Source organism: Hyperoodon ampullatus, assembly GCF_949752795.1.
Source record: "Hyperoodon ampullatus genome assembly, chromosome: 2".
In the NCBI taxonomy this organism is placed as follows: Eukaryota; Metazoa; Chordata; class Mammalia; order Artiodactyla; family Ziphiidae; genus Hyperoodon; species Hyperoodon ampullatus.
Window position 1 is genome coordinate 107,936,692 of NC_136915.1, and position 144,179 is coordinate 108,080,870.

The 144,179-nt window shown below is 38.9% G+C and overlaps 1 protein-coding gene across 5 annotated transcripts; it reads left to right on the top strand.

The window, feature by feature from the left end:
* Positions 1-1,749: 1,749 nt before the first annotated feature.
* On the top strand, positions 1,750-62,868 carry CHD1L (chromodomain helicase DNA binding protein 1 like; the record flags this gene model as incomplete). Of its 5 annotated transcripts, none has more annotated exons than XM_079697783.1 (23): positions 1,750-1,882; positions 17,810-17,937; positions 21,274-21,380; positions 21,946-22,060; positions 22,694-22,725; positions 26,347-26,428; positions 30,169-30,331; positions 31,656-31,811; positions 32,583-32,675; positions 34,995-35,091; positions 37,248-37,321; positions 37,593-37,703; positions 40,661-40,775; positions 41,636-41,789; positions 45,476-45,641; positions 50,176-50,324; positions 51,144-51,307; positions 51,857-52,062; positions 53,138-53,236; positions 60,116-60,186; positions 60,291-60,405; positions 61,481-61,589; positions 62,521-62,868. In XM_079697783.1, 23 exons carry the CDS (start codon positions 1,750-1,752, stop codon positions 62,597-62,599), a joined length of 2,718 nt encoding a protein of 905 aa, XP_079553909.1. In that variant the 3' UTR covers positions 62,600-62,868. The 5 variants fall into 5 exon arrangements, with proteins under 5 accessions (XP_079553909.1, XP_079553910.1, XP_079553912.1 ...); XM_079697784.1 differs by having other exon boundaries at positions 17,810-17,922; XM_079697785.1 differs by lacking the exons at positions 1,750-1,882; positions 21,274-21,380 and having other exon boundaries at positions 17,876-17,922.
* Between the last annotated feature and the right edge of the window lie 81,311 nt (positions 62,869-144,179).

Below are 144,179 nucleotides of genomic sequence, written 5' to 3' on the forward strand. Positions count from 1 at the left end.
TCTCACCACTCCAATGCCACCACAGTGACCCAACAACTATCCTCTCTTGCCCAGACACCTGCAACAGTCTCCTAACTGGTCTCCCTGCTTCCACTCTGCTCTCTTCTATAGACTTTTCATACAGCATTCAGAGTAGACTTATAGGCATCATCTCAACTAGCTGACTTGGAGTCTCTCAGTTACCTTTATACAGTTACCTAGCTGTGCTTTAGATGCCAGACTAAATATACCAACAGAACACTTAGCTTATAGCTAGTATCCTACCTCTGGTATTATACAAAAACAAATGTACTTTAAGTTAAAAATAATGAACATCCTTTTGTTTGAGCTGCAGGTAGTTGATATTGCTGCTTTAGTGGATAAGTCTACCCACAGAGCCTAGAGGGGAAGAAATAAGTCAAACACAGAGACCAGGATGCAAACGCCACTCAGGAGCAGCCACATAGGACAGAAGCCCCTCCAGAGAAGCCAGCAAAGGGCACAAGTCTATGTTAAGGTTTTGAGAAAATACCCGGGTAGGATATCAGTGTAGCCCCATTAAGTGACTTTCTCTTTCACCTTAACGTTGATCACTACCTGATTTTACTTGCTTATTACTTGTCTCCTCCTTTTGAAATATAAGCTTAAACTATAAACTTAATATAAGTATAATTTACTTAAATGTTCTACAGATGAGATCAGTGGCCTCTATCTCCAGTGCCAAAAGAGTGCTTGGCACATAGTAGATGTTCAGTCAGTATTTACAGAATGACTCAAGACACAAAGCTAGCTTCACAAACAGTGCTTTGTTTGAGTTTTTATGAATAAACAAACCTGAAGACATCTCCTTTGTAGCTAAGTTCCCCCCTTTATTTAAAGGGGGTGAAGATGTGGGGAGTGCAACTTTAATCTGTGTTTACTGAAGGTGGAAGCACCAAGATTTAACCTAAATAGGAATTCAGTATTCTTATGACATTACCCAGAGAATAACATGGTTACTGTTCCAGCTTTGTCAATTACCACTCCAAGTCACAGTTTCTTCAACTGTGATGTAGGAACAATTATGCTACCTATTTATAGGGTTATCGGGAGGATTAAATGAGACAGCAACTCTAACGCATCAATAAATGCAGGTATTTGGTTGTTATCATAATATTTGTATTAGTGGTATACAACTAATCATAAATCACTACATCTTAAATCCACTTAAAGTTTATGTTGAGTCATGGTGACTCACAATCTAACACAGCGCTTCAATTTGCTCCCCATAATTCACTTAAGAAACCCAGTGTGGCAACGACATCTTTCATGATTTTAATTTTCTACCATTCAGAAGTTCCACCCTACGGACAACAGGGAGTAAGAGGATTTCAGGGCCCAAGCCAATTTATTACTCGTGTAAACTGAACTTTACAATCTTGCTGTGAATTGCTGAGGGGCAGAGACGATGTCTTACTGAATGCTATAACCCCAGAGCCCAGCAGAGCACCTGGCACATGACAGTCAATGTTGATTAAATAATAAGTGAGTGACGAGCGTTTCAGGTCATCAGTCGCCTAGAGAGGGCATAAGCTGTGAGAATCGAGCGGCCCCACGCGCACCCGGCTGCAAGCGCTCCTCAACAGCGGGTAGGATACCTTCCGGCACTCTCCGCGCCCAAACCTCAGCGCCGGACGCGCCCTCTGGCGGCGGCGGCGCCCGGGGGTTAGGCCGCGAACGTCGGGAAGGAAGCGCGCGGGGCGGCGCAGGGCGGAGCCTCGCCGTGGCTTGATGGAGCGTGAGGGCGCTACGACCCGCGAGGGCGGCATGCCCGGCTTTCTACAGACTCTTCAGGGCGAGAGCCGAGTCGAGGCGGCGCGGGCGCGGGTGCAGGAGCAGGACTTGCAGCAGTGGGGCCTGACAGGTCAGTGGCCACGGGGGAACTTCCGGCTACGCCGCGCGACTCTTCGGGACTCTCCTCTCCCGGCCCGGGACCCGGCGCCAGGAACGGTCCGGCGGTGCCGCGGGTGGACCGTCTTGTGGGTTTTTAACCTGCGGACAACAGGGCCTTCCCTTCTCGCCCCTGCGGTGGGGCTGGGAGGAGAGGAACCCCGCCTGGGGCCAGGTAGCCCTTACCCCGCCTGCGCAGCGCGCAGGGCCCGCGGACGCGGGAAGAATGTGTTTCCCGGCAGGGAAGCGAGGCCCGCCCGCGGCCCCCGCCACCCGGCACGCTGGCCCTGTGGAGGGGGAACTTGGTGAGGCCCCTGTTCGGAAGGTAGGACCGTCCTCTCTGAAGAAGCGGAGGGCGTCCTGGCGCCCCAAAGGTGTGGGTTTAAAATTTCTGTTCCGGTGGGTTTGGAGGCCTGGCTTGGGGGGTTTAACTAGTTGCTTGTGTAAAACTATCAGAACTCTGATCCAAGCTTCACTTTTCTTCTTCGTTTACCGTGCGCGCGCATTTCTTTGATAATACTCCACTGGTCAATTCTCCCTCAACGCTATAATTTGAAGTATGCAGCTAAGCAAAGTTCATAAACTCATTACTGCATGTAGCTATTTTATTTATAGTAGCCTTTCCCTAGAAACTTCGAAGCGCGAAAACTTGCATCCCCCTGAGGTCTGCAGGAAGGGGGGCAGACCGCATCTCTGGATGGAGGTCATAGGATGGAGAGACCCAGTCCTATTTCCCGGCCTGCTCTTGACTCACCACCTAACCTCTCCCATACTCGTTTTATTTATAAAATGGGGAACGCAGTGCTGTGCCTTAACTGTCTTACTCTTGGATCAATAATAATGATATATTATTTATTGAGTGCTACTGAGAGTCACATGCTGCAAGATGTTAGGTGCAGAGATGAGGATACAAATGTGGGCCCTGCTCTCCTGGAGTTTCTAGATTGGAGTCTGTGAGTGATTTCAAAAATATAAACAAGTATCTATTGAACTCATACTGTGTGCCAAATACGAAGGACGGGTGAGGTTTTGTTATGAATGAAACAAAAGGGGCAGTTCTATGTCCAACTTAGAAGAGGGATGGGAAGAGATAAATAGATAGGATACAGACATGGAAGAGAAAGAACTCTCCCTTCTTGAGGCTCTGAATCTATGAAAATGGTATCTCTGTGTCTGTAAGGAGTATGGATCCAATTTAAATATGAATTTACAGACTGATGCTTTTAAGTTTGGTGTAAAGTTTATATGTTTATAGAGCCAAAGTTTGTTTTTGTTTTTGTTTTGCGGTACGCGGGCCTCTCACTGTTGAGACCTCTCCCGTTGCGGAGCACAGGCTCCGGACGCGCAGGCTCAGTGGCCATGGCTCACGGGCCCAGCCGCTCCGCGGCATGTGGGATTCTCCCGGACCGGGGCACGAACCCGTGTCCCCTGCATCGGCAGGCGGACTCTCAATCACTGCGCCACCAGGGAAGCCCAGAGCCAAAGTTTATACATGATTATTTGTGTTTGCCTATTTCCTTGCATGTGTTTTTGGGTATGATACTATGTGTGAGAGAAGGCTTGTTCTAATGTGCACATTGATACTGGACTGTCAGTAATACACTTGGAGAAATATACACATGGACCAGTGCTGTTACTATAGTGAAATTGAGGAGATAGATAAGAGGTTGCAAGTTTCCCTGGATGAATTAGAGTGAGTGAATGAAGAAGTAAATAGACAAATGTGGAAGCTTGGTGGTGGGCATGGATAAGTGGATAGTGGGGGGAAAGAAAAAATTAGAAGATAGGTATACTCAGAGGAATAACCATTTAATCTTATAACTTGAAATTCCTATTTCTATTTGCCAGAATAAATTAATATTCTTAGAAACTATTCTTTGTGAGTTGGTTAAACATGGTTAATGATTTTTTTTCCCTCTGATTGACAGAAGTAGTACATGTTCTCTGTAAATCATTTAGGGTAATATTTTATGCATAAAGAAAAAACAGTAATATACATAATCCTATTACTGTTAATATCTTATTATCTATCCTGCCAGTCCTTGGTCTGTGCATGCATATGTGTGTATGTAATTTCTTTTTTTCTTTCTTTTCCAGGGTGGAGCAGGGACTGAGGGAGAAGTGCAAAAATGGGGTTTCATGTACATACTTTTTGGAAACCATAATTTTTTTCCTTATTATCATTTAGTCTTCTTCAATATCATATTTATTAGGTACAGACTATTTCAGTGTATGGATGTGCTGTAATTTAGCCAGCCACTCTATTTAGGTATTTAGGTTCTTTTTTTGCTCTTTTAAATAATACTAAAAAATATCTTGGAACCAAATATTTATTATTGCTATGAATTTTTTTTTAATTGGGGTATAGTAGTTTTCCAACGTTGTGTTAGTTTCTACTGTACAGCAAAGTGGAGTTCCCTGTGCTATATAGTAGGTTCTCATTAGTTATCTATTTTATACATATTAGTGTGTATATGTTAATCCCAACCTCCCAATTCATCCAACCCCCCCCTTTCCCTCCTTGGTGTCCGTACGTTTGTTCCCTACATCTGTGTCTCTATTTCTGCCTTGCAGACCGGTTCATCTGTACCATCTTTCTAGATTCCACAAATATGCATTAATGTACGATATTTGTTTTTCTCTTTCTTACTTCACTCTGTATGACAGTGTCTAGGTCCATCCACATCTCTACAAATGAACCAATTTCGTTCCCTTTTATGACTAAATAATACTCCATTGTGTATATGTACCACATCTTCTTTATCCATTCGTCTGTCGATGGACATTTAGGTTGCTTCCATGACTTGTAAATAGTGCTGCAATTAACACTGGGGTGCTTGTGTCTTTTTTTTTTTTTTTTTTTTTTTTTTTTTGCAGTACGCGGGCCTCTCACCATTGTGGCCTCTCCCATTGCGGAGCACAGGCTCCGGACGCACAGGCTCAGCGGCCATGGCTCGTGGGACCAGCCGCTCTGCGGCATGTGGGATCTTCCCTGACCGGGGCACGAACCCGTGTCCCCTGCATCAGCAGGCGGACTCCCAACCACTGCGCCACCAGGGAAGCCCCATGTGTCTTTTTGAATTATCGTTTTCTCAGGGTATATGCCCAGTAATGGGATTGCTGGGTCATGTGATAATTCTATTGTTAGTTTTTTAAGGAACCTCCATACTGTTCTCCATAGTGACTGTATCAATTTACATTCCCACCAACAGTGGAAGAGGGTTCCCTTTTCTCCACACCCTCTCCAACATTTATTATTTGTAGATTTTCTGATGACGGCCATTCTAACCGGTGTAAGGTGATGCCTCATTGTAGTTTTGATTTGCCTTTCTCTAATAATTAGTGATGTTGAGCATGTTTTCATGTACCTCTTGGCCATCTGTATGTCTTCTTTGCAGAAATGTCTATTCAGGTCTTCGGCTCATTTTTTCATTGGGTTATTTGTTTTTTTGATATTGAGCTGCATGAGCTGCTTGTATATTTTGGAGATTAATACTTTGTTGATTCATTTGCAAATGTTCTCTCCCATTCTGAGGGTTATCATTTTTTTTTATGGTTTCCTTTGCTATACAAAAGCTTTTAAGTTTCATTAGGTGCCATTTGTTTATTTTTGTTTTTATTTGCATTACTATAGTAGGTGGGTCAAAAAAGATCTTGCTGTGATCCATGTCCAAGAGTGTTCTTCCTATGTTTTCCTTTAGGAGTTTTGTAGTGTCCGGTCTTACATTTAGGTCTTTAATCCATTTGGAGTTTATTTTATTTTATTTATTCATTCATTGATTAATTAATTCATTCATTTGTGTCTATGCTCGCTCTCCGTTGCTGCGTGCGGGTTTTCTGCAGTTGCAGTGAGCAGGGGCTACACCTCGTTGCAATGCGCAGGCTTCTCATTGCGGTGGCTTCTCTTGTTGCAGAGCACAGGCTCTAGGCGCACAGGCTTCAGTTGTTGTGGCATGTGGACTCAGTAGTTGTGGCTTGCAGGCTTTAGAGCGCAGGCTCAGTAGTTGTGGTGCACATGCTTAGCTGCTCTGTGGCATGTGGGATTTTCCTGGACCAGGGCTTGGAACCTATGTCTGCTGTATTGGCAGGCGGATTCTTGACCACTGTGCCACCAGGGAAGTCCCGCACCAAGTCTTAGTTGTGGCAGGTGGGCTCCTTAGTTGTGGCATGCATGTGGGATCTAGTGCCCTGACCAGGGATTGAACCTGGGCCCACTGCAGTGTGAGCGCGGGGGCTTATCCACTGTGCCACCAGGGAAGTCCCTCAAATTTATTTCTTCCCCAACCCCGAAGCATGCCTTACTGCCTCCTAGAGGTTAGAAAGAAAAAGACTGCATTTCCGAGACGTGCCTGGAGTTGTGTTGTGCATATGACTTGACTTCCACCTAGCAGATGACTGTGGAAGATTTGGAAGAGGAAAGTGAGGGAGAAAGGCTGCAGTCCCTGAGGGATTTAAATTTTCTACATTTCTTTTGGCCGTAACTCTTAACCTCAGTGGGGTTGGGTAGGGTACTGAGCATCCACTTTGCTGGCATGGTTTGCAGCTGAGGCAGTAGGGTCCTGGAGCTGACAGTTGGGGTAATGGCCTCCTGGTTTTTCCCCTCTAGGTAACTTATGTCATTTTCCTCTGGCTGCTTTCAAGACATTTTCTTTGTCTTTAGGAAGTTAATTATGATGTGTCTTGGAGTATATTTCTTTGGATTTATTCTTTTATTATGCTTGAAGTTCATTCACCTTGAATCTGTAGGTCTTTTGCCAAATGTGGGAAGTTTTCACCCATTTTTGTGAGTACTCTTTTTTAGCCCTGTCCTGTTTCTTATCTCTTTCTAGGATGTCAATGAATGAATGTAGTTCTTTTGTTAGAGACTTGCAGTTCCCTGAAGCTCTGTTCATTTGTTTTCAGTCCGTTTTCTCTCCATTGTTCAGGTTGAGTAATTTCTATGGTTCTGTCTTACAGTCCACTGATTCTTTCTTCTCTCCATTCTGCTATCAAGTACATTCTCTGAGCTTTTCACTTTGGTTATTGTATTTTTAAATATCTTCTTTTTCTTTGCTGAGACTTTCTTTACTGAGGCTTTCTATTTTTTCAGTTGTTTTAAGCATGTTCATGGTTGCTTGTTGAAGCATTTTTATCATTGCTGCTTTAAAATAAGTGTAACATCTGTGTCATCTGGATGTTGGCATCTGTGGATTATCGTTTTTCATTCAGTTTGAAACCTTCCTGGTTCTTGGTATAATGCATGATCTTTTTTATTGAAACCTGGAAATTTTTGTCTTATGTTTTGAGACTCAGGATCTTATTTAAACCTTCTGTTCAGTTGTCTGTTTCATGCTGCTCTGGCAGGGGAAGGGGGGTTGCTGCTTTGTTACTACCAGGTGGAAATAGAAGTTAGGCTCCCCCTCTGAGCTTCTCTTGATACCTGGTGATAGGGAGGGGGTTCCTCCTTACTTCTGGGTGAGAATGAGAGTACCGGCTCCCAACTTGGTTCCCACTGACACTGGTAGGGGTGGTCTCATTACCTCTAGGCAGTGATAAAAATCCTGAGTCTCCACTGGACCTCCTTTGACACCATTTCTAGGGGTAGTTGGGGAGGGGGCTCATAAGATCTAGTAGGGGTAGAAGTCCAGGCTCACTATGTGGTCTCCATTGACCTGCATGGGAGGGAGAAATGGAGTGGAGATGGCCTCATTATTGGTGAGTGGGGATGAAAATCCTGGCTCCCTACCTAGCCCTCTCTGGTACCTTCCTGCTGGAGATGTTGGGGAACTTCATTACAGCCTCTTGAGGGTGGAGGTGTAGTTTCCCATTTGGCCTTTGCTGATGTGGGTGGGCCACGTTTTTTTCCGTATGGTGTTTGGCTTAACTGGAGTGGTTATTGTCTAAAAGTTTACATTTTCTGTCTCTCTAGGCTGTCCCTTTCCTTTGGCTAGTGGGAGTAGGCTTTTGTGGGCTTTTTTTGTTTTTCTTTCTATGTCCATTGGCATTTCTGGGTGGCCAATTTCTTCACCTCTAAGTCTGGATATATGAGGCAAAAAGAAACCCAGGGAACTCATCACTGTGTTGTTTACTGGGTTCCGAGGTTACTAACCAGTATGCCTTCTTCACCCCACCTTTTCAGAGTCATCTTATTATGTTCATTTTCTTTGTAATATTCAGGATTTTTAGTTATATTAGCAAGAGGAATGGGGAAAAGAACATCTCCATCTTCCCAATAGCAGAAGTCTCCAGATTTCACATTTTAATTTTCTTTGATTTTCTGAATTTTCTAGCGTACAATATGTGGATAATACCTAGTACATGGGATCATTATCAGCATTAAATGGGGTAACTTATGTACAGTGTTTACTGCTCTCCGTGGTACTTAGTAAGTGCTTAATAAAAATAATTTGTTAATCTTTTCAATGTTCTACAATTATATATTGTTTAGTTTCTTTTTAAATGTCATGAGATCAAACCAGAGTTTTACTTTTGTTAATAGTTTTTCTATAAAGTATGTTTGGGGTCTTCCGTCTCCCAAAGATATGGCTGTTCTCTGAAATTGGATTTTATTTTCAAGAGAGAGAGAGGAAAGAGAAACGGCAGAAGCTCTATGTGGATTTCAGACATTTTCTGTTGTCCCTGTGCACTGTTAAAACACCTTCTATGTAAGGTTGTTTCCATTCTTAACAGCACTTCTTCTTTTTTTTTTTTTTTTTTTACAACTTTATTGGAGTATAATTGCTTCACAATGGTGTGTTAGTTTCTGCTTTATAACAAAGTGAATCAGTTATACATATACATCTGTTCCCATATCCCTTCCCTCTTGCGTCTCCCTCCCTCCCACCCTCCATATCCCATCCCTCCAGGCGGTCACAAAGCACCGATCTGATCTCCCTGTGCTATGCGGCTGCTTCCCACTAGCTATCTACCTTACGTTTGGTAGTGTATATATGTCCATGCCTCTCTCTCGCTTTGTCACAGCTTACGCTTCCCCCTCCCCATATCCTCAAGTCCATTCTCAAGTAGGTCTGTGTCTTTATTCCTGTTTTACCCCTAGGTTCTTCATGACATTTTTTTTTCTTAAATTCCATATATATGTGTTAGCATACGGTATTTGTCTTTCTCTTTCTGACTTACTTCACTCTGTATGACAGACTCTAGGTCTATCCACCTCATTACAAACAGCTCAGTTTCGTTTGTATATATGTGCCACATCTTCTTTATCCATTCCTCCGATGATGGGCACTTAGGTTGTTTACAACTCCTGGCTATTGTAAATAGAGCTGCAATGAACATTTTGGTACATGACTCTTTTTGAATTATGGTTTTCTCAGGGTATATGCCCAGTAATGGGATTGCTGGGTCATATGGTAGTTCTATTTGTAGTTTTTTAAGGAACCTCCATACTGTTCTCCGTAGTGGCTGTACCAATTCACATTCCCACCAGCAGTGCAAGAGTGTTCCCTTTTCTCCACACCCTCTCCAGCATTTATTGCTTCTAGATTTTTTGATGATGGCCATTCTGACTGGTGTGAGATGATATCTCATTGTAGTTTTGATTTGCATTTCTCTAATGATTAATGATGTTGAGCATTCTTTCACGTGTTTGTTGGCAGTCCGTATATCTTCTTTGGAGAAATGTCTATTTAGGTCTTCTGCCCATTTTTGGATTCGGTTGTTTGTTTTTTTGTTATTGAGCTGCATGAGCTGCTTATAAATTTTGGAGATTAATCCTCTGTCAGTTGCTTCATTTGCAAATATTTTCTCCCATTCTGAGGGTTGTGTTTTGGTCTGGTTTATGGTTTCCTTTGCTGTGCAAAAGCTTTCAAGTTTCATTAGGTCCCATTTGTTTATTTTTGTTTTTATTTCCATTTCTCTAGGAGGTGGGTCCAAAAGGATCTTGCTGTGATTTATGTCATAGAGTGTTCTGCCTATGTTTTCCTCTAAGAGTTTGATAGTGTCTGGCCTTACATTTAGGTCTTTAATCCATTTTGAGCTTATTTTTGTGTATGGTGTTAGGGAGTGATCTAATCTCATACTTTTACATGTCCCTGTCCAGTTTTCCCAGCACCACTTAATGAAGAGGCTGTCCTTTCTCCACTGTACATTCCTGCCTCCTTTATCAAAGATAAGGTGACCATATGTGTGTGGGTTTATCTCTGGGCTTTCTATACTGTTCCATTGATCTATCTTTCTGTTTTTGTGCCAGTACCGTACTGTCTTGATTACTGTAGCTTTGTAATATAGTCTGAAGTCAGGGAGCCTGATTCCTCCAGCTCCGTTTTTCGTTCTCAAGATTGCTTTGGCTATTCGGGGTCTTTTGTGTTTCCATACAAATTGTGACATTTTTTGTTCTAGTTCTGTGAAAAATGCCAGTGGTCGTTTGATAGGTATTGCATTGAATCTGTAGATTGCTTTGGGTAGTAGAGTCATTTTCACAATGTTGATTCTTCCAATCCAAAAACATGGTACATCTCTCCATCTATTTGTATCATCTTTAATTTCTTTCATCAGTGTCTTATAATTTTCTGCATACAGGTCTTTTGTCTCCTTAGGTAGGTTTATTCCTAGATATTTTATTCTTTTTGTTGCACTGGTAAATGGGAGTGTTTTCTTGATTTCACTTTCAGATTTTTCATCATTAGTGTATAGGAATGCCAGAGATTTCTGTGCATTAATTTTGTATCCTGCTACTTTACCAAATTCATTGATTAGCTCTAGTAGATTTCTGGTAGCATCTTTAGGATTCTCTATGTATAGTATCATGTCATCTGCAAACAGTGACAGCATTACTTCTTCTTTTCCAGTTTGGATTCCTTTTATTTCCTTTTCTTCCCTGATTGCTGTGGCTAAAACTTCCAAAACTCTGTTGAATAGGAGTGGTGAGAGTGGGCAGCCTTGTCTTGTTTCTGATTTTAGTGGAAATGGTTTCAGTTTTTCACCATTGAGGACAATGTTGGCTGTGGGTTTGTCATATATGGCCTTTATTATGTTGAGGAAAGTTCCCTCTATGCCTACTTTCTGCAGGGTTTTTATTATAAATGGGTATTGAATTTTGTCGAAAGCTTTCTCTGCATCTATTGAGATGATCATATGGTTTTTTTCCTTCAGTTTGTTAATATGGTGTATCACATTGATTGATTTGTGTATATTGAAGAATCCTTGCATTCCTGGAATAAACCCCACTTGATCATGGTGTATGATCCTTTCAATGTGCTGTTGGATTCTGTTTGCTAGTATTTTGTTGAGGATTTTTACATCTATGTTCATCAGTGATATTGGCCTGTAGTTTTTTTTCTTTGTGACATCCTTGTCTGGTTTTGGTATCAAGGTGATGGTGGCCTCGTAGAATGAGTTTGGGAGTGTTCCTCCCTCTGCTATATTTTGGAAGAGTTTGAGAAGGATAGGTGTTAGCTCTTCTCTAAAATGTTTGATAGAATTCGCCTGTGAAGCCATCTGGTCCTGGGCTTTTGTTTGTTGGAAGATTTTTAATCACAGTTTCAATTTCAGTGCTTGTGATTGGTCTGTTCATATTTTCTATTTCTTCCTGATTCAGTCTTGGCAGGTTGTGCATTTCTAAGAATTTCTCCATTTCTTCCAGGTTGTCCATTTTATTGGCATTGAGTTGCTTGTAGAAATCTCTCATGATCTTTTGTATTTCTGCAGTGCCAGTTGTTACTCCTTTTACATTTCTAATTCTATTGATTTGAGTGTTCTCCCTTTTTTTCTTGATGAGTCTGGCTAATGGATTATCAATTTTGTTTATCTTCTCAAAGATCCAGCTTTTAGTTTTATTGATCTTTGCTATTGTTTCCTTCATTTCTTTTTCATTTATTTCTGATCTGATTTTTATGATTTCTTTCCTTCTGCTAACTTTGGGGTTTTTTTTGTTCTTCTTTCTCTAATTGCTTTAGGTGCAAGGTCAGGTTGTTTATTAGAGAAGTTTCCTGCTTCTTAAGGTGGGATTGTATTGCTATAAACTTCCCTCTTAGAACCGCTTTTGCTGCATCCCATAGGTTTTGGGTTGTCGTGTCTCCATTGTCATTTGTTTCTAGGTATTTTTTTATTTTCTCTTTGATTTCTTCAGTGATCACTTCGTTATTAAGTAGTGTATTGTTTAGCCTCCATGTGTTTGTATTTTTTACAGATCTTTTCCTGTAATTGATATCTAGTCTCATAGCGTTGTGGTCGGAAAAGATACTTGACACAACTTCAATTTTCTTAAATTTACCAAGGCTTGATTTGTGACCCAAGATATGATCTATCCTGGAGAATGTTCCATGAGCACTTGAGAAAAATGTGTGTTCTGTTGTTTTTGGATGGAATGTCCTATAAATATCAATTAAGTCCATCTTGTTTAATGTATCATTTAAAGCTTGTGTTTCCTTATTTATTTTCATTTTGGATGATCTGTCCATTGGTGAAAGTGCGGTGTTAAAGTCCCCTACTGTGAATGTGTTACTGTCGATTTCTCCTTTTATGGCTGTTAGTATTTGCCTTATGTATTGAGGTGCTCCTATGTTGGGTGCATAAATATTTACAATTGTTATATTTTCTTCTTGGAATGATCCCTTGATCATTATGTAGTGTCCTTCTTTGTCTCTTGTATGTCTTTATTTAATTTTTTTTTTTTTTTCTTTTTTTTTGGTGAGTCAGTTAAAATGTCCTCTGTATCCTTCCTAGAGTTATTCCTCCCGAGCTACACACACCTTAAATTCCTTTTGGGTTCCATTGCGTAGATACAAGCCCATGAAAATTTGAACATAGGGTACTTCACTCCATTTTAAATATCCTAACTCATATTGTGGCCAAACCTGATTACCTAACCTACTAAGTTTTTTCCTTTTAATTCCTGTTGTCCATATCTTTCCTAATCCTGGAGCAAATGGCCCAGAGGGGTATTGGTTGGGACTGATGCAGCCTGACCCATTTCAGACAAGCCTGAGGTAATGTCTCTAACTCCTGAGCTATCCAAAATTCCACTCTTAAGTCAAAATCCACCGTGCAATTTAGTCAAGATTTGCACTTACAATTTTAGATGCTATCCCTTCCGAGGTAGTCTCCCAACCAGGTGTTAGTGCCCAAAAATTCACAAAGAAATGGCACAGAAGACGTCCCCAATTGTGTTGATGATGGGTGGGAGTTGGTCTAGCTATAAGTTGGGAATAAAGGGTAAGCACTTGTAAGGGTCAGAGGGAGGGGAGTAAAAGCAATAAAAAGTCCACCTTGGTGGTCACACAGGTCTTCTGGGTTTAATAGAAGAAAGAAAGAAATAGAGCAGGAATGAACAAGAATACAAGAAGAAGAAGAAGAACCTCAGAGTCAAGGAGAAGAGTATAGAGATGAACAATCCTGTCTTGGACCTGCTGTTGGATGTGCATAAGTATACGGGGTTGACCCACCAGTCAAAAATGAGCAGATGTTGGCAGAGCATCTTCCCCTGTATGCCTGGCTCGTGGCATCCTACTGGCCTCTTTAGGACCAAGACTTAACTCTCAACATTTTCTTACCTTACCACTGTCCCTTGGTGGTCGCCAGCTGAAACCGTGCACTTCAGATTGGGACTTGAACTCACATGCTGGGACTTGAACCCAGCCTAAGCCCTGACTGGGACTTGAACCCACACGGCCGGGACTCAAACCTGGCCAAAACCCTGACTGAGACTCGAACCCATGCAGCCAGGACTCAAACTCAGCCAAAACCCTGATTGGGACTCAAACCCATGCAGCTGGGACTTGAAACCGGCCAAAACCCACAGTCTTCCAACTGAGATCACAAACCTGGTTTCAGGACTTAACGAAGGACTTAACGATGTTTTATCGCAGAAAGAATTCAGTGAGAGACAAAGTGGTAGGTAAGAAGTGGATTTATTTAGAGAGAAACACACTCCACAGACAGAGTGTGGGCCATCTCAAAAGGTGAGAAAGGCCTCTTGTAATAGTCTTTATTTTAAAGTCTATTTTGTCTGATATGAGAATTGCTACTCCAGCTTTCTTTTGGTTTCCATTGGCATGGAATATCTTTTTCCATCCCCTTACTTTCAGTCTGTATGTGTCTCTAGGTCTGAAGTGGGTCTCTTGTAGACAGCATATATATGGGTCTTGTTTTTGTATCTTGTTTTTGTATCCAGCCAATCTGTGTCTTTTGGTGGGAGCATTGAGTCCATTTACATTTAAGGTAATTATTGATATGTATGTTCCTATTCCCATATTCTTAATTGTTTTGGGTTCGTTATTGTAGGTCTTTTCCTTCTCTTGTGTTTCTTGCCTAGAGAAGTTCCTTTAGCATTTGTTGTAAAGCTGTTTTGGTGGTGCTGAACTCTCTCAGCTTTTGCTTGTCTGTAAAGGTTTTAATTTCTCCATCAAATCTGAATGAGATCCTGCTGGGTAGCGTAATCTTGGTTGCAGGTTTTTCTCCTTCATCACTTTAAATATGTCCTGCCAGTCCCTTCTGGCTTGCAGAGTTTCTGCTGAAAGATCAGCTGTTAAACTTATGGGGATTCCCTTGTGTGTTATTTGTTGTTTTTCCCTTGCTGCTTTTAATATGTTTTCTTTGTATTTAATTTTTGACAGTTTGATTAATATGTGTCTTGGCGTATTTCTCCTTGGATTTATTCTGTATGGGACTCTCTGTGCCTCCTGGACTTGATTAACTATTTCCTTTCCAATATTAGGGAAGTTTTCAACTATAATCTTTTCAAATATTTTCTCAGTCCCTTTCTTTTTCTCTTCTTCTTCTGGAACCCGTATAATTCAAATGTTGGTGCGTTTAATGTTGTCCCAGAGGTCTCTGAGACTGTCCTCAGTTCTTTTCATTCTCTTTTCTTTATTCTGCTCTGCAGTAGTTATTTCCACTATTTTACCTTCCACCTCACTTATCCGTTCTTCTGCCTCAGTTATTCTGCTGTTGATCCCATCTAGAGTATTTTTAATTTCATTTATTGTGTTGTTCATCGTTGCTTGTTTCATGTTTAGTTCTTCTAGGTCCTTGTTAAATGTTTCCTGCATTTTCTCTATTCTATTTCCAAGATTTTGGATCATCTTTACTATCATTATTCTGAATTCTTTTTCAGGTAGATTGTCTATTTCCTCTTTATTTGTTAGGTGGTGGGTTTTTATCTTGCTCCTTGCTCTGCTGTGTGTTTTTCTGTCTTCTCATTTTGCTTATCTCACTGTGCTTGGGGTCTCCTTTTTGCAGGCTGCAGGTTCGTGGTTCCCGTTGTTTTTGGTGTCTGTCCCCAGTGGCTAAGGTTGGTTCAGTGGGTTGTGTAGGCTTCCGGGTGGAGGGGACTAGTGCCTGTGTGCTGGTGGATGAGGCTGGATCTTGTCTTTCTGGTGGGCAGGTCCACGTTTGTTGGTGTGTTTTGGGGTGTCTGTAGCCTTATGATTTTAGGCAGCCTCTCTGCTAATGGGTGGGGTTGTGTTCCTGTCTTGCTAGTTGTTTAGCATAGGGTGTCCAGCACTGTAGCTTGCTGGTCGTTGAGTGAAGCTGGGTGTTGGTGTTGAGATGGAGATCACTGGGAGATTTTCGCCGTTTGATATTATGTGGAGCTGGGAGGTCTCTTGTGGACCAGTGTCCTGAAGTTGGCTCTCCCACCTCAGAGGCACAGCACTGACTCCTGGCTGCAGCACTAAGAGCCTTTCATCCACACGGCTCAGAATAAAAAGGAGAAAAAGTAGAAAGAAAGAATTAGTAGAAGTAGAAAGAAAGAAAGAAAGGAGGGAGGAAGGAGGGAAGGGAGGCGGGAAGGTAGGAAAAAAGAAAGAAGATAAAGTAAAATAAAATAAAGTATAATAACGTTATTAAAATAAAAATAATTATTAAGAAAAAAAAAAAGGACGGATAGAACCCTGGGACAAATGGTGAAAGCAAAGCTATACAGACAAAATCTCACACAGAAGCATCACATACACACTCACAAAAAGTGGAAAAGGGGAAAAAATCATAAATCCTGCTCTCAAAGTCCACCTCCTCAATTTGGGATGATTTGTTGTCTAAAGGAGGGAAGGATGGAAAGAAAGAAAGAAAGAAAGGAAGAAGATAAAGTAAAATAAAATAAAGTAAGATAAAATAAAAAATAATTATTAAGAAAAAAATTTAAAAAAAACAACGGACGGATAGAACCCTAGGACAAATGGTGGAAGCAAAGCTGTACAGACAAAATCTCACACAGAAGCATACACATACACACTCACAAAAAGCGGAAAAGGGGAAAAAATCATAAATCTTGCTCTCAAAGTCCGCCTTCTCAATTTGGGATGATTCGTTGTCTATTCATGTATTCCACAGATGCAGGGTACATCAAGTTGATTGCGGAGCTTTAATCTGCTGCTTCTGAGGCTGCTGGGAGAGATTTCCCTTTCTCTTCTTCATTCTCACAGCTCCCGGGTCTCAGCTTTGGATTTGGCCCTGCCTCTGCGTGTAGGTCGCTGGAGGGCGTCTGTTTTTCGCTCAGACAGGGTGGGGATAAAGGAGCAGCCGCTTCCAGGACTCTGGCTCACTCAGGCCGGGAGGAGGGTGGGGTACGGAGTGCGGGCCAAGCATGTGGAGGCAGAGGCCGGCGTGATGTTGCACCAGCCGGAGGCGCGCTGTGCACTCTCCCGGGGAAGCTGTGCCTGGATTCCGGGACCCCGGCAGTGGCGGGCTGCACAGGCTCCCCGGAAGGGGGTTGTGGACAGTGACCTGCGCTCGCACACAGGCCTCTTGGCGGCGGTAGCAGCAGCCCCAGTGTCCCACGCCCGTCTCTGGGGTCCGCGCTTTTAGCCGCGGCTCGTGCCCGTCTCTGGAGCTCCTTTAAGCAGTAGTCTTAATCCCCTCTCCTCGTGCACCAGGAAACAAAGAGGGAAGGAAAAGTCTGTTGCCTCTTCGGCAGGTCCAGACTTTTTCCCGGACTCCCTCACGGCTAGCCGTGGCACACTAACCCCCTGCAGGCTGTGTTCACACCGCCAACCCCAGTGCTCTCCCTGCGCTTGGACCGAAGCCCGAGCCTCAGCTCCCAGCCCCACCCACCCCAGCGGGTGAGCAGATAAGCCTCTCGGGCTGGTGAGTGCTGGTCAGCACCAATCCTCTGTGCGGGAATCTCTCCACCTTGCCCTCTGCACCCCTGTTGCTGTGCTCTCCTTCGCGACCCCGAAGCTTTCCCCCTCCGCCACCCGCAGTCTCTGCCCTCGAAGGGGCTTCCTAGTGTGTGGAAACCTTTCCTCCTTCACAGCTCCCTCCCACTGGTGCAGGTCCCATCCCTATCCTTTTGTCTCTGTTTATTTTTTCTTTTGCCCTACCCAGGTACGTGGGGAGTTTCTTGCCTTTTGGGGGGTCTGAGGTCTTCTGCCAGCGTTCAGTGGGTGTTCTGTAGGAGTTGTTCCACGTGTAGATGTATTTCTGGTGTATCTGTGGGGAGGAAGGTGATCTCTGTGTCTTACTCTTCCGCCATCTTCCCCGGAAGAGCCCAGCACTGCTTCTTGATTGAAGCATGATTTAATCTAGTCCTGTTTTGATTTTTTTCCTTTAGCACCTGAGGGCAAATTTACATCATTGCAATTAAGCAAGCAGACACATGTACAGTCCATGTGTTGTTCGCTGTTATATCGCATCAGTAAAGCCTCATTTCCTAGAATGGACACTGGCCTGAGACTCAGACAGTCTAGAGGCCAAATCCCAGGCTGACTTACTCAACTGTCAAGTGGATCCTGTAACACTGACAGGCTGTTTTAGAGCTTTGATTATAGTGGTGATTAAGTCTGCTCAAAAAGTAGTTTGGAAGTCAGCAAATATTTGCATATCTGTAACTTCTTAGCAAAGGATATGGCCAGTAAGGTTTGGGGTATGGGAATTTAGGCTGTGTTCTTTAGTCAAAGTCTTAAGCATAGCCTGTGTGTATGCTTAAATGTCTGCTCTTTGGACTTGCTGCTTTTTTTATTTCTAGGGATCCATCTACGCCCTTACCAGCTGGAGGGAGTCAACTGGCTAGCCCAACGCTTCCATTGTCAGAATGGCTGCATACTGGGAGATGAGATGGGCTTGGGTAAGACCTGCCAGGTATGTTACTGTGGAGTAAGTACTGTTCACCTCTACTGAAGTACCTCCTCACGGCTCATTACTATCTTTAGCTGCCAGCTGTTAGTATGTATTTTTATACTAAGAGGTAAAATGCCTAAACCTCTGTTAAGATATCATGACCTTGGACTTGACTTTTCTCATCATGGGGATGGTTTTTTTTGTTTGTTTGTTTTGTTTTGTTTTGTTTTGTTTTGTTTTGTTTTTTGTGGTACGCGGGCCTCTCAATGCTGTGGCCCCTCCCGCCACAGAGCACAGGCTCCAGATGCGCAAGTCCAGCGGCCACGGCCCACAGGCCCAGCCGCTCCACGGCATGTGGGATCTTCCTGGACCGGAGCACGAACCTGCGCCCCCTGCATCGGCAGGCGGACTCCCAACCACTGCGCCACCAGGGAAGCCCATGGGGATGGTTTGGAACTGTGTCACTACCTATATTTTATCTATCCCTTGACATATAGAATTACAATTAATGGGCAGGGTTTTTCTCTATATAAAGCAAATATACCTGTCTTAGGAATCAAATTGACTCTGCCCTCCTTAGTAATATATATATATATATATATATATATATATATATATATGTATATATATATATATTTTTTTTTTTGCGGTACGCGGGCCTCTCAGTGTTGTGGCCTCTCCCGTTGTGGAGCACAGGCTCCGGATGCGCAGGCTCAGCGGCCATGGCTCACGGGCCCAGCCGCTCCGCGGCATGTGGGATCTTCCCGGACTGGGGCACGAACCTGTGTCCCCTGCATCAGCAGGCGGACTCTCAACCACTGCACCACCAGGGAAGCCCCTTAGTAATATTTTATCTAGTTAAGATAACGATCATTTCTCATATTAGTCTCTCTTCATCAGTGAGTGGTGGGGCTAATTCCCATTTCTCTGCCATGCTACAGAAGTACAGAGGAAATACTCTGTGTTTTCCAAAATGCCTTGGCCACCTAATTGTAGGATATAGTCTAGACACCTGGAGAGTTAGATGTGGCTTCCTTGGGCATTGATTAGCAGGTTGCATGTTGAGATTGATGCTTCCAGTAGGATGATCACCAATACAGCTCATGTTGACAGATGTCAGTGGTAGGCTTGGATTGATGAAAAGTCCAGACACAGATACTCCTTGGGTTCATCACACAAGGTTTATTCATCTATAAAGTACCAAAGAAAGTCAGTGCAGTCAGGATACACAGCAGAGGCAACTTGAGCAGAAACCATGGAACTGTAGGTTTGTTGATTCCAAAAAGGTTTCATCAGTGAACCCACAGAGTGAGTAAAGTTCTCATTCATCCTTTTAGAAGCTTAACCTGCCCCCTCTAACCTCACATCCATAAACATCCAGATGGAGCAGTTCTGCTCAGAGTCTAGGCTGGCCATATGTTGGAGATGCCTTAATCGAATCCAGGTGTACCTCATCAATCTTGGGGTTATTCAGGATACAGTATGACCTCCGAGCATGGTAGCCCCAGGTACCTCATTTATTACCCTCAGGTGTCTCAGGCAATAATTCTGGTTCTAGTATATTCCTGAACTGAGAGCTATGGAACAAAGGTGAGTTTCCCAGTGTTTCTGGGAGGGAGGCTAACGGACTCTTGTACTCAGGTACAGAGCCCTCTTTGCAGTCTCCTGTGCCATGGACATTGGAATCGCCCAGACTTCATTCAGAGCCAGCAAATTCCACTTGTCCTTTGCCTTTCCCAGGGTGTTCATATAGCTCTACTTTAAGTGCCCTAAAAATCACACCTCCAAGTTCATCTTATTAAAATTTTGTTTAGAATTTTTGCATATGTGTAATTTTGCATTGAGTAATGTCTTTGTATGGTTTTGGTATTGGGGTAAATCTGGCTTCATAAAGTGAGTTGAGAAGTATCCCTTCCTTTTCAGATTTATGTAAGAGTTTGTATAGAGTTGTTACTGTTTCTTCTTTCTTAAATGTTGGGAAGAATCCGCTAGTGAATCCAAATTTGTAAATAGCTGGTTTAAGGTAATAAAAGATAAATTTTCTCTAAATAGCGTCTTCAGCAAAAACTAAACAGAATGATTTTAATTCAGTAAATACTTACTGAGTGGTTGTCTGGGCACAATCTGGGCTGGGAAGCCATGGGTAGTTAAAAAAGAAAAATATTTCCATTATGAAATTAATGTATTATCAGTTAAAACCCATAACGATAGCACTCTAGCCATAATCATGAATAGCAATATGTGTTTTACATGGTTGAAATTATAGTGCACGTATAGTTTGCATTTTATTAATCTAATAGTCATTGTTATTTTCCATTTTATATTCTTTATATTTTATATTCTTCTCTGTGATTATTTTCTATTGGCTGCATAATGGTCCATCAAGAGAATTGATCATAATTTACTTGAATGTTCTACAAATGAGGAATGGAGAGTTCCCCTCTTTTGTGATATTTAAATTAACCTCTATGTGAACAGCTTTGGGCTTGTATAGCTTTTTTAGGATTTTGGATTATATCCTTAGGATAGATTTTTCTAAGAAACAGTTCAGCCATTGGGGATGGTGGGCCCTCAAACTTTTTGTTTTATAAAAGAGTGCTATTTTCTCTATATATCACAGCAACCTTTTAAAGAAAAATTTAAAAGGTCAAAAGTGTGTATAGCCATATCCTAAAATAGGCTATTGGGCTTTACAAAGATTTTTAGTTTAGACCCTGACCTGAGTTTATGAGGCTATATTATTGTTTGTTTTCCTCGCTGGTATGTGTGCCCCAGGAGAACTAGGAGTTTTGTTTGTTTTGTTCACTATTAATTATATACCAGAGCTCAGAATAGTGCCTAGTAAATAGAAGGTGCACCATCAATGCACATGGAGGGAGGAAGGAAAACATCATCTCTTAGGAGATCTTGGACAACAGCAAGAGGCCACCACATGGTTGGGCCTCTTTGCAGTCAAGTCTTGATACTTCTTACCTTATGTTTTTAGAGCATTCCTGACCTTGTGCATCATTTGCATTGTTTTCACTGATTTCTGTTGTCTTTCCTGATGTTTTCCTTCGTATAAAAGGTTCAGTTACATAAATTTTGAGTACCATTGCTTGTTGACTATTGATGTAATTGAGTACCATAAATTTCTTTGGCAGTCATATTGAGGCTTACCTGATTTCACTCTAGGAATGGGTGACTCTCCTAATGTGTGGAGGATTGTGTATTATTTTTGTTTTTTGTAAAGCAAGTCTTCTACAACAATTTGTGTTTGTGTTTTATTATTTTTGATGCAATTGTAAGTGTTCTCTAAAAGGTTGTGGGAACTTTATCATTGTTTCTCATGTGGAAATATGGTCCAAAATGCCTTCCTTTTCTGTGTTCCAGACTATTGCTCTCTTCGTTTACTTGGCAGGAAGATTAAATGATGAAGGACCGTTTCTGATTCTTTGTCCCTTGTCTGTTTTGAGCAACTGGAAAGAAGAGATGGAGAGGTACAAGAGTAGATGTGGCTGAAATTTTATCTTTCACATTAAGGTTTTGTTTTCTAGGTGCTATGTGAAATATGATAAAACAACATATTGTCCTAAGCAGTCAGTTTATTTCTTCCAGAAAACTCTGACATGAGGCAGTGTAGGTAGAGACTGAGGATCTGATGGGGGAGGGTCCAATGGATATTATTGTTACCTTTTGTCAATTTGAAGGTCAGTACTCATTTTTAGTAAATTTTGCTGAACTAAGGAAGAAACCATCTTTTTCATAGTGATATAGTGACACTTCATAGGAAGTAACAAATGTGGAAAAACAGTTTTCTTTTTACAGTTAACACAAGGCCCTTTTAGATGTTTATCTGACACATCTCCCTCTTCACACAGGGACTTACCCTTAGGTTTACCCATTACTGTAGGTAAGATTTCAGGGTCCCAGGACTCATTCTGACTGCAGGGCATCCTGGGGTCTGCACATCTGCAATCCTTCCATGAAAAGTAATTTTCCAGACGTGCACCCCTTTTGCATGGCTCTGTGTTTGTGTTCATCTACCTCTTTTCTTGGATTCAGATTTGCTCCAGGTCTTTCCTGTGTAACATATTCAGGTGACAAGGAGGAGAGAGCCCACCTACAGCAAGACCTAAGGCAGGAGTCACGTTTTCATGTGCTGCTAACTACCTATGAGGTATCTGTTTTTCTACAGCCAGAACTCTTAACCTGGGACCTTAGAAGTTGTAGAATCTACTGGAATTATATTTAATTTTTTTTTGAGGGTTCATACTGTTCTGAGAAGAAGGTCTACTTTTATTAGATTCTTACAGAGAGGATGTGAGCAAAGGAAGCGAAAGACCATTGTGCTCCAAGTTAGTTAGCTATCTCTCCCTCTCTGTCCTGGTGGATCAAGGGGGAAGGCTTCCCAGGTAGGTACTACTTGAGCTGCCTCCTGGCCAATGAGTAGAAGGAGGCAGGCAGGCAGGGGAAAGGGTTTTTAGGGCTGAGGCATCATCTCTTGTTACTGGAGGGTGGGAAAGGAGGACACTTAGTTCCAGACACTGAGTTCCAGTCCCTGTTTAAGTCCTTGTTCTTCAAGCTAAGACTGTCCAGGTCACTGTAAGCAAGACCTTCCACTCATTCATGCCTCCCTTTGTTTGTCTGTAAGATGGTGCTACTTAGAAGTTATGCTCAGAATTTCTTACGTAGTGAATGAATAAGACTTAGCTAAATCCTGTAGTTCAGGAGAGTTAATAAAAAGCTAGCTTATTAATATCAGAGTTATATCAATATCAGCCTTTGTAATGTGTCTTCCTTAATTTTTCAGATTTGCTTGAAAGATGCATCATTTCTAAAGTCGTGAGTATGTTGCACTACTTCAAAAATTGTCTTAAATATATCGTGGAAGTCATGTCTTTACTTCACATTTTAGCACTTCGTGTTTTTTCCTGATGTGTCATCCATGAGTCTTATCTGGTGTGCGGCGTGGCAGGAGTCTTACAGTCTAACCCCCTACTCATTAGGTGTAAATCTTTGGGTTCATTACTTAACGTCTGTGAACCTCAGCTTCTTCATCTGTAAAATGGGGATAATGAAATTTTTACCTTGGATGTTTGTTGTGAGGATTAAATAAGATAAGGTATAGTGGTGGGTGGTTAATAGATACTAGATTCTTTACATCACAACTTGCACAAATACCTTTCAGGACTGCAGTGTGGAGATTTTACTACAACACAGCAGATGAATTATTTGAGCCTTTTCCTGGAAGTATCCTAAAAGAGCAGTGCGTGCTATAAAATTAGCTTTTTAGAAAGGGATTTTTAAGTATACTTCTTTCCAGTGAATTGGCTTTCAGGCCTCTCCTCAGCTCGTGAAGTACAGGAAATGTAGATGTAACTCTTAGTACTACCTAGCAATAGGGATGAGGTGTTGCAGTATGTGGATAAGACAACAGTCACCATGTAAATCAAACAAGAGCTAGTTTTAGGTGAATAAGAAGTTATGTTGACAGAGTTTCGTTCTCCATAGCATGTGTAGTTATGACATGGTTAGGTGGGGTTTGCGTCTTTAATATTTGGAAACTTTTCAAAGTGCTTTATCAATATTTTGAATGTGATTTCCTATCCAGGTTCTTCTGAGTTGGATTTTTATTTTCATCTTATTTTGAAACACTAAAGGGTCAGTCATAGATTTCATGACTTCCATCTAGTGTTTTGTTTCACTTAAGTTTCATTTAAGTAAGCATATTACCTTACTTTTCTTAGGAAAAGGGTATGCATTCCGTCTCACTTCTTTTTTATTATTAATATCCAACTTAATATTTATTGAAGATCTGTCCCCTGGAAAGACACTGTTCTGGGAGTTATCAGCAATACCAGGAAAGTAAACCATAGAGTGATGCTAAGAGGACATAAACTCCAGTAGAGGGGTAAGAAGGGTAGAGATATCCATAATACAAGGCAATATATCGGAAGTCTCAAAAGACAAGAAGATTGGGAGATAGATGTTATTGGGTACTTTACATAAATTATCCTATTTAATCTTCATGAAAACCCTAAGGTGGGTATTATCATCTGTTTTATAGATGAGAAAGGTAAGAGATTAGGTGACCCATCCCAGGGCACATTGCTAGTCAATGGCAGAGCAGACATCCAAACCCACCACTCAGTGCTGGGGAGCTTCTTTATAAGAGAGCTTTACAAAGTATCTAGGTGCACTGGAGTTTCACATTTTCAGCAGAAGTACAGTCTTTCTATATTAGATCATCTGCCTTCAATCCATTCCAGGTGAATTTAAGAACCTAAATAATAAAGAGACATCTATAATGTTTACTTAGTATGAACTCTGAGAACACGGATTTATTCTTTTTTTTTAATAAATCTTTATTGGAGTGTATTTGTTTCACAGTACTGTGTTAGTTTCTGTTGTACACCAAAATGAATCAGCCATATGCATACACATGTCCCCGTATCCCCTCCCTCTTGAGCCTCCCTCCCACCCTCTCTATCCCACCCTTCTAGGTCATCGCAAAGCACCAGGCTGATCTCCCTGTGCTATGCAGCTGCTTCCCACTAGCTAACTATTTTACATTCGGTAGTGTATATTATGTCAATGCTACTCTCACTTCACCCCAGCTTCCCCCTCCCACCCCATGTCCTCAAGTCCATTCTCTATGTCTGCCTCTTTATTCCTGCAACTAGGTTCATGTATTTGGCAAGGTTTTACTTTGTATTACTATACTGCACACTCTGAGAACAGCCAGGGAGTGTAATGTAATCTTTGCTCTAAAGAGGCTTATCATAGAGAGCTGAGACTGTGCATGTAACAATGTGAAAAATCGGAACATTTTTTGACAGCAGACTTACAAAATCTTTGGATCAAGGGGACTAGAAGTTACTTTGTCCTACTTTCTGTTCAGTGCTGGAATTCCCTCTGCCTCATCCTCTCCAGGGAACATCCCTTGGCGTGTCCTTTGATGAGTGACTTGACCTCCTTCTTTCACTGAGCCCAGATCCACCTCCCTGAAGTCTGTTTCATTGAATACACTTTTTATTGGATGCTTGCGGTGTGTAAAAACCTGAATATCTAGTTCTTAGTACCTTAATAATACCATAATAATCTTAATAGATTAATACCTAATTTATTTTGAATGGTAATTCAAACAGGAGCCAGGCACTGTATTACAGCTGCTTTCACACCTTGTCTCATGACCAGTGTCCAACATCAGTTGCACTCTTATTCTTTGTTATCCTTCAGTGCAGCCCCTGGTCCTGCTACCCAGCAGGAATGATCCCAATTTCTGCTGGATTTTTACCTGTTTTTTGGATTTTCTTTGTGGCCTCAGAGGAAGAAGGCTTCCTCCTCATAAGGCCAACCGCTGCTCAATATCTTCCTCTAATATTTGAGGGATTTTTATTTCCATACCTACTGTCTTCCCAATATTCTGCTTTACTTGTATATATATTTAGTTTTTTAAGTATAAAAATAATGTAATGACAGTACAGAATGTTTACAAATGAAAAAAAAGTTAAAACCTTATAACTTCCACTTTATTATCTTTTGCATGGTTTTCACATTTGTGAAAAAGATATATAATACCTTTTTTAGTTATATAGGCCTTTATATTATAACATAATCATATTTATCATTTAAAATGCTGTATTTTGTCACCCATTATTGGACCTATTATTATTATTTTCAATTTTTTGCTGTTTTAAATAATGGAGCTTGGAACATATTCATACATACATATATTTCCATAGTTTGAAATTTTTTGGTGGGAAAAACAGCTTCCCAGGAGTATATGCAGAGGATGTGCTTTTATGACTACAACCTCTTGTGAGTTTGTGGTCGTAACTATTATGCTGCAGAAGTGCTCTGGCACAGCTACCAGTGACTGCCACGTTAACAGAGCCAATGATGTATCCTACTGTCTGTAATATTTGATCCTGTTCACCACGTCCCCATCTTAAAATCATACTTTTTTAGCTACTGTGACACCACTGTCTCTTGGCTTTTCTTCTGGGTCTGAATCTCAGTTCTGCCTCATACTAGCTTTATGACCTTGACCAAGTCATCTACCTTTCTGAGCTTTAGTCTCTGTGTTGGTAAAATGGGCACAATAATGTTTGCTCACTTTATATTTTTGGTTTAAATAACATACCTCAAGCCCCAAGCTGAGTGTATGGCACATAGTAGGTGGTCATAAGCGTTTTCTTTTGCTTTATGTCTCCGACTCCTTTCTTTCTGCCTTCAATACATAGATCTTTCCCATAAATTTCCTTAATTTTACTACCTTATCCAAATTGTCTTATGTACATGATTAGCTCTCAGATAAGAAGGCAATTTGGGTGTGTTTCTAATAGAATGGACTTGCTATTAGTCTTCCCAGCAAGAGTCATGGTTTTATAGTAAGACTTTTGGTTGTGAGATATATGTTTGAGTTACATAAAACTGAAAGCTTGGATTTTTCCCTCACAGCTTCCCTTGGAGCGTTCTTGTTGTGGATGAAGCTCACAGGTTGAAAAACCAAAGCTCCTTGCTGCATAAGACACTTTCAGAGGTAAACTCCCAGGATACTCTTAGCTTTTATATAACTCCCTTTTAAAAAATATTAGTTTAGGGGGCTTCCCTGGTGGCGCAGTGGTTGAGAGTCCGCCTGCCGATGCAGGGGACACGGGTTCGTGCCCCGGTCTGGGAGGATCCCACATGCCGCGGAGCGGCTGGGCCCATGAGCCGTGGTCGCTGAGCCTGCGCGTCCGGAGCCTGTGCTCTGCAACGGGAGAGGCCACAACAGTGAGAGGCCTGCGTACCGCAAAAAAAAAAAAAATTTGTTTAGTTCTGTATAGAGCCAATTCAGTTGAAATATTTTTTTCAGTGAGATTTCTGCAGGGCTCAGTGAACATTTATGGTGACAGAAGTAGTACTTAATATGGCTTAACTTCTTCCTCTTGTCTTTTACACAGGAGGTGTTTACTAAAATCTGGTTATCAAATGAGTAAGACTCTACCCCAGGAAAATACATTGTATTTTTGGAAATGTTTCAACTGTCTTTTTGATCTTCTTCAAAGAGACAAAATAATCTTACTGTAGTTTTTCTGTCTGCAGTAACAAAATATCTGACATATTGTACCCCTCCCCCATTTACCTGTTTAAAAAATTTGACAGTTCACGGAGTCGTGAAGAGACTGATTTCACACCATTGAATAGTCCCTCCAATCTCTCCTGTCTTTGTCATACTTTTGAATATGACACCCTTGATCTTATTCCATTCTCTTAATCTCTGGCATCATTCCTGCAAAGTAGATGAGAAATGTCATTGTAGCCCTAGATATGCCCTCTTTTCTGAGGAGCCAGTGGAACAGCTTATGAGTATGAAGTGCCCTTCTCCTTGTTGACCTAGTAAAGGCTTGTTCGTTCAGGAGACCCCCACGTGTGAATGTCTGGGACCGTCACTGAATTTTGGTCCCTATCCTAAAATAGATCAATTAATAAATTTAGAGGTCTTTTGGAGAAAGTCTTAGATTTTAATTCTATATTTATTGGCTAAAAGTTGCAGTTTTTAGTGTTAATGCAGATATGGCCACTGTCTATTATTAGCACAATCTCAAAGATTGCTGTCCCTTAGTGGGGGCCCCTCTGCTCTATAGTGTCCTTTATGTTCTTTTTAGGGACTCATAACAGTATCTCTTTCCCAAGAGGTTGTCATATCCTGGTGCCTAACCTTATAAGAGACTGCTTCATAAACTACCATGCCAGTTAACTGATTTACAGTGGGAGAAGAAAAGCGGGTGTAGTAAAAGGACCCTGAGCTTGGAGTGGGGGAAGCTAAAGTCTGTTGCCGGCTCCAGAGCCTTTTCTTCTTACTCATAAGGAAACTAAGGCTCAGAGGGCCTAAGTGAGGAAATTGTTCTGCATCATCTAAGTACTCCTTTTTAGGTGAGGTTTGAATTGCAGACAACTAGTTGGTTAGAAAAAAACACTCACTTTAATAATTTTAATTTTTTTTCTTTTCCGTTATGGTTTATTACAGGATATGGAATAGAGTTCCCTGTTTTATGCAGTAGGAACTTGTTGTTTATCGATTCTATGTGTAAGAGTTTGTATCTGCTAATCCCAAACTCCCAGTCTATCCCTCCCCCACCCCCCTTCCCCTTGGCAACCACAAGTCTGCTCTCTATATCTGAATACTCACATTTATTGATTGGTGGGGAGAAGGGTACTGCCTTTTCCTCCTTCCTAATGTTGTTTTGAGCTTGTTTGTAAAAGTTGGAAGCAACCTAAATGTGAATATAAGGAATTGGTTATACAATTTATGCTATACGCATACAGTACACTTACAAAGTAAGGCTGCCATGAAAAATTATGCAGAAGAATATTTAATAATGTAGAAAATATTTGCAAAATATTTTATACAAAAATGTTTACAAAATATTGTACACAAACAGATTGCCTCCGGACTTTTTTTTTTATAAATTTATTTATTTATTTGTATTTGGCTGCGTTGGGTCTTCGTTGCTGCACGCAGGCTTCCTCTAGTTGCTGTGAAGTGGGGGTTACTCTTTGTTGCATTGCACGGGCTTCTCATTGCAGTGGCTTCTCTTGTTGCGGAGCAAGGGCTCTAGGCGTGTGGGCTTCAGTAGTTGTGGCTTGCAGGCTCTAGAGCACAGGCTCAGTAGTTGTGGCGCACGGGCTTAGTTGCTCTGAGGCATGTGGGATCTTCCTGGACCAGGGCTTGAACCCATGTCCCCTGCATTGGCAGGCAGATTCTTAACCACTGTGCCACCAAGGAAGCCCCATCTCTGGACTTCTTTTTTTTTTATTCCCGAGTATAAGTTTTGATGCCAAAATGGACACTGCTTTGAATAAAAATGTTAACTCATGTGATAGTGTAAGTTGATTTTAGTGACTAACAACCTTGATTATCTTTGTTGACCTCATTATTTTGGTCACTTTAGTTCTTTGCTTGGTGAGCACATATTTTAAAAATGTGATTTGGTTATTGGAAATCTTTATTGTTGAACTACTATGAAAACACTGTCCTACAAGCAGAGCAGGCATGAATGGACATTGATTAGACAATTTAAAAAGAAACGAGAGTGCCCCCCCCAAAAAAGATTTTGAAATCAATTTTAATTGATTGTGTCGTTTCATTTATCACCTTTTCTTATTTCAAAAGCATTGTCTCCTTTTTTAAATTTGATTTAATTTTATTTTTTTAATTTTTGACTGCACTGTGTGGCTTGTGGGATCTTAGTTCCCTGACCAGGGATTGAACCTGCACCCTTGGCAGTGAAAGCACGGAGTCCTAACCACTGGACCGCTGGGGAATTCCCAAAAGCAGTATCTTCTTATGACCCCCTCCCAAATCAAAATATAGAAACACAAGAAGAAAAGTAAAAGCTACCAAAAATCCTACTCCACTGCATATGTTAATATTTGGTGTATATGCTGCCACATCCTTTGCAGTGCTGTGTATACCCAAACATAAATATGCATATATATTATTTTAAAAATAAAAATATATTACTTTAAATATCAAAGTGCAGTGTATATGTGTATCTATATAGATACATACACTCATACATAATGTATTTTGATGTTTAACATATATACATAGGATATGGCTTTCTTTTTGTGCTGTATTATTTAACTCAAGTGGTCTAAGTTCTTGTTAATGTTAGTTCAGAGGTTGTCCTTTGCTTTACCTAATATCTGATGTTATTGTTTTTCCTAACCTTTACTTCATTAGTCTGTTATTCTTGGTGTTCCCATCTTTTGCTCAAAATTTAAAGAGTTTGTTTCCATTTTGGACTCTATATGGTCCAGAAATGTCCAGAAGTCTTGATGCCTTGCATTGGCTGCACCTGTAAAGTTTTACAAAAGGACATTCTTTTAAAAGAGATCTTCTTGCTTCTTGCTTGTAGTGGTGGGTCCTGCTGCTATTGCTTTGGGCTTCTCAAACTGCTTGGGTATATGCTGTGTGCTGGAATGCCCACATAGATTGAATAACAGTACCCATATTCAATACTCATGCAGTACTTTAGCATTCAAAATGTGATTTTACTTACCTTATAATGGTATCTCCATCACAGGATTATTACCCTTTCTTATAGTTGAAACTGAAGAGGTATTATTTCCTACATCAAACAGTTATATACATTTTGAACCTGAGCCTTCTGATTTCATGTCCATTTAGTCATTTCATTAAATCATGCCTCTCTTTGTAAAGGCTGTGATGGGTAACTCAGTCTTGCTTTCCAGGGTTATGGATTTTTCACTTTATTTATTTATATATTTGAGTTTTCAGTCGTCTTCAATCTCCTGTTGACCGGAACTCCGATCCAGAACAGCCTTCAAGAGCTCTACTCTCTCCTCAGTTTTGTGGAGCCTGATCTCTTTTCCAAGGAGCAGGTGGAAGATTTCATTCAGCGTTACCAGGATATTGAGAAAGAGTCTGAGTCAGGTAAGTTCCATCCTTACAAATCATGCCCAAGAGGTCTGGCCCAGAGACTTCCCTAGTGCATAAGGGTTATAGATAGAAAAGAAAGAGAATCGATAACCAGAGGATACCTTCCGGGGAGATACAGAGCTGCACAAAGATAAGGTGATGTCAGAGCCCTCCTGCTGTTCCCAGCTCCTGCTATTCATGACTCTCTTACTCGTTTGTTACATGATTCTATAATTGTGCTTATTTGGGTCATTTTCAGAAGAAATAATATTTGCTGATTTGCAGACCTTTTTTTTTCCAACATGTAATTTCTATAAGGACATTGTTAACTTCTCGTGCTACTTCCTGAGGCAGAAAAGTATGCAGGTGCTATAGTCTGAAACTGTCATTCAGCGCTCCACAGCACTGGTGTTTCTTTTAACACTGCACCAAAACCAGAAGTCTGGAATGGATGGTGGTAGAAGTACAGGGGGAAGCCTTCCTTGTTTGTACAGTCACCATTCATAGTCTTCTTCCTCTTGCACCTTTGCCCCCCTGCCTCATAGGATTGTCTGTCTATCTCTGTGATATTATCCCAGGATGATTATTCAAAGCAAGTGGTAGGCATGCCAACTAGTGGGTATGTATGTACTAGGTGAGTGTGAGTTGGAAAGGCTCCTCACAGCAGAGATCCCCGCACCACAGGCTGAAATTTACCTGGGGAGCCTGCTCTGATTGTTCCCATGTTTAGGGTTGCTAGATAAAATATATGACACCTAGTCAAATATTACACAGGACATACTGATATTAAAAAAAATTATTTGTTTATCAAATTCAAATTTAACTGGGCACTTGTATTTTTATTTGCCGTATCTGGCAATCCTACATGCAGTGGAATTCCAATTTAGGCTAGTTTTCGAAGTTCACGACAGCTGGGGAAGGAACAAGGGCGTTGAAGTCAAAGAACTAAGTTTGAGTGCTAGCAACATTAGAGCCAGCTGTGTGACTTTGGATAAGGGGTTTAATTCCTCTGAGCTTTGCTTAACTTAGTTATACAAATAGAGACAATATTACCTATTGCCGTACATTTCTGAGCTGTTATGCTGATCAAATGCAGAAGTATCCTGGAAACAGACTAGCTCTATTCAAATGAGATTATTAGTAAGAATCAGAAGGAGTTGGAAAGAAGAACCCAATGAAGGAAGAAATACTATGAAACATTACCGTGCTGGCCTAGAACCCAGAATTGGCATGAAAATGAGAAACAAAAAGAAGCTGTTGTATGTTCTCCAGTAATTCATTGCCTTGGTCTTGCTTTTGTCCCACACTACTTGTGTGTGTGTGTTTTTCCCTCATACAGCAAGTGAACTATACAAACTCTTGCAGCCATTTCTGCTGAGGCGAGTGAAAGCTGAGGTAGCCACAGAGCTTCCCAAGAAGACAGAAGTAGTGATATACCATGGCATGTCAGCACTGCAGAAAAAATACTACAAGGCCATTTTGATGAAAGACCTAGGTAATCAGAGGGCACTTGTCCATTTAGAAACTAAATGAGGATGTGATTTGCATGCAAGGAAATATTTTATAATCACACTGGCTTTGTATAGCAAGCACATGGGATGGAATTTTGTATTCTGAATAATATTCGGGTCAGCTGCAGAATATCTTTAATATAACTCAGACTTTATTGGTTGTTGCGTTTGCGAAATTTCCTCCCCATCCCCCTGCTCCTGGTTTTCCTTATTGCCTTTAGTTAAGCAAACTCTTCTAGGTGTCCCAGTCATGCCTTTCATTTTCCTATCCTGACACATATTTAACACATTGCAAAATGTTTCGGATAAATCATATTGGGTTGACCAAAAAGTTCGTTTGGGTTTTTCTGTAAGACGTTACCCGAATGAACTTTTTGGCCAACCCAATACTATCTGGAAGGAATCGGGACTGGGAAGGGAGAGATAGGAATAGACAGGTCTCTCAGTTTGCACTGTTTTGTCCCTTGGCTCCAGAATAGCAGTTGAAGAGTGAAATTTAGAATTCTGCAAAAGAGTAACAAAGTACCCCCTGACTTTGTTTTATAGTTAGGCTTCCTTCTTGAAACAAGGTGATGGTTAAGAAAATGTTATATCGATGCGCTATTAATTCTTAATGCGATTCAGTGAAATTTGGGAAGTTAATATAGGTTTGAAAGATATATTATTGAAATGAGTAAGGTTATGTATGGAAACTTACAGGGTTTTTTCTGTTGTTGTCCAGTAGTCCATCTCTCTCTCTCTTTTTAAAATTTCAGATGTGTTTGAAAATGAGATGGCAAAGAAAGTTAAACTTCAGAATGTCTTGTCCCAGCTTCGAAAGTGTGTGGATCACCCATATTTATTTGATGGTGAGGCAGTGCCCTTTTTTCTCACATTACTTTTTGTTGTCATTTCTGTGGCCAACTTCACAGCAAAATTCTTCAAAAGATTTGCCTATATTTACTGTCTATTTTCCCCCATTTTCTCCTGTTAATTTTTTATGTTGATGTTATCTCATGTATTGTTCATATTCAGATTTCTTCAGTTGTCTCCTAAACATCCCTTATGACTTCATTTTTCTTTTCTTTTTTTAAAGTAATTTTATTTTTATTTTAGATACAATGGGAAAACACAGGAGAATTTTAATCAGAGGGAGTGACATTATCTGATTTACATTTTTTTATTGTTTTGAGCTACGGACACTTAAAAAAGAAACAACAGCAAAAACGAAACAAACAATCCAACCCCCAAAACAGCAGGTGCAGAAAGGATAACATATCCATCCCCCATCCCCTCCCACCATGAAGACCTCCTCCCTTTGCTGGGAGGAGAGTGACATGGTTATACTCAAGGGCAGAAATTGGAGAATGAGAGAATTCTGTACAAATAGGCCTTGTTAAACACAATTCTCATTCTCCTTAGCCTTTCCCACATAGTATGGTTCCTTTTTCACAATTGCCTCTCTTTGTTCAGCACAATAGAAAAGCATTTAAATTTTGCCACTTTTCTGGGTCTTTCTTCATTTCCTTAGGAGAGCTCCCTGTGTCATGTAAAAACTTATGGGAAATAATGTGTATGCTTCTCTCCTGTAAATCTGTCTCATGTCTGTCTTTTTTTTTAAATTCAGGATCTAGTCATAGATCCTGCATTGCATTTGTCTTTTTTTTTTTTTCCTGTGGTACGCAGGCCTCTCACTGTTGTGGCCTCTCCCGTTGTGGAGCACAGGCTCCGGACGCGCAGGCTCAGTGGCCATGGCTCACAGGCCCAGCCGCTCCGCGGCATGTGGGATCTTCCCAGACCGGGGCACAAACCCGTGTCCCCTGCATCGGCAGGCAGACTCTCAACCACTGCGCCACCAGGGAAGCCCTTTTTGTCATTTTTTAAAATTTAATTCACTTATATTGGTAGCCTTTGGGACAATTCTAGGCCTTTTGTGGCTATGAGGGCTCTCTTTACTCTCCTGTAATCTAGAAGTGTTCCTCAGCTTTTTTTTTTTTTTTTTTTTTTGGTCTTTCATGAAATTGACAGTTTTGAAGAATCAGGGCAGGTTGTTTTATGGGATGTCTCATAATCTGAATTTATCTGATCATTTCTTTTTTTTTAACATCTTTATTGGAGTATAATTGCTTTACAGTGTTGTGTTAGTTTCTGCTCTATAACAAAGTGAATCATTATCTGATCATTTCTTTATGATTGGATGCCCCTTGGTCTTGAACCCACTTGTTGAGCCTTTTATCACTACCATTCCTAGTTCACCAGTGGTCTCCAAGTGGCTCAACCAATAGTTGTCAGTTCACATTTTAATTAACCTCTCAAAACCTTGACGTAATTGATTGCGTCTTGAGACACCTTTATCTTTTGGCTTCTGGGACAATACTTTCTCTCGCTTTTCCACCTGCCTTACGTCTGCTCCTTCTCAGCCTCCTTTGCTTCTTCCCTTTCATCTTATGGATGTCTGTAAATTTCCCTCTTAAGTGCTACTTTAGTTGCATTCTATACATTTTGATATGTAGTGTTTTCATTTTCATTCAAAAAAAAAATTTTTTTTAATTCACTCTGATTGGTAGCCTTTGGGACCATTCCAGACTTTTTGTGGCTGTGAGGGCTCTGTTATTGATAGGATCAGTGTGGAGGGTTTGCCAAGTCATCTTAAGGAAGTCTTTGCCAAGTAGCAGTATGAATTGTTTTAAAATGTCACAGAATCTTAACTAGGTGCATATCAGAGCTTTTTTTTTTTTTTTTTTTTAAGAGATGGGGCATTGGGAACATGTAGATTTTGAAGGAAGCCCTCCAGGTTATTCTACTATCCCCACCTTGAGAATGACTCATTTATACATCTAAGCCTATTTCTTGATTTGTTTTCTAGAGTGAGAGCCTGAAGGTTTCAATTTTGGGTCTCTTTGGTCTTTAGCATATTCCTGGTGCCTCAGCTTCCTAAAGAGTGGGTTTCTCCCTTGGGTAAATATTTCTTAGGCATATTGGGTGTGCCAGGCTCTGTGATTGATGTTAGGCAGTGCTGAGATCATCATGTAAAAAATAATTATGAAACACCTCAAAGAGATATGAGACTTGGGCCCTTTATCAGTTGGAAGGAGCTTTGCCTCTCTGTAGCCTTGGCTATCGGCTTTTCTGTTCAGTCTGCCCTGACTGGGGACACATTTACGGGCAGTGGGTTCTTTCTTTTCCAGGTGTGGAACCAGAGCCTTTTGAAATTGGAGGTCACCTGATCGAGGCCAGTGGGAAACTTCACCTGCTGGATAAGCTGCTGGCATTCCTGTATTCCAAGTAGGTGGTAGTTTCATATTTTCTGCTCTGAGCTGGTGACTGTTAAAACCAGAATAAGGAGCAACTCACTGGTTTCTTGAGACTAATCCCAATTCTCCTTTTTTCAAGACCCTGATTCAGGTTCCATCTTCTCTGCAACTACAACCCCCTCCCCCCATTCCATTCCATCCCACACCATCCCCTCCATAATCATCCTTTCCTTTCCTGATTTCATACAGCACTTAGGATCCTAATCCAGTGCTTGGCAATGTGCTGCCTTAATCTGCTGTCTGGTTAATTGCTGTATATTAACCATCTCACTCCAGCTATATTGTTTAGTTCCACAGGGACAGAGATAACATCAAGCATTTCTTGTTTCATTTCCTGCTGGTACCTTGCATTGAATTGGCACATAATAAGTGCTTAGTAAATATTTACTTCTGTTAACTTGTGGGCCTTGGTTTGAACCCAGGGAGAACTTGGGAACTCTTTCCCTGAGACATGAGTTGGGCATCGGATGACCGAGTCACTTCTGGAGCCTCTAAAGGTTCCGCTAAGTGTTCAGTGGCCTGGTGTCCAGCCTGTATCTGATCTTGCTGATCCCCAGAGGGACAGAGGAGTCTAGAAAAATCCTAGTTTCCCAAGGATTTCAAAGTTATCCCTTAGGGACAACTGACCCAAGTAGGCCTGAACCAACCTAAAACCTCAGATTTGGCAAAACTGTTCAGCATTAGGAATGTGCAAGTCAAATAACTACATGTCTTACTATATTTTATTGGCTATGATGTATCTACTCTAAGTGTCTTAGTGTTGGAGAAGGACCGATAAATATCTTCTCTCCAACCTTTTCCTTTCACAGGTGATGAAACAGGCCCAAAGATTGTGTGGCTTGTCTGAGGCCACCACAGCTAGCAAATGACAGAGATGGGATTAGAACTGAGGTCCTCAATTTTAAGTTCAGTGCGTTTTCTACCAATGTGGGGCAAGAGTCTTGAAGGAATTGTTCATAACTGTTCATCTACACCCATTGCAAAATCAGATTAAATTAGTTTTCCTAATGAGAATGTTGTTTTGACAGTGCTGTGCTTCTTTGTTTACACAAACTTTTTTTTCTTTATTCTTTTTCATTAGTTATCTACTTTATACATAGTATCAGTAGTGTATATATGTCAATCCCAATCTTCCAATTCATCCCACCCCTCCCTTTCCCCCCTTGGTGTCCATATGTTTGTTCTCTACGTCTGTGTCTCTATTTCTGCTTTGCCAATAAGATCATCTATACCATTTTTCTAGATTCCACATATATGTGTTAACATACGATACTTGTTTTTCTCTTTTTGACTTACTTCACTCTCTATGACGGTCAAATAATGGCTGATAGCATGGGGCTCTAAGCTTGACTTTGTTTTTTGTTTGTTTGTTTTGGTCGCACTGTGCAGCTTGTGGGATCTTAGTTCCTCAACCAGGGATTGAAACCTGGCCCCCAGCAGTGAAAGCACAGAGTCCTAACCACTGGACCGCCAGGGAATTCCCTTGAATTTGTTCTTGACTTAATCCATTTTACCTCCTCCTTTCCTCTCTCCTCTCCCTACATAAATTTTCTCATGTATCACATGGGATATGAGATGCCACCTGCCCCTTGCTTCTCTAAAGTTATGTTTCTCAGAATTTTTAACCAATAATGCTATACATTGAAAGGATAGTAACTTTCACCCCCAAGTAGAGAATAGCTATAGATTGCCAACCACAAGCTCTTTAGGGTTATCAATTTTTGTTTTTTGTACATTTGAATTTTGCATTTTTCTCTTCACAAATCTTTTATTTTGCTGTTAAAATAAAAGTGTATATTTCTTTCCATTTAGTATTTGACATCCTAGAAAGAGGTGCCTTGGTTATCCAGTCTTCCTACACCCTCTGGTGCATTGACACATGCTCCTGGGAATATCCCCACTCTAGTTTGAGAACTGCTCTAAGGATACAGCTACATGTGCTGTTATATACTTACATAAAGCATTTTGCATTACTGAAGAAGTCTCTGTAAATGATTATGACATTTATATTTCTGCTTCAATATTTCATTTCTTTATAAACTTGCATTCTTTGGTAAGTGTCACCTGAGCGAAACCCACCTTAAATACTATCAGAGTTGGCAGTTTTCCTTTTCTTTTTCTTGCCAGGGGCCATCGAGTTTTACTTTTCTCCCAAATGACCCAGATGTTGGATATTCTCCAAGACTACATGGATTATAGAGGTGACGTCCCTTGACCACTACATTGCTCAAGACTTTTAGACTTTTAACAGTCCAGATAGGCCCCTGAAGAGTTACCTGGGGTGTGGGGCTGTTACAGAGGAAAGCAGTGTAAGAACATTGTTCAGAACCAAAGGAAGGTTGCTTACAGTAGGGGTGTGCCTGTATATGAGAAGGGACAAATCAGCATTTGGTTTTGAGCTGACAGTGTTTAATTCCACAGAGAATACTTGGAAATGGTTAATGTTTCTCTGTTTTCTCCCTCTGTGTGAAGGCTACAGCTATGAGCGTGTGGATGGCTCCGTGAGAGGAGAAGAGAGACACCTGGCCATCAAGAACTTTGGACAGCAGCCCATCTTTATTTTTCTCCTGAGTACCAGGGCAGGTAGGCCGCATAGACACTGACCAAAGCAGACAAATAAAGGGTGACACGGTACATTCGCATCCTAACCATTAGTATGTTTTTCCTTAATTCTCTGAAAGGTGAGGTTATTACTGAGGAGTGGAAAAAAGGGGGAACTGAGGCAGATGACATAAGTTTATCAAGGTGCTGGACTCCTAGCATGGTGTTCTTTTCTATCCAACCGATCTAAACTTTCATCTCATCAGGGAAGTAAGGCTAAAACCTGGGGTCGTTGGAAAGTAATTCTAACCTGCTTTGACTATTGACCTGGGGTCGTCCTGAAAGATTTCTATGATTTTCTGCAAAATTTTAGTCACATTTGATAGAGACAGCTTACCTTCCCAGCCATGAAATGAGATAACAACCTGTCTACTAGTTGTCCTTCCTACAAGTAGCTCTGGAATAGTGTTGTAAAAGCTTAATAAAAATCTAGTATTAAAAAATGTGATAGGGCTTCCCTGGTGGCACAGTGGTTGAGAGTCCGCCTGCCGATGCAGGGGACATGGGTTCGTGCCCTGGTCCAGGAAGATCCCACATGCCACGGAGCGGCTAGGCCCGTGAGCCATGGCCACTGAGCCTGCGCGTCCGGAGCCTGTGCTCCGCAACGGGAGAGGCCACAACAGTGAGAGGCCCGCGTACCGCAAAAAAAAAAAAAAAAAAAATGTGATAATGAAATTGCCAGCTTGTTAGAATTATTTATAACATTGCCTATATAAACTTGTTAAAAATATTATACATGACATTTATAGTGTTTTACCAGTTACAGAATGTTTTCATTTCTTTAAATAATATGACATCAGCTCTTGGAGATGAAATTATTCTCATGTCATGGAACAAGCAGACCTTAAGTTAGTTTTAAACTCATAGAATCTTAAGTTTCATTATTTTATTTTTTGTAGACCTAAATCTTGATGGAATAGATGCAGGAGCTCTGAAGGGATATATGTCCTCTATTAATAAAGAGAGATCAATATCTTTATGAGAAGAGAGTTCAGGCTTACTTAGTAAGCATTTATTAAGCATTGTTCTGCCTGTGTACGTCTCACCTCTGTATTGTGAAGATCTGGTCAGATTCATATGACCCTACTCGCTTCCAAGATCATCGACTGCACCCTGGATCTCAGCCATTTGTTCCTGTCATTAGTTGTCTCAGGGTAGACTTAGGAGAGACCGAAAGGATCAGGGCAAACATCATCACTGGTGGGAAAACAGCCCTCTTTATGCTTTACTGATTTCATCATCTTCATATTCAGAGAGAAGCATTGTTTGAAACGTCTAAAATTAGGAAGAAAGAGATCTCTGCTTTTCAACTAATCTCCTTGGAGCACTCAGAATTGGTTGAAACACAGTGATCTTTTAGAAGCCAAAGCAGTTCTGGACATGAGTCTTTTCCAAACACTGTCCTGTTTGCTCTTGCTTTTTAGCTGTATATTTGCATCATTATCATTTATTCAGCAGTTTCCCTCCAACTTTCACATATTTCTGATTGAGTCATATCGCCACCAGGTGGCAGTGATAGCTCATGAATATGTCCCAAAGAAGTCTGGGTACAACTTATTTATAAAATATTACCCCTTCATGAAGAAGAGTTTAACTTAGACAACATTAACCCAAGAAGAAGAAGAAAATTTTTAGGGAGCACACTTTAATGAAAGAAGTGCCTGGGAGGTATTATGGAATAGTGGGTAAAAAGCATAGGCTCTGGAGCCAGACCATGTGGCACTGAATATGGTACTTTCTCTTTCCAGCTGTACAACTTCCAGTAAATCCCTTAACCTCTCTGTGCTTCCATTTCAACATCTATAAAATGAGCATAATAACAGTAACTGCTCATAGGATTGTTGCAAGGATTAAAGGAGTTAATATATGTAAAGTGCTTATTAAAACAGCCTGGCAAGGAGTAAAGCACAGCACCAGGGTAGCCATCATTATTACTAAGTATAATTTAGCATCTCTCAGTAATCAGTCTTTAATATCTCTTTATTCCAACTTTAATTTTATATGAAGGGTTTAATTAGAATATTCCTGCCTGGCTTGTCTTGAAATCCAGCATAGAGACAGTAGCCTGTCTCAAAAGTTAGTCCTTAATTTTGGCTCTTGGAACAAGCCGTTTCAGGCTTGCTTGTTTCAGCAACGAGCTGTAACGACCCTGCAAAGAGGGAGTCAGTTTTGTACTTGTTTCCACATTAATCAAACAGAAGGCTGTAATTTGCCTTCATGGTTCTCTTAATTAATTCCTGTAGTCCAGGGAGCCTCCCCAGCCCTTTTCTTACAGTGCTGAAGAAAGACCAGAAAGTTGTCCCAGGGAGTGTTCTTGTCCTTTGGTTGGTTTTGTTACCTTGTCTTTGATTAATGTGGAAACACATACAGAAGAGACTTAACTGAAGTTTTCTCCAGTCAGAGGGAGGTAGCTTCCCCACTCCTCTTGGGAGTGTAATAAATGGCATCCCCTCTTCTCATTAACTTGTATCGCGGGTCTTACTGCTTAGTTGTACCTTGCAGTGGATGTTAAGAGCTCTTCTCTTAATGTTGCCCACAGCAGACCTCACTCATATTTAAAACTGGTTCTGAAAGAGCATGTGGCCTTTTCTATAGATGATTCTAAACAAATTGTAATGAAGATTTTTAAACAGAAGAGATTTAAGATGGCTTCAGGGCATGAACTTAAGTACCCACTTTTGCTCCTTACCCCTGCTGCCCTCATTCTGTTACTTTCAGTCGTTAAACTTTCCCAAGTCAGGCGATAGGAGCCCAGGTAGGACTTTTAACCACTACAAGGCTCTGTCTGGAGTTGGGGATGGGGGTGTCAGTTTGAAGGATGAAGCCAATTGTTTTGGCTGCTCTCAGTTTATCAATCTGGCCACTGTAGCCTTGCGTCTTTATTGTCTGGTCCCTAGCCCATGTGCTGCTGATAACATTCTTTTTTGCATTGTTTTCAGGTGGAGTTGGCATGAACTTAACGGCAGCAGATACCGTTATTTTTGTTGACAGCGATTTCAATCCTCAGAATGACTTGCAAGCAGCTGCCAGGGCTCACCGAATTGGCCAGAACAAGTGAGAGATTTAAGCATAGCACGGTTCTACTTCCTTGGCTCTTGAGCAGTTCTGGGTTGGGGAGGAAGGTGAAGAGTGTGGGCTGGTGACAGTCCTAGACTGGAGGGCGAGAGACCGCTAGGTTTGAGCCCAGCTCTGTCGCTCACTCATGAGTAGTACTGGGATGGGCATGTTATTATTCCATACTTGCTTTGTTAAAAAGAGCAAAGTCGGGCTTCCCTGGTGGCGCAGTGGTTGAGAGTCTGCCTGCCGATGCAGGGGACACGGGTTCCTGTCCCGGTCCGGGAGGATCCCACATGCCACGGAGCGGCTGGGCCCGTGAGCCATGGCCGCTGAGCCTGCGCGTCCGGAGCCTGTGCTCCGCAACGGAAGAGGCCACAACAGTGAGAGGCCCACGTACTACAAAAAAAAAAACCAAAAACAAAGAGCAGAGTCAGATTGTGAAAGGACTAGAAGAAAGCTTTAGAAGTTATTTATCTCATCCTTCCTGAATTAAGGTCTAATTCAGTTAAAAAATGAAGTTATGGCTTTATGGAGCTAAGCTAAAAAGATAAGTCTTACCCTTTGGCCTGAGGATGATTTAGATCTCCCGAAAGTTTTCCTCCACCACAGATAAGGAACCCCAGTTATGGCCATCTCATCATCCCTCCCTTGACTTTTTTGGAAGGGTTCAGTGAGAATTAGAAGCCGGATCTGTCTAACAAATGCTCAGGTTCACATACAACCACTTCCCTTTAGTTGTACCCTGAACATGGCATTTTGGGTTTGTTTTCTTTTAGGTGTATTGACCTTGCATGCTTGTGCCCTTCTTTGCAGACCCTTCTATGTTAGTGCATTGCTTTCCTTTGACTTCTGTACAGGTCCGTTAAAGTCATTCGGCTGATTGGCCGAGACACTGTGGAAGAAATAGTCTGTAGGAAAGCAGCCTCCAAGCTGCAGCTCACCAACACGATCATAGAAGGGGGCCATTTTACTCTGGGAGCCCAGAAACCTGCTGCGCATGCTGACCTCCAGGTAAAACGTATTCTTCACTTTAGAATGTGTCCTGGTTTTAGTCAGTGCTCCTGTGGATGAGAAAGTAAATGAATTAACCACCCACTCTCCCCAACCACACATTTGTTCTCTGGCCAAATTCCTACCGTTCATTATATCTACTGCGTGCAAGCTGCTGTGGGAGCTAAACTGAATCTGATACATAAAGGCAGAAAAATACAGAATGAGGATGGGCTTTGGATCCCTCTGCTTGGATTCAAATCCAAGCCTTGCCACTTATTGGCTGAGTGGCTTTGAGCAGATCTCTTAACCTTTGTTTTTCTAAAAGTGAGGATACCACAAGTTACCTCAGGGGGCCTTAAGAGAATTAGATAAACAACTCAGCATAATAAATAATGATTAATCTCATACCTCCATCTTAACCCCAGACCCTTGGATCAGCGCTCTACATCACCTTCTTCATACTCAGAGAAAGGTGGACAAGATCAGGAATTCAAAATTATGCCATAGGAAAAATAGATGAAAGAACTAGAGTTAATTTCTTGAAGAAGGGGATGCAGGATAGGAAGCAAATGCTGTCTTGGAAGACTTTAGAGAAAGTTGTCTTCTGGAAGAGGGCTTAGAGATATTCTGTAGCAGCCCTTGGGTTAAAATTGGAGCCCATATTACGATATATCCCGGGTTCTCCCATTTTGACCCAGGGATGAGTGGCTGGAAGCGGAGAGACCAACTCCTAGCATACTGGAAAGATCCAGGCGTGAAGTGAGTAATAGACCTCTGACGGCGCAGTAGCAGTGGGAGGGTCTGGAGTGAGCAACATTACAAAAGAAGAAATGACAGGAGTCTGCTGCTTAGAGGTGGGAAGCTAGGGAGATGGAAAATTCAAAGATGTCTGTAAGGTCTTAAGCCTGGATGATGAGGAGGATAGAAATTAGGAAGATAGAAGGTAGGCAGAGTTTTAGGAAGGGAAGATAGTTTATGCTTTAGTCAACAGAGTTTGCAGTAAAAAAATATAAACAAAAATATTATTAGAGGAAAACTCAGAGACAAAAATTTCATTTGCAAAAGTTTGTAAGAGAGTAGGCTTTAAAGGGACTAGTTTATCAAACAGAAAATATCAATACAACAAGTATTTAAAGGAAAAAAGTTAAACACTGTTATAAGCAGAATTACCCAGTTTACAGTTAGTCTGGTTAAAAAAACATTTTCTCACATGGCTATCATACCCACAAAGACCAGTGCGTATCTTTACACATCAGCTTTGCAAAAGACAGGGCTCACATTGGTTTTGTTAGTGAGTCGGTAGCTGACAGGAAGGGCTCAAGGATTCTTTTATTTTAGGTCTAGAATTAGAAAGTATCCCTCGGTTTTATGCATTTACTTGTTTGATTTTTGTTTATCTCAAGGTGCAAAGTGTGTTTTTTTTTCTTTCTCTGTTTTTCCTTTGGTTCCCAACTGATGTGTGCATGCTTATCCATGCTGGTGGCAGGGCCGGCTGTACGTATTTTTTTCACATTATCCAAAAGGCAATTACAAATGTAAGATGAAGGCTTGAGAGAGAGGTAGGGACAGACAGCAGAGACTCTTAAATATAGTTCTCCATGCACGAGTTCTCCCATAGAACCTTGAGAGCGACAAGTTCAGCGTTGGGTCTGGTGGTGGGAATAGATGGCGGAGCCTTGGAGTGCCCACATTCTGGGTGTGGGAGAAGGAGGGGTTGTCAGTGAGAAGTTGGAACTCTCTCCCAGTGCGGGAGGGGCTCAGGGGATTCAGTCGGGGTGTCCCTGTGAAGCAGGCTGCTGGGCATGTCCATGTGATTGAGTAGACATGCCTCTGTGCCGTGGGCCAAATACTAGTGGGAACATAGACCCCTGGCTGTTTGAGAGGGGCTCTGTTGGAATCTCGCCCAGCTCGTGGTTATCAGAAGGTTACGTTCTGGCTCTAATGTCTGATTTCTCTCTTCCCTACCAAGACTCTGCAAGTTATCTCTTTGGTTGCCAAAAGCAAAGGTAACAACCCAATGCCCTTGTCTCAGAAGACAGCAGGGTTTGTTTGTAAGATGAAAAGAATCCAATAGTAAAAGATGTAACTGTTGTTTAGTAAATTTAAGAAGTATAGGGCTTCCCTGGTGGCGCAGTGGTTGAGAGTCCGCCTGCCGATGCAGGGGACACGGCTTCATGCCCCGGTCCGGGAGGATCCCACATGCCGCGGAGCGGCTGGGCCTGTGAGCCACGGCCGCTGAGCCTGCGCGTCCAGAGCCTGTGCTCCGCAACGGGAGAGGCCACAACAGTGAGAGGCCCGCGTACCGCCAAAAAAAAAAAAAAAAAAAAAAAAAAAGAAGTATAGGATCCTGAAGTCCTCAAGGAAGGAAGGAAGGTTTGTTATCCTGCAGGAGGAACATAATAGAAACAGAGAGAGGCGGATGCAGATGTAGTGAACATGTATTGAACGCTTACTGTGTGCTAAGTATCATATGAAGTGCTTCTTTCCGATTGTTTCGTGAATATGAATAACAAGGGAATGAGGTAGGCACTCTCTTTATTCCTATTTTAAATAATTTGCCCTAGGACATCCACTTATTAGGACGCCAATCCAAGTACTCTCTAACTTCCAAGCACATGCCCTTGCCGTTAATTACTGTAATATTATTGCTTCTTTAAAAACACGTGTAGTCCCTTGGTGACTGAGACACATCACAAGTGAAAGCATAAATACAAGGTAGACTGAAGGGAGTGTCCCAGGACGGACCAGTCTTTTTCATAAATATTTGGCTTTCTTCTATTTTTGGTGCCAGTCGTCTTGTTATATATATCCAGGTTAAAGATCAGTATATCCAGGTTTGATGCTTAGGTGAGCTGTCTAAATTGTTTTCAAGCTGATACAGAATACATTAAGATTTCCAAGTTACTCACAGAATACACCATCTGGAGATAACTGACCCAGTCTAAAGAGACAAGATGCAAATGAGCCAAGATGTGAATGCGGCTTGGTTTAGAGTCTCAGAGTTATCACTTAGGGAAGTACAGAGCTGGAAGTAGGAAGCTAAAGCCAGGAAAGATGATCTGAACTTTTTAGGTCATTCCTACAGCCCTAGGGATAGGCTGAGGGCACATCAGAGAGAAGGAAAGAGAAGCAGGGTAGTGCAATGCTAGAGGAATGTCCAGCAACATTAGAATTGAGAAAGGGCTTTCAGGTCTAGTGGTTGGGAGTTGTTACTGGTCTTTGTGAAGGCAGTTTCCATAGAGCGCTGTGGCAGGAACAAAATTGCCAAAGGAAAGAAGTCACTTAAGAAGTACCCCGTGTAGCCTTCTCGTTACAAGAAGTTTGGCAGTGGAAGGGATGGGAGAGTAGCTAACAGGGTCTGTGACTTCTCATGTGGCTGCTGGGATTGCCTGTGAAAAAGACTCCATGAGAAGTGCTAAGATAATGCAGGATATGGCTGTTATTCAAAAAAAAAAAATTGGAGGCTCAGATTTTTTGTTTATTGAGAATTGTCAAAGTCAGCATCTCTGTCATTTATCACTCTCTGCTTACCCATCATCCAACTACAGAACAGCCCCATTGGTGTCATCTGTCATGGGGAGAGAAGGAAGGCTGACCATCAGAGAAGAAGTGTGCCTGGTGTCGTTAAGCCACTTTGCAAATCACTGATATCCAATGTTTGTTTTCATGAGGGCCAACTGGACTTTTTGTTTTCTTCATTCAAGTTGAGTGAGATACTCAAATTCGGTTTGGATAAACTGCTGTCCTCTGAGGGGAGCACCATGGATGAAATAGACCTGGAGTCTATCCTGGGAGAAACAAAAGATGGCCAGTGGATCTCTGGTGCCCTGCCGAAGGCAGAAGAAAGAAGCAGAGAACAAGAGGAAGGAAGTAAGTGGGGGCGATGAGAGCAGAGCCAATGGCGCGGCCACCCCAGGCTAGAACATGAGTGAGATCGGTCCCCAGGGAAGGTCCTGGATACTGCTCCTGGGACATCCTTTTCCTGTCCAGCCCTATTCTCATCCTGGGCACACTGTTTAAGACTTAACATGGTTCAAGAACTCTTCCTAGGCTGATTGGAAATTGGCTGTTCCCTTGTATCTGAACTTTGAACCAAGTTGATGATACTAATGCTTATGGTAGTATCAATCTCAAGGATTTTAATTTGTGTTTTTTCCTCCCTTGATTGCAAGCGTCTTCTCCTTTGTTTATCAGTAAATCCTTCTGTCCTTAGTATGGTGCTACACACAGTGATCCCTTTTCTGAATAGTAGAATGAGTTATTTTTTAAATTATAGTTAACACCAGTGGAGCATTAAGTGTGAACTTATGTGCCTTATACCTATGTTTTCATTTCACTGCTCTGTGAAGTGAGGTACCGTTAATTTTAATTTTTTTAGTGAAGCAATATATATGATCATGAGATGATCTTGTCTTTTTTTTTCTGATTTGGGTCAACATTTGTCTTTTGTCCATTACTATTTCTATAGTATTTTAATTTCTGATTTGAATTTTTTTTTTTCACATAGTAGCTTTGTAAGGATGTTTCCTGTTGTCTTAGGGTTATTTTGAAATGACTTTATTTTCCCATACCAGTGACAACAGAGATTCAGTGTGGACTGGGGTGAGAGGTCTGATAGTCTTGCTAGGCTTCTTAATTCAAGAGTACCTTATTCCATTCATACAGAGAAGGGCAGTTTCTTTACCCGACACTGCTTCCTTTTATTGGGTGGAGAGTGGGCTGGCATGACTTGCGGTTTTGTGATTCTCTTTTGTTTCTGTAGGACCCTGAATTTCCATCACTTGCTTCCTTCTTTCCCTTTGCCACCAAACTGTCAAAACATGTCTTCCCCTTCTAAGTTGTCTCTTGCCCCCAGAAGCAGTGCCTTCCCAAATTGTAAGCTGCAACTACTTTCTAGTTCCTTCCTTTCAATTTCTTAGTAGCCGCTGCTCTGATCTGCCAGGTCTCAGACCTTTCTTCATTATTTTCCCATTTGGGGTGTGTCCTTCTCGTGTGGGATAAATTTGATCTGTGTCTGACGTTGCTAGAACCGCCTCTTTTCTATGCAGTCTCTGCCTGACTCTCTACTCTAGTGTGGGCTTGGGAGCCGACTTAGCTGGTTTGAGATGTTCATTTCTCTACCTACCTTCAAATTGAAGTTTGTAGTACTCTCTGCCTCCTAGTTTTGTAGTAGGCGTGGGTTCAGGGTGGTTTTGTTATCCTTGTTCTGTATGGTTTTTATAGGATGTTTGGGGAGATTGGAATGTCAGCAGCTGGCGTGATTCTACAAGATAGTGCTCTTTGACTTTGCTCGTAGTTTAGCTTTTAAATTTTTTAATATTAGCATCCCATTTTTATTCTTCAAGAACTCTTTCTTATTCTCTGCTTGTTGTTGTTTTAAATGTATCTTGTTCTCATTCCAGGGATATAACATCCTCTCTGAGGACATTTATTATAGCTTTTAAAAGTATTCCAGGGAGAATATTTATTGTATCTTTTAACAAAGTATTCCTCTACTCCCTGTGTTGTCTCTCTTTTCTCCAGTTGCTTCTCCTTCTTTTTAAAAAATTTGTCTTCTCCTTGTTGGTAGTTTTCCTGAAATACCGGGTGTGCTCTGGCTGTCTGTTCACGTGTGCTGGTGAAATGCCAAAGCTGATGGGCAGCTCCGGCCTGAGCAGGTATCTGGGTGTGGGAAGCAGTCAGCCTTGAGAGGAGGCTGCGGACGTGCCAGGCATGCTGCCACTGCTCGAAGGGACTGTCCCTACTTGTTTCCCTCCTTGTTCCATTCCATGGGAGGTAAATCACCAGGGCCCAGAGATCAGAAATAATGTAAAATGAGATAAGCAAAGCTGTCTCCCCCCTGCACGTGCAGGTTAGTTTTGATGATTCTGGGTTTATGGGTTTTCTCCCAGGGAAGTTAACCTTGAGCTGAGACAGTCATTAGATAATGTAGACCACCGTCTGGCAACCTTCCCTTTTCTAGTCTATATAATCTGCAACTGTAGCACAATAAAATTTGCCTTGCAACCATCAGTTGTCTTGGGCCTTCTGACCCCATTTGTCGGTGCTATTTCAGTTCCTTACCCCTTCCCTTCTGGCCCTGGGCGGTGAGATCCTCTTTCTCGAGCTGGTCCACAGCATCTGGGCTCCCGGGGCTTATTCCAGCATCACTGGTTGGTGAGCTGTCTTTCACACTGAAGGGGACCTTCCCAGATGTCTGTATTGGAAGTCTTTTCTCTGGGCAACTCCGTTTCTCCAGAGACGAATCCTTTAATATCTTTCTTGGAAGAGGTGGGTAAGGGTCGGAATAACCTGTTTGCTCAGATTGAGGAGACAGCGTGAGTGAAGGGGTTCAGGGCACTCCTGTATTTGGTGTGCAGATTTTCTCTCAGTTTCTCCACCCCGCAGTTCCTCGTCCATGGTAAGTTCTAAGCTTTTGGGGGATTGAAAGGGTCTGTGTTCTTATAATCACCCCTTGACTAAGCACCTGTGTTTTGCTTCCACTGTTCTTTTCACTCTGTTATCATCCCTCCAGCCACTTCTATTTTCTACAGATTTACTGACCTTTTCATCCACTGTCATCTCATATATCTTTTTAAAATCCCTTTACTGCCATGTACTTATTTTAGGTGGGAGAAGAAATAGATGTATGTGGTCCTATTTTTAAGTTGCACTTTGATTACATTAAGTACTGAAGCTTGCTTGCACCCATTTCTGCACTCATCTAGATTAATTTCAGCTTATTTTCCTAACGTTTAGTAGAACAAAATAAAATTTCATTGTTTTCCAGAAAGATAATTACAATTTTTTTAGCAGTTGGACTGAGAAATATTTTTTTTTCAGGCAGTCCAGCTGCCAGAAAAGATTTCCCAGTTGTATTAAAATTTAGAATTTTGTCTTTGATCAGTGAGTGTAGAGTTCACTCTGTGGTAGATGGTTCCATTGGCAGGCTATAGGTAAGTGTCTAAGCCTGTGGTCTCCAAACTTCTCTGGGCTTCAGACTGAAGACAGATAGCATGGTTAAAAGAATACAAATAAATATGAAAGACTAGTAATTACAGCATCCCCTATCAAAATTAAATAGAAAACAGGGTGGCTTTATCTTGAATGCCAGGCTTTTTTTTTTTAAATCACGTTCATAAGTTGAGAATTGCATGAAGATACATATGTTGATATTTTACACTTCTTGGCTCTTTTTTTTTTTTTCCACTTGTTGATAGAGCACCTCATTGAAAGCCCCCTGCTGATTTAATTAGCAAATGCCAATTAGAATTACAGCTGGTTGGATTTGGGTACAAGTGTGAAGCAGTTGATCTCTTGAGAATGAAAATGTTTTGCTTTCGTACTCTCTGGGGAAAGCGTACTTACAGCTGATTTTATAATGCTGTGAAAATACATTTTTGGTAACGTGTGCTATTAAATATGTTTCACTTTAGAATCATTGTCTCACCTCTCTCTGGTTGCTAGTCTTGGCTTGTTGTGACTTATCTTTATCATGTGATTCATGATCTTGGCACATCAGCCAACCTCTTTGAGCCTTTGTGTCCTCATCTGTAAAACGGTGCTATTAGTATCTGCTTTACTCTTTTACACAGTTGCAAAACACATAGCATAAAATGCTTGCAAAACACATAGCATAAAATGCTATTCAAGTTTACACTGTCACCATTATTGTTGTTACTGTAATTGTTATTTGTCGGCCTGTTACCTTTCCATCCTTCTATAGAGAACAGTAGTGTACTGAAAAGAGCACACTGGCCTTAGAGTCAGAAAATCCTGCCTTCTTCACTTATTAGCAATGAGAACTGGGGAGTCTCTTGATCACTGTCTGAGCCTCAGTTTTCCCTTTCTTAAGTGGAGTTAGTTATATCAGAACTGGGGTGAGGCTCATGAAGATGCTTCATGAGATCTACAAAGAATATTGTAAATCTAAGGGATTGTTTTTGTGCTTCTTTATTCCCTCCTAGATTTTCTACTTGTTCCTTTTAATATTACAGCAAAGGGGGGAAAAGTTTGAGTGTTAAACGTGTGTTTGGAATTTTAAAAATATGCTCTTGGTTACCTTTATTAGATAATCTTAATGTCAGTGAGATTTATGCTGGGAAGTTGTGTGGAATGAACGAGTGATGAGTGTTCCAGAACTCAGCAGGGTGGAGGCATCCAGCAGAGACTCACAGACCATCTAGAGATAGACCAAAAGGGCTTTAGCTCTCTCCTTTGAAAAGTAAATACACGAGATCCCCATGTGGATCCCAAACCCATCAGCATTAGTGAGATCAGAAATCCAGTACCTTCATCACAAGCTAGTCTTAGCCCATTTAGAATACAGGCTGCTCTTTTGTTCGCCCTGGTTATTGCTTTGACTAGAATCAATCTATTTTTCTTTAGTATCTAACATTTCTCTCTTTGTGTTTTATGTTTTTAGAAAACCACATGTACTTATTTGAAGGTAAAGATTATTCTAAGGAGCCTAGTAAAGAAGACAGAAAATCATTTGAGCAACTGGTGAATCTTCAGAAAACCCTTTTGGAGAAGACTAGTCAAGAGGGCCGGTTACTCCGAAATAAAGGCAGTGTAAGAACTATTAATTTATGTAAGGATAAATTCTTTCAAATGTTCATCCTAAGAGAACAAAAAATGATGCTGGGAGTGATTGGTTAAGAAATAAGTGTGTAAGTGTTTGTTGAAATATAAGTATCATTGACTGTACCCTAGTATAAAAACTATGTAAGAAGTTGGCATAAAAATAATAACGAGGGTATATTTTACCATTTAATGCAGGTGATAGCAGCCTTGTCTATCTAAGCCACCCCTGAAGGGATCATGGCATTACACCAAAATACCACACCCTGCTGCTGACAATCATGACCCTATGTCATTAAGAGAGGATGACAACCATAAGTGTTGTATGTAATGTCCACAGTATTTGGCACTTAATCTGTGCTCATTAAATGCTAGTTGTCATTAAGATAATCATGATGTTGAAATATTCTGTTTAAGACAGAATGATATAATACATTGAGGAAGATTTCCATTAAAAATGGTTAAACCTAAAATAGCATCCTGCAGGGTATGCCTTCAATTTTTAAAAAAAGTTATTTTCTGAAGTACCTTATTCCTAACGAAATTAATCAAAATGATGTATTGCTGTACTAACCATGGCAGTGCTTTGGTTGAGTTTAGAGCATGGTATCCTGGTTACCATGCCTACAAGATGTATTAATTGAAGTGTCTTGCTACCACTTCCCACCACCCAAGGTGACGTGGTGGCAATGTCTTGTGAAATATTAAGCACGTTGCTTCTGTTCAGAGTATGTTTTAGGGATGAATGAAACTCGTGAAGGAACAGGTAGCCCCCAACTTTCCTGGTTATGGAGCTTGTTCTTCCTACAGGTTCTCATCCCAGGCCTTGTGGAGGGGTCTACCAAAAGGAAGCGGATTCTGAGCCCAGAAGAGCTGGAGGACAGGAGGAAGAAAGGACAAGAAGCAGCAGCCAAGAGAAAGAAACTATTAGAGGAGAAGAAGAGGAAGAAGGAAGAAGCAGAACATAAGAAAAAGTATGTATGTGTTATTCGATTGTATTATTAATAAAGCTGAGGGTCCCAGTTGGTAAAGGAATCACTATTGCATAGTGAGTCCACAGTTGAACATCACTTTACAATTGCAGAAAATGTCTGTAAATCTGGTAGTTCCTACTGGTAATAGAATACATTTTTAAAGATTAAACTTTAACCTTAATAGTTAGTCTACTTAAGAGAACAGTCCTGAGTGCCTAAGGCAGAGAAGATACATTCAGTTGAAGCTAGAAAATTTTAGGATTTTATTTCAGCTGCCTAACGAGAGTAGTTTACTTGAACATTCCCTTTTAGTCACATGTTCTTAAAAACAGTGACATCCGGTGGCTGCTCATTTTTGAAGTGTAGTCAGGAGGCAGTTAGGCTAATCAGTAAGGCTTCTTGTTTATTTACAAATAGGCAGAAAACAGGGTGAGTTTCTAATTGCATCTCCACTTGGCACTTACTGTTTGTGAATAGCAGTACAAGATGTGCTCCAAGGGAAATTGTGGTAAGCCCAGTTAATTTCCTTTCCTCTCTGGCCTCTTGAAGGATGGCCTGGTGGGAGTCCAACGATTACCAGTCCTTCTGCCTGCCTTCCGAGGAGAGCGAACCAGAGGACCTGGAGGACTGGGAAGATGAACGCTCTGCCCAACTGGATTATGAGGACCCAGACTCGACCTCCATCAAGTATGTAAGCGGTGATGTCACCCACCCACAGTCTGGGGCGGAGGATGCTGTCATCGTGCACTGCGTAGGTAGGAAAAGTGGTGGGGCCTGAGTCTTTGTGGTACCAAGGTCTGGGGAAGATGAGGCAGAATCCTGATTTAGGGGTGATTAATGGGCCCAGTGTAGTCTTGTGTGGTCAAAAAGAGTGAATTTTAGAACCAGGAGACTGGGATTTGACTCTTGTCCCTCTTGTTTATCTGGTTGAGCAGCCCAGCCTCTCTGGGCCTCAACTTCCTTATCTGTATAATGGTATAAGATCTGCCCTGTTCTCTGCACAAGGTTTTTAAGAGAGTACAAGGAGGTAGCATCTATAAGACAAATGAATCCTTTCAAAACTCCAAGCATGTTCTTCCCTCATGACCTTTGTACTTTTTACTTCCTTTGTCTGGAGCCCTCTTTCCCCACTTTGCCACATCAAGCATTGTTCAAATGTCTGCATCTCAGAGAGGTCTCTCTTGATTGCCCAGACCCCATCCTCACCCCTCTATTCTTCTTTATCCACTTTCTTACCTTATTTTACTTGATGATACATCACCACCTGACGTATTGCCTATGTATTTGCTTATTTGTTTCATTGAACTAGAAAATAGCTCCACGGGAGTAGGGATTTTTTTTTTTGTCCACTGCTGTAACCCTAGTGCCTAAAACAGTTCTTGACATGTAATACTAACAAATATTTATAGTATAATTGAATGAATGAATGACTGTAAATACCAGGTACTAACTAGCTGTGTTAGTACCAGCTTGAATAAGTCATTTAACCTTTCCATTTTCTTACCTGTAAAATGGGAGTTGTGTGCTGTTGTATTATGTCTGCTCTTCATCTTTCCTCAGCCATCTCCCAGGAATTACAGAAGTACCGCAGAGATTCTGCTCTTTCAAAACACTAATTTTTTTGATGCTTTTCTGTTATGATGGCCAAGTATATTCCAGAAAACCTAAACATATTTGAGAAGTCCAGTGTATAATAGGTGCAGGAGATTAGTTTCTTCTGCTCTTTGAAAAATCATTCTTCTACAAGTCTCTTCGGTGTACCTTTGTTTTTTTAAATTGTGGACTGGATTTTGCCTCCTATAGAAGAAAGTTTTCTCTTTCTTCTATCAGATGACTCTGGCCGCTGGGGCAGAGGTGGTTTATTCACAGCTCTGGAAAAAAGATCTGCTGAGCCAAGAAAAATATATGAGCTGGCTGGGAAAATGAAAGGTAAGAAGCAAAGCAGAGAGAAGGGTTAGGGATGGGAGAAGAGGGGAGAGGACGCTTAGGACAAGTATTAGGTGCATTAAAAAGCACTAGATGAGGAGCAGGACGAGCTGGTTGGAGCCGCATTCTGTCATCAGTCAGCTGGTTGATATGTGACTTTGAGGCAACCCCTTCCCCTCCCTGTGTCTGTTTTCTCATTTGTAATTTGTGAATAATACTTACTCCACCCACCGCATGGGACTATAATGAAGGTAATGAATGAATGTGCAAGTACTTTGATAAATGTCAATTCCTGCATGCATGTTAAAGTGTTGGCTTGAAGATCATTTCATTGTTTACTCAATTCACTCCATCTTCTTGAGGGACTATCTCCTGAAAATGTCAGACTCCTGTGGGAGAGAACTGAGACATACCATTGAAGTGCTAACAAGACCTGGGTGCTGAAGGGAAGGAGGTTGTATTATGAAGTAACACTCCCTGGAGGCAGAAGTAGAGCTGTGCGGGGCAGGGGAACTTGGAAGCTGAACACTATTCCCCCTTGGCATAGGGAGGGGCCAGGGCACCTCCTGTTATGTGTGGAGATCACAAAGTGGCAAGAGGAGTAAAGTGATTGTTGTGATTAGCCTCTCAAGTTCCGTAGGAAATAAAGGATCTTGTCCAATGGAGGAGGGCTCTTCACATTTCTTAGAGATTGTTTTTTTCCTAATTCTTCTGCTCACTTCTCCAGGGTAGAAGGGGATGTAAGGACTTAGAGTGAATACTCTTTCTACTAAAACAGATTACATATTACAGGGCTTAATATGTGTGAAATAATTAACCCAGATCTAGATATTGATTAGGCAGCTGGAAAAGGAGAGAATTCAGGAGGAGGTCGGAGTTAGAGATGCAGGCTGAGAAGTTCCCCTTTGGACGAGGAATGGGAGGGCAGAGAATAGAGCATGGAAAACACCTCCATTTAGGAGCAGAGGCAAGAAGGGGAGAAAGAAGGAATTGTCAGAAAAATAAGAGAACCTTGAGAATGGAGTGTTTTGAGGTACAAGGGAGGAGAGATGTCAAGAAGTGGTCTGTAGTGTCAGACACTGTAGTGAGGATGAACATTGGGAAAAGGCCATTGGATTTGCCCCAAGGGCAGTCACATGACCTTGGAGCACTTGGAAGAATGTGTGAAAAGTAAAACCTGGTTGCACAGAGTTAAGGCGTAAGTGATCAGTAAGGAAACAGATGAGGGTGTGCACTGTTTTCTGAAGAAGGATTGAAATAAGGTAGAGCAGGGTAGATGAAAAGTGGGCTTGAATTATCAGGGAGGGCTTCATGGAAAGTGGTGAAAGTTCTCTTAGGCCTGGAAGAGTGGGTTGGGTTGAATTTAAATAGGTGGAGAGAAAGGGCAGGAGAGTCCATAACCATGTCTCATTCTTTTTGGTATCCCTGTAACTCCACTGTTCCCAGTATGGGGTATTGAATGATCCCTGCAGCTACATTGCAGATGTTTTTGGGGAATGTTGTGTAGGTCAGACAGGCTGGAATAGAGGGTTTAAGCTGAGGAATAGAGGAGAGTTAGATTTTAAAGAAAAGAGATTTGGGCCACATTATAGAAGACCGTACATGACTTGTCCAGGGAGATGCCATTCTAGGCAGGACCTTATCCAATGGCTAGTGGCTAGATATGGGAGATTTGAGTAGAAGAATGGCATAACAGAGCAAATATTTTAGAATGACTTGAACAATTGGGGTATGCAGGATGGATTGAGAGGACAAAAGGTTCAAACTGGAGTAGGCCAAAAAAAAAAATATTGGAGTATGCAAAGCCATAGAATTAAATTAGCACATTTCTCTAGAGAATTTGATTTGATTTGGATGAGGTAGGAAAATATACAAATACAAATATGTAAGTATTGTAGAATACAATATTTGAATAGTTTAAGACAAACGTAAGACTCTTCTAAAGGAATTTTATGTTCATAGTGCCCCACCCCCTCCCAGCCTGGATGCCTCTGGGTTTTGCATTCACTCTCCAATGCCTACAGGAGTACTTTGTAGGCAGCGTTTGAGAGGCACTGAATTAGGAGATCATAAAAATTCAGGTGTGAAGGGGGTGACATGGTTGCATAAGACATTCCTTCTTTAATCTCCCTTTTTAACTGATGGTTTAGACATCTAAACATGAACAGAGGTGCTTTGGTGGGTCTTTTGGGAGACCCAAGAGGAGACTCACCCACCACTGCAACTGGTAAGAGACAGACACACCTCCGTATAGGCAAGGAACCAATGTACCCAGCAAAACTGCCTAGACCCCTCTCACTGCTGTAGGGCAAAAATCAGGTGAGTGCTGCCCTGGGCAGGTACTCACACACAGAACTTGCAGAAGTCCAGCCTTCCTGAAGGGAGACTCTGGCACACTATTGGAGAAAAAGAAAAATATGAGTTTGCTTGCAGCAGAGGTGGTAAGAGACTTTCCCAGCATCAATCCTCCCCCCAAGGAAACACTTCAAGGGGCTGATTTTTCTGGCAGAGGCACCTAGCTACCCTCGCCAGGTGGAACACAGCTGGAAAAACCTGTTTCTCTTTGCCAGCATCTGGAGTACTAAGGTGGGAGCTCCACGACTGTGGGAAGGAAGGATATTGGGAAAGAGGCAGATAAGAGTTTCAAATGGTGTCAAAGACATGTGCTCAGTAGGAAGTTCACTCAAGGACCCCTGGGGGTACCACCCTGGGGATCTCCCTACTAGGTGTGTGGGCACTCCCTATGCACCAAGTGTTAAACCCACACCTCCCCCCAGTTCTGCTGCTGGCTCCCTGTGCTTGCTCCGCAGTGTGTCCATGAGAGTGAGCTCTGCTAGACCAGGAGCCCACTCAAAACAGGTCCTGTCGATGGGCAGGGAAGAAACCACAAACTTAATTTATAGTGCCACTTTCTGGGGAAAAAAGGTGTGCAGCCAACCTGGTGAATTATAAGAATCAGAGAAGACACAAAAGCTTAAAAATTTGGCCACAAGACAGAGCAAGAAGAGTGGAGCACAAACACATAGGAAAAACTGAGATAATACCAAAACCATAGAACATAATACCCCATCTGCTGAAGGTAATGAGCACAGAGTTTAGGACGTATCCGCTACTTCAGATTCAAAAGCACCAGCATGTACCAGGAATATGAAAAATCAAGGAAATATGGCATCACAAAAAGAAAATGACAGTTCTCTAGCAACCATGCTCAAAGGCACAGAATATTATGATCTAACTGACAAAGAATTCAGAATAGCAGTTATAAAGAAACTCAATGAATTTTACAAGAAGACTCAGGCAACTCAGTAAAATCAGGAATAAAATATGTTAACATAATGACTTCTTTTCAAAGAGATTGAAATTTTAAAAAACCAAACAAATCGTAGAGCTGAAGAAGTCAGTGGATGAGATGAAGAATGCAATAGAGAGCAGCTATAGCAGGGGAGACCATATGGAAGAAAGGATAAGTGATTCGGGAGATAGGAATTTTGAAATAACACAGAACAGATGAAAGAACAGAAATTTTAAAAGAGCGAAGCAAGCTTATGTAAGTTATGAGATTGAAACAAGAAAACACAAATATCAGAATAATTGGGCTTCTAGAAGGAGAAGAGGACAAAGAGTTTATTTTAAGAAATAATAGCTGAGAACTTTCCAAACCTGGGGAATGTCTTGGACATACGTGTCCATGGAGCTGATAGATCACCTTATAATCTCAATGCAAAAAGACCTTCTCCAAGACACATTATAATGAAACTGTCAAAAATCAATGATAAAGAATCTTAAAAGCAGCCAGGGAAAACAAGAATGTAACCTACAAAGGAACCCCTATTAGGCTATCAGCAGATTTCCTAGCAGAAACTCTACAGGTCGTGAGAGTGGAATGACATATTCAAAGTGTTGAAAGATCAAAATTTCCAGCGAAGAATACTTTACCAGCAAAGTTATCTATTGGGTATGAAGGAGAAATAAAGGCTTTCCTAGGCAAACAAAAGCTGAGGGAATTCACCACCACTAGACCTGCCTTGCAAGAAATGCTGAAAGGAGTTCTTCAAGCCAAAATGAAAATACACTAATCAGTGACATGAACACATATGAAAGTATACAACACACTGGTAAAGGTAAAATATATAGAGTCAGATTTAGAAAACTAAGTGTTAGGATGGTGTGTTAACCACTCAACTATAATTTAAAGGTTAAAGGAAAAGAGTAGTAAAAATAACTAACTATAGCTACTATAAATTGCTAATGAATAATATAAAAACATAAAAAGAGGTAAATTGTTACATGTATAATATAAAAGGGAGGAGTAAAAGGGTGGAGCTTTTATAGGCAATTGAACACTGTTCTGTCTATAAGATGTTTCATGTAAGCGCTATAGTAACCACAAAGCAAAAACCTAGAGCAGATCCACAAAAGACAGAGAAAGGGGAACCAGAGTATACCACCACAAAAAATAACCAATTTACAAAGGTAGGCAGAAAACAGGGAAAGAGAAACAATGGAAATACAAAACCACTGGAAAGCACAAGATGACATTAGTAAGTCCTTACATATAATTACTCTAAATGTAAATGGATTGGTGACTTCCCTGGTGGCACAGTGGTTAAGAATCTGCCTGCCAATTCAGGGGACACAGGTTTGAGCCCTGGTCCGGGAAGATCCCACATGCTGCGGAGCAACTAAGCCCCTATGCCACAACTACTGAGCCCGTGTGCCTAGAGCCCGTGCTTCACAACAAGAGAAGCCACCGCAATGAGAAGCCCATGCACCACAGTGAAGAGTAGCCCCCACTAGCCACAACTAGAGAAAGCCCACGTGCAGCAATGAAGAACCAGCACAGCCAAAAATAAATAAATAAAATGTAAATGGATTGAATTCATCAATCAAAAGGCACAGAGTGGCTAGATGGATAAAAATAACAAGACCCAACTATATACTGCCTATAAGAGACCAACTTGGGCCTTAAAGACACATGTAGACTCAAAGTGAAGAGATGGAAAAATATATTCCATGCAAGTGGAAACTAAAAGCAAGTGGAAGTAGCTATATTTATATCACACAAAATAGACTCTAAGCCAAAAATGGTAATAAGAAACAAAGGGGTCATTATATAATGATACAGGGATCAATTCATTAAGAAGATATAACAGTTGTAAATATATATGCACGTAAATCTGTGTACCTAAATACATTAAGCAAATATTAATAGATAGGAAGGGAGAAATAGACAACAATACAATAATAATAGGGGACTTCAGTACTCCACTGTCAGTGATACGTAAATCATCCAGACAAAATCAACAAGGAAATGATGGGCTTGAACCAAACATTTGACCAAGTGGACCTAACAGACATCTATAGAACATTCCATCCAACAGCAGCAGAATACACATTCTTCTTAAGTGCATGTGGAACATTTTCAAGGAGACATCATATGACAGAGCAAAAAACAAGTCTTGGCAAAATAAGACAACTGAAATCATACCAAGTATCTTTTCTGTTCACAATGGTATGAAACTAGAAATAAAACGAAAGCTGGAAAATTTGCAACTGTGTGGAAACTAAACAACACACTCCTGAACAACCAATGGGTCAAAGAAGAAACCAACAGGGAAATCAAAGAATATTTCAAAAAAATGAAAATGGAAACACAACATACCAAAACCTATGAGGTGCTGCAAAAACAGTTCTGAGAGGGAAGCTTATAGTAATAAATGCAAATATTAAGAAATTAGAAAGATCACAAATAGTCAACCTAACTTTACCTCTCAAGGAATTAGAAAAGAGGAGTAAATTAAACCCAAAGTTAGCAGAATAAAGGATGTAAAATTCAGAGCAGAAATAAATGAAATAGAGACCAGAAAAACAAAAGGTCAGTGAAACTAAGAGCTAGTTTTTCAAAAAGATAAAATTGATAAACCTTTAGCAAGACTAAGAAAAAGAGGGAAGACTCAAATAAAACCAGAAAAGAAATTATAATTGACCCTACAGAAATACATAGAATCATGAGACTACTATGAATAGTTGTACACCAACAAATTAGATAACCTAGAAGAAATGGATAAGTTCATAGAATCTACAACCTACCAAGACTGAGCCAGTAAGAACTAGAAAGTCTGAACAAATCAATGATGAGTAAAGAGATTGACTCAGTAATTAAAAACCTCCCAACACAGGAAACTCCAGGACCAGATGGCTTCACTGGCAAATTCTACCAAACATTCAAAGGAGAATTAGCATCAGTCCTTCTCAAACTCTTCCAGAAAATTGAAGAGGAGGGAACACTTCCAAACTCGTTCTATGAGGCCAGTATTACCAATATCAAAGCCAGATAAGGAACTACAAGAAAACAAAACTATAGACCAATATCTCTGGTAAACATTGATGCAAAAATTCTCAATGAAATATTAGCAAACCTAATTCATGAACTCATTAAAAGGATTACATACCATGACCAAGCAGGAATTTTCCCTGGGATGTAGGGATGGTTCAACATACACAAATCAATAAGTGTTATACACCACATTAATAGAATGAAAGATAAAAGTGATCATCTCAATAGATGCAGAGAAATCATTTGACAAAATACAACATCCTTTCGTGATAACATACCCTCTGCAGATTGGGTATAGAAGGAACATACATCAGTATGATATAAAAGGCCGTATACAACAAACCCACAGCTAACATTACATTCCACAAGAACTGAAAGCTTTTCCTCTAATATCAGGAACAAGACAGGGGTGCCACTCTTACCCATACCTGAGTGGATTTGGAAAAGGCAAGACATAAGGAGGATTCAGAATAGTCCTTCCTCAGGGATCTCATTCTGTAGTGAACTTTGTGTTCTTTCTGTTGCTCCCTTTTGTTTTACCTCAGATTTGAGTTTGGGAGGTGTCCTTTTATTTCCTATTGATGATAAAGAGTCAAGAAACAAAGGGCAAGATTTGGTAAGTAAACAACCACATCAGTTTATCAGAGCTGAACTTTGACTCCCATCACCTCCCCTTGAAACTACTCCTGCTCCCACCCAGTTAATGATCGTTCCTCCTAGTTGGCCTTGATTGTGGCCCAGCACCGTGATCGCGCCAATGTCCTGTCTGGCATTAAGATGGCAGCCCTAGACGAGGGCCTGAAGAAGATATTTTTAGCAGCAAAGAAAAAGAAAGGTAAGCTCTTCCACTTGTGCTCAGGGATAGATGAATTTCTGCTCCCAAGCATATGATGTGATTTTTAAAGGGAGGTAAGAAATGTCAAGACCCCATTCAACATACATGGTAAAGGTAAGCCCCAGTATGAGAGATCACAGAAGTAACAACCTTCCCATCTTTTTGCAAAGCGCTTTTCCTTTCTACATCACTTTTGTATCCATTATCTCTGTGGACTGCCTTCATCCACTTGGGTATTTGTATCATTTTACAGATGAGGAAGTAAAGGACCAGAGATGAAGTAAACTGGTCATAATGCAGTTGTGAAGCGCCTCTTGGAGAGTCCCAGTCCGCATTAGCAGACAGTTCTCTGCCAAAAATCTGAGTTCAGTTTTGTTTCTAAGCCCAGTGTGTCTCAGAGTTTCTTGAACTGATGGACTTTTTTAAAAATAAATTTATTTTATTATTTTTGGCTGCATTGGGTCTTCATTGCTGCACACGGGCTTTCTCTAGTTGCAGCAAGCGGGGGCTACGCCTTTGTTGCAGTGCACGGGCTTCTTATTGTGGCGGCTTCTGTTGTTGCAGAGCACAGGCTCTAGGTGCGGGGGCTCAGTAGTTGTGGCTCGAGGGCTCTAGAACGCAGCCTCAGTAGTTGTGGCACACAGGCTTAGTTGCTCCGCACCATGTGGGATCTTCCCGAACCAGGTATCAAACCCACATCCCCTGCACTGGCAGGTGGATTCTTAACCACTGCGCCACCAGGGAAGTCCCCTTGACTTGTTAAAGAATCTTTCTTTATTTTAATTACATCTTGATCATTGATCGTATTTTATTTCCATAGTACCTACTTATTTCCAGAGCCTGTAGGTCCTTGTGTTCAATAGACTTAATTTAATTTTCCCCTATTATGACCCCTCCCCAGAATATTTTTGACATAATCATATGCTTTGAGTGGGACACACCAAGATTATATACATTTTGTTCATTGGAAACCACAAAGTGACTCAGAATATGTTATTATCTCCTATGTATATTTTATACACATTAATCAATTTGATGAACGAAGATATCATGATCTTTTTTTTTTTTTTAACAGCAAGTGTCCATCTTCCACGCATTGGACATGCCACGAAAGGTTTTAACTGGTATGGTACTGAGCGACTTATTCGGAAACACTTGGCCTCAAGAGGCATCCCAACTTACATGTATCCTTTTGTTATCTTGATGGTGTGCACTTCCAGCTCAAAAGGTGAAAATGTCTTGCATTTTTCTGGTGTCATTATTTAATCCAAGGCCAAGTCGTCTTCTGCCATGTTTTTCAGTCTACCCCTCTTCAATGAGAAAAAACTAAGAAGCATTTTCTAACTTGTATATATCCAAGGAGGTAAATATACTCAAGCATTTCTGGTTGCCAACAGCTAAATTAAAAGATATATGAAGAGGGGAATTAATTGAAGAATTGCCGTTTGCTAACATACTGAATTTTTTTCACATCAATTCTCTGGAAATCCTTCAGGCCCATAGACCAAGGCCTGATTCTAAGAACTTCACTCTGTTCACTAAAATAAACAAACAAGTAAACAAGTGAACTGTTTTATTTCTGAACCCATTCAATGTATTCTTAAGGAGCAGTGTGAAATTCATTTTGACCATGAGTATATAATGTAGTTTTGCTGGACTAGTATTTTCTTCTAATGACCTGCTTGCTGTATAAGTTAGCATTGTTTGAACTGTACTGAGTCCAGAATTACTAGAAGAAGCTGAATTGGCCCCCAAGTGCTATAATTATACAGAAACTTCATCTTTTTACTTAGATACTTAACTGAAATTAATTCACTCAGTGCTGGTTTATTTAAACCACTGTAAAAACTTAGCAGAGAATTTATGTTTTATACACTTGCACAATTCAAGCAGTATCAAAAGAGTTTTAGTATATCAGATAATAATTCTACAGTAATAAGTACTAACAATATTGGAAAGATTTATGATATGGTAAAAAGAAACTAAGGCATGCTATTTCTGGAGTGGTTATTTCAATAATTACTAAAGAACTAGTAGTTTTAGTAAAGTTGATTTTAAAAACTTTTAAAGTTTTTTAAAGTGATGAAATATATATTCCTTGACCATCCTTATCAGCTACTACTTTCCTAGAAGCAAGGCTGCCATCCTTCATCCACAGGCCTCATCTTCCTCCTTAGGACAGCTGGTGCCTTAACAATCAGCTCAGCATCAGATCCAGCCTTCAGCAACCAGCTAAGATGTTTGCTTAAAGCTACTGTAATAGAATATTTCAAAAAGGACTCAGGATCTGGTGGGCCTCTGAGGTACTCTGTTTTCTGAATTCTAATTCTGTTCTCCTGGATGTGGTACTGATGTGGTACGTGTAATACAGGGATGCACAAGATATTTGGGAAAATCCTTTGGCAGCTTGCCAGGGCCCCAGTTTGCACAGCTATTTGCATAATAATAAATACATTTTCTATCTCTACTGGTTTCTTTGCTTTCTTTCCCCTCAATCTAGTTTTCATCCCCTCCATCAGACTGATTTCTTTATAGTGAGGAAGGTGAATGGATTAAGGAGAAAGGAAAGGTAATAGGAGAACAGGGTGGCTCTAGGGGAAGGAAGCACCTTCGGCCAATTCGTGCTTTGGAAAGATAGGTCTCTGAGGGGAAAGGCTGAGAAATGAAATTCCTGATCCAAACATGTGGAGCCCCTCCTGCCCTTCTCTTCATCCTGCTCAGCATTCAGAGCTAGAAGAACACACGTTGGCCCAGAGGCCTGTCAAATGTGACTTCAGAGAAACCAGAAGATCACTCCCCCTCCCACCGAATCAGTTCAGCTTCAAGAAATAAGGGAATTGTGGAAATGGCACAAAGCTGACAGGGAATGTCAGACTGGGGAGGGCAGGGGGCAGAGAACCACAGGAGAAGGAGTCTTAGGAGGAGACACCCATGTAAGCTATGGCTTTTCACACTTTGTACATGAAGTCTCAGTCTTGGCTGACTGTCCTCAGCCAGCCTGATTTCTGCTGCTTTGAGGCTGTAAGTCTCAGAGCTGGGACCATGGCCTTCTAAGGAGAGTGGTGCTGTTGGCACCTGGGTTGTACTGTTCTATTTGACTCCCTCTCAGCTCCTTCACCCTTCAACAATTTAGCATCTGTTTTGAAGACCTATTAGACCCTAAATTCATGATTCCTTAATTTGTTTTTCCTAAAATTTCTTACTTTCATTTTTATTGCCTCCTATCTATTACTCTTAACCACCAGTGCTTGACACATGGGTGATTATTAATAACTTTAACCTCTTGACTGGCATCTTAAGTCTTAGAAGCAGAATTGGAACTCCAAAAAGGGAGAATGTAGAGAAATCTAAACTAATGCATAAGTAAGCTGCTGGCCCTTCAAAAGCAGCCAGAGTCCAAACAGGTGCGGTATAAGCAGATGCAACGAAAACTTGATTGTCCAAAAGCTGTATACCCTCCTGAAAAGCTGTACTTCCTTTGGATATCAGAGTGCATAGGACTAGCTGTAGATGTTTCTGAACATCTGAGAGGGGCATCAGCGGGGAACTCACCCCCAAAGGGAGCATAACTGACATTTTCAGGGGCACAGGTATTTTTTTTGAAAAGAAAGGGGCTTCTTTTCACCCTATACTGTCCCACTTGCTCCAACCGTATGGGCCTTTTCTCTGGATGAAGGCCCTCGGCCATGACTGTCTGCCCCCTGGTAAACTGGGCAAAACAGCACGGAAAGAGATCAGAAAACTCATGTGGCACTTTCTCCCTTAAGCATGAGGTCACCTGTTAGTGGCAGCCCCCTGCTGTCCTTTCTGACCTCTCCTAGCTCATCAGTCAAAAATGCTGCTCTGCTTTATCTCCATATGTCTTTCCTGTCTCATAACCCCTTCACTCTTCCCATCAAGGTGTGTCACTGTCTGAGAAGGAAGAATGAGAGAAGCTACCTACTTTGTTTATCCCAAGGGTTCTGTCCCATTTCTTCCACAGCATCTTTGATGCCATCTGGCCCCCCCTCTGAGGAGGCCATGATAGGGCCAAGAGGACAGTATAAGATTTTGTTCACTGATGAGCTTTTATGGAGAAGTTTGTACCATAAACATCAATTTTTAAAAGCCCTGCTTATTGAGATAGTGAGGAACTTAACCTAAACTTGAAATTTTCTTTATGTACAATCTTACATATTTTCTTGATTTTTAATAAACTTTCCTTCACTTTGTAACATGCCTGTTTAATTTTTTGTCCCATCAATCTAAACTACATTCTAAGTTAATTAATCCTCTTCAAGTATAGCTTGAATCACCCATTTTAGAGCCCTGAACCATCTCTAGGCCAATGTGTTTTCTTTTGCTGTCTACTAAGTGAAGAATAAACTCACTCAAGCATTACTTGTCTTCCACCATAATTTAACCTTATTTCCCAAAGACATCCTACAGTTTCTTGCTTGAGCCTTTGCTCATTCTGGTCCCTCCCTGGACACCCTGCACCCTCTAAATCCCCTCCCGTATCTCCAACCCACTATTGTCCCCTATCAAATCTGATTCTTTAGGAATCCAGAAAAATCTAACCTCTCTGTGGTTGAACTACAAATGATAATTGGGTTTATGGCACTTAATTTGTTGACATATTATACTCATTGGTATATTTATTTAATTACTGCCTAAGTACTAAGGCCTTTGAGAAAGGTGATTTCTCATTTATTTTCCCTATCACACAAATCAATTAATAGGTACTCAAATATTGAATTTAAAATGGTATGTGGATAACTGGCTAGCAAGTTGGGAAAAGTATTAGACTTCCTGAATATATCATAAACGCCAGATGGCTTAAGTACTTAAATGTAAAACTTGAGAATATATAAACTTGTCATTTTTATGGTGTCTGACTAGCAACTGGCCTTTGAAGCTTCTCCCAACTTCTCAAATACCAGTGGCATTAAGGTGAAGACTCACAACCACACTGAAAATAAGACAACCAACCAACTAAATGCCAGAACATGAGAGGAAATGACACTAGTTATAAGGCAAAGTTGAACTGAGATTTCATTTTAGGAAGCAAAGATTGCTTAAAAACCTAGGACCTTCACCAGCCAGAAAATGAACAACAATCCTTCTATCCTTTTCTTCCCTTATGTTAACAAAAAGGTCAACTGCCCCCTTCCCCCGTGTCTGCTGTGAACTCTGTCCCCTCCAGCCTTCTCAAGAATGTTATTCTACCACTTTCTCTTATATATTCAGTTTGTTCTTTAAATGAGAATCTTTCCATTGACGTATAAACAAGGTAAAGTCACTCTCATTAAAAAGAACTCCCTAGGGACTTCCCTGGTGGTCCAGTGGTTAAGAATCTGTTTTGCAGTGCAGGGAACGCTGGTTCAATCCCTGGTCGGGGAACTAAGACCCCACATGCCACAGGTCGACTAAGCTCACGGGCCGCAACAACTGATCCCACACTCTCTGGAGCCCGCACGCCACAGCTAGAGAGAAGTCTGCACGCCACAGCTAGAGAGAAGCCTGCACACTGCAACAAAAGATCCCATGTGCCACAACTTAGACCTGACGCAGCCAAAAATTTTTTTACATAATAAAAAAAAAATTTTTTTAAAGAACTCCCTAAATCCTCATTCCCTCCCCCCGTCACAGCCCAACCTCCAAAGAGTTGTCCCATCTACACTGCTTTTGTTTCTTCACCTCCCACTGACTCTAACCCACACCATTCTGACTTTCTACACTTTCACTCCACCAAGAGAGTCTGTGTTAAGAATACCAATGACCTCCAAGTCGCTAAATCCAAAGAACATTTTTCAGTTCTCATCTTGACCTCTGAGTAGAGTTCAACACTGTCTACTGCTTCCCTCTTTTTGAAACACTATTGCCTTGGCTTCTGCGGCAAGATACTCTTCTGTGACACAGTAATCCAGGAACTTATCTTTTATCATCTTTGCACAGTTTTCTCCCATGGTCTTCTTTTTACCTAGTGTATTAGTTTGTTAAGGCTGCCATAACAAAATACCACAGACTGGGTGACAACAAGAAATGTATTTTCTCACAGTTCAGGAAACTTGAAGTCCAAAATCAAGATGTCAGAAGGGTTGGCTTTTTCTGAGACCCCTCCCCTTGGCTTGCAGATGGCCACCCTCTTGTTGTATCCTCACAAGTTGTTTCCTCTGTGCGTGCATACCCTGGTATCTGTATTTCCAAATTTCCTCTTACAAGGACACCAGTCAGATTGAATTAGGCCCCATCCTAATGGCCTGACTTTAACTTAATGCCTCTCTAAAGGCACTATCTACGAATACAGTCACATTCAGAGGTACTGGGGATTAAGGCTTCAACACATGAATTTTGGAAGACACAATTCAGCCCCAAACACCCAGCCATTAAATGTTGGAGTTCCTCACCATAAAAGACCCTGAATTGTAAAAACAATCCTGAAGAAAAAGAACAAAGCAGGAGGCATAACCCTCCAAGACTTCAAACAATACTACAAACTGGCAGTAATCAAAACAGTATGGTTTGGGCACAGAAACTGACATATGGATCAATGGAACAGAATAGAGAGCCCAGAAATAAACCCACACACCTATGGACAATTAATCTTTGACAAAGGAGGCAAGAATATACAATGGCAAAAAGACAGTCTCTTCAGCAAGTAGTGTTAGGAAAGTTGGACAGCCACATGTAAATCAATGAAGTTAGAACACTCCCTCTCACCATACACAAAAATAAACTCAAAATGACTTAAAGACATAAATATGAGATGACATCATAAAACTCCTAGAAGAGAACATAGGCAAAACATTCTCTGACGTAAATTGTACCAATGTTTTCTTAGCTCAGTCTCCCAAGGCAATAGAAATAAAAACAAAAATAAACAAATGGGGGCTTCCCTGGTGGTGCAGTGGTTGAGAGTCCGCCTGTCGGTGCAGGGGACACGGGTTCATGCCCCGGTCCAGGAAGATCCCACATGCCGTGGAGCGGCTAGGCCCGTGAGCCATGGCTGCCGAGCCTGTGTGTCTGGAGCCTGTGCTCCACAACAGGAGAGGCCACAACAGTGAGAGGCCTGCGTACCACAAAAAAAAAAAAATAAGCAAATGCAACCTAATCAAACTTACAAGCCTTTGCACAGCAAAGGAAACCATAGTCAAAAGGCAAACTACAGAATGGGAGAAAATATTCGCAAATGATGCAACTGACAAGGGCTTAATCTCCAAAATATACAAACAGTTCATACAACTCAACAACAAAAGAAACAAAAAACCTAATCGAAAAATGGGCAGAAGACCTAAAAAGACATTTCTCCAAAGAAGAAATACAGATGGCCGATAGGCATATGAAAAGATGCTCAACATCACTAATTATCAGAGAAATAAAAATCAAAACTAAAATGAGGTACCACCTCACACTGGTCAGAATGACCATCATTAAAAAGTCTACAAATAAATGCTGGAGAGGGTGTGGAGAAAAGGGAACCCTCCTACACTTTTGGTGGGAATGAAAATTGGTGCAGCCACTATGGAAAACAGTATGGAGGTTCCTCAGAAAACTAAAAATAGAATTACCATATGATCCAGCAATCTGACTCCTGGGCATATACCCAGACAAAACTATCATTTAAAAAGACACATGCACCACTATGTTCATAGGAGCACTATTCACAATAACCAAGACATGGAAACAACCTAAATGTCCATCAACAGATGAATGGATAAAGAAGATGTGGTATATATATATATATATATATATATATATATATATATATATATATATATATATATTCCATATATACAATGGAATACTACTCAGCCATGAAAAAGAACAAAATAATGCCAATTGGAGCAAGATGGATACAAATAGAGATTATCATGATAAGTGAAGTAAGTCAGAGAAGGACAAATACCATGTGATATCACTTGGTATTTGTTTTTATTTTTGGCTGTGTTGGGTATTCATTGCTGTGTGCGGGCTTTCTCTAGTTGTGGTGAGTGGGGGCTGCTCTTCATTGCAGTGTGTGGGCTTCTCATTTTCGTGGCTTGTTGCAGAGCACAGGCTCTAGGCACATGGGCTTCAGTAGTTGTGGCACGGGGTCTCTAGAGCACAGGCTCAGTAGTTGTGGCTCATGGACTTAGTTGCTCTGCAAATGTGGGATCTTCCCAGGCCAGGGATTCAACCCGTGTCCCCTGCATTGGCAGGCGGATTCTTAACCACTGCACCACCAGGGAAGCCCCAAAAAGGTCCTACTGTATAGCACAGGGAACTATATTCAATAGCCTGTAATAAACCATAATGGAAAAGGAAAAATTTTTTTATTACATTTAATAAAAAATAATAATAAAATGAGAGATTAACAACTGGAGATTGATAGTGTTCATAGAGTACTAAATAGAAGGGATAAAAAGAACCCATACCTTAAAAGAGAAGAACCTGTACACCTAGGCACATTATTGTATAATTTCCAAAAGTCTTAGAAGGTTTGTCACAAAAAGACCCATTTTAAATATACTTTTGGAGGAATTATTCAAATAAGAGGAATAAAACCATCAGATGCTCCCTGGGCAACATACTACCTCGCTAACTTATCTTACTCCCTCATCGTGCTTGAGGAACTTAGTATATCTGAGGATCTTTTATTATTCATATACATTTGAATGACTTTTTGGCTAAATCTGCAATTTGTTTCAAAGGTCTTTTCTTCAATATTTAAAAAATAGTACCACGTTGTCTCCTTGCATATGCTGTTGCAGTTGAGAAGTAGAGGGTATGGCAGGAATAAAACCAAGAAGTGGTCTCCCTTTTTTAGAGGGAACATATAAATACCAATTTAACAATCCAAAACAAACAAACAAAGAAATCAGGTAAGGAGGAAGAAAACTGACAGAGATTGATATAAAATATAACACAGTAGAAGCAAATCAGTATGTAACTAATTAGTAAGTGTAAATGTACTACAATGCCAGTTAAAAGACTAAGCTTATCATATTGCATAAAGCAAAACAAAAGAAGCAAACAAAACAAAATAAAATATGTAGAGTTACATACTCAAGACACCAAATCTGACTGTATCATTCCCTACTTAAATTTTTCAGTAACTCTCATCACTGATAGGGTTTACAGCATCACCTCGATTCACTCTGACCTAGAGTGAGTCAACCAACCTCTCTAGCCTTATTTTCTTTCAGCTACGTTTTTCATTTGTTCCAATAACACCAAACACTCCTAGTTCACTGCATTCACCATTTGTTTCAGGATTCTGTGTCTTTGTTTATACTGTTTTCTCCTGACACACCTAACCCCTTCTTAAGAGTATTAATTCGTGCAAAAGGACTTACTTTAGTTATTGCTTCTGGGAACTGTCCCCTAACCTACAAGAATATTCCAAATAGCTTTTCCCAAGGCACCTTGTACATTCCCCCAATCACTCTTCTCACCTTAAAAGATCAGGAGTACCAAATAGCAGAATTAGACCCAATAGGCCTCATATTGGAATTATCAGATGTAAAATATTAAAAGTATATTTACAACATTTGTAGAAATAAGATTGAACTGAAAATATGAACAAAAATGAGAGTATAGTAAATGACCAGGCAGACTAGAAAAACAGCCAAATAAACTTGTAGAAATGAGATATAAAATCATTGAAATTAACTCAGTGGATGGGTAGGCAGAATAATGGTCCCCCAAAGATGTCCGTGTCCTAATCCCTGGATCCTATGAATATGTTATGTTACATGAAAACAGGAATTAAGGTTGCAGATGGAATTAAATTTGCTAATCAGATTTCCTTAATGTAAAGAGACTAATACTAGATTATCTAAGTGGGCCCAATATAATCACTTGAGTACTTAAAAGTGGAAGAGGGAGGCAAAACAGTCAGTGTCAGAGTGATGGATGTGATTTTCAAACTGGAGGAAGAAAACCATCAGCCAACAAATGTGAACAATTTCTAGAAGCTGGAAAGGGTGAAGAAGCAGATTCTTCTCTAGAGCCTCCAGAAAGGAATACAACCTTTGACTTCAGCCTGGAGACCCATTTAGAAATTCTGAACTATAGAACTGTAAGGTCATACATTTCTATTGTTTTAAACATTGTTTAAATTTGTGGCAATTTGTTACGGCCACAATAGGAAACTACAATGGGTTAATCAGATTAGACACAATAAAAAGAGAATTGGTGGAATGGAACATAGGTCTAAGAATGTAGTAAAGAGGGACAAAGATGGAAAATGTGAAATAAGAGAATAGGGATAATGGGTATGAGATGTAATAATCAATTTGCTGAAAGTTCAATGGCTGAAATATTCTAAAATTTATGAAATATATTAATACTTAAGTTTCATGAAGCAATGATTCCCAAACAGGGAATGAATAAATAAAAAGAAATCCCCATGTAAACGTATCATAATAAAACTTCAGGGCACCAAAGACTAAGAGAAGATCTTAAAATAGACATAGAGAACAAAACAAAACAAAACAAAAACAACCAACCAAACAGATAACCTTCATGGAATAAAATTTATACTATGAACAAATTTCTCAACAGCAAATGGAAGGTTAAAAATAGTAGATTAATATCTTCAAATTGCTGAAAGGAAATAACCTAGAATTGTTTACTTTGTTAAAATATCATTTAAGAATTAAAGCAAAGTAGATATTTTCAGGCAAATGAATATTGCAACACCAGACCCAAAATACTTTATAGAAAGGCTCTACTAAATAACCCAGAAGGTCATTCCCTTTTTGTATATACTTCCTTTTGTATAGAGGATAGATAAAGAGGTGGTATCCCTGATTCATTTCATGGGGCCAGTATAACCTTAATAAAACAAAGCCAATACAAGCAAGGAAAATGATAGGCTATACTTACTTATGAACATAAGTACAAAAATTCTAAATAACATAAAAACAAATCAAATCTAGCATCGTGTATGAACTAATTTGGTTAAACTGACTTTGTATTTAACAGATGAATATTAAAAATCTATTCTCATAACTTAGCAAGTAAAAGAACTTAAGACTTATCTGCCAACTGAGTGCATTGTCCTACATATTTTAAAATGACTTTTTCCTCAACCCTTTACAATTATCTTGTCCAAATGTAATTTGATGTCAATTTTTTGGTGACTCATCTTTAGTAAATCTTTCCAAAGACACCAAATTTTTCTACACATTTTATCAGTTTATCTGACATTTCTGGCATATAACAGGTGGGAGCAAAGGTGCTGATTCTCAGCTAATATTCAATGTACAAGAGCACTACTGGTTAACACTGAAAAACTTCCACACCAGTTAGTAAAGAGAAACTCTCTACTTATTTAGATTTTAAGTTGGAAAGGGACATCAGCACGTGGCAGCATAAGATATTCCTCCTTTTTAATCCCCCTCGTTAACCAAAAAATTGGACATCCATAATGAACAAGGTCGCCTCTATGAGGGTTTCCAGACCTTGTACCTTTCCCCAAGGGATCCAAGGGGAATTCTGCCCACCTGTTCAGCCAGTAGCAGACAGACATACCTCCATACAAACTGTGGAACCAGCAGAACCAGTGAGACTTCCTGGACACCTCTTGTTACTGTTGAGCAAGAATTAGGTGAGTGCTGAAGTGGCCAGATACTCACCCACGAGAGAGAACTTGCAAAGTCCAGCCCTCCTGAAAGGAAAATACAATACACCACTGGGGAAAAAGGAATAAACTACAATTGGCCTTTGAACAACGTGGGGGTTAGGGGCACCCACCCTCTGTGCAGTCGAAAACCCATGTAGAACTTATAGCTAGCCCTCCATACACTTGTGGTTCCTCTGTATCTGCAGTTCCACATCCATGGATTCAACAGATCTTGGATCATGTAGTACTGTTGTATTTACTATTTTAAAAATCCACATATAAGTAAGTGGACCCACATAGTTGAAACTCGTGTCTGAGTCAACTGTGTATGAATGTGGTTACACAGGAAGCAGGAAGAGAAACGTTCTCAGTGCTACCCACCCCCCCAGAAGGCCCTGACAGGAGCTGATTTATCAGGCAGAGGGGACACCTCTCGATTACCTGGGTCTTGTGGCAGTGGGTCTTAAATTCAGGGGGTCCCATAGAACTGTAACAAATAGAGAAAGAGTTCTTAACAAGCTGCCAGTAAGATGAACCTACAGCCTTCCTGTGAAAGGAGCCAATTAGCTTATCTTCACAGCTGTGGCCTTAGGGGTAATCTTCTAATTAAACACATTAGTGGAAAGAAGGAACTAAAGACTGGAGTGGAAATAGATAAAATAGAGACTAAAAAGAAAATTAAAAAGATGAATGAAACTAAGAGCTTTTTAAAAAAAAACAAAACAAAAACCCAAAACCAAAGAAACAAACCTTTAGTTAGATACACCAAGAAAGAGAACTCAAGTGAAATTACAAAGAAAGAGGATATATTACAATTGATAATCCCATAAATACAAAGGATAAGAGAATACTATGAAAAATATATGTCAAAAAATTGGACAAATTAGAAAAAATGGTAAATTCCTAGAAGTGTATAACCTACCAAGACTGAATCATGAGGAAACAGAAAATCTGAACAAACCAATTGTTAGTAAGAAGATTAAACAGTAATTAAAAACCTCCTAACAAAGAAAAGTCCAGGACCTGATAGCTTCACTGGCAAATTCTACCAAACATATAAAGAAGAATTAACATCAATCCTTCTCAAACTCTTCCAAAAATAGAAGACGAGGGAACACTTTCAAACTCATTTTATGAGGCCAGTACTATCTTGATACAAAAACCCGACAAGGACACCACAAGGAAAGAAAATTACAGGTCAATATCCCTGATTAACATAAATGCAAAAATCCTCAATAAAATATTAGCAAAACAAATTCAAAAATACATTAAAAGAATCTTACACAATGATGAAGTGAGATTTATTCCAGGGAATGCAAGGACAATTGAATGATAGACGTTGAATCAATGCGATACACCATATTAACAAAATGAAGGGTAAAAACTGTAGATCATCTCAATAGATGCAGAAAAAGCATTTGCCAAAATTCAAATCTATTCATGATAAAAATTCTCAGGGACTTCCCTGGTGGTCCAGTGGTTAAGACTTCACCTTCAAATGCAGGGGGTGCAGGTTCAATCCCTGGTTGGGGAGCTAAGATCCCACATGCCTCAGGGCCAAAAAACCAAAATATAAAACAGAAACAATACTGTAACAAATTCAGTAAAGTCTTTAAAAAAAAAACTCTCAACAAAGTGGGTATGGGGGAATATACCTCAGCATAAAAAGTCACATATCTCGTAGTTTTGATTTGCATTTCTCCAATAATTATTTAATAATTATTAGAGAAATGCAAATCAAAACTACAGTGAGATATCACCTCACACCAGTCAAAATGGCTATCATCAAAAAATCCACACACAGTAAATGCTGAGAACCCTCCTACACTGGTAAGAATGTAAATTGGTACAGCCACTATAGAGAAGAGTATGGAGGTTCCTTAAAAAACTAAAAATACAACTATGATATGATCCTGCAATCCTGCTCCTGGGCATATATCTGGAGAAAAACATGGTCTGAAAGGATACATGCACACCAATATTCATTGCAGCACTGTTTACAATATCCAAGACATGGAAGCAACCTAAATGTCCATGGACAGAGGAATGGATAAAGAAGATGTGGTACATATATACAATGGAATATTACTTAGCCATTGAACAGAATGAAATAATGCCATTTGCAGCAACATGGACGGACCTAGAGACTGTCATACTGAGTGAAGTAAGCCAGACAGGGAAAGAAATATCGTATGATATCGCTTATATGTGGAATCTAAAAAGAAATGATACAAATGAACTTATTTACAAAACAGAAACAGACTCACAGACTTAGAGAAGGAACTTATGGTTACCGGGGGGGGGGGGGAAGGGTGGGGGAAAGGGATAGTTAGAGAGTTTGGGATTGACATGTATACACTGCTATATTTTAAATGGACCTACTGTATAGCATAAGGAACTCTGCTCAATATTATGTAACAACCTAAATGGGAAAAGAGTTTGAAAAAGAATATATACATGCATATGTATAATTGAATCACTTTGTTGTACACCTGAAACTAACACAACATTGTTAATCAACTATACTCCAATATAAAATAAAAAGTTAAAAAAAGCCACACATGATAAGCCCACAGCTAACATCAATCTCAATGTTTAAAAGCTGAAAGCTTTTCCACTAAGATAAGGAGCTGGACAAGGATGCCCAATTTGCCACTTTTATTCAACATAGTTTTGGAAGTCCTTGCCAGAATGTGTAAGAAAGAAAAAGAAATAAAAGCCATCCAAATTGGAAAGGAAAAAGTAAAACTGTCTCTATTTGCAGATGACATGATCTTATATACAGAAAACCCTAAAGACTCCACCAAAACACAGAACTAATAAATTCAGTAAAGTTGCAGGATACAAAATCAATATACAAAAATCTATTGCATTTCTATACACTGATAAATGCTCAGAAAGAGAAATAAAGAAAACACACCCATTTACAATTGCATCAAAAAGAGTAAAATACCTGGGAATAAATTTAACCAAGGAGGTGAAAGACCCTTACACTGAAAACTATAAGACATTGATGAAAGATATTGAAGAAGGCACAAATAAATGGGAAGATATTCTGTTCTCATGGGTTGGAAAATGTAACATTATTACAATGATTATATAACCCAAAGCAATTTACACTTTTGATGCAATCTGTGTGAAAATTCCAATGACATTTTTTCACAGAAATAGAAAAATAATCCTTAAATTTGCATGGAACCAAAAATAACTAAATAAGTGAATAATTAAAGCAATCTTAAGAAGAACAAAGCTGGAAGCATCACACTTCCTGATTTCAAACTATATTACAAATCTATAGTAAGCAAAAGAGTATGATATTGACATAAAAACAGATGCATAGGACGATGGAACAGAATAGAGACTGTTGGCACCAAAAACAAAGGCAACAAAAGCAAAAGTAAACAAGTGGGACTACATCAAACTAAAAAGTTTCTGTACATGAAATCATCAACAAAATGATAAAGGCACCTAGAGAGTAGGAGAAAGTTTTTGCAAATCATATATCTGATGAGGGGTTAATATCCAAAAAATATTTTAAAAATTCATACAACTCAATACAAAAACCCACAAACCATACAATGAAAAAGTAGGCAGTGAAACTGAATAGACAGTTTTCCAAAGAATACATACAAATGGCTAAGTGGTTGATGCAAAAGTGATCAACATCACTAATCATCAGGGAAACACAAATCAAAACCACAGTGAGATATCACCTACATCTGTTAGAATGGCTACCATCAAGAAGACAAGCGATAACAAGTGTTGGAGAGTGTGGAGAACAGGGAATCCTTGTGCACTGTTGGTGGGAATGTAAACTGGTACAGCTACTGTGGAAAACAATATGGAGGTTCCTCAAAAAAATTAAAAATAAAAATACCATATGGCCTAGTGATCCATTTCTGGTTATATTTTTAAATACAAAATATCAAAGAGGAAAATAAGGAATCTTGACATTTGCAACAACATGGATGGACTCTGAGGGCATTATGGTAAGTGAAGTAAGCCTGACAGAGAAAAACTAATACTGCATGTATTACTTATATGTGGAATCTTAAAAGAAAAAACCCCCTCAAATTCAGAGAGTAGAAAAATGGATGCCAGGGATGGAGGCTGGGAGAAATAGGGAGAAGTTGGTAAATGGGTACAAACTTTCAGCTACAAGATGAATAAGGTCTGAAGATCTAATGTAAACATGGTGACTATAGTTGATAACACTGTATTATATAATCAAAATGTGCTAAGAGAGTAGAACTTAAATGTTCTCACCAAAAGGAAAAAAAAAAGATAAATATGTGATGTATTGGTTGTGTTAATTAACTAGTTGGAGGGAATCCTTTCATAATGTATGCATACATCAAATCACCACAATACACACTTAAAATATCTTACAGTTTTATATATCAATTATACCTCAATAAAGCCAAAATTTAAAAGAAAAAAAAGGATAAACGTTATTCACCTGGAATAAGATTAAATATATTAGCTGTCTCAATAGATGGGTGATGGGGAGTTAAATAGAATATACGATTTATTTTTATAGTCCTATATAGAGATGCATAAATGTAACAAAGAAAAAAAAAATCCCTGACAAAAAAATAGAACCAAAAGTAGATGGTAAATGTAGTAGGTTAAATTACTGATGTCAATGCTTACCCTTCACAGTATCCACATCCTCACCCGTGGACTTTGGGTTGGCTATATTACCTGTTTCGATAAATGGAATGTGGGTAGATGTGACAGTCTGCCATTCTGAGCCTCAGTCTTGAGACCTCAATTCTTTCTAGTTGCCCTCTTTCCCTGTGCTATCACCATGTGATCTTCCAATGAGTAGCTGTAATCCTGTTAGCCTATACCTTAGTGGAACACATGTGAAGCAAAGCTATACCTGGCTGACCTGCAGAACTTAGTGAGAAACAGGGCTCCCTCAACTAAAGCAGAGGACTTGCAGATCAATGAGGGAAATAAATGCTTATTGCTGTAGGCCACTTAGAGTTTGTGGTTATTTGTTATACATCAAAAATTAACTAATACAGGACTTCCCTGGTGGCACAGTGGTTAAGAATCCACCTGCCACTGGACACGGGTTTGATCCCTGGTCTGGGAAGATCCCACATGCCATGGAGCAACTAAGCCTGTGTGGCAACTGAGCCTGCACTCTAGAGCCCCGCAAGCCACAACTACTGAGCCCGTGCACCACAACTACTGAAGCCCCCGTGCCTAGAGCCCGTGCTCTGCAACAAAAGAAGCCACCACAATGAGAAGCCTGCACACCACAATGAAGAGTAGACCCCGCTCGCTGCAACAAGAGAAAGCCTGCAGGCAGCAACGAAGACCCAACACAACGAAAATAAATTAACTAATTAAATTAATTTTAAAAAATTAACTAACACAAACAATGAGAAAACAGCCATTTCATTTTAACAATTGAGATAGTAGGTATGGTGAAAATGAAATATCTAGCTCGCTCATAAATTTGATCCCAGAATCATAATATGGTTTGCACATACCTGGAAATAAGTCAACTAACATTTGGGTTGTCACCCAGCAAGAATTGCACAGGTGCTGAACTACACTATATTAAATGGCAAACTACTTCCCTTATTATAATAAAATAATAATATATGGAAAATATGTGCCAAAGAAATACTAACAGCAAGAATTAGGATTGGCAAATGTTAATTTTAAACAAAATAGAATTCAAGAGAAAGCATCAAAGAAAATTACCTCACAGTGATAAAAGGTATAAGACAAATATAACTGTCATTAACTGTTTTGTACTTACACTACAGTTTTAAATTGTTTCTCTTGCTATACCTATCTAGATATATATCATAGTTTTATATGTCAATTATGCTTCATTTAAGCCAAACTTTAAAAAAAAGAAAAGAGAAACTTAAGTCACATGAAATAAGATTCACTATACCAAATTACATATATATGGCATAAATTGAGGTAATTTCCTCTGTATTAACATATCAAAAGGGGAAAAAAGCATAAGATTATCACCATAGATTCCACAAAAGTCTTTAACAAACTTCACTAATCATTTTTATTTTTTTAATTAAAAAAAAATTTTATTTATTATTATTTTTGGCTGCATCGGGTCTCAGCTATGGCTCACAGGTTTCTCTCTAGCTGTGGTGTGCAGGTTTTTTCTCTCTAGTTGTGGCACACGGGCTTAGTTGCCCCATGGCATGTGGGATCTTAGTTCCCCAACCAGGGATTGAACCCACGTCCCCTGCACTGGAAGGCAGACTCACCACCACTGGACCACCAGGGAAGTCCTCATTTTTATTTTTTAAAATACTCAGATTAGGAATTGATGGATACAGCCTAAACATGATAAAATATATACACCTTACTCCTACAGCCAATATTTTACTAAATGGGAAAACACTAAAGCCATTTCTACTAAGGTCAAGAACCAAGAAAGATACCTATTATCTCCTCTAATATTTAACATTGTCCTGCAGGTTTTAGCCAATGTAATTAGAAAGAGAAAACAGTTAGAGACATAAGAATTGGAAAGATGACGTTAGACTATCTATGTTAAAAGGTGATATGAGAGTTTAACAAAACAATCAATTATAAACTCAGGCAATTAAAAAGTAAAAACTCTCAGTAAAGTAGCAATATATAAAATTTTAACATACAAATTCAATAGTCTTCATATATACAAATTATATATGATTAGAAATCATCAAGGAAGAAGAACACATATAAAATTCTAACAAAAAATAACTGTACACTGGAAAGCATAAAACATTGATAAAGGAAAGTGAATATCACTCAAAGAAATGGAAAGATATCCCATGCTCTTAGATTGGAAGAATTAATATCATTAAAATGGCCATACTACCCAAAGCAGTCTACAGATTTAATGTGATCCTTATCAAAATACCAATTACATTTTTCACAGAGCTAGAACAAATAATCCTAAAATTTATACGGAATGATAAAAGACCCAGAATTGCCAAAGCAATTGTGAAGAAAAAGAACAAAGCTGGAGGCATAACCTTCCAGACTTCAGACAATACTACAAAGATACAGTTATCAAAACAGTGTGGTTTTGGCACAAAAACTGACATATAGATCAATGGGATAGAATAGAGAGGCCAGAAATAAATCCACACACCTACAGTCAAGTAATCTTTGACAAAGGAGGCAAGAATATACATTGGGGAAATGACAATCTCTTTAGCAAGTGGTGTTGGGAAAGCTGGACAGCTACATGTAAATCAATGAAGTTAGAACACCCTCATACCATACAGAAAAATAAACTCAAAATGGCTTAAAGACTTATATATAGACATGACACCATAAAACTCCTAGAAGAGAACATAGGCAAAGCATTCTAGGACATAAATTGCACCAAAGCTTTCTTAGGTCAGTCTACCAAAGCAATAGAAATAAAAGTAAATGGAAATAAGCTTTGACACAGCAAAGGAAACCATAAACAAAATGAAAAGACAGCCTATGGACTGGGAGAAAATATTTGCAAACAATGTGACCAACAAGGGCTTAATTTCCAAAATATACAAACAGCTCATATAACTCAATATCAAAAAATAAATGACTCAATCAAAGAATGAACAGAAGACCTAAATAGATATTTCTCCAAAGAAGCCATATGGATGGCTATCAGGCACATGAAAAATGCTCAACATCGCTAATTATTAGAGAAATGCAAATCAAAACCACAGTGAGGTATCTCCTCACACAACTCAGAATGGCTATCATCAGAAAGTCTACAGATAATAAATGCTGGAGAGGATGTGGAGAAAACAGAACCCCACTACACTGCTGGTGGGAATGTAAATTGGTACAGCCACTATGTAAAACAGTATGGAGGTTCCTTACAAAACTAATAATAGAGTTACCATATGATCCAGCGATCCCACTCCTGGGAATAGATCAAGAAAAGATGAAAACTCTAATTTTAAAAGATACACTCACCCAATGTTCATAGCAGCACTATTTACAATAGTCAATACATGGGGAAAAAACCCAAGTGCCCATCAACAGATGACTGGTTTAAGAAGATGTAATATATATATCACACGATGTAATATTACTCAGCCATAAAAAAGAATGAAATATTACCATTTGCTGCAACATGGATGGACATAGAGAATATCATACTAAATGAAGTAAGTCAGACACAGAAAGACAAATATGATATCACTTATATGTGGAATGTAAAAAATAATACAAATGAATCCATATAGAAAACAGAAACAGACTTACAGACATAGAAAAGAAACTTATGGTTACCAAAGGGAAAGGGAGAGAGGGGAGAGATAAATTAGGAGTATGGGATTAACATAAAAACAACTATACATAAGGTAGATAAATGACAAGGATTTACTGTACAGCACAGGGAACTATATCCAATATCTTATAGTAACCTATAATGGAAAATAATCTGAAAAAAATATATAGCTGAATCACTTTACACCTGAAACTAACACAGTATTGTAAACCAACTATACTTTAATAAAAAAATAAGTAAAATTGCGACAATAAAAATAAAATACTTAAGAATAAAATCAACATGAAATGAGCAAAACCTATACAAGGAAAACTTTAAAATACCCCTAAAAGATACAAAAGCATATTTGAACCAATGTAAACACATTGAATAAGATACTTGAACAAGTCAATATTACAATGACCTTAGTTTCCCCTTATTTATATATTTAATGCAATCCAAATAAAAATACCACATTGTTTCCCAAGAGTTTCATACTAAATTTCACAGTATTTAGTATTTAGTGAAGAAAGCCTAAATAAGAAAAGCAGATTTAAAAGTATAGGATAAAGTATCTATGAATAAATGTGTCCTACTGTTACATTAATTGACAGACAGAATAGAATTGAAAGTCCAAAACGAAGTCTTAAAAATGTAAAGAAAAGTTGGATGATTACAGTGGAATCTCAACTTACTGGAAATGATGGAATTTATAATAAATAGTATTGGGACAACCAGATAACCATTTGGAGGAAGATAAAATTGGAACATACCTCACACAACACACAGGAAAAAATAACAAATGAATCAGATGTAGATGAGAAAAACAAATACTGTATGATTTCACTTACATGTGGAATCTAAAATACAAAACAAATGAACAAACATAACAAAACTGAAACAGTTATAGATACAGAGAACAAACAGCGATTTGCCAGAGGTGGGGTGGGGTGTGGTGATAGAAAGAAAGAAATAGTTGAGGGAGGTTAAGAGGTACAAAGTCCCAGTTACAAAATAAGTGAGTCACGAGTACGAAATGTACAGTGTGCAGAATATAGTCAATAAATGTGTAATATCTTTGTATGGTGACAAATCATTGTGATCATTTTGAAATGTACAGAAATATAGAATCATTATACTGTGTAACAGGAAATAATATAGTGGTGTAGGTCACTTATACTTCAAAAACAAACAAACAAACTCATATAAAAAGAGATCAGATTTGTGGTTACCAGAGGTGGAGGAGGGGGGACAGGGAACGTGGAATAGGATGAAGGGGGTCAAAAGATACAAACTTTCAGTTACAAGATAAGTACTATGCATGTAAGGTACAACATGAGAAATAAGATAAACACTGCTGTATGTTATACATGAAAGTTGTTAAGAGAGTATATCCTAAGCTCTCATCACAAGGAAAATTTTCCCTATTTCTTTAATTTTGTATCTATATGAGATGATGGATGTTCACTAAATTTACTGTGATTAAAATTTCATAATGTATGTAAGTCAAATTATTATGCTGAACACCTCAGACTTATATAGTACTGTATATCAATTACATCTTAATAAAAGTGGACAAAAACAATGAAAAAATATAAATACTAGAAAAAAGGGAGAGAATGCCTCTATAAGCTGTGTGGGTTTTTTTTTTTAACATCATTATTGGAGTATAATTGCTTTACAATGGTGTGTTAGTTTCTGCTTTATAACAAAGTGAATCAGTTATACATATACATATGTTCCCATATCTCCTCCCTCTTGCGTCTCCCTCCCTCCAACCCTCCCTATCCCACCCCTCTAGGTGGTCACAAAGCACCGAGCTGATCTCCCTGTGCTATGCGGCTGCTTCCCACTAGCTATCTATTTTACGTTTTGTAGTGTATATATGTCCATGCCACTCTCTCATTTTGTCCCAGCTTACCCTTCCCCCTCCCCATATCCTCAAGTCCATTCTCTAGTAGGTCTGCGTCTTTATTCCAATCTTGCCCCTAGGTTCTTCATGACCTTTTTTTTTTTTTTTTTAGATTCCATGTATATGAGTTAGCATACGATATTTGTTTTTCTCATTCTCACTTACTTCACTCTGTATGACAGACTGTAGGTCCATCCACCTCACTACAAATAACTCAATTTCGTTTCATTTTATGGCTGAGGAATATTCCATTGTATATATGTGCCACATCTTTTTTATCCATTCATCTGTTGATGGACACTTAGGTTGCTTCCATGTCCTGGCTATTGTAAATAGGGCTGCAATGAACATTGCAGTACATGACTCTTTTTGAATTATGGTTTTCTCAGGGTATATGCCCAGTAGTGGGATTGCTGGGTCGTACGGTAGTTCTATTTTTAGTTTTTTAAAGAACCTCCATACTGTTCTCCATAGTGGCTGTACCAATTTACATTCCCACCAGCAGTGCAAGAGGGTTCCCTTTTCTGCACACCCTCTCCAGCATTTGTTTGTAGATTTTTTGATGATGGCCATTCTGACGGGTGTGAGATGATATCTCATTGCAGTTTTGATTTGCATTTCTCTAATGATTAATGATGTTGAACATTCTTTCATGGGTTTGTTGGCAGTCGGTATATCTTCTTTGGAGAAATGTCTACTTAGGTCTTCTGCCAATTTCTGGATTGGGTTGTTTCTTTTTTTGATATTGAGCTGCATGACCTGCCTGTAAAATTTGGAGATTAGTCCTTTGTCAGTTGCTTCATTGGCAAATATTTTCTCCCATTCTGAGGGTTGTGTTTTCGTCTTGTTTGTGGTTTCCTTTGCTGTGCAAAAGCTTCTAAGTTTCATTAGGTCCCATTTGTTTATTTTTGTTTTATTTCCATTTCTCTAGGAGGTGAGTCAAAAAGGATCTTGCCGTGATTTATGTCATAGAGTGTTCTGCCTATGTTTTCCTCTAAGAGTTTGATAGTGTCTGGCCTTACGTTTAGGTCTTTAATACATTTTGAGTTTATTTTTGTGTATGGTGTTAGGGAGTGTTCGAGTAAGACGCGGAGATAAACTTCCTCCCCACAGATACATCAGAAATTCATCTACACGTGGAACAACTACTACAGAACACCTACTGAACGCTGACAGAAGACCTCAGACCCCCCCAAAAGGCAAGAAACTCCCCACATACCTGGGTAGGGCAAAAGAAAAAAGAATAAACAGAGGCAAAAGGATAGGGACGGGACCTGCACAAGTGGGAGGGAGCCGTGAAGGAGGAAAGGTTTCCACACACTAGAAGCCCCTTCGCGGGTGGAGACTGCGGGTGGCGGAGGGGGGAAGCTTCGGGGTCATGAGGAGAGCACAGCAACAGGGGTGCGGAGGGCAAAGTGGAGAGATTCCCGCACAGAGGATTGGTGCCGACCGGCACTCACCAGCCCGAGAGGCTTGTCTGCTCACCCGCTTGGGGGGGCGGGTCTGGGAGCTGAGGCTCGGGCTTGGGTCAGGTCAGAGCGCAGGGAGAGGACTGGGGTTGGCGGCGTGAACACAGCCTGCAGGGGGTTAGTGCACCACGGCTAGCCGTGAGGGAGTCCGGGGAAAAGTCTGAACCTGCCTAAGAGGCAAGAGACGTTTTCTTCCCTCTTTGTTTCCTGGTGTGCAAGGAGAGGGGATTAAGAGCGCTGCTTAAAGGAGCTCCCGAGATGGGCGCGACACACGGCTAAGAGCGCGGACCCCAGAGAAGGGCATGAGACGCTAAGGCTGCTGCTGCCGCCACCAAGAAGCCTGTGTGCGAGCACAGGTCACTATCCACACCCCCTTTCCGGGGAGGCTGTGCAGCCCGCCACTGCCAGGGTCCTGTTATCCAGGGACAACTTCCCCGGGAAAACGCACGGCGCGCCTCAGGCTGGTGCAACGTCATGTCGGCCTCTGCCTCCACATGCTTGGCCCGCACTCTGTACCCCTCCCTCCCCCTGGCCTCAGTGAGCCAGAGTCCCAGAAGCAGCTGCTCCTTTAACCCTGTCCTGTCTGAGCGAAGAACAGACGCCCTCCAGCGACCTACACGCAGAGGCAGGGCCAAATCCAAAGCTGGGACCCGGGAGCTGTGAGAATAAAGAAGAGAAAGGGAAATCTCTACCAGCAGCCTCAGAAGCAGCAGATTAAAGCTCCGCAATCAACTTGATGTACCCTGCATCTGTGGAATACATGAATAGACAGCGAATCATCCCAAATTGAGGAGGTGGACTTTGAGAGCAAGATTTATGATTTTTTCCCCTTTTCCTCTTTTTGTGAGTGTGTATGTGTATGCTTCTGTGTGAGACTTTGTCTGTATAGCCTTGCTTCCACCATTTGTCCTAGGGTTCTATCCATCCGTTTTTGTTTGTTTTCTTAATAATTATTTTTTATTTTAATAACTTTATTTTATTTTCTCTTTATTTTTTTTTACTTTCTTTCTTCCTTTCTTTTTCTCCTTATTTCCCTCCTTCCTTCCTCCCTCCCTCTCTCCCTCCTTTCTTTTTTCTTTCTCTCTCTCTCTCTCTCTTTCTTTCTTTCTTTCTTTCTTTCTTTCTTTCTTTCTTTCTTCTTCTACTAATTCTTTCTTTCTACTTTTTCTCCCTATTATTCTGAGCCATGTGGATGAAAGGCTCTTGGTGCTGCAGCCAGGAGTCAGTGCTGTGCCTCTGAGGTGGGAGAGCCAACTTCAGGACACTGGTCCACAAGAGACCTCCCAGCTCCACATAATACCAAATGGCAAAAATCTCCCAGAGATCTCCATCTCAACACCAGTACCCAGCTTCACTCAATGACCAGCAAGCTACAGTGATGGACACCCTATGCCAAACAATTATCAAGACAGGAACACAACCCCACCCATTAGCAGAGAGGCTGCCTAAAATCATAATAAGGCCACAGACACCCCAAAACACACCACCAGATGTGGACCTGCCCACCAGAAAGACAAGATCCATCCTCATCCACAAGAACACAGGCACTAGTCCCCTCCACCAGGAAACCTACACAACACACTGACCCAAACTTAGCCACTGGGGACAGACACCAAAAACAACGGGAACTACGAACCGGCAGCCTGCAAAAAGGAGACACCAAACACAGTAAGATAAGCAAAATGAGAAGACAGAAAAACACACAGCAGAGGAAGGAGCAAGATAAAAACCCACCAGACCTAACAAATGAAGAGGAAATAGGCAGTCTACCTGAAAAAGAATTCAGAATAATGATAGTAAAGATGATCCAAAATCTTGGAAATAGAATAGACAAAATGCAAGAAACATTTAACAAGGACCTAGGAGAACTAAAGATGAAACAAGCAACGATGAACAACACAATAAATGAAATTAAAAATACTCTACAGGGGATCAATAGCAGAATAACTGAGGTAGAAGAATGGATAAGTGACCTGGAAGATAAAATAGTGGAAATAACTACTGCAGAGCAGAATAAAGAAAAGAGAATGAAAAGAACTGAGGACAGTCTCAGAGACCTCTGGGACAACATTAAACACACCAACATTCGAATTATAGGGGTTCCAGAAGAAGAAGAGAAAATGAAAGGGACTGAGAAAATATTTGAAGAGATTATAGTTGAAAACTTCCTTCATATGGGAAAGGAAATAGTTAATCAAGTCCAGGAAGCACAGAGAGTCCCATACAGGATAAATCCAAGGAGAAATACGCCAAGACACATATTAATCAAACTGTCAAAAATTAAATACAAAGAAAACATATTAAAAGCAGCAAGGGAAAAACAACAAATAACACACAAGGGAATCCCCATAAGTTTAACAGCTGATCTTTCAGCAGAAACTGTGCAAGCCAGAAGGGAGTGGCAGGACATATTTAAAGTGATGAAGGAGAAAAACCTGCAACCAAGATTACTCTGTCCAGCAAGGATCTCATTCAGATTTGATGGAGAAATTAAAACCTTTACAGACAAGCAAAAGCTGAGAGAGTTCAGCACCACCAAACCAGCTTTACAACAAATGCTAAATGAACTTCTCTAGGAAAGATACACAAGAGAAGGAAAAGACCTACAATAACGAACCCAAAACAATTAAGAAAATGGGAATAGGAACATACATATCGATAATTACCTTAAATGTAAATGTACTCAATGCTCCCACCAAAAGACACAGATTGGCTGAATGGATACAAAAACAAGACCCATGTATATACTGTCTACAAGAGACTCACTTCAGACCTAGAGACACATACAGACTGAAAGTAAGGGGATGGAAAAAGATATTCCATGAAAATGGAAACCAAAAGTAAGCTGGAGTAGCAATTCTCATATCAGACAAAATAGACTTCAAAATAAAGACTATTAGAAGAGACAAAGCAGGACACTACATAATGATCAAGGGATCACTCCAAGAAGAAGATATAACAATTGTAAATATTTATGCACCCAACATAGGAGCACCTCAATATAAAGGCAAATACTAACAGCCATAAAAGGAGAAATCGACAGTAACACATTCACAGTAGGGGACTTTAACACCCCACTTTCACCAATGGACAGATCATCCAAAATGAAAATAAACAAGGAAACACAAGCTTTATATGATACATTAAACAAGATGGACTTAATTGATATTTATGGGACATTCCATCCAAAAACAACAGAATACACATTTTTCTCAAGTGCTCAGGGAACATTCTCCAGGATAGATCATACCTTGGGTCAAAAATCAAGGCTTGGTAAATTTAAGAAGATTGAAATTTTATCAAGCATCTTTTCTGACCACAAAGCTATGAGACTAGATATCAATTAGAGGAAAAGATCTGTAAAAAATACAAACACATGGAGGCTAAGCAATACACTACTTAATAACGAAGCGATCACTGAAGAAATCAAAGAGGAAATTTAAAAATACCCAGAAAAAATGACAATGGAGACATGACAACCCAATGCCTATGGGATGCAGCAAAAGCAGTTCTAAGAGGGAAGTTTATAGCAATACAATCTTACCTTGAGAAACAGGAAACATCTCAAATAAACAACCTAACCTTTCACCTAAAGCAATCAGAGAAATAAGAACAAAAATACCCCAAAGTTAGCAGATGGAAAGAAATCATAAAAATCAGATCAGAAATAAATGAAAAAGAAATGAAGGAAATGATAGCAAAGATCAATAAAACTAAAAGCTGGATCTCTGAGAAGAAAAACAAAATTGACAAACCATTAGCCAGACTCATCAAGAAAAAAAGGGAGAAGACTCAAATCAATAGAATTAGAAATGAAAAAGGAGAAGTAACAACTGTCACTGAAGAAATACAAAATATCCTGAGAGATTACTACAAGAAACTCTATGCCAATAAAATGGACAACCTGGAAGAAATGGACAAATTCTTAGAAATGCACAACTTGCCAAGACTGAATCAGGAACAAATAGAAAATATGAAGAGACCAATCACAAGCACTGAAATTGAAACTGTGATTAAAAATCTTCCAACAAACAAAAGCCCAGGAGCAGATGGCTTCACAGGCAAATTCTATCAAACATTTAGAGAAGAGCTAACACCTATCCTTCTCAAATTTTTCCAAAATATAGCAGAGGGAGGAACACTCCCAAACTCATTCTACGAGGCCACCATCACCTTGATACCAAAACCAGACAAGGATGTCACAAAGAAAAAAAACTACAGGCCAATATCACTGATGAACATAGACACAAAAATCCTCAAGAAAATACTAGCAAACAGAATCCAACAGCACATTAAAAGGATCATACACCATGATCAAGTGGGGTTTATTCCAAGAATGCAAGGATTCTTCAATAAACAGAAATCAATCAACGTGATACACCATATTAACAAATTGAAGGAGAAAAACCATATGATAATCTCAATAGATGCAGAGAAAGCTTTCGACAAAATTCAACACCCATTTATGATAAAAACCCTGCAGAAAGTAGGCATAGAGGGAACTTTCCTCAACATAATAAAGGCCATATATGACAAACCCACAGCCAACATTGTCCTCAATGGTGAAAAACTGAAACCATTTCCACAAAGATCAGAAACAAGACAAGTTTGCCCACTCTCACCACTCTTATTCAACATAGTTTTGGAAGTTTTAGCCACAGCAATCAGAGAAGAAAAGGAAATAAAAGGAATCCAAATCAGAAAAGAAGAAGTAACGCTGTCACTGTTTGCAGATGACATGATACTATACATAGAGAACCCTAAGATGCTACCAGAAAACTATTAGAGCTAATCAGAGATTTTGGTAAAGTAGCAGGATACAAAATTAATGCACAGAAATCTCTGGCATTCTTATACACTAATGATAAAAAATCTGAAAGTGAAATCCGGAAAACATCCCATTTACCATTGCAACAAAAAGAATAAAATATCTAAGAGTAAACCTACCTAAGGAGACAAAAGACCTGTATGCAGAAAATTATAAGACACTGATGAAAGAAATTAAAGATGATACAAATAGATGGAGAGATATACCATGTTCTTGGATTGGAAGAATGAATATTGTGAAGATGACTCTACTACCCAAAGCAATCTACAGATTCAATACAATCCCTATCAAACTACCACTGGCATTTTTCACAGAACTAGAATAAAAAATGTCACAATTTGTATGGAAACACAAAAGACCCCGAATAGCCAAAGCAATCTTGAGAATGAAAAATGGAGCTGGAGGAATCAGGCTCCCTGACTTCAGACTATACTACAAAGCTACAGTAATCAAGACAGTATGGTACTGGCACAAAAACAGAAATATAGATCAGTGGAACAGGATAGAAAGCCCAGGGACACACCCACCACATATGGTCACCTTATCTTTGATAAAGGAAGCAGGAATGTACAGTGGAGAAAAGATAGCCTCTTCAATAAGTGGTGCTGGGAAAACTGGACAGGGACATGTAAAAGTATGAGATTAGATCATTCCCTAAGACCATATACAAAAATAAGCTCAAAATGGATTAAAGACCTAAATGTAAGGCCAGAAACTATCAAACTCTTAGAAGAAAATATAGGCAGAACACTCTATGACATAAATCACAGCAAGATCAATTTGGACCCACCTCCTAGAGAAATGGAAATAAAAATAAACAAATGGGACCTAATGAAATTTCAAAGCTTTTGCACAACAAAGGAATCCATAAACCAGACCAAAGGACAACGCTCAGAATGGGAGAAAATCCTTGCAAATGAAGCAACTGACAAAGGACTAATCTCCAAATTTATGAGCAGCTCATGCAGCTCAGTAACAAAAAAACAAACAACCGAATCCAGAAATGGGCAGAAGACCTACATAGACATTTCTCCAAAGAAGATATACCGACTGCCAACAAACACATGAAAGAATGCTCAACATCATTAATCATTAGAGAAATGCAAATCAAAACTACAATGAGATATCATCTCACACCAGTCAGAATGGCCATCACCAAAAAAATCTAGAAACAATAAATGCTGGAGAGGGTGTGGAGAAAAGGGAACACTCTTGCACTGTTGGTGGGAATGTGAATTGGTACAGCCACTATGGAGAACAGTATGGAGCTTCCTTAAAAAACTATAAATAGAACTACCATATGATCCAGCAATCCCACTACTAGGCATATACCCTGAGAAAACCATTATTCATAAAGAGTCATGTACCAAAATGTTCATTGCAGCTCTATTTACAATAGCCAGGAGATGGAAACAACCTAAGTGTCCATCATCGGATGAATGGATAAAGAAGATGTGGCACATATATACAATGGAATATTACTCAGCCATAAAAAGAAACGAAATTGAGCTATTTGTAATGAGGTAGATAGTCCTAGAGTCTGTCATACAGAGTGAAGTAAGTCAGAAAGAGAAAGACAAATACCGTATGCTAACACATATATATGGAATTTAAGGAAAAAAAGTCATGAAGAACCTAGGGGTAAGACAGGAATAAAGACACAGACCTACTTGAGAATGGACTTGAGGATATGGGGAGGGGGAAGGGTAAGCTGTGACAAAGTGACAGAGAGGCATGGACATATATACACTACCAAACGTAAAATACATAGCTAGTGGGAAGCAGCTGCATAGCATAGGGAGATCAGCTCGGTGTTTTGTGACCACTTAGAGGGGTAGGATGGGGAGTGTGGGAGGGCAATGCAAGAGGGAGTAGATATGGGGATATATGTATATGTATAACTGATTCAGTTTGTTATAAAGCAGAAACTAACACACCATTATAAAGCAATTATACTCCAATAAAGATGTAAAAAGAAAAACAATTACAAATATAGTAGGTATTAATCCAGTTATACCAATAATCACTTTAATATGAGTGCTCTAAATGCATAAATTAAAAGAGAGAGGGGCTTCCCTGGTGGTGCAGTGGTTGATAATCTGCCTGCTAATGCAGGGGACATGGGTTCGAGCCCTGGGCTGGGAGGATCCCACATGCCGCGGAGCAACTAGGCCCGTGAGCCACAACTACTGAGCCTGCGTGTCTGGAGCCTGTGCTCCGCAACAAGAGAGGCCGCGATAGTGAGCGGCCTGCGCACTGCGATGAAGAGTGGCCCCCGCTTGCCACAACTGGAGAAAGCCCTTGCACAGAAACGAAGACCCAACACAGCAAAAATAAATAAATTAATTAATTAAAAAAAAAAAAAAAAAAGAGATTGTCGGGACTTCCCTGGTGGCACAGTGGTTAAGAATCTGCCTGCCAATGCAGGGGACACGAGTTCAAGCCCTTGTCCGGGAAGACCCCACATGCCGCGGAACAACTAAGCCCATGCTCCACAACTACTAAGCCTGCACTCTGGAGCATGCGAACCGCAACTACTGAGCCCACGTGCCACAGCTACTGAAGCCCGCATGCCAAGAGCCCATGCTCTGCAACAAGGGAAGCCCTCGCACTGCAACAAAGTGTAGCTCCCTCTCGCCACAAGTAGAGACAGCTTGCACACAGCAACGAAGATCCAACACAGCCAATAATAAATAAATTAATTAATTAAGAAATTTAAAAATTAAAAAAAAAAGTGATTGTCATAGTGGATAAAAAACAAGATTCAACTGCCATATCTAAATATATTTAGATGTTATTCCCAGACTGCCTTAAGACAACTAGTTACTGCTTTTTGTCATCTGGTTTCCTGTTTGTTTTTTTTTTTTTTGAGAATTAACAATACTCATTAATCTTATTGATTAGTTTCATTTATACTGTGATTTACTAATTAGCATATAAAGATAATAGTTGACATTTTCTAAATTCTCATTCCTTGAAGAATTATCTGACTCATCATTATTCCTATTTTACCTTTCATGCGTTTGTGAAAAGATTCTTTATGTGAAGGCTATTATTTTCCACTTATCTGTTCTTTTCCAGTTTAGGCAATTTATATTTCACATGCATAAAATGTTTTCAAGTTCACCTAAGCATCACATCCTCCAAATTATAAAAGACATAAAAGACGACTTAAACATTCTACCATATACAATTCGGAGAGAAGCACAAAAGAGATACTTAGGTAAATGTTTCTAAGAACACAGTAGGTAATTTTCCCCATGTTCTTTATGCTACCAGTAGTTGACCAATGAGTCTGTAATTTCTTTCTTTGATTAAGGCAGCAGTAATGGTGGCACCTTGCCTTAAACTTTCCTGTAGCTTCTGTTCATCCCAAAGTTTAATTGTGACTTGTGCCAAGTTTTTCTTCTTTACCCTTTCGAACTTCCTCAGCCAACCCTATGTCCCTCCACTTTCAACACACTGCTCTACCTTAAGTCAAAAAATTCAAGATGAAAAAGGGTCTGATGACCCATCTTCACCCTTGTTAAGTGTACACTTCCATCCTGTGCCAGTGACACTGAGTTGACAAAGTCTGGTTTCCCGTTATTAAAACAAGCTAATTAACTTCCCTCATAACTGGTATATCCAAATAGGGCGAGCTTAATGGACAGGGGCTTTTAGCAGAATGGTGGCAGACTGAGTATAAAGGAGTAATAGTGGTGAACCAGTCAAGTAACTTCACCTCCTGAATCCAAGTGCCTTTAAGGAACTGAACTTATTTAACTATTCTCTGTCATCCTTGGGAAGCAGGGATTACTTCTACTTTACATTTTGTGAAAATTGTTAAAATAAGGGCCTCTGGTGCACTCTAGACAGGAAACCTGACTTTCTCCCACATGGCCCACCCTTAATTCCACAGATTCCTTCTACTCTGCCCCCATGGATTTGTTCGCACCCAATCCCTTGTCCCCTGCCAGTCCCATTGTGGTTTTGTAGGAAAATGGGTCATCATTCCCTAAAACTGTGAATTATGCATTTTTCTTTGGCTTTAAAATATCAGGCACGTAATAATAAAGATCCAGCAAACCACTAAAAGGAAATGGCACCTACAGAAATCTCTGGCTACTCTTTCTTTGCCTCTTTCTTTCTTGGTTCTGCTCAGAGTTGTCTCACTGGCAGGCAGCCGCCTGTGAAATGTGCACATTTCAAAGCAAATGGTTCCAGGAGCTCATAATTGCTGCCAAACGTGTGCGGATTTTAATAGCCCATTTTCATTAGCCCTGTGTGAAATCACCTGTCTCTGTGTTGTTACCCAACTTAATTGTCAATTATGGTGATTAAGCTTGGCTTTCACTACCATCACTGGTAATCATTAGTATTATCTCTGAGGCTGAACGAAGGAAAAAAATCATGCCAGAAAGAAAATCATTTTGTAGGTGAAGGCGAGTATTTTGGTGGCAGTGAATGAGGTAGAATTTTTCTTTATTCAGGCTGAACCAAACTTGAGTCTAGCTGTCATTTCCAATTTGCCTTTAGATATCTTGGGACAAATCACCTCTCTTTTGTCACTTGGTTTCCTATCATCAAGGAAGCATTCCTGATACCCATCCCCTTTCAGTTCTCTAGAGATGTGCCCCATAACTAATTAGGAAAGTAAGTAAGATAATGAATACCTTTACAGTGCTTTCAGCAATGTTGATGATTCTAAGTATAATAGGTGAAGCCCTAGAAACATTTTGGGGGTAGAACAGAAAGTGCTGCCGATGGGAAATGAGATTTTGATGGCTGATTCTTTTCTACTTTCATCAACCCTGTTAAAATTTGAACTTCTAGCCTTGGCTTCCTATATAGAATCATCGAACTGTGAGTCTTGATGGATAGTTTACTTTTTCCTGGAATTTGGCATGAACAATAATGAAAATCAAGGAAACCATCATTTCTTTCCCTCCTCCTTTACAAATTTTAGTTTAGTAAAATTCCCAAGCTCATTTCTGTTATGCTTTTATGGGATTTCAGGACATGACAAAATAATGAAAGACATTTTAAAAATGATATCATTAGACAACACCTAGAGTATCTGAACGCCATGTGTGTCCCCAATGTTTCCAATACTCTTAAGACTTGATGGTTTCCTTGATCTTTCCAAAACGCTTTGAGGAAAAAAATAAGAGATTTTTACTAATTTAATGGGAAGAAAGAAATTAAGTAATGCAAGCTTAAGAGATATGGAGAGTGAATCAGTAACTGTTTACTGCCTTCTGGGGTATAGAGGGAATAAGGCTCTATCCTACACAGTCCTTAATAACAACACCTAAGTCCATAACCTAGCAAAGACTCTCTGGCAAGTCTAGACTGAGGCTGGGAAGAATTATAAAGGAATTAGTTTTATTTCCTCTTCTCTTCCAATTTTTTTTATTTTTAATTTCCCCAAAAGGAGAATATGATTTAAAACATCACCTAGGGATAAAGGAGGAGGACAAAGTACAGCTCCAATATTTTCTCTTTTATGAAGCTTTTGCCAACTCTTCCTCTCCCAAGTCCCCAGGACAACATAAATTGCCACCTTTCTTGTGTTGCCACTGTACTTTGTCCTTACCTTATATGGGTACAGTGTGACCACATTTTATTATAGTTTTCTGTTGTGTAGCCTAAACTTGTTGTCCTCAAATTTTGGCCAAGAGAGCTTCTTTTTCGGCTGCTGTAGAAGTAAGGGTAAGCATGATGAAGGAAAGAGAAAATGCAAAAACCCAAGAACTGTGAATGATGAGTCCATTATAGGGGAGCTACTCTCTCATGGTGAACTAATTCAAAAGAGAATGAACTGCCTTGGTAACTTGGATGTGCTATGAAGGCTGAGTGCTTTCTTTATTGGACAACATTCCCCAAATTCATGGATATTCCATGTAGGCTTACAAATACTTGTGCTTTGTGATAGAAATGCCTCTGTAAGAGCAGACTTAAGTCTAATTGGAAACTTTTTTGTTTCCCCCTAGTGTGTATGTATCTCCCATTAGGACAGATTCTATATTGTATTCATTCTTTTCCATCACCTAAGTCAGTGTCTGGCATAAAGAGAACAGCAACAAATGTTTGCTAAATAGGCTTAAACTATCACTCCACCCCATAACTCCATAAGTCTGTTTTGAAATTATAGTTAAGGGATAAACAATGTCAGATATTCATTTTCTTTCTTTAAAGTTCACACTTTTAATGTATTAAAACAACGAATGAAACAAAGCATAATTCTTTTGATATTAGGATCTCAAATTCCACCTCTACTTCTATTTTTTCATAGAACCTATGATTTCCCTCAAGAAGCTGGCAGGACAAGAGATGGCTGTTTCTAGACACCCTTTTGCTTTTTCTTTGTGGTTATGGATCTGTTTCTTTCTGGTTAGTTAAATTTAGAGCTGCCTTTGAGATTTCAGCCCCCAGTACCAAGGGCTCCCAGTATTTCCTTGCAAAACTTCCCTGATTCAGCCATCTCTGCCAGTTGGGGCTTCTGAGGAAATGAACCAAAGCCAGCAGTGGTTGCTATGGTGATCAAGTCTCTATGGAGTGAAGTCAGGGGAGCATCCATTTGAAAGAATGGGGGAGCCATATTATAGTAGAATGGCCATCTGCTAAGAATGAAGTGGTCTTGGAGAAGGAGTGGGGTCAATGGGGGAAGGTTTAGGGAGTATGGAAAAATATAGAATAGATACTAAAAGGGATGTATCTAGGAGTCAACAGCGATAAGTAAAGTGATTGCTTGAATAGCAGTAAGAGTCCAGCCCAGGAGAGTTTGCATATATCAGAGTGGACCCTGGGAGTATGGCTTTGTGGTTACTCACAGAAACTCTCAGTAGCCTGGGGGTGGCAGCAGAGAGAACAGACATGAGGAATTACCCAGGGCTGGGTACTGGCAATGAAGATACAAGATCAAAAAAACCTGTGAAACATAAATACACGTCAGATTACTAAGAACTACACTTAGAAGTTTTTTGAACAGTTTGCCACAGAATGAACGGAAGTATGTTTGTGTGAAAGTTACATGTGATGGAAAGCAAAACATTTTATTATTTTAGTAATCATCCCTAAATCACAGGGTTATTATGAGAATAAATTTTATAATTTATTATTTGGTGCTGACAAAGTGTCTATTACATAGTTTATGCACAGTAAATTCTTATGTAGGTATTTCAAAAAATTATTTTCTGAGATTCCAACTAATGTTCAGTCTGAAGTCATAGCACAGTTAACATTTCTTCAAAGAGCTCATAGCCCTGAAAAAGATGTGATGAACACACCAAACAGTCCTATTAGGTAATTTAGAAACAGGTGTCATTAACTTCATGATATAAAACAGCAATTTGACCTCTAGGAGAAGAAAGTCATAGCCCCTCTTGGCCTCTCTTTCACCCAACACTTCCCTGCCCCCTGCCCTTTCACAGGATGATTTGTGATACAGAGGAAGTCTCTCCCCTAAGGAGGAGTCCAGGTTTGGATTGGCCAGTTACCAGCAGGTGAAGCTCTTAAAGAGAACAGCCTCAGTGTGGATGAATGTGGTGTTTCCTCCTCTCCTTATGCTTCCTTCCAAGGGTAGCCTTGGCCATCTTTCTTCCTCTTCTCCCACATGATGGCAGGATCTAGTGTTTAGGAAGACCCACGACAAGTAGAAGAGGCCAAGTCCACATGGGAACTGCAACTGATATATCTTTTCCTTGTTGCCTATTATAGTTGCAGGATCTGGGACGGGGATTTGGGTTTGTGGAAGGTAGAAAGAGTGAGCCTAACAGCCTGCTTTGTTTCCACGCCACTCAAGCCAACCTAACTTAGAGAAAGAATTTCTCCCAGGGGTACAGCCTAGGCCACTGGAATTTAGAGACTAATCTACAGATACTGCACAGTATGTCCTTACCTTCTCTGGTTTACTTCGTCTTTTGTCTATAACCATCAGAATCTTTTAAATGGAGGGGTTATAGGACACCCCTAAAACCCCTGAATAAAATACCACTTTAATACAGTATTGTCACCCCAAAATAGAATCTCCATTCTACTATGTGCAACACCTGATCCAATACTCACCCTATCCCTCAATTTCAATTCTTTCATCAATAAATGAAGCTACAAAGATGTTGACTTTAACCTCAGTTGTAAAAGGAGGAGTTTGAACTATGCATTATCACATTTATTTTTCAACCTGTCTTTTTATCCATTAGTTGGCAAGTAATTTGAATGTAAGAATCATGCCTTATTTTTGTGCTTCAAAGCACTGATTCAGTCCTCTTGTATAGTAGCTTTCTATTACCTGTTTGTTGTATCAGAATAATAAATTCTCAAAGTTGGGAAGGATCTGAGAGGTGGTAGGACAAAATCCCATATCCTGGGATGAATCTCCTCCCAAACTTCCAGGGCAAGTTGTGTTCTTCGTTTTCATGGATGCTTCCAGGGATGGGGAGCCTGCTGCCTGACACAGGGGTCTATGCTGTTGATGGACAGTCCTCATTGTTGGAAAGTGCTTCCTTACCTTGTGTTGAAATTTGTCTCCCTGTGAGACCCACTCATTGTGCCTCTTTCTATTCTCAGAGCCCCACGTAGTCCTTTCCTAATGTATATCATGGCTCTTCAAGTATTCAAAGCAGCTTTCATGTTATTGTGGGTTAAATATCCTCCATTCCTTTATATGTTCTTCAGAGGAAATGTCTTTCAAGACCCTGTATCTCTCCTTTGGGGGTCTGGTTGATCAAAATTTCTCATAAATTGTGGGGCCTGGAATCAACTCCACAGAACAATGAGCAGAGAATAGAGTGGACAAATCTTCCATTCATGTACTTAGGAAAACTTAGGTTTTCTGGCAGTCGTTCTATTGCTTCCCATTTAACTTACAGTCAGTGAAAATACACATGTCATTTCATACAAAATTCTGTGGAGTCCAATCTTACCCATCCCAAACTTGTGCAGCCAGGTTTGGAGACCAGGTAAATGGCTTTATATTAATTCCTATTAATTGTCCTCACTGATCAAGCCTATTGAGATGCTCTTAAAACCCTGGCTCCATTAGGAATAATGATCCCTTACTCAAGTGTTATTGTGAAGACTAGATGAAATAATGCATACAAAGCACTTAGAATACCCCATACATAGTAGTTCCTTAATAAATAGTTCATATTATTACAGCCAACCTAATGATGGTTTGAACTGGATAAACTCTAAGTTCTCCACCAGTTCTGGCATCCTGGGATTTTATTATATTTTAGGATAAACTGGTAATTTGGAACTCCTGGTTCTCAGTTTCATACTTAACCTAACATTTTTGTTTGTTGCATGTTTTTACACCCGCCTTTGACCTAAAAGGAGTAGAAGTAACAGGTTAAAAGGCTAAACATTCCTTTTCCCACCTCTACAACTATGTTAGCCAAGTGATACAAGCAGTAAGATCATCGGACTGTCACCAGCAATAAAGTATTTACTAAAGGAAAAGAGTTTGCTGAGAAGATAGCGTCAGAAGCATTCACCAAGAATTATTAAGAAGCAGCAAGTTAAATGCTGGGAGTGAAATTGGGAAATAGAAATAAAACATGATGCCAAAAAAGACATTTTTGTATTTAATGCAAATTTGAGTCAACAAAGGAAATAATTTGATGTATGTAAACATATAAAATGAGCTAAATATAGCTTTAAGGAGTGACTTTTAGCTGGTTGCATTATTAGGGCCCTGAAAGTTGCCATCAAGCTGGTAGTACCAAATTTCTCAAAGTGTGATTCAAGGAATTCATGCACCAGAATCACCTGAGGTACTTGTTTAAAATGAAGATTCCTATATATACACACTACTATATATAAAATAGATAATCAACAAGGACCTACTGTATAGCACAGGGAACAACACTCAATACTTTGTGATAACCTATATGGGAAAGGAATCTGAAAAAGAATAGATTTATGAATAACTAAATCATTTTGCTGTACACCTGAAACTAACACAACATTGTAAATCAACTATCCTCCAATATAAAGTAAAAAATTTTTTTAAAAATGAGGATTCCTAGATGTTGCCCTGAATCACTGAATTGGAATTGCTAGGATTGGAGCTGGGAATCTGAATTTTAACAAGCTCTTCAGTTAATTCTGGTGTCCACAGAAAACTGAGAACCCCTGCAGTGTAGTGGGTACCTGGAGGGCAAAGGGCAGCCACCAAATGGAGGAAAGAGAGGGAAAGTCATCACATGTACCTTCACACACATCTGTAGGCCTCAAGTCACCCCCTTCCTTGGAAGCTGTGTAGTTTGGAAGTCTCATTCATTTTGGACCACAGGGGACACCATACAGAGAAACTGGGGTCTTCACAGCCCTCAGACATCTGATATGCCTCAGAGAGGTAATTTACCCAGGAGTTAGCTAATCCCTGAGAGGCCAGAGAGCCCCCCACTATTACCAATCCCATATAGCCAGAAAAGCACTTGTAAGGATAAATTGTCTTGAGTGCATTAGTCAACTTCCTGAATCACAATTTGGGGCAGCGCTCCTGACCCACTGGAGTTCAGGGCTAACTGTCATGTTTATCCCATGTGACTCTGCTCTCCTGGCCAATAGGAATAGGGATGGACACCTACCCAGGCTGTGACAATCAGGTCTTCCCTCCTGAGATTTTGGAACTGGGTCTGAAGTTGGTTACAATTTACTAGCTCATTTGGTTGGAAAAAGAATGTGTAAATTTGAGATCTGCATCCACTCTTTGGACAAAGAAGCAGAGAAAATTAATTAGTTGTATATAGAGATAAGAAGAAAGAAAATGGGCAAAGAGAAGCAAAGACATAATAGTTATTGCTTCCAGCTTCTTCCTCAGGTCCAGCTGCATTCTTACCGTTGGTTCCATGAAAGACTTCTGCATCCTTATGCCAAATTCCCCTGCACTTCTTTAAAAAAAAACAAACAAACCAATTCGGGCTTCCCTAGTGGCACAGTGATTAAGAATCTGCCTGCCAATGCAGGTGACAGGGGTTTGAGCCCTAGTCTGGGAAGATCCCACATGCCGTGGAGCAACTAAGCCCGTATCCCACAACTACTGAGCCTGTGCTCTAGAGCCCATGCACCACAACTACTGAGCCTGCATGCCACAACTACTGAAGCCCACGTGCCTAGAGCCCATGCTCTGAAACAAGAGAAGCCACCACAACGAGAAGCCCACGCACTGCAATGAAGAGTAGCCCCTGCTCGCCACATCTAGAGAAAGCCTGCACGCAGCAAAAAAGACCCAATGCAGCCAAAAATAAATAAAATTAAAAAAAAGTAAAACATACCAATTCAAGGGACTTTCTATTGCTTTCAACTAAAAGGATCCTAATTAGCCAAGCCCATTTTGCCTTGTAACCATTTATCTTTTCTCACCACCTAGTATGCAATCTCCTCCTGTTATCTACCCCTCCACTCACATCTCTGTGTTCTGTGCTTTTGATTCAATTTCCCACTGTTGCTCTGCCACACAGTTTCTATGAAATCTTTCCTATGATTGATAAACTTTCCTCAATCTTTAACTGTTTATTCCTACTTCTTCAGGCTTTAATTGAAGTCCAGTTCTTCCTAGAGGCTAACCATTCCCATGGCCCTCTCACAGGGAGGCTCCTCTTTTCATATGTGCCTGCTAGTAGACCAATCATTGGGCAAGAGAGAAAAGAAACTAGGCCAATCATGATTTATTCTGCACGCTGAGGTAGAGGCCTTCTTCCCTATGATTAAGGAATGTCCACTGGGGTTTATCTAGAAAGAAGTGGCAGATTGGCTACTGGGTAGGCATCTTATGTCTGAGATGCCTCCATTACCCTACCCCTCCCCACCTCATGTGTGTACACACACACACACACACACACACACACTCCATTCTCTAGCCATAATGGGGTTCTTTCATCTTTGGGCTTTTCCGTGTGCTGTTCCCACTGTCTGATAATCTTTTTACCTTCTTCTTCACCAGACTAACTTCTACTCACACTTTATGTCTTACTAAAATGTCCCTAGCTTTGGAAGTTTTCCCTGATACCCTTTCCTGAAGGTCAATCCCCCTTGCTCTGTTCTCCCATTATAGTGTGCTTCCCCTATCTTCATGTTTATCCACCTTCTAATATTATTGGGTTAATCATCAGTCTTTCCTACAGACTTTAAGCCCCATAAAACCAGGGGCTTTGTAGTTCTTGTTTACTCTTTCCCAGGACACACAATAGAGAGAGGGGATTTTGCCTTATTTGTACTCCCAGTTGCTAGATCTCTCATGGCAGGAATTCCATATACATTTGTTGAATAAATGAACAGTCTTCCTCTGAGCTAAGAATATTGACCTGAATATTTCCATAATATGATAACACATTTGGGATCCTGAGAGATGAAGAGGCCTTAGATAGCTACCAAAAAATATATGAAGGAGTTCTGCAACTACAAAAGAACAAGACATTTTGCAATGCATTGATTGTAGTACTTGGGACATTCCCTGGGTGAAAATCTTCTTCCTGACCTGAACGTATGGGACAGACCCAGCAAACAATCAAGCAGTATGACAGGAACTAACATAGCTGTGCTTATCTGTGCCATCCCGATGGATGAGCCCCCTCTTTGCCTCCCCTTCTCTTCCTCCTGTGTGGATCTTCATATCTGGTGCAAGGGAATACAGAAAGCATGGCTCTGGTCTTTTAAATTTGTCTCCTAGCCTTGAAAATCCTTTTTCCTTCTCTCCTCATTTCTCACTACTTACCCCAGGACAAACACTGGTGGCTTTTCTTCTATGTATATTAGATAAGAAATTGAATTTAGTCAAGGCAGGAAGCTTTAGACTAGATTTCTACCTGGGACTGCTGTGAAATATGGAATAAGATAATAAGGGGCAAATAAGGGACAAGTAAGATGTTAATAAAGGACAAACATCTAATATTATCTAGAGAGTGTTATTAATCAAGATTGGTCCTTTTCAGAGAGAAGACAATGTACCCCATTGCTTTCCAGATGACTTCATAATTATGTATCTCATGGTCCAAATAGCCAGGTAACCCTAAGTACAGGTAACAGAAAGAGAATGCTTGGTTAATATTTCTGTTATATTATTCCTCATTTTTTTAGAAAGCAAAGTTTACTATTTAAATAGCCAACATTAAACACAACCATTTAAAATATTATAAGTATATGAAAAGTACAAGATTCAAATAAACACTTAGAAAAGAATGTCTATACGTGGATAATTGCTGTACAGCAGAAATTGGCACTACATTGTAAATCAACTATACTTCAATAAAAAATTACAATAAAATTTAAAAAATTGAACAAACACTTAGATAAAAATCAGAAATATTTCTCACATTGTATATCACTGCTCAATCTAATACTGATTCATATTCTCAGGCTTTGGTAAAGGTTTCCTTATAACTCATCTGAGTTCTTATATTGCTTTCATTCCTGGAATATCTTATTAGGATAAAGCAGGGATTTAATGGGATTTTTGTATCAAAAATTTACCACAACTTCCCTCAGTCACAGCCATGAGTGATTTCTTTACCCTGCTTGACTATTAGGACTGAATATAGAACTCCACTGCCTTCCCCTCTGGCTCATCTTATCCTGCTTCTTTTACTTCTTCTCTTATAAGCAGCATAAGTGGAAAGAGAACAATTAGTCATGTTGGTTGTATCTGTAGCATGAACCTCTGTGACTATCTTTTTCATGATAAGGGAATAATATTTTATTCTCCTCAGAACAATAATTGGAGTGATTCCTCTTTGAAAGTTTTTCCTCACTAGGAAGCCCTTAAGTTTGCATAAAATGATTTCTCACAGCAGTTGCTCTACAAAGTTGTTGCAGAAACAAACGGCTTCCAGTTAAAGGAACCAGATGCCTTTTCATATAAGACAAGTTTTAAGAAAACACACACAAATTGAAAATTTAGCAATACTTTACAACAAATAGTCTCAGTAATTCTATCTTACCACAATCCTCCATGAAGAAGTTCAGACAAACACGTGCTATGGTCATACCGTGGCATTTCTTTTGGTTTCTAAGGTCATTTTTTTCCCAACTCTAAAAATGCAGAAATACCAAAGGCTGCCAGCAAAATGTCTAGTTGAGCCATTGAGTCAATGAATCCTGGCTTTACCCTTGGGAAGCTGTGATTTATCCTCCTCTGCAACCAGGATCACTAATGGGAGCAGAGTGGCCATGTGAGGAGCCTCCTTCTTCCTGCTTTCCTACATTCAATGTTCTTCCCTTGGAGAAGACCTGACTCAGTCAATAAATAAATAAATAAACATGTAAAACTATGAAACTCCTTGAAGATAACATAGGAGAAAAACTAGATTACCTTGGATATGGCAATGAGTTTAAATACAACATCAAAGGCACAATTCTTGAAAGAATTAATTGATGTTGGACTTCATTAAAATTAATAGCTTCTACTCTGTGAAAGACAATGTCAAGAGAATGAGGAGATAACCACAAACTGGGAGAAAATATTTGCAAAAGACACAGCTGATAAAGGACTTATCCAAAATATACAAATAACTCTTAAAACTCAACAATAAGACGACAAACAACCCAATTTAAAAGTGGGTCAAAGACTTTAACAGACACTTCACCAAAGAATAGATACCAATGGTAAATATGAAAAGATGCTCCACATCATATGTCACCAGAAAAATGCGAATAAAAACAATGGTGAGATACACTACACACCTATTAGAATGGCCAAAATCCCAAACACTGACAACATCAAATGCTGGTGAAGATTGTGGAGCAATGGAAACTCATACATTGCTGGTGGGAATGTAAAACGGTATAGCCACTTTGGAAGACAGTTTGGCAATTTCTTACAAAGCGAAACATACTCTTATCATGTTATTCAGCATTCATGCTTCTTGGTATCTACCCAAAGGAGCTGAAAACTTATTACCACACAAAACCCCACATATGGATATTTATAGCAGCTTTATTCATAGTTGACAAAAGTTAGAAGCAACCAAGATGTCCTTCAGTAGGTGAATGGGTAAACAGTGGTACATCTAGACAATGGAATATTATTTAGTGCTAAAAATAAATGAGCTATCAAGCCATGAAAAGACATGGAGGAACTTAAATGCATATTACTAAGTGAAAGAAGCCAATCTGAAAAGTCTACATACTGTATGATTCCAACTATATGACATTCTGGAAAAGGCAAAACTATGGAAATGGTAGAAAGATCTATGGTTGCCAGGAGTTGAGGGTCAGTGCATATACTCTATATGATACTATAATGATGCATACATGTCACTATACATTTGTCCAAACCCATAGAATGTACAACACCAAGAGTGAATTCTAATGTAAACTATGGACTTTGGGTGATTATGATGTGTCACCGTAGGTTCTTCCATTTTAACAGATGTACCACTCTGGTGGGGGATGTTGATAATGGAGGAGGCTATGAATGTGTGGGGGCAGGGGTATATGGGGAATCTCTATCCTTCCTCTCAATTTTGCTGTGAACCTAAAACGGCTCTAAAAAATAAAGTAATAACAATAAAAAAGGATTGAAGTACTAATATATGCTACAACATGGGTGAACCTTGAAAATAGTATGCCTATTGAAAGAAGACACACACAAAAGTCCACATATTATTCCATTATATAAAATGTCCAGAATAAGCGAATCCATAGACATAGAAAGTAAATTTATAGTTGCCAGGAGCTGGTTGGGGAGGAAAGTGGCTGCTGTTGGGTAAGGGATTCTTTTGGGGGTGGATGAAAATGTTCTGGAATTAGACAGTGGTTATGGCTACACAACTTTGTGAATATAGTAAAAACCACTGAATTGTACACTGTAAAAGGGTGAATTTTATGTGAATAATTTTAAAAAAGAACAATTAACAACCCTTGAATTTGAATTGGTTGGGGGAAAAATCAAGGAAACCACTTACCTGGTTGCATTATCTGGATCATACTGCTTTAGCTAGTCAGTTTGGTCAGTCAACCCAATGGCCCCACATAGTTTCAGTCAGAGGTAGAAGAGAGAGAGATCATTTTATGTCATTGCCTATTAGACTTTAAGCTATAATGGCTGAGGCTCTCTCTTTTTATTGCACTTGTAAATATGCACTAAGTTTCTCAAATAATGGACAGAGCCAATAAACATAATGAATAGATTAATAATAAAACCAAATTATGAAAAGAAAAGAGCAAATGACGGGCATGCACTGTTGTCAGAACAAATTCACTGAAGTGAGAAAAACAGCCTGTTGGATTCAGCTGCTAAGGAACAGCAATTTATTTAGAAAGCAGCTGCCTTTCCAGAATGGATTATCTTCTGATAAAAGTGATGAATATGTATGTATGAACAGGAAGGGGGGCTGGTTAAAGATTGCACTCAGGATAACTCAATTGATTTTTTTCAGAATTGTGCAACTTGGCAATGAATCAGCATCACTGGCAGGGCATTTGCTTTTCTGTAGCAGTGTGCAGTTGAAACACACTTTTCTCTCTTATCCTCCATGTCATACTAGCTAACCCAAGCCTACGAAGTGAGAGAAAAGACTGTTACCATAAGGATTTAGGATTGGGTCATTTTCATATTGCTCCCGTCACTTAAATGTGAAAAAATCGTCATACTCCTTTTTTTTTTTTTTTCCGGTTGTGCCAGGTCTTAGTTGTGGCTCGCCAGCTCTCTAGTTGTGGCATGTGAACTCTTAGTTGCGGCATGCATGTGGGCTCTAGTTCCCTGACCAAGGATTGAACCCAGGCCCCCTGGGAGTGTGGAGTCTTAACCACTGTGCCAACAGGGAAGTCCCCATCATACTCCTTTGCAACTCTCTATTGAAAAGGCGGATTCAAGAGCAGGTCAGGCATAAGATCTCTGCAAAAAATCAAGACAAAACCCGCTCCAGAACCACAAAATTAACAATAACCTTTAAACATCCACTCCCCGCCAAGGAGTGAGTGAAGTGGAGAGGTATGCCGAAACTGGTAAGTAGGTAAGAAGCCCCTTCTATTTTCTAGGTTTCTTTCATTCACCTTACTGACCCTTAGATAAAAGGACAAAGCTCTCAGCTTCACCTAGTGGCCAAAGAAGCCTCCTCCCCTGTCAGCAGAGCCTGAATGTTGTGGATCAGAACCAGAGCCCCCGCCCCCCACCTCTGGTCATATCCCTTGGAGTCCTTACCTCCTACGTGTACCACAGGATGAGTTAGTGGAGGACATGCCCCACAGTCACCTGTACTTGCCTTGTGGGTTACTAAACTGAGCCAAATGATGCCAGAGGAGGTGAATTCCAGAAAGAAAACCTTTTCTTTTCATCATCAGAAAACAGTCAAAAGTTACTGGTAGAGATTCGTTCTTTTTCTAGTGATTTATATTTATCCTTTGATATTCTGAACTAGTAACCTGGTCTCTTTCACCTTACGTTTATGTAGGAGGGATACTTAGGTAAGGAGAAATAGTAATATTAACAACAAGAGCTAATGTTTACTGAGTACTCTATGTCTAAATTTCTATACATTACCTCATTTAATCCCCTAGTAAACCTGTGGAGTAAATACTATTATTATCTCTATTACACAGATGAGGAACCTGAAGCTTAAAAAGTGAGTATCCTGCCCAAAGTTATTAGAACTGGGATATATACTTGGGATAAGACCCTTAATCTATCCATGTTCAGGTCTTTTATAGTTCCCGTCAGGTCTTCGTTGCGGCATGCGGGCTTCTCTCTAGTTGTGGCGCTTGGGTTTTCTCTCTCTAGTTGTGGCACATGGGCTCCAGGGTGTGTGGGCTCTGTAGTTGCGGTGCACGGGCTTAGTTGCCCCGCAGCATGTGGGATCTTAGTTCCCCAACCAGGGATCGAACCCACGTCTTCTGCATTACAAGGTGAATTCTTTACCACTGGACCATGGGGGAAGTCCCTATAGTTTTACATTTTTAATTTAGATCTTTGATCCATTTTCAGTTAATTTTTATGAAGGGTGTATAAGGTTTGTATCTAGATTAATTTCTTTACATTTTGATGTCCAGTTGTTCAGCACCATTTGTTTATTTATTTTTAATAGAAGTATAGTTGATTTACAATATTATATTAGTTTCAGGTTTATAGCATAATGATTCAGTATTCTTATAGATCATAGTCCATTGAAAGTTATAAGAAGATAATGGCTATAATTCCATGTGCTGTGCGATATATTCCTGTTGCTTATCTATTTTATACATGGTAGTTGTATCTGTTAATCTCATACCCCTAATTTGCCCCTCCTCCTTCCTTATTCCCTATGATAACCGCTAGTTTGTTTTCTACACCTGTGAGTTTTTGTTTTGCCTATACATTTTTTTGTATTATTTTTTAGATTCCATTGCCTTTATTGGAAAATGATACCTAATATATGGAAAATCCTAAAGACTCAACCAAAAAACTGTTAGAACTAATCAACAAATTTAGTAAAGTTGCAGGATACAAAATCAACATAGAGGAATTAATTGCATTTCTGTACATTAAGAACAGAATAGTTGGGGGAAAATACCTCATTCCCAACAGCATCAAAAAAATGAAATAATCCAGAATAAATTTAACCAAGGTGGTGAAAGATATGTATACTGAAAACTAAAAGGCTTTGATGAAAGAAATTAAAGAAGAGACAAACAAATGGAAAGATATCCTGTGTTCATGGATTAGAAGAATTACTATTGCTAAAATGTTCATACTACCCAAAGCCATTTATAAATTCAATGCAATCTCTATCAAAATTTCAATGGCATTTTTTCACAGAAATATAGCAAATGATCCTAAAATTCACATGAAATTAAAAAAGACCCTGAGTAGTCAAAGTAATCCTGAGAAAGAAGAACAAAACTGGAGGCATCACACTTGCTGATTTCAAAATATACTGCAAAGTATAGTAATTGAAACAGTATGATATTGGCATAATAACAGATACATAGATCAATGGAACAGAATAGAGAGCCCAGAAATAAACCCATACATATATGGTCAACAAATATTTGACAAGGGAGCCAAGAATACTCACTGGGGAAAGGACAGTCTCTTCAATAAATGGTGCTGGGATAACTGGATAACCACATGCAGAAAATAAAATTGGACACTTAGCTTACAGCACTGACAATGATGAACTCAAAATGGATTAAAGAGTTGAACACAAGACCTGAAACTGTAAAACTCATAGAAGAAAACATAGGGGGAAAATCTCCTTGACATTTGTCTTGGCAATGATTTTTTGGTAATGACACCTTAAGGACAAGTGACAAAGCAAAAATAAATAAGTGGGACTACATTGAACTAAAAAGTTTCTGTGCAGCAAAAGAAATAATCAACAAAATGAAAAGAAAATGTATGGAATGGGAGAAAATACTTGCAGACCATATATCTGATAAGGGGTTAATATCCAAAATTTAGAAAGAACTCATAGAACTCAGTAGAAAAATAACAAACATTCCAATTAAAAAATGAGCAGAGGATCTGAATAGATATTTTTTCCAAAGAAGACAAATAAATGACCAACAGGTACACAAAACAGTGCTCAACGTCATTAATCATCGGGGAAATGCAAACCAAAACCACAATGAGATATTACCTCACACCTGTTAGAAGAGCAAACAGGACAGAAGATGAGACAAAAAAATTAGAGATAATAAGTGCTGGCGAGGATGTGGAGAAAGGGAAGCATTTAGGCACTGCTGGTGGGAATGTAAATTAGGGCAGCTACTATGTAAAGTAGTAGGAAGTTTCCTCAAAAAATTAAAAATAGAACTACCATATAGTTCAGCAATCCACTTCTTGGTAATTATTCAAAGGAAATAAAAATAATAACTCAGAAAGCTATATGCAGCCTCATATTTATTGCAGCATTATTTACAATAGCCAAGACATAGAAGCAACCTAAGTGTCCATTGAAAGATGAATGGATAAAGAAAATGTGCAATATATATATAATATTATTTGGCCATGAAAGAGAAGGAAATCTTCCCGTTTATGACAACATGGACAGACCCTGAGGACATTATACTAAGTGAAATAAGTCAGACAAAGAAAGGCAAATACCATATGATCTTACATATATGGAATCTAAAAAAGCCAGACTGGTAAAAACAGAGAGTAGAATGGTGATTATCAGGATCGGGGGAGTGGGGGAACTTGGAGATATTGGTCAAAGTTATAAACTTTCCATTAGCAGATGAATAAGTTGTGGGGATCTAGTGAAAAGAATTGTGACTACAGTTAACAGAACTATATTATATACTTGAAAACTGCCAAGAAACTAGACCTTAAATGTTTGCACCACAAAAAGAATTAGTAATTATGTGATGTGATGGAAGTTACAGCAAATGCTTCAGTGATAATCATATTGCAATATATAGTGTATCAAATCACATTGTACACTTTAAACTTATACAATGTTATATGTCAATTATATCTCAATAAAGCTGACAAAATAAAATAAAGCTGACTATTCAGCCAAAAAATAAAATAAAATAAAATAGAATATTCCTTGAAAAAAAAGATGATCATAGCAGATGAACACACATTCAGGAAAGGGGCAAGAAATATTTTTTCTCATATAACCCCTTGATTAATTTTGAAAAATGATATCTTACCATCCACATTATTAAGTAATACCAAAAGGTTTTCATCATAACATTTAAAAGATGCAAAAGTTATAATTTTCAGTGTATCATCCATATTAACATGTTTAATTAAAATGGGTACATCACTCCTGTGGAATATAAATAACAATTTGATTGCTACCAACACCCTTTTTTTTTTTAAACATCCTTATTGGAGTATAATTGCTTTACAATGGTGTGTTAGTTTCTGCTGTATAACAAAGTGAATCAGCTATACATATACATATAACCCCATATCTCCTCCTTCTTGCGTCTCCCTCCCACCCTCCCTATCCCACCGCTCTAGGTGGTCACAAAGCACTGAGCTGATCTCCCTGTGCTATGTTGCTGCTTCCCATTAGCTATCTATTCTACATTTGGTAGTATATATATGTTCGTGCCACTCTCTCACTTCATCCCAGTCCACACTTCCCCTTCCCCATGTCCTCAAGTCCATTCTCTATGTCTGCATCTTTATTTCTGTGTTGTTCCTAGGTTCTTCAGAATACTTTTTTTAAGATTCCATGTGATAGCATACAGTATTTGTTTTTCTCTTTCTGACTTACTTCACTCTGTATGACAGACTCTAGGTCCACCCACCTCACTACAAATAACTCAAATTTGCTTCTTTTTATGGCTGAGTAATATTCCATTGTATATATGTGCCACATCTTCTTTGTTCATTCATCTGTCGATGGACACTTAGGTTGCTTCCATGTCCTGGCTATTGTAAATAGAGTTGCAATGAACATTGTGGTACATGACTCTTCTTGAATTACGGTTTTCTCAGGGTATATGCCCAGTAGTGGGATTGGGTCGTATGGTAATTTTTTTTAGTTTTTTGAGGAACCTCCATACTGTTCTCCATAGTAGTTGTATCAATTTACATTCCCACCAACAGTGCAAGAGGGTTCCCTCTTCTCCACACCCTCTCCAGCATTTGTTGTTTGTAGATTTTTTGATGATGGCCATTCTGACCGTGCGAAGTGATACCTCATTGTAGTTTTGATTTGCATTTCTCTAATGATTAGTGATGTTGAGCATCCTTTCATGTGTTTGTTGGCAATCTGTATATCTTCTTTGGAGAAATGTCTATTTAGGTCTTCTGTCCATTTTTGGATTGGGTTGTCTGTCTTTTTAATATTGAGCTGCATGAGCTGCTTTTATATTTTGGAGATTCATCCTTTGTCAGTTGCTTCATTGGCAAATATTTTCTCCCATTCTGAGGGTTGTCTTTTGGTGTTGTTTCTGGTTTCCTTTGCTGTGCAAAAGCTTTGAAGTTTCATTAGGTCCCATATGTTTATTTTTGTTTTTATTTCCATTTCTCTAGGAGGTGGGTCAAAAAGGATCTTGCTGTGATTTATGTGATAGAGTTTTCTGCCTATATTTTCCTCTAAGACTTTTATAGTGTCTGACCTTACATTTAGGTCTTTAATCCATTTTGAGTTTATTTTTGTGTATGATGTTAGGGAGTGTTCTAATTTCATTCTTTTACATGTAGCTGTCCAGTTTTCCCAGCACCACTATTGAAGAGGTTGTCTTTTCTCCATTGTATATTCTTGCCTCCTTTATCAAAGATAAGGTGACCATATATATGTGTGTGGGTTTATCTCTGGGTTCTCTATCCTGTTCCATTGATCTATATTTCTGTTTTTGACCATCACCCTTTTTTTTTTTTTTTCCCGGTACACGGGCCTCTCACTGTTGTGGCCTCTCCCCTCTCCCGTTGCGGATCACAGGCTCCGGACGCACAGGCTCAGCGGCCATGGCTCACGGGCCCAGCTGCTCCGCGGCATGTGGGATCGTCCCAGACCGGGGCACGAACCCATGTCCCTTGCATCAGTAGGCGGACTCTCAACCACTGCTCCACCAGGGAAGCCCAATCACTCATTTTTGGAAATGCATAAACATGCTCTTCTTTAAGAGTTGGAAATTTACATTATTTAATTTTCTTATTGAACTTGCATTTTACAAGAATTTTATCTAAATGTATTATAGTTTACGCTCTTAAGTATATAAATTAAAATTAAAATTTAAAATTTCTCATGACCATAAAGCTCTAAGTGTTAAAAACATAATTCTGGATTGAATTATTATGGTAAATAATAGTAGTATACAATTAGTCAAAGTAACACGACATCACTTCAAATTGAAATGTTATTAAATATAACGGAGTAAAATTTCATTGGAAATGGTACTTTTTAAAACAGTTAATTCATATATCCAACATTACTTATTGGTAGAAATAGGATTTACTGTCAATTCTACTTCTGCTTTTTTAAAATAACTTTTAGTGCTAAGCAATTAAGCTCAAGTAAATAAGTGGCTGGATATGGAAAGAGTTTTGCTGTACCACTGTCACTCAATTCTTTTAATATCTTCTGGGCTATAGGCCAAAATCTCAGAGCATTGTTTAATCAATTATATCAAAGTATATTAGCTAATACCTAACTTTAGTTGAAAGCAAAGAATTGGAAATCACTTAGCTTACAAAATGATTAATTACCCATTCATTATAGTCATTCACTTTCTCATATTCTGGGAAGGATCCCAAAAAGGCTTTATGAAGACGTGTCAAATTACTATTAATTATGCCTTTTCTTCTCCCACTTGGAGATATGTTTTACTCCATAAACTCAGAAAGAATTCAGAAATCAAATTACTGTTCATCTTAATACATCTTTGCAAACTTTTTAAATAAAATGTTTTTATTTTATCATGTGTTTTTGTCAAAGCCTTGGAGTTGTTATTTGATACCCACCTCATTCAATATATGGTAAATATCCGCTACATAATCTAAGTGACAAAACCAGTTCTTATCAAATCAATCAGCCAATCAGAAAAAAAAACTGTGTATTCATTTTTTTATTCAAATAAATATATTGTTATGCATTCCTATCAGAGCCATCCACCTGCTGACTTTTTATAAGATAGTTAATATATAAATACAAAATATACAGACTTTCCAAGATTGTAACAAGGCTTTGCTGCCTTCACTATTCCTTATGATGCTCTCCTTGTTTTATGCTCACAGGACCAGCCCTCAGGAAAGATGTATTCTTGGTCAGGGAATGGAAGAGGTGAGATCATATGGAAGAAAAATTGTCATCACTTCAGCTGCAATCTATATTACCCCTTAATCACGTTGCTAATGAGGGATCAAGCCAAGATTTAAAATCACCTCTCCCGTTGATAATGGACTTGAGGACATGGGGTTGGGGGGTGAGATGGGGAATGGTAAGCTGGGACAAAGTGAGTAGCACTGACATATATACACTACCAAATGTAAAATGGATAGCTAGTGGGAAGCAGCTGCATAGCACAGGGAGACCAGCTCGGTGCTTTGTGACCACCTAGAGGGGTGGGATAGGGAGGGTGGGAGGGAAGCTCAAGAGGGAGGGGATATGGGAATATATGTACACATATAACGGATTCACTTTGTTGTACAGCAGAAACTAACACAACCTTGTAAAGCAATTATACACCAGTAAAGATGTATAAAAAAATTAAAAAGAAAAGAAAAAAAATAAAGGCTTCATTCTGGGCGGAAAAAAAAAAAGAATGAGGACAAGCTCTATAAACTGACACGAATAACTTCCAAGATATATATAAGAGGGGGAAAAATGTACAAAAGAATGCTTTTGGTATGATATCCTTCATGTAAGAAATAAAGGGGTATAAGAAAACAAAACAAACAAACCAACAAACAAAATAAAATCCCCTCTCCTCACTCAGTGATACACTAGAGCATTCTCATTAGAATTACTTAAAATTTTAGTTAAAATAATTTTGTTTCAGCTAGAGATGATCATGACAGGTACAAATCTGAATATGTAACACCTAACATGGGTCAAAATGACACTGTTTCTGAGGTCGGAGATAGATGGGCCCCTGGGCCAGACAGCTGGTGTTTGTCAAGTGGAGTAAAATTGAAGCTTTGTTCTCACCCAGACACTCCAAGGACAAAGCTAGTGGCAGAAGCTGAGCTTGCTAAAGTAAAGAGATAAGGTGCCCACTCCTGAAGTCAAGGAAAACTTCCCTTTCTGCACATGCACAAGAAGTCTCCTTGGGGGTCAAAAAGGGAGAGGGCACCACGCCATAATGTGTGTGGACATGTACGCACAGGCCTCTATGGTGGGATCCATCTTAGCAAAAAGTTGCGCACGCATTTTGGGGAGGGTTCTAGGACCAGGCAGGTGTGAAAAAAGAAACAAGATAATTGGCCAAGTGTAAACAAAGACCCGGAAGGACTCTCCTATATAAGTGATTTAAATCACCTCTTTACTACGCTCCTCATTCAGGACACCTGCACTCCTCTCCCGGTGCGCATCTCTGTCTAGTTTCTGACTTACTGCACTCCTCCTCATTAGGACGCCCATACCCTTTATCTCTGGCTGTGTAGCTCTGCCTTGCTTCTGTCTTAAATAAACAAACTGTTTCTCTGTGTGCTCTCCCACATGTTATGCTGTGTCTCTAGTAATAAACTTTGTACCTGTTTTTACAGTTTTTGCCTCCGTGAGAAATGCATTTTTCACTGGGGGCAAGAGCCAGAGAAAAATAACTTCTAGCCTCTAGCCCCTGGGGGTCTGGTGGCTAGGATTCCTGGTTTTCATCTAGGCTACCCAGGTTCAATTTCTGGGCAGGGAACTAAGATCTCTCTTCAGGACTGCTTACTGCTGTCCCTCTGAGATCATTTCTAATGTGAAACTTCTCCCTTAACAGAAACTGTGAAAGACAGATAGTCACACTAAGGTGCCTTGAATTAGGAGGGTTTGCCTAAGTCAATATTGTAAATTGTCCCTTTTTTTTGGTACCCTGAGACAATGAGCTCATTGTGGATTTGGGATGGGTGAGAAGTATGTCCATTCTTGTAAAGTAGAAGAAAGGCAAATGGAAAAGTGGAGATGAGAAAGGAGAAACAACAGGGGCTCTCCAGCCCAGAAAAGTTGACCTACCACGGTGAAAATCGTTTCATGAACTAGATGCGTTTTGGCCTTAAAAGAAAAAAGTACATATGGTATATGACAGGCTAGAGGCAAACTGATTTGTAAAGGCCACTACTATTAATTGCAAAAAATTGATAGGCCAAGGTCTGAAATACTGAAAAAGATTTGTTCTAAATAGTACCCTTAAGTGCTACCATTAAGCAGATGGTTTCCATGTTCAGCAAATGCACAACCAGTGATTCCCTAAATGTTCATCAAAATTAACTAATGAAGCAACAAAAAGACAAATGAAAAAATTGTAGATGAATTTTTTGATTCACAGTTTCAGATGAACATGCTGGACTTCCCCAAAATGTTTTAATTAAATCACTTCTGGCTCTTTTAAAGGACAAAGGAGAATGAATGCAGAGCAAAACTAATTAATTATTCAGAAAAACATGATAAAAACTATATCACCATAAAAAGTTGAAAGAATCCCCAAAATGATCAGTGCGGTGGTCAAACCTATACTCAGTCGAGCTCTCTATAAACGAGTAAGAACTTAACTATTTTTACCACTTCCCTGTATCCACAGATCCTGCCTAAATTTATTTTTGACATGCTCATCTTTCTAGTTTCTTCAGTCTTCTTTCCTTGATGCTAAGAAATTTGCTGAATCTGGAGCTTCATCAGTGTAAGAAAAACACCACCCTTTCCCCCATTTATTTCCTGCTCCATTTACAGTGCCTATGATTTTCCTAAAATCCATTCTAATTATTAGTCTCTTACCCACAGTTATTCCAAATCAAATATAGATTACATAAGATTTTGATAAGGGGGATGCAGTGACTTTCCTATTCTGATATAAACTGCAGAACCCATTGAAGTTCTGGCTCTGAAATAGATAAGAGGTAAATCAGGACAAATGAGACTGGGGCACAAAGAAGTAGAAGTTGCTGTTTTTAAACTATAAAGATAGTGTCATAATTTAGGTTGAAATTATTATATTCTGTGCTTCTCTGCTCTAGTTTATGGATTTCTAACAGGCCTCTGAGATGAGAATAAATAAAAACCAAAAATAAATAAGGCAGATCTTCAAAAATAGTTATTGAGCCCTTCATGACAAATAAGGTAGGGGGGAGACAGAGATGAGGGAACTACTTGTTCTTCATATGATCTTCATCTAAGACCTCTGCAGTCAAATCTTTGCATAACCTGGCTATATCCTCTAACACCCTGCCTCAGGAAGCCTAAATGATAATCAGTGGCAATTAAAAGTTTCATTGGGCACTATTAAAACTTTCAAAGTCAATGAATTGGAGGAGCAGTGGCAAATGAGTGGCAATGGGGATTGTTAAATAGTCACTGTTTGCAAGATATGTCAGTGGTAGGAGTGTGCAAATTAAAAGATTTCTCCTGTGACACCAAGTCACTGGGAAACTCATTTAATCACATCCCTAAATAATTAGAAGCTCCATGCCTTCATTAAGAACCAAAAATAAGTGCTTGCACCATGTGCAGGTAAATGACAGCAGGGACGTGCAAAAATTGTTTTCTAGTTCAGACTCAGAAAAATGTGTCAGTTTTATTGGTTGAAGAAAAAAATTCCCTATAATAATTTTGTGATTATGCTCTCATTAGGAGCCATGAGAGAGCTCAAGAAGCCCAGAGCTCACGTAAAGTATCCTGTTATTTCCATCTCTTCCTCAATAACAGTTTTATGGTAAAACTAACATAATGAGACTTACTACTCTTTAGTCCTTATCTGGGGATTGTCAATGACATTAAACACATTAAGGTTAAGATGAGCCTCATACAGAAACTATCAGGTGGGCAGAGATCTACACAGCTTGCATTGGATAGATTTTTTTCAAAGAAATTATGCCTAAATTTCTTTGGAGGCTGGTTTGCAAAGAAGGAATGAAGAAGGAATTAGGAAAATATGTCATCTTTTAGCCAATTTTTAATGGGAAGTAATATGTCCACTCAGTCACTGGTGATGGTCTCTTGTACCAAGGTGTCATCTCTGCTAGGATGAGCCTCTGATACAGATGCTAAGTTCCTTATAAACTTGATAAGAGTTTCAGTTTGAGTTAGAAGCAGAAAGAGATGACTCATTCCTTTTACAAATATTCTACCAGGAGTAGAGCTCTGGGATAATTACTGAGGGGATACAGTGTTGAATCACTTGCAAATCTTGACTTCAAGAGCATTGATAGCGAAGGTAAAGCAAGTTCCTCAACATTGATAATGCAAGATATATAGAGAAAGGTACTTATAAGTGCTTAAAATATTTCCAGAAGACTATAGAAGTTGTTAACGTTGTTTGGGAAATGTAGCTGGGGTCCAGGAGAGAGAGAGTGTATCATCTTACAATAGCAGATGCACATTCTTGGTGAAAATATCCACCAAGACAGACCACATTCTGGACCATAAAACACCTTAAAATTTTAAAAATATTTAAATGTCTGTTTTAAAACCACAATGGAATTAACTAGAAATCTATAACTGGAAAATCAGAAAATATGTGGAGATTAAACAAAATACCTTTAAATAACACATGGGTCCAAGAAGAAATCTCAAGAGAAATTTTAAAATACTTTGAATTACATGAAAATGAAAACCAACTTATTAAAATTTGTGGAATGCAGTGAAAATAGTGTTCTGAGGGAAATTTACAGCATTGTGTGCATATATTAGAAAAGAATAAAAATCTAAAATCAATAATCCAAGTTTACACCTTAGGAAACTTGAAAAAGAAGAGAAAATTAACTCCAAAGTGGGCAGAAGAAAAGAAGTAATATGAATTGGAGCAGAAGTCAATGAAATTGAAAGCAGGAAATCAATAAACAAAATCAACAAAACCAAAAGCTGGTTCTTTGAAAAGATCAGTAAAATAAATAAGCCTCTAGCCAAGCTAACTAAGAAAAAGAAAGGGGGGACATAAATTACTAATATGAGAAGTGAAAGAGGGCAGATCACTATAGATTTTATGGACATTATAAGGACAAGAAAGGAATACTCTGAGCAATTATTTGCCCACATATTTGATAACCTTGATGAAACAGATCAATTCCTTGAAAGACAGAAGCTGTCAAAACTCACACAAGAAGGAATAAACAATCTGAATAGATCTATATTGATTAAAATTTTTAATCAATAATTAATAATTTTCCAAAACAGAAAGGAACAGGCCCAGATGGGTTCACTGGTGGTTTCTACCAAATATTTAATGAAAAAATTATACAAATTCTTAACAATCTCTTTCAGAGGATAGAAGCAAAGGGTTTTCTTCCTAGCTCATTCTGTGAGGCCAACATTACCCTAATACCAACACCAAAGACATTATAAGAAAGGAAAACCTCAGACCAATATCTCTCATGAACATAGTGAACATAGATGCAAGAATCCTCAATAAAATATTAGGAAATCAAATCCAACAATGTATAAAAAGAATTGCATAGCATGACCAAATGGGATTTGTCCAAGGTATGCAAGACTGAATCAACATTTGAAAATCAATTTACAATCACATCAACAGACTAAAAAAGAAAAATTACATGATCATATCAATGGAAGCAGAAAAAGCATTTGACAAAGTTCAACACCCATTCATGATTTAAAAAAACACTCTCAGTAAACTAGAAACAGAGGAGAACTTCCCTCACTTGATAGAGAATATATACAAACAACAACAACAAAACAAAACAAAAAATAGAAAAACTACAGCAAACATCATACTTAATGGTGAGAAACTTGAAGCTTTTCCACTAAGATCAAGAGCAAGGCAAGTATGTCCTTTCTCATCACACCTTTTCATCATCATACTGGAAGTACTAGCTAATGCAACAAGACAAGAAAAAGAAATAAAATGTACACAGATGGGAAGAAAGAACTAAAATGGTCTTTGCAGATGACATGATCATCCATACAGGCATACCTCATTTTATTGTACTTCTCAGATATTGTGTTTTTTACAAATGGAAGGTTTGTGGCAACCCTGCACTGAGCAAGCCTATAAGTGCCATTTTTCCAATAGCACTTGCTCACTTTGTGTGTCTGTAACATTTTGATAATTCTTGCATTATTTCAAATATTTTTATTATTATTATACTTGCTATGGTGATCTGTGATTGGTGATCTTTGACATTATTAATATGTATTTCTGCAAGCTCAGATGATGTTTAGTGTTTTTTTTTTTTTTTCGTGTGGTATGTGGGCCTCTCACTGTTGTGGCCTTTCCCGTTGCGGAGCACAGGCTCCGGACGCGCAGGCTCAGCGGCCATAGCTCACGGGCCCAGCCGCTCCGCGGCACGTGGGATCCTCCCAGACCGGGGCACGAACCCGCGTCCCCTGCATCGGCAGGCGGACTCTCAACCTCTGCGCCACCAGGGAAGCCCTAGTGTTTTTTAGCAATAAAAATTTAAAAATTAAGGTATGTACATTGGGTTTTTTAGACATAATGCTATTGCACACTTAATAGAGTACCTTATAGTATAAATATAATTTATATGCACTGGGAAACCAAAAAATTTGTGTACCTCACTGTATTGAGATATTCTCTTTATTGGGCTGGTCTAGAACTGAACCTGCAATATGTCTGAGATGTGCCTGTATTGAAAATTTAAAAGAATTGACAAAAATACTCCTGGAACTAATAAGTGATTATAGCAAGGCTGCAGGATTCAAAAGTCAACTTCTTTCCTATATACCAGCAATTAACAAGTGCAATTTGAAATTTAAAACACAATATCATTTACATTGGCAACCCCCAAAATGAAATACTTAGGTATAAATCTAACAGGATATGTACAAGATCTGTATAAGGAAAACTACAAAACTCTGATAAACAAAATCAAAGTTCTAAATAAATGGAGAGATATTCCATGTTCACTAATAGGAAGACTCAGTATTGTCAATAGGTTAGCTCTTCCCAATTTGACCTATAAATTCAATCCAATCCCAACTCATGTTGTTTTGTGGATAGTGACAAACTAATTCTAAATATTATATGGAGAGGCAAAAGACCCAGAATAGCCAACACAATATTGAAGGAGAAAAACGAAGTTGGAAGACTGACATTACCTGCCTTCATGACTCGCTATTAAGCTACAGTAATTAAGACAATGTGGTATTGGTGAATGAATAGACAAATAGATCAATGGAACAGAATAGAGAGCCCATAAAATAGATCCATATAAATATAGTCAATTGATCTTCAATAAAGGAGCAAAGGCAATGCAATGAAGAAAAGACAGTCTCTTTAACAAATGGTGCTGGAACTGGACAGCTAAACCACAGTAAACCATTTTCTCATACCATATACAAAAATAAACTCAAAAGGGATTAAAGACCTAAATGTAAGACCTGAAACCATAAAACTTCTAGAAGAGAACATAAGCAAAACCCTCTTTAACATAAATCGTAGCAATCGATTTTTGGATCTGTCTCCTAAGTCAAAAGAAATAAAAACAAAAATGGCTTGTTGCCACTGCCCAGCATCATGAGAGAATATTGTAACACATATCACTAGACTGGGAAAAGTTCAAAATTCAAAGTATGGTTTCTACTGAATTCATATCACACTCACACCATCACAAAGTCAAAAACATTGTAAGTCAAAGCATTGTAAGTTGGGAACCATGTGTACTGTGTTGAGAATTTTTGCATCTATATTCATCAGGTATACTAGTCTGTAGTTTTCTCTTCTTGTAGTGTCCTTATTGGGCTTTGGTATCAGGGTAATCCTGGTCTCAAAGAATGAGTTTGGGAGTGTCTTCTCCCCCCCAATTTTTCAGAACATTTTGAGAAGGATTGGTGTTAATTCTTCTTTAAATGTTTTGTATTATAGAATCCACTGGTAAAACCATCTGGTCCTGTGCATTTCTTTGGGAGATTTTGCATTACTGATTCAATCTCCTTACTCATTATTTGTCTGTTCATATTCTCAATTTCTTCGTGATTCAATCTCAGTAAGTTGTATGTTTCTATGAATTTTTCCATTTCCCTTAGGTTATCCTTTTTTTTGGCATATAGTTGTTCATAGTAGTCTCTGATGATCTTATGTATTTCTGTGATATAAGTTGTGATGTCTTTCATTTCTGATTTTATTTACTTGAGTCATACCTCTTTTTTACTCAGTCTAGCTAAAGGTTTGTCAATTTTGTTTATCTTTTCAAAATGCAGCTCTTAGTTTTATTGATCATTTCTATTGTTTTTCTGGTCTCTAATTTATTTCAGCTCTGATATTTGTTATTTCCTTCCTTCTTCTAACTTTGTCCTAAGTTTGTTCATCTCTTTATAAATTTTTGAGGTGTAACATTAGATTGTTTGAGATCTTTCTTCTTCTCTTAATCTATGCATTTATCACTATAAACTTCCCTCTCAGAACTGCTTTCGTAGTGTCCCATAGGTTTTGGTATGTTGTGTTTCCATTTTCTTTTTTTGAGATTTTTTATATTTCCCCTTTGATTTCTTCTTTGATCCATTGATTATTCAATAGTGTGTTGTTTAATTTCCACACATTTGTAAAATTTCCACCATTCCTCTTGTTGTTGATTTCTAGCTTCACACCATCGTTGTTGGAGAAGATACTTGGTATGATTTCAATCTTCCTTATGTTCACCAGAGAAGAATATGTATTCTGCTGCTGTTGGGTGGAATGTTCTAAGTATATCTTTTAGATTCATTTGGTCTAAAGGAACAAGTCCAACATTTCCTGGTTGATTTTCTGTCTAGGTGATCCATCCATTGTTGAAAGTCAGGTACTGAATCCCCTACTACTAATGTATTGTCTTTTTCTCCCTTCATATCTGTTAATATTTGCTTAAGTATTTAGGTGCTCTGATGTTGAGTGCATATACATTTACAACTGTTATATCCTCTTGATGAGTTGATGCTTTTATCTTAATATAATGAACTTCTTTGCCTCTTGTTACAATTTTTGACTTAAATTTATTTTGACTGACATAAATATAGCTAACCCAGCTTTCTTTTTGTGTCCACTTGCATGGAATATCTTTCTCTATCCCTTCACTTTGCATCTATGTATGTCTTTAAAACTGAAGTGAGTCTCTTGTAGGCAGCAGTATGGTTGAGTTTTGTTGTTGTTTTATCCATCCAGCCACTCTGTGCCTTTTGATTGGATAATTCAACCATTTATATTTAGAGTAATTATTAATATATAAGGACTTACTAATGTCATATTAGTAACTGCTTTCTAGCTGTTTTATAGTTACCTTGCTCCTTAATTCCTCTCTTGCTGCCTTCCTTTGAGAATTGGTGATTTTTTATAGTGATATGCTCTGATTTCCTTCTCTTTATCTTTTGTGAATATACTTTAAATTTTTGCTTTCTGGTTACCATTAAGCTTACATAAAACATCTTATGGATATAATGATCTATTTTACATTGATAACAACTTTACTTGTATTCTAAAACTATTATTTTACTCCCCTCTTTTATGTTTTTAGTGTCATAAATTAATTTATGTTGTGTATTTGTTAAATTATAGTAGCTATAGTTATTTTTAATTCTCTTGTCCTTTAACCTTTATACTATAAATTGTTAATACACAATCATACTACAATATTAGAGTTCTGAATCTGATTATATATTTAACTTTACAACTGTGTTGTATATCTTTACATGTTTTCATATCATTGTTTAGTGTCTTTTCATTTCATTTATATTTTTAAATTGAAGTATAGTTGATTTACCATATTGTATTAGTTACAGGTGTACAGCAAAATGATAAATTTTTCAGATTTTTTCCATTATAGGTTACTACAAGATATTGAATATAGTTCCCTGTGCTATACAGTAAATCCTTGTTGTTTACCTATTTAATATATAGTGGTTTATATCTCTTAATCCCATACTCCTTCCCCTGCCCCCTTCCCTTTTGGCAACTGTAAGTTTATTTTCTAAGTTGGTGAGTCTGTTTCTGTTTTGTAAGTAAATTCATTTGCATTATTTTTTAGATTCCACATGTAAATGATATCACATATTTGTCTTTCTCTGTCTGATTTACTTCACACAGTATGATAATCTCTGGGTCCATCCATGTTACTACAAATGGCAACATTTAATTCTCTTTTTATGGCTGAGTAATATTCCATTGCATATATATACACCACATCTTCTTTACCTGTTCATCTGTTGATGGACACTTAGGTTGTTTCCATGTCTTGGTTATTGCGAATACTGCTGCTATGAACATTGGGTTGCACGTATCCTTGCAAATTAGAGTTTTTTCTTTTCCAGATATATGCCCAGGAGTGGGATTACTGGACCATATGGCAACCATATTTTCAGGGGTTTTTTTAAGGAAACTCCATATTGCTCTCCATAGTGGCTGTATCAATTTACATTCCCACCAGCAGTGCAAGAGGGTTCCCTTTTCTCCACACCTTCTCCAGCATTTATTGTTTGTAGATTTTTTGATGATGGCCATTCTGACTGGTGTGAGGTGATACCTCATTGTAGTTTTGATTTGCATTACTCTAATGATTAGCGATGTTGAGCATCCTTTCATGTGTTTGTTGGCAATCTGTATGCCTTCTTTGGAGAAATGTCTATTTAGGTCTTCTGCTCATTTTTGGATTGAGTCGTTTGTTTGTTTGTTTGTTTTTTGATATTGAGCTGCACGAACTGCTTGTATATTTTGGAGATTAATCCTTTGTCAGTTGCTTCATTTATAAATATTTTCTCCCATTTTGAGGGTTGTCTTTTCGTCTTGTTTATGGTTTCCTTTGCTGTGCAAAAGCTTTGAAGTTTCATTAGGTCCCATTTGTTTATTTTTGTTTTTATTTCCATTTCTCTAGGAGGTGGGTCATAAAGGATCTTGCTTTGATTTATGTGATAGAGTGTTCCACCTATGTTTTCCTCTAAGAGTTTTATAGTGTCTGACCTTACATTTAGGTCTTTAATCCATTTTGAGTTTATTTTTGTGTATGGTGTTAGGAAGTGTCCTAATTTCATTCTTTTACATGCAGCTGTCCAGTTTTCCCAGCACCACTATTGAAGAGGCTGTCTTTTCTCCATTGTATATTCTTGCCTCCTTTATCAAAGATAACGTGACCATATGTGCATGGGTTTATCTCTGGGCTTTCTATCCTGTTCCATTGATCTATATTTCTTTTTTTGTGCCAGTAACATACTGTCTTCATTACTGTATCTTTGTAGTATAGTCTGAAGTTAGGGAGACTGATTCCTCCAGTTCCATTTTGCTTTCTTTATATTGCTTTGGCTATTCGGGGTCTTTTGTGTTTCCATACAAATTGTGAAATTTTTGGTTCTAGTTCTGTGAAAAATGCATTCATAGTTTGACAGGGATTGCACTGAATCTGTAGATTGCTTTGGATAGTAGAGTCATTTTCACAATGTTGATTCTTCCAATGCAAGAACATGGTATATCTCCCCATCTGTTTGTATCATCTTAGATTTCTTTCATCAGTGTCTTATAGTTTTCTGCATACAGGTCTTTTGTCTCCTTAGATAGGTTTATTCCTAGGTATTTTATTCTGTTTGTTGCAATGGTAAATGGGAGTGTTTCCTTAATTTCTCTTTCTGATTTTTCACCATGAGTGTATAGGAAAGCAAGAGATTTCTGTGCATTAATTTTGTGTCTTGATACTCTACCAAATTCATTGATTAGCTCTAGTAATTTTCTGGTAGCATCTTTAGGATTTCTATGTGTAGAAGCATGTCATCTGCAAACAGTGACAGCTTGGCTTCTTCTTTTCCGATTTGGATTCCTTTTATTTCTTTTTCTTCTCTGATTGCTGTGGCTAAAACTTCAATACTATGCAGAATAATAGTTGTGAGGGTGGCAACCTTGTCTTGTTCCTGATCTTACAGGAAATGGTTTCAGTTTTTAACCATTGAGAATGATACTGGCTGTAGGTTTGTCATATATGTCCTTTATTATGTTGAGGTAAGTTTCCTCTATGCCTACTGTCTGAAGGGTTTTTATCATAAATGGGTGTTGAATATTGTTGAAAGGTTTTTCTGTATCTATTGAGATGATCATATGGTTTTTATCCTTCAATTTGTTAATATGATGTATCACATTGATTGATCTGCATATATTGAAGAATCCTTGCATTCCTGGGATAAACCCCACTTGATCATGGTGTATGATCCTTTTAATGTGCTGTTGGATTCGGTTTGCTAGTATTTTATTGAGGATTTTTGCATTGATGTTCATCAGTGATATTGGCCTGCTGTTTTCTTTGTTTGTGACATGTTTGTTTGGTTTTGGTATCAGGGTGATGATGGACTGGTAGAATGAGTTTGGGAGTGTTCCTTCCTCTGCTGTATTTTGGAAGAGTTTGAGAAGGATAGGTGTTAGCTCTTCTCTAAATGTTTGATACAATTCACCTGTGAAGCCATCTGGTCTTGGGCTATTGTTTGTTGGAAGATTTTTAATCAGAGTTTCCATTTCAGTGCTTGTGATTGGTCTGCTCATATTTTCTGTTTCTTCCTGGTTCAGTCTTGGAAGGTTGTGCTTTTCTAAGAATTTGTCCATTTCTTCCAGGTTGTCCATTTTATTGGCACAGAGGTGCTTGTAGTAATCTCTCATGATCCTTTGTATTTCTGCAGTGACAGTTGTTACTTCTCCTTTTTCATTTCTAATTCTGTTCATTTGAGTCTTCTCCCTTTTTTTCTTGATGAGTCTGGCTAATGGTTTATCAATTTTGTTTATCTTCTCAAAGAACCAGCTTTTAGTTTCACTGATCTTTGCTATTGTTTCCTTCATTTCTTTATCATTTATTTCTGATCTGATTTTTATGATTTCTTTCCTTCTGCTAACTTTGGGCTTTTTTGTTCTTTTTTCTCTAATTGCTTTAGGTGTAAGGTTAGGTTGCTTATTTGAGACGTTTCTTGTTTCCTGAGGTAGGACTGTATTGCTATAAACGTCCCTCTTAGGACTGCTTTTGCTGCATCCCATAGGTTTCAGGTCATTGTGTTTTCATTGTCATTTGTTTCTAGGTATTTTTTTATTTCGCCTTTGATTTCTTCAGTGATCTCTTGATGATTTAGTACTGTATTGTTTAGCCTCCATGTGTTTGCATTTTTCACAGATTTTTTCCTGTAATTGATATCTAGTCTCATAGTGTTGTGGTCAGAAAAGATACTTGATATGATTTCAATATTCTTAAATTTACCAAGGCTTGATTTGTGACCCAAGATATAGTCTATCCTGTAGAATGATCCATGAGCACTTGAGAAGAAAGGGTATTCTGCTGTTTTGGATGGAATGTCCTATCAATATCAATTAACTCCATCTTGTTTTGTGTCTAATTTAAAGCTTGTGTTTCCTTATTTATTATCATTTTGGATGATCTGTCCATTGGTGAAAGTGGGGTGTTAAAGTCCCCTACTATTATTTTGTTACTGTTGATTTCCCCTTTTATGGATGTTAGCATTTGCCTTATGTGTTGAGGTGATTTTGTGTTGGATGCATAAATATTTACAATTGTTATATCTTCTTCTTGGATTGATCCCTTGATCATTAGGTAGTGTCCTTCTTTGTCTCTTCTAATAGTCTTTATTTTAAAGTCTATTTTGTCTGATATGAGAATTGCTACTCCAGCTTTCTTTTGATTTCCATTTGTGTGGAATATCTTTTTCCATCCCCTCACTTTCAGTCTGTATGTGTCCCTAGATTTGACATGGGTATCTTGTTGACACTATATATGCGGGTCTTGTTTTTGTATCCATTCAGCTAGTCTATGTCTTTTGGTTGGAGCACTTAATCCATTTACATTTAAGGTCATTATCAATATGTTAATATGTATCAATATGTTCCTAGTACCGTTTTCTTAATTGTTTTGGGTTGTTTTTGGAGGCCTTTTCCTTCTCTTGTGTTTCCTGCCTAGAGAAGTTCCTTTAGCATTTGTTGTAAAGCTGGTTTGGTGGTGCTGAGTTCTCTTAAGTTTTGCTTGTCTGTAAGGTTTGAACTTCTCCATCAAACCTGAATGAGATCCTTGCTAGGTAGAGTAATCTTGGTTGTAGGTTTTTCCCTTTCATCCCTTTAAATATGTCCTGCCACTCCCTTGTGGCTTGCAGAGTTTCTGCTGAAAGATCAGCTATTAACCTTATGGGGATTCCCTTGTATGTTATTTGTTGATTTTCCCTTGCTGCTTTTAATATTTCTTCTCTGTATTTAATTTTTGATAGTTTGATTATTAGGTGTCTTGGCGTGTTTCTCTTTGTGTTTATCCTTTATAGTACTCTCTGCACTTCCTGGACTTGATTGACTATTTCCTTTCTCATGTTAGGGAAATTTTCGACTATAGTCTCTTCAAATATTATCTCAGACCATTTCTTTTTCTCTTCTTCTTCTGGGACCCCTATAATTCGAATGATGGTGCATTTAATGTTGTCTCAGAGGTCTCTGAGACTGTCCTCAATTTTTTTCGTTCTTTTTTCTTTACTCTGCTCCCTGGCAATTATTTCCACCATTTTGTCTTCCAGCTCACTTATCCATTCTTCTGCCTCAAGTTTTCTGCTATTGTTTCCTTCTAGGGTATTTTTAATTTCAGTTATTGTGTCATTCAACACTGTTTGCTCTTTAGTTCTTCTAGATCCCTGTTAAATGTTTCTTGTATTTTCTCCATTCTTTTTCCGAGATTTTGGATCATCTTTATTACCATTACTCTGAATTCTTTTTCAGGTAGTTTGCCTATTTTGTCTTCTTCTATTTGGTCTTGTAGGTTTTTACCTTGCTCCTTCATCTGTAACATATTTTTTTGTCATTTCATTTTTTTTGTAATGGGTGGGGCTGTATTCCTGTCTTACTGGTTGTTTGAACTGAGGCATCCAGCACTGGAGTTTGTAGGTACGTGGATAGAGCTGGGTCTTGGTGCTGAGATTGGGACCTCCAGGGGGCCTCATTCTGATTAATATTCCCTGGGATCTGAGGTTCTCTGTTAGTCCAGTGGTTTGGACTCAGAGCTCCCACCACAGGAGCTTGGGCCTAACCTCCTGCCTGTGATCCAAGATCCTGCAAGATTTGTGGCATGGGAAAAAAAGAAAGAAAAAAAGAAAGAAAGAAAAAAGCAGTATAATATCAAAGAATAGGGGCTTCCCTGGTGGCACAGGGGATTCCCTGGTGGTGCAGTCATTGAGAGTCCACCTGCCGATGCAGGGGACACGGGTTCATGCCCCAGTCTGGGAAGATCCCACATGCCACGGAGAGGCTGGGCCTGTGAGCCAAGGCCACTGAGCCTGCGTGTCCGGAGCCTGTGCTCCACAATGGGAGAGGCCACAACAGTGAGAGGCCTGTGTACTGCAAAACAAACAAAAACAAACAAACAAAAGAATAAAAAACAAAATAAAATTAGAAAGATAAAAAATATATTAGGAAAAATAAAACTATAATGGAAACAACTGTGCCAAGATAAAATAAAACAACAGGAAAAAGAAAAAAGAAGAAAAAGGGGGCACAGGGAACAAGCCAAAAGGAGAGAACAATAACAAAGTAAAGGATAAAATAAAATTAGAAAAATAAAAGATTTATTAGAAAAAATAAAAATATAAAAGTATCAACAAGAATGATTCAACAAGGTAAAACAGAATCCCAATCTACAAGAGGAAAAAAGAAAACAAAACAAAGAAAGAAAAGCCTTGGCTATGGGGGCGGAGTTTAGGCGGGGGTGAAACTTAGGTTGGGGTGGGGTTTAGGGTGGGATGGGACCTAAGCAGGTTGGGGGGACGTTTGAATGTGGGGCGGGGCCTCTGCTTAGGACCTGCACAGAAGGGGAGAGGCAGCACATGGAAAGGAGGGCCTCTGGATTGTGGAGTTCCAGATTTTGGAGGTAAGGCCCTGGTGAGGGTGTGTGGGTGGGGTTTAGGCCCAGCACGTTGGAGGGGGTCTCAGAGAGGGTTTCCGAGGGTAGGGGTAAGGCCCTGGGTGGGGGGTGTAGGGGTGGTCCTTGGGCTCTGCACAGCAGGAAGGAGGCTCCGAGGGCAGAGGATTAGGCCCAGGAGCCCAAGAGGCTCCCTGGTGCCTAAGTGGAAAGGGAAAGTGCTTGGCCGCATTACCTTCCATTCCTCTGTGCCCCCACTCACCGTCTCTCCCAGGTTCTCCCATGTCCCAACTTGACCCCTAATGGTGGGTGGGTTGTGCTGGGTGTAGGAACTCCTCCCCTCCCCGAGCCACCCCTCAGGGGTGTTGGTCTCGGAAGTTCGGCCTTTACTTTTTCTCCCCCTTCCCTCCCACTCTCTCAGGACCCGAGAGGCTGGAGGGGGCCTCGGTGAGCAGAGGATCATGCCCAGGATCTCAGCAGGCTCCCAGGGCCCCAAGTGGGCAGGGGAAACCTGGCCATGCTCCCTTTTGATCCTCTGTCCTCCCAATGGTCCCCCAATTTCCCCCTTCGGGTGTGGGATCCCTTCCCCACCCCCAGCCACCCTCAGGGGCGCCAGTCCCTTCCTGCCTCCACTTCTCCTCCCCTTTCACTCCCCCCACACCCCATGTCCTACCCAGTCACTGGGGGTTCCTCCCATCCCCTTAGGTATCCATGGTCCCCCACTGGTGCCTGGTTGGTGCCCTAGTTGTACAGAGACATACCGTAACTGGATTTCTTTGAACTGTCATGTGGAATACAATATTTATTAGAGAATATATAATAACACGTTAACTGACTTTTATTAAAACTCAGTAGTAACCACAGTAGTTGTTTAGATTATTAGACCCACAAGAATTTTTTCCAGATAGGAGTATATTATCACTGATCTTGTTTAGAATCCCTGGAACATGATGAATGAAAAACAGATCTATATCCATTGGTTTTATTACTGTTGTAAATTCTCTATAGTTTATACAGCCCCTTATTGCATGCCTCCAGGGCGAACAATTCTCATTCTCACTGGTCAGAGTAAGAATGAGGACTTCAGGGAGGAAAAAGGGAGGCAAAGGGAGATATGTAAAATCAGCCTTAGAAACTTTTGTGGCTGTATTTTACTTTTTACCACTGCCTTCTGGCCTCTATTGTTTCTCATGAGAAGTCAGCTGTTAATCTTTCTGAGCTTAAAAAAGTGATACACTCTGGATACCAAATAAGCAAGGTATGCCTCTGCCTCCAGCCTCTCACTTACTTTTATGTCTCTGAAGAAAACTTCGCCAGGGTAGCCCAGTGTAGGAAAGTGAAGGACAAGATAGAAATGAGATATAGAAGGATGATGTAATGCTGAGAATCATCAGGATAAATGCACAGCAGTCCCTTGTGGAAATACCTAGCTGGAATGGTTTATTCTTCACCATTTTACAGTGTGAAAATGAGGGAGGACAAAGACTCAAAAGAATCCTGTCCAAGAACAAGATCTATCTAGATCTCTTGAGTATAAGCTTGGTCAAAACAGAATAATGTGTTTATATTTTGGAACTCTCCTGGCTTATGTTATTCACTTTACACAGAAGCTTCTTAGCAGAAGCAAGAATTTGAAAAGGGCCACAGAAGCAATTGCCAGCCACATCACCTCATTCCAGGTACCTGGCCAGGAACTTTCAGGCACTGATTTCATTTGCTATATCTCTCTAAAGTTTCCTCTACTACTCATAGAACTGATTTCTTCTTCCACTCTAAGAAACCTCAATGTCTCTTTTGTGTTCTGGCAACTAGTTCTGTTTACTTTCTTTTAAAAAAATCCAAATAAACAGATAAGTATAAAATAATTTAGCTTAACTTTGATTTCTCCTCTCCAATCTTCTTAGTTTATTTGGTCCTTAAATGTCTTTAATGATACTGTGTTGTTTCATTTAAAAAATAATCTCTATGAAAACCAAAAGTATATGGAAATTAAATAGCACACTCTTATGCAACCAATTTGTCAAAAAAGAAATCACAAGGGAAATTAGAAAATACCTTGAGATGAGTGAAAATGAAAATAAACATATCAAAATTTATGGGATGCAGCAAAAGTAATACTACAAGGGAAATTTATATCTGTAAGTTCATACATTTAAAAATAAATAAAATATAAAATTGATAACCTACTTTACATCTTAAAAAACTAGAAGAGAAAAGCAAAGTAAACCTGAAGCTTGCAGAAAGAAGGATATACTATCCAAAATGATCTGCAGAATTGAAGCAAGCCCTATCAAAGTCTCAATGGTGTTTTATGCAGAAATATAAAAACACATTGTAAAATTTACATGCAATTGCAAAGGGTCCCAAATAGCCAAAACGATTTTGAAAGATAAGCACAAAGTCAGAGGACTCATACTTCCCTGTTTCAGAAATTACTACAAAGCTACAGTAATCAAGATAATGTTGTCCTAGAATAAGGACAGACATGTAGACCAATGGAATAGAATTGAGAGCCCAGAAATAAATTCTCACATGTATAATCAAATATTTTTAATAAGGGTGCCAAGATCATTCAATGGGGAAAGGATGGCCTTTTCAATAAATTGTTTTGGGAAAACTAGATATCCTCATGCAAAAGAATAAAGATGAACCCTTATCTTGTACCATGTACAAAAATTAACTCAAAATGGATCAAAGATCTAATATAAGAGCTAAAACTCTTAGGAGAAAACATAGGGGAATATCTTCATGATGTTCAGTTTGCCAATGAATTCTTAGATATGACACCAAAATACAAGCAACAAAAGAAAAAAAGATAAATTGAAACTTATCAAGATTAAAAACTTTTGTGCATCAGAGGGCACTATCAACAAAGTGAAATTGCTACCCACAGAATGAGAGAAAATATTTGCAAATCATATATCTGGTAATGGATTAATATCCAGAATATATAAAGAACTCCTACAACTCAACACCAAGAAAACAACCTAATTCAAAAATGGGCAAAATATTTCAAGAGACATTTCTTCAAAGAAGATATATAAATGACCAATAAGCATGTGAAAAGACAGTCAACATTATTAGTCATTAGGGAAATTCAAATCAAAATCATAATGAGATACTACTTCATAACCATTAGGATGGCTATTATATTTTTTAAAAAACCCCAGAAAATAGCAAGTTTTGGCAAGGATGTGGAGAAATTTGAACGCTTGTGAACTGCTGGTGGGGATGTAAAATGGTGTTCCCACAATGAGAAACAGTTTGGTGGTTCCTCAAATAGTTAAACATAGGATTACCATATGATCAATCAATTCCACTTCTGCATATATACTCAAAAGAATTGAAAGTAGGGACTCAAACAGGTACTTGTACATCAAGGTTCATAGCAACATTATTCACAGTAGCCACAATGTGGAAACAACCCAAGTATCCATCAAAAAACATGGGTAAGCCTTGAAAATACGCTAAGTGAAATAAGCCAGACACAGAAGGAAAATAGTGTATGATTTCACTTATATGAATTTACCTAGAATAGAAAGTAAGATAAAGGTTATCAGGGACTGGGGGAAGAGAGGAATGTGGAGTTTTGTCTAATGTGTACAGAGTTTCTGTTTGGGATGACAAAAATATTTTCAAAATGGATAGTGGAGATAGCTGTACAACATTGTGAACGAACTTAATGTCACTAAATTGTACAATTAAAATGGTTAAAATGGTAAATTTTATGTTATTATGTGTTACCACAATAAAAAGTATTTTAAAATAGTATCTGTATAAATCTTCAGAGAGTATTGACTATTTGATAAATGCAAAGTCTTTGGTGGGTACTACAAAGGCAACTTTTGGAGTAGCGAGATTGGCAATTGCTATTTGTGGCTTTTGTAAAAGTGTACAAACTACTGATCCCTAGAAGACTACTTGGAATACTAGAATCAGGTGAAAGGGAACTTATACATATACCTAGCAAGAAACTCCTACCTAAAGCCTCTCCTAAACAAGGCACTCTGTTTTAAATGAGGTAGGAAAATTCTCAAAGGTGCCCACCTCCCCACCCAAGGCAGAGAAGGAGCACAGGAGAAGAAGGTCAGACTGGGAGAGACCACAAGCAAAACTGAGGGAATACCAAGTTGTGATTGAAGCTTTGGGGGCAAGAGAATTCCAGCTGAGGAGTTGGGTCCAGCACTTCTGTGGTTTTCAGAGATTATTTCTAGCGAGAGATTCTTTTATTAAAGAAACCTCATGCAGAACTCTAAAGTAAAGCACAGATAACTGAAGAGCTGCTCCCTAGGTGGGAGCCCTTGTACACTCTCACTGTCTTGGAACCTTGGGCCTGGGAACATGGTTTGAGAAACAAGCTACTAATTAATGATTAGCATGAATTGCAATGCTTTCTTTATCTCTCTTACTGACTTCCCATTAAGTAAATTGTGGTTTGTGAGTACTAGGAACTTATTTAAGCATTTTTAGAATAATTAAGGAAAGAAGATCATTTTGTATTCTTATTATTTGTAGCTTTTGTTAGAAGTGTGAATAGTGATTTTTCAATAGACTCAGGGGATCTGGGGTACTTTTATAGACATCCCAAAGTTGCTACAGATGCTTTATCATTATCTCACATTTGATGGGAAGCATCACGGAGTGAGTGTTGGGCTGGACTGGGAATCTGGAGGCAGAGTCTGGTTCTGGCTACAGATTAACCAATCATGTACCTTGAGGAAGTTACTGGATGTCAATTTCTCCATCTCCAAATTAAAACTCTTGGATTAGATATCTCTAGGCCCTTCCAGCTCTGATGCTATGTGATTGTATCTCTTATTTCTAATCCCACATAGGCCATATTACCAGGGGGATGTCAATGAACTCACTCCAGCCACTCTATGTGCCACAGATAAACCAATGATGATGAAATCTGGTAAGATCACAAGAAAGACCAACTGAATTATTAATTCAGGTGGTTAGAACTGACATAAAGAAACGTAGCTCTCAGCCAGATAGTATTCAGAATGGTTTGCCTAAAATTACTAGCCGCATTCATATTTGTAAGAGGAAAAAGAGCTCACAGTAAAAATGTGAGATTCAGTGGTAGAGCTTATCAAGGAGAGGGGTGCCTCTATTATCCCAGAATGAGCTGTCAACATAAATTAATTTTCAATATACTGAGAAATTATATCTTCAAGTGCCAAAATATTTTAAATTTTTAACTGTTTTCATGGATGATCTTTTTTTCTTTCTTTTTTAAATTTAATTTTTATTTTATATTGGAGTATAGTTGATTACAATGCTGTGTTCAGGTGTATGGCAAAGTGATTCAGTTACACATATACATATATCTATTCTTTTTCAGATTATTTTCCTATGTAGGTTATTACAGAGTATTGAGTAGAGTTCCCTGTGCGATATGGTAGGTCCTTGTTGATTATCTATTTTAAATATAGTAGTATGCACATGTCAATCCCAAACTCCCAGTCTACCCCTCCACCCTTCCCCCCAGTATCCAGAAGTTCCTTCTCTAAGTCTGTGAGTCTGTTTCTGTTTTGTAAATAAGTTCATTTGTATCATTTCTTTTTAGATTCTACAGATAAGTGATATCATATGATATTTATCTCTCTCTGACTTACTTCACTTAATATGATAATCTCTAGGTCCATCTACTTTGCTGCAAATAGCATTATTTCATTTTATTTATGGTTGGTAATATTCCATTGTATAAATGTACCATATCTTTTTTATCCATTCATCTGTCAATGGACATTTAGGTTGCTTCCACATCCTGCTATTGTAAATAGTGCTTCAATGAAGATTGGGGTGCATGTATTTTTTTGAATTATGATTTGGATGATCTTCTAAAAATAGTTAGATATTTCATTGCTTTCTTAAGCAAATTAGGTAAAACATAACTTATTGGTAGCTAAGGATTATCTTTAACAAATTATATCCTCTGTTATAATACAGTGATGTCCATAATCACATTGAGGTGTGTAAGGAAGTTTTTCTCTTTGCTGAGTGGCCCAGATTGTTCTGCTTCATAAAATAGTCTCTCTCACAAACAAATGGAAAGATATTCTATGTTTTTGGGTCAGAAGAATTAATATTGTTAAAATATCCATACTACACAAAGTCATTTATAGATTCAATTCAATCTCTGTCAAAATTTCAATGGTGTTTTTCACAGAAATATAAAAAACAATCCTAAACTTTGTATGGAACAACAGAAGACCCCAAATAGTCAAAACAATCCTGAGGAAAAAGAACAAAGCCAGAGGCAACACAGTTCCTGATTTCAAACTATACTACAAAGCTATGCTAATTAAAACAGCATGGTGCTGGCATAAAGATAGACATATAGACCAATTAAACAGAATAGAGAACCCATAAATAAGCCCCCACATATATGGTTAACTAATATTTGACAAGGATGTCAAGAACACTCAATGGGGACAGGACAATCCCTTCAACAATTGGTGCTGTAATAACTGGATAACCACATGCAGAAAAATGAAATTGGATCCCTGTCTTACACAACTCATAAAAATTAACTCAAAATGGATTAAAGACTTGAACATAGACCCAACACCATAAAACTCCTAGAAGAAAATATAGGGAAAAACCTTTTTGACATTAGACTGGGAAATAATTTTTTGGACATGACACCAAAATCACAAGCAACAAAAGCAAAATCCACAAGTTGGTCTACATCAAACTAAAAAGCCTCTGTACAGCAAAGAAACAATGACAAAATGAAAAGGTGACCTATGGAATAGGGGAAAATATTTGCAAACCATATATTGAATAAAGGGTTAATATACAAGATATATAAAGAGTTCATATACCTCAATAACAAAAAAAAGCAAACAGTTCCATAAAAAAATGGGCAGAGAAACTAAGTAGACATTTTTCCAAAGAAGATATCCAAACGACCAACAGATACATGAAAAACTGTGCAACATCACTAGTCATCAAGGAAATGCAAATCAAAACCACAATGAGATATTACCTCACACCTGTTAGAATGGCTGACATAAAGAAGATAAGAGATAACAAGTATTGGTGAGGATGTGGGGATAAGGGAACCCTGTAACTGTCGGTGGGAATGTAATTTGATTCAACCGCTATGGAAAACAGCATGGAGGTTTCTCAAAAAATTAAAAATAGAACTACCATATGATCCAGCAATACCACTTCTGGGTATATAGCCAAAGGAAATGAAAACAGGAGTTCCAAGAGATATCTGCACTCCTATGTTTATTGCAGCATTATTCATAATGCCAAGATATAGAAACAACCTAAGTAGTGTCCATCAACAGACAAACGGATAAGGAAGATATAGTATATAAATACCATGTGATATTATTCAGCTGTGAGAAAGAAGGAAATCCTGCCATTTTCAATAACATGGATGGACCTTGAGAGAATTATGCTAAGTGAGATAAGTCAGACAGAGTAAGACAAATACTGTGTGATATCACTTATATGTGGAATCTTAAAAAGCTGAAATAGTAAAAACAGAGAGTAGAATGGTGGTTACCAGAAATGAGGGGAGGGTGGTGGAAGAATTGGGTATATGTTATTTAAGTGTATAAACTGGGAATTGGTAGATAAATAAGTCATAGAGAGCTAATGTACAGCACAGTGATTATAGTCAACAATGCTGTATTTATAAACCTCAGAGTTGCTAAGAGACTAGACTTTAATTGTTCCCACCACAAAAAAGAAATGATAATTATGTAACTTGATAGAGGTGTTAGCTCTATCTCTTGATAGTAGTGGTAGTAACCATACTGAAATATATAAATGTATCAAATCAACATGCTGTATACCTTATGTTATGTGTCAATTATATTTCAATTTTTTAAAACCATAAAATAGTTGTCTCTGTCTCAAAAGTGTTTTTGGCTCTTACTTTGTTCTCATGCTGTCAGCTGTTGCCTGTGTCTGTTGACACACTTGCAACCAGCAGAGCTCTACATTTCTTTTTAGCTTTTAGCATCTTTTTTTTTTTTTTTTTTGGCAGTGAGGAGTGGTTGTAGTAGTACAGAATTTTCATGTCTTTTCTTTTTATAAAAAATACTTTCTGTTTCTCAATTGTGTTATGGATATATGAGATTGTTGGGAAGTTAATCTCTGGAGAAATAATATGTAACTAAATGTCTTAGCTTGGACTACTGTAACAAAATTTTGTAGACTGGGTGACTTAAACAAAAGATGGCTATTTCTCATAGTTCTGGAAACTGGCAAGTCCAAGATCAAGGCACTGGCAGATTTGGTTCCTGGTGAGAACTCTCTTCCTGACTTGCAGATTTTTGTCTTCTCTCCATATCCTCACATGGAAGAGAAAAAGAAAGCTCTGGTCTCTCCTCCTCTTCTTATAAGGTTACTAATCCTATATCCCATCCCCATGACCTCATTGAAACCTGATTATCTCTCAAAAGCCCCACCTCCAAATACCATAAAACTGTGGGTTAGGGCTTCAACATATGAATTTTGACATATGAATATTCAGTCCATAACACTGAAATTCCATGTTCTTTCTATTTCTTTTTTATCCCAAGAAAAGTGATGAAAGTATCCTAGCTGTAAGGCATCAGTAGGATATATGATATTTTATATCCTGACTCGATATAAAAGAGGGGGTAAACAACTTGAGGTATCTCTTTATTAAAGAAGCTAAGGAAAAACAATGTTTTAAGAGTGGAATGGTTTCTCCATTGGTTTCTGGTTCCTTGAAGCCTCTAGATATCTTTTTAAGGGCAATCTTCAATCATCAGCCATGGAGTGATTAGGGACAATGCTCCTTCTGATTTTTGTATGAATGATACAGTTATAAGAGAGAGAAGCTGACATTCAAACCCAGTGCTCTTTGACTCCTAAGTTTGAGGACTTTCTACATAAACACACGATCTCCACAGACAACATCCCCATCCTCTATGAGTCATGGCTTGCTTCCTGGGTCCAGTTCTTGAGATGAGCTCCTAGATACACATACACATACACATACACACACACACACACACACACACACACACACACACACACTTTCTCTATGAGGTATGGCCAAGTCTCTTTTGCAGTAACTCTACAGTTAAGCATCGATATAGAGCAAAATCAGTTTGGGTAACCTACACTCAGGGACAAAAATGAGCAACTAAGCTTATAGTTTGGACCAAAAGGCAAAACAAACACCCTTGTTTCTATGGCTTACAATAATGGGCTTAAAAGCAAGAATTCCATCAACTAGTTGTTTTGTATGACTATAATATATTTTTCCTCATTAAATTGTTTACACTAAAAGTTGGGTTAACAAGATTGTAACAAACTCAAGGCCAGTGAATTTTGAGAGACTTGCTTCCATATAATTTACTGTCAAATTAACTACTTTTAATGACTCTTTTCACATGTCTGTTTTCATCCAAAAATTCCTTCCTGTTTCACTACTTTGGCCAAAATCTTTAGAATGAATATTACTGCCATCCCAGATTTCCTCTAGGGAAGAAGTATAATGGGGGTGAAACCTCCACATAAAACACAGGATGGAGAAATAAATAAAAGGAAATATATATAATTAAGTGTCATATAATAGCCTCTATTTCATTGAGGAAAATCACTCAGGTATATAACATGTTATCAGGGCTCTAAAAGATAATATTTTCTGTAACTCTGGGTCAAAACAGCCAGCACTGTTTGTTTACATGATAGTATGATTAGAACAACTCACACTTTATACCTCTGCTGATTACACAATATTGTAAATATACCATGTTGATCAGAAACTTAAATACAGAACATTTCTTAGAAGAGGCAGCTCAAGACAGCTCTAGATCTATTGATGCCTTTGGAAACCCTAGGAAAAGTCAGACAAGAAATGATTGCTTTCTTCTAAAGTCACCAGCTTTTGACATTTTTCATAACTTAATTCAGATTTTCTCATCCAATCATACTCTCTTCTGCACCTAACCAGTTTTTCTTTTTTTTTTAGCTTGATACAATTGAGCCAAGACCTTTGTCTAGAAGACTGGTATAGCTGAGTTTGAATAGCTGCTCCAATCTCTCACTAGTTGTGTGATTTTTAGGAAGTTTTTAAAATTTTTTGATCCTCAGCTTCCTCATCTATATATAGGGGATAATAATAGTATATGCCTCATATTGTTGTTAGGATTAAGTGATATAATGATATACGGTACTCAGAATAAAGCCTGGTACATGGTGGAGACACCATAAATATTAGCTATTACTATTTTCATTACTTACAAATAGGAGTAACTTTTCCAATTAATCCAGGGTGCTTATAAGTGCAATGTCAATTACTTTTTCAAATTAATTACAGAATTCTAATGATAAAGAAGGTCTTTTGTGCACATATATGCACACAAACTCAAAGACATTTTTATGGGAAATAAAAACAATGTAAAGAATTTAAAAATTAATTACAGAACTCTAGAAACTGAGATGTGTGATGAGCACTTGAAAAGGGCACTTTTGTGTCCTGAGTCATCGAATTTACATGTAGTTGTTCCCAACGTCAGCTTCAGAAAATAGTACACTAATTAAAGGACTGAAACAAGCTTGGTGTTCAAGAAAGTCCATTGAATTTGCTAGTTTCTTCAATATCACAGAAGTTGACTAAAATATAAAGTGGGAAACAGGACGTTTCTGGTTTCAGGAGAGAAGGTTGTTGGGTATGAGTAGTTATTAATAATCTTTAAAATATGATATGATTAAAACCTATGGCTTGAGAAGCTCTAAGAGAGTAACAGAAGGGCTCTAATGGAATGTGGCAATTTCCTACACTGTCTCTCTAGATTGCCTCGCTCGCAGGTCACTGTCACCTCTGTTGACCACTTTTCTCAGTTCTGTGTGAGCCTCTTTTCCACTGATATTAATTCTATCATCACACTTCCTCCTCAGGAGGGAATGTGATTATTTCTGTGCCCAGAAGAGTAGGTGGTCAATAAATAACATCAATAAGTTCTGAAAGTAGACAAACAAAACCCACTCCTTTTAGCCTTCTAAAACCCACAGAAATCTAAAAAGTTCTCTTTTTTAGAGGGTAAAAGGATAAGTAATGTTGAAAAGAGTGGGTTAAGCTATATGGAGAAATACATATCCAAGATGTTCTAAGTACATTCAACTTAGTCTTATCCACAAACTGGCAAAACAGATGAAGATAGCTCTCTAGGACTGAATGACATCCAACCATGCATCTGAAAGTTCCATAGGACTCCCAAGAATGAAAATGAAAGATAATGGCCTATTCCTGGACCATGAGGTCAGAGAATTATAGGTGTGACTCTCACTTATAAGAAGGACTCCAACGTGAACTAATTGGTGAATCTCCCCTTCACACTGGGCAAGCTGGGAAAAATTAGATGATTCAAAACTAAAATAAAAATAACCTATTTAACCATGGCAACATAGTTCCTGAATTCTTCAAGTGAACAGATAGATGAATAAATGAAATAAAATCCAGTGGATTTATTTTTATTTCTACTTGGGCTTTCCACCTAGAAACAGTGTAGGCAATTGTCGCATTCCACTGGAGCTCTTCTGTTACCCTTTTAGAGTTTCTCAAGCCATAGATTTGGTATATTAGATTTTAGAGATTATTAGTAACTACCCATATGCACCACCCTTGCTTTCCTGAAACTGGTGTCTTTCACCATTAGGAATTAAAGAGTAAAAGTAGGCACATAACTAGATGAAGAAGAGTAGGATTGTTCAAGAATCCATACTAGGGCAGAGGTTGTTAAATAGATTTATAAATGATGATGATGAACATGTACAAATCTCTTCAGACAGTAGAGAGACACCCCAGAGGTGAGAGAGAGACTATAGAATAATCTTATGAGTCTGTGTCAGTGGGCAGATCCTTATGAGATGCTAGAATAATGAGTACGAGGGGAAAGTAACGAGTTTGGGAATAGCTAATCTAAAATACTCAAAATGAAAGACTCTCCCTTATCAGGTTTTACTCAAGAAAAAGATTCAGAATCACTACAGATTGACACTAGAATATGGACCCAATATTCTGCATCATTCAAAAAGCCCTAGAAAATGAAGAAAACCATTAAAAAGTACACTGGAAACAAAGCTTTGTCCTGGTATATCTGTGCTTGAAAGGATTTATGTAGTTCCCGCTGCTTCAAAAAAACAAGTTTGCCATAACTTGAAAAGGTCCAGAGAAGAAGAATCCAAAATAATTGGAGATACTGGAAGTAAAAAAGGCATCTTTTGTTCAAGGTTAGATTTAAACTTTCAGTCTATAAATGAAAACTCTAATTACTTAGAAGTAATTAAATCTACATGATCATACGTAATGTGAATAGGTGAGCAGAGACTCACTAACTTCAATGTCCTGGGACAGGAAAACGGCAACTTTTGATACACAAAAAATAAATTAATTAGCCCAAGGAAATATAAATGCATTTCAAAAGCATTTGAATAAATTATGACTAATACAGTTATTAATGACTGAGATATATTCAGCTCCTAGAATTAAGATGACTTTAGAAGGGGCGATAGAAGTATTTTCTTGACATCTTTGTGAGCAAGAGAATTCATGTATGGATGGGTCAAATGTTCCCAGAGAGCTCATGAGTTTAGAAAAGTTTGAAAACTATTAATGCAATAACAAAATTACCTGCAATTCATTCAGTATACTGCTTTTTATCCCTCTTCCTCTCTATTTCACATCCAAGTACAGTGAAGACAAACTTTCAGCAGTGAATGCTCCCCTTTGATTGATGGCCAGAGATCAGAACTCTCCAGCAATTCTGATGAATATATGTAACTTCTTGGTTCATCTCTATTGTTTCATCTTAAAATCTGGAAATGAGATGATGCAGATGAGCAGTGCTGCAGTTCCTTCTCATTTGCATTTTATTAGCTTTATGACAGTTTCCTTCTTGCATGATATTACCTAATTACATCCTTCAAAGAAGCACTAACATATTACTCTCCACTTTCAATTATTCACTCCAATGAAGGGAATCATGAAACACCCACTTTCTCCCAGAAAATCCACCCAGCAATTGGGTCACTGTGGGAGGGAGATGATGTGGAGGAGTGGGACCACAGTCCCAATCAGAAAGTCTTAAAGAGAAGCCTGGTTTTGGCCCTATTTCCTTTCAAGCCAATTTTCTAACCACATAAGAACACAAGTCTCAGAACCATATAGGCCCAGATGGTATTACCCAACTTTATTGCTCACGTGATTCCCTGGATTTATTCTAAAAACAACTTGTTTTGAATAACTTTAAGGTATTTCCAAAGATCATCCATTTACAAAGAATCATATTTTCCCAATATTTCAAAGAAAAGATTGTAGTCTCTGAAAATTTTTGAAAAGAGAAAATCCAGAGTGATTTTAAGTGCTGTTACAATCGGTGTGTAGTTTCCTAAAGGGTCTGCTACACCTTTTGCATACAGATAATCAGCTTTATGTAAAATTTTCCTTCTTTGACCCTTTTTTATCTTGATGTTATATCCTCTTTATTTCTTGGTACTCAACACAGGTCCTCAGACCTCCCTTTTGTTCTACCTTATTCAGTTAGTATATCCTGGTTATTATAAGGAAGGATTTAAGGTTTAATTTTTAAAATCAGTTTTCTAACCCTTTTTCATTTTGTCTACCTACACTTCCTTTAAGTATTACTCTGTTGGGGTAATGAGTTTATTATGTGTTAGTATATCCTGGTTATTATAAGGAAGGATTTAAGGTTCAATTTAAAAAATCAGTTTTCTAACCCTTTTTCATTTTGTCTACCTACACTTCCTTTAAGTATTACTCTGTTGGGGTAATGAGTTTATTATGTGTTGCACTAAGTCACAGAGGTTGAGTAGTAGAATAAAAAACACACTATAGAAGACATGGCTGTGTTACTTGATTGTTGTATGACCCTGTTCATTTAACTTTTCTAAACCCTAGTTTCCTTATTTGTAAACTGGAGTTAACGCTTAGTCTGTCTTCCTTACAGGATTTCTGTAAGCCATAAATGTTAAATGAGTCTATGTATACCTTATCTATGCCCTTCATTATTTGACAGCTTTTAGTCGTGTCCCATTTCTTCCTTAATCGTTCCAAACTTCTTAATTTGTCTATTCATCCCCCTGCCTATTTTTCTTTACTTTCACTTATTCCACTTTTTGATTATTGATGGTCAGCACTCAGAACTTCAAACACTATTCCAGGGGCTATTGTCTCTGAGACTACTGTAGTATTTCATTTCTTGTTCCCTTTTTGTTGATGATCAATATTTTGTTTATTTCTTTTAAATATCAAAGCAGTACATGGAATGAGTCTTTAGAGAATAATCTCCAATTGCTTCTAGAAACTTTTCTTGTACTATACCAAATATTAATTACCCCTTTGTAAGAGTAATATTCTACTGAATCATCTACACACTGGCAAGAATATGTGAAATGTTTCTGGAGTCTATCTCAATACGTTGACTGATTCTTAGCTTCCTAATAGAGTTTCATACCATTCTTGTGCTTAGAGACGAAGTTGTGCACCATCTATTGTGCTGTAGAATAAATCTAAAGATGTTAAATTAGATCAGCTCAAGTGCAGGTCCTCAACAAATCCTCAATCAAAACTTCTCCACTCTGAGAAGCATTCCTTTACTTATTTCTTGCCAATGTCAAAGTGACAATAGCTCCAAGGCAGTTCAATTTTTAATAATCTTTGACATTTAAACTTTTCAAAGTCATTTTTAGAACCAGAATAGTTTTTCTAATTGTCAGGGATATACTGGATGATTAATAAATTTCTGTTAGCTGAATCATGGTTTCTCTTATCTGTTTGCCTCATTCCTTACTTGGAAAATAATATATTAGTAAGACATGGTTTTGTTTTGCAGAAACCACATTGCTCTTGCCCCAATAGGCTACTTTTGTTAAAGTGTTAGACAACTGAGTACACTAACAATCTTGCTTTAGAATGGAAGGAAATATGGCAATTTGCAATACCTTGAGTTCCCATGGGGGTTTTCATGAATGAACATTATAGGTGCAATTCTCTAGACTCCTAACACACTAATACAACAAAGTACAAAAGTGGACTAGAGATTCCCTGATTTTCATTCTTAACATTCTATAAAACATCTAGGCTAGAAATTCGTTGCTAGTTTTTCTGCCTATTTCCCATAGAATACTTATTATAATTACTGGTTGCTTTTTTGAACTCATAAGGTAACATCAGGCTCACCTGGATGAAATAAAGATCACAGGAAAAAGCTAAAGAGATCAAAGTTCCCAGGCAACACAAGTGTATCTTAACAGTGGCTTTCCATAGAGGAGCTTTAAACTTGGGTTTCTGACCCATCAGGAACATCTAGGCCTTTTGGGCCATTTGGTGAGGGAGGTATTTGGGGGACCTGGCACATTTCAAATCACACAATGTGGATAAGGACCTTCTCTGCTTCCTTGTTCAGCCAGTCCTGTGTGTTGTTTGTCTGGCCCAAGCTGTGGATCCAGTGTCTGGGCCCCACATTTACATGAAAGCTTGTGTTAGTCTGAGTAAATTGCTTACTTCCTCTAGTGGTTCTTCTATGTTAGGTCTTTCCCTATCCATGGAAGCCAAGGCACTCATGGCAAGATTTTTTTCCTAATTCATATGTTTTACCTTATGAATGATAAGCCTCAACTGGCACAGAGCTCAGGTGTTTAGGATACTGGTTATTTTCTGGATGACCACTTATTGTCATTATCTCTACACCAGCATTTTTGAGATGACTTTAAAATACAAGGAAAGATCTTGATTTGCTTAATAGCTTTACTGATGTAAAACTGATATACAATAAACTGTGTACATTTAAAGTGTACAATTTGATGAAGTTTGATACACATATAAACAAATGAAACCATCACTACACCAAGAGAATGAATATTTTCATCATGCCCAAAAGATTCCCTGTGCCTCCCCCAAATCCCTAGGCAACCACTGATCTGATTTTTTAAATTATGCTTTAGTTTTCATCTTTTAAAGAATTTTTAGAAATGGAATCATACAGTACTCTTTTTTTAAAAGAATCTGGCTTCTAACAATCAGTGTAATTATTTTGAGATTCATCCCTGTTGTTGTATATATCAATAGTTTGTAATTTTTGTTCTTTTCTTTATTTTTTCTTTTCCATATTAATATTCTATTGTGGGGATATACCACAATTTATTTAACCATTTACCTGTTGATAAACATTTAAGTTGTATTTAAGTTGTTTTCAGTTTGGGGCTTTTACAAATGAAGATGCTATAGATAATTCATGTACTAGTCTTTGAGGAGACATATACTTTTCTTTCTCTTGGGTAAATATCTACAAGTGGTTTACTGGGTATTATGGCCGATGTATGCTTAACTTTTTTAAGAAGCTGCCAAACAGTTTTCTAAAGTGGCTGTTATTTTACATTCTTATTA